We start from the raw sequence: 128,671 nt of genomic DNA, 5'->3' as shown, positions 1-128,671 counted from the left end.
ATACAAAAAAGTAGCCGGGCGTGCTGGCGGACACCTGTAGTCCCAGCCACTCGGGAGGCTGAGGCAGGAGAATTGCTTGAACCGGGGAAGTGAAGGTTGCAGTGAGCTGAGATCACGCCACTGCACTCCAGCGTGGGTGAGAGAGCAAGACTCCGTCTCAAAAAAAAAAAAAAAAAAAAGATAGGACCCAGAGGGAGAGCCAAGTGCTTTTTTTTTTCTACATAGGATTACACTTTGGGTTTTTGTGTTTTGTTTTGTTTGAGACAGAGTTTCGCTCTTGTTGCCCAGGCTGGAGTGCAATGGCGTGATCTCGGCTCACTGCAGCCTTCACCTGCCAGGTTCAAGCAGTTCTGCCTCAGCCTCCCGAGCAGGTGGGATTACAGTCGCCTGCCGCCACGCCCGGCTAACTTTTTGTATTTTTGGTAGAGACGGGTTTTCACCATGTTGGCCAGGGTGGTTTTGAACTCCTGATCTCAGGTGATCCGCCCCCTTTGACCTCCCAAAGCGCTGGGATTACAGGCGTGAGCTACTGTGCCTGGCCTATGGTTACACTTTTGATTAGTCATTTGTACCTGGAGGTAGATGTTTACAGAAAAATAAAAGGCGCCCTTATTAGGCCCCCAGGCTTGAGTTCAGAACCAGAGCCTAAGTGGCTGGACCACACCCTTTCTGCCCTTCCAGGTTCTACCAACTCTTATACCAGGATGGAAGTATTTCTGGCATGATTTTGAAGATGAAGTGTGAGGATTGATTGGTTTCTTTTAGCACTGTTTTTGTTGTTTTCTTTAAACATATAATCATGTCTAGACATGTGTCACTACCCCAACTTAATATTTTATCTTTGATGTTGCTTCAAAAGTAGTACCTTTTTGTTTAGCCTTTTTTTTTTTTTTTTTTTTTTTTTTTTTTTTTTTTGAGACGGAGTCTTGCTGTGTCTCCCAGGCTGGAGTGCAGTGGCGTGATCTCGGCTCACTGCAAACTCCGCCTCCTGGGTTCACGCCATTCTCCCGCCTCAGCCTCCCAAGTAGCTGAGACTACAGGCGCCCGCCACCACGCCCGGCTAGTTTTTTGTATTTTTAGTAGAGACGGGGTTTCACCATGTTAGCCAGGATAGTCTCGATCTCCTGACCTCGTGATCCACCCGCCTCGGCCTCCCAAAGTGCTGGGATTACAGGCTTGAGCCACCGCGCCCGGCCTTTTCTTTTTTTTTTTTTTTTTTTTTTTTTAAAGCAATGGTAGGTGTTTGGTCATGCTGAAGTAAATTTAGAATTTGAGAAATGATTTAAAATTGTTGCCAAGAATCATGAAAAATCTGGCAAGAGTTAACTGCTCCTTTATTAACATAAATTATATTTTAAAATATGTGTCTACACATTTTAGAACAGTTTCATACTCCCATCCTCCATGCAAAAATTCTTTTTGGTTTGGGAGAACATATGTGTTTAATACGGAGATGGAGGCCAGGCGCAATGGCTCACACCTGTAATTCCAACACTTTGGGAGGCCAAGGCTGGCAGATCACCTGAGGTCGGGAGTTCAAGACCAGCCTGACCAACATGGAGAAACCCTGTCTCTACTAAAAATACAAAATTAGCCGGGTATGGTGACACATGCCTGTGATCCCAGCTATTCGGGAGGCTGAGGCAGGAGAATCGCTTGAACTCGGGAGGCAGAGGTTGCAGTGAGCCAAGATGGTGCCATTGCACTGCAGCCTGAGCAACAAGAGCGAAACTCCACCTCAAAAAAAAAAATTAGTCCACTATGGTGGTGGGTGCCTACTAGGGAGGCTGCCACTAGGGTGGGTGCCTACTAGGGAGTCTGAGGCAGGTGAATTGCTCGAACCTGGGAGGTGGAGGCTGCAGTGAGCCAAGATCGTGCCACCACCCTCCAGTCTGGGCAACGCAGTGAAACTGCATCTCAAAAACAACAACAAGAAAAATGGAGATGGAGACTACAGCAAACGTTACGTGTTACTTTTCCCCTGGCCCTTTTATTTCAACTTTCAAGAGTTGAGTGGATGAAATTAATTGCAGAAAATTCATAATTTTCAAAGGAAAGCACAACATAAAACATTATTGTAAAGAATGCTTATCACAGTACAGTTAACTAGAAATAACCTAATGCCGACGTAAGGAGCTGTTTAAATCATGTTGCTGCATCCAAATGAAGTAAAATCAATTTTGTTTTCAAAATATATGCCTAGAAAAGAGACAGAAAAGAGAACAAAATTACTAGCATTGCTTGCCTCTAGATGGTAATTACAAGTCATCTTATTTTCTGTTTTCCTTTTCAGCATTTTTTCCAATGAAAATGTAATAGTGTAGTAAAAAGAAACAATAGAAGTTACCTTAATAGCAAAAGATAATGGTCAGAATATTATGTTACAGGAAAAAAAAAAAAAAAAAACAGAATTTCTATACACAGAAAAAAGCCTGGTAGGAAACAGACCAAGATGTCAAATGTGATTATGTCTTTTACAATATTGTGTCTTCCAAATTTTCCATAAACAGCATGTATTACTTTTATAATCAGGAAGAAAAAAAGTATATTTTTGAGGGCATCATTGTCAGAAGTGTTAGTACTTCCTTCAGATATAATTTAGTGCACACATACACACATTCAGGGTCAGGGGAAACGAAGTCAGCTAGATTTATTAAAACATTGAAGCTACTATGAAGCAATGAAAATCAGTGAGTTCACACAGAAATTGTGATCGTTTTCATTGTGCAGGACAGAGCACTGATCATTCCGTGTATAAAACTCTAACCTTTTGTATAGGTGCTCACAGTGACTGCAGGGGGAAATGAAAAGGGAGCATTGATTTTGATTCTTTCCACATAGAAATGTGGAAGCCTAGGGTATCAATGCTGTGGGGTCCCACACCGGTTAGAGAAAGCCCCACTGTTCTTCCATGCCCAGCTGCTCCAAGCAAAGCTTTCATTCAGGCTGCCCCTGCTTCAGTTAGAATCCCATCTCAGTGAAATGTATTGGCCCTCTTTTCCCAACTCCCACTGCCCCCAAGCCAGCTCCAAAAGAAGAGCGTATTCCAGTAGCTGAGGATGCTCAGCAGCTAATACTGCCCCCCGGCATGAATGCAGTCAAGATTCCATTTCTGTCAGGACGTTGACATGGTTTCCCTGGTTTCTTTACGCTGTCCAGTGTGGTACTACTGTGGGTTGCCACTCCAAAACAGGACAAGCAGAGCAGATATTTTGTCAAAGTAAGCCTGTATTTGAGGAAGGGTAAGTTAAGAAGCTAAGTGTGACTTTGTCCAAGCTGCAGATGCTTTTCAACAACAGGTTGAAAAAGTAGTTCAGCCAGATTCAACCAGGTTGCACAGATATTTTCAGCTCCTGTTTTTTGTCCTGATATTAGCTGCTTGAGCAAAAAGACTCAGCAACCTGACTTCCTACAGCCTAGAGTTTAGCAAGGAAGAGAATTCAACAGTAATGATGAATGGTTATTTATGCTACACCAGTGCTTCTCAAATGGTAATGTACAGATTGCCTGGGGATTGTGTTTTAACAGATTCTGATTAAATCAAGATGGGAGCAATGATTCTGTAGTTCCAACAAGCTCCCAGGTGCTGCTCGTGCTTCTGGTGAGTGGACCGCACGGGAGCAAGGTGCTATATGTTAGGGAAGTACAGGTTTCTAGGTAAGAGTGAGCCCTAGAAACATTAAACTTGTGGTGGGAGGAAGGGTTATTGAAGGAAATGACCTTTCAGGGTAAACCCCAAGGATGAGTAAGAGCTTAGCAGAGAGGATCGGGCACGGTGGCTCACACCTGTAATCTCAGCACTTTTGGAAGGCCGAGACGGGAGGATCACCTGAGGTCAGGAGTTTGAGACCAGCTTGGCTAACATGACGAAACACCGTCTCTATTAAAAATACAAAAATTAGGCCGGGCGCGGTGGCTCAAGCCTGTAATCCCAGCACTTTGGGAGGCCGAGGCGGGCGGATCACAAGGTCAGGAGATCGAGACCACAGTGAAACCCCGTCTCTACTAAAAATACAAAAAATTAGCCGGGCGCGGTGGCGGGCGCCTGTAGTCCTAGCTACTCAGGAGGCTGAGGCAGGAGAATGGCGTGAACCCAGGAGGCGGAGCTTGCAGTGAGCCGAGATCGCGCCACTGCACTCCAGCCTGGGCAACAGCGTGAGACTCCGTCTCAAAAAAAAAAAAAAAAAAAATACAAAAATTAGCCAGGCGTGGTGGTGTGCGCCTGTAATCCCAGCTACTCAGGAGGCTGAGGCAGGAGAATTGCTTGTATCTGGGAGGCAGAGGTTGTAGTGAGTCGAAATCACGCCATTGCACTCTAGCCTGGGGGACAGAGTGAGACTCCGTCTCAAAAAAATTTTAAAAAATTTAAAAAGAGCTTAGTAGAGAGGAGTATCTGAGGTATTTCCAGCAGACCTGTGAAATTGTTGCAGGGGTCCAGGAGAGGTAGGTGCCCCAGAGTGTGGTAATGGAAATGAATTAGGAGAGGAAGCTACAATGGGGCCATAATTATTAGTTCATACACATAAACTTCAGTGAGTGATTGGTTATGTGGGGGCAATAAGGGACAGGGAGGAGTTGAGAATTACACCAGGTTCCCACTGAGTGATGGAGCCCTTTACTAGGATGGAGGCACAGGGGATACACAAGCTTGTTATAGCCTGATGGATTCTTCTTGCCTGCTGCCCAGAAATGCCAATGCACTGAAAACAGCTGAAGTGTTGCAGCAGAGAAACAATTTAATATTCAAAATGCCAGTCAAGCAGAAGGACTGGAAATCATTCTCAAATCTGCCTCCCCGAGAATTCAGAGGCTAGAGATTCTATTTTATTTTATTTTTTATTTTATATTTTATTTTATTTTATGTTATTTTATTTTATTTTTGAGGTAGATTCTCGCTCTGTCACCAGGCTGGAGTACAGTGGTGCAATCTCAGCTCACTGCAACCGCTGCTTCCTGGGTTCAAGCGATTCTCCTGCCTCAGCCTCCCAAGTAGCTGGGACTACAGGCGCGTGCCACTGCACCCAGCTAGTTTTTGTATTTTTAGTAGAGATGGGGTTTCACCATGTTGGCCAGGATGGTCTTGATCCTTGACCTCGTGATCCGCCGACCTCAGCCTCCCAAAGTGCTGCAATTACAGGCGTGAGCCACTGCACCCCGCTGAGGCTAGAGGTTTTGTTTGTTTGTTTGTTTGAGACGGAGTCTTGTTCTGTCACCCAGGCTGGAGTGCAGTGGCGCGATCTCAGCTCACTGCTCCTGGGTTCACACCATTCTCCTGCCTCTGCCTCCCGAGTAGCTGAGACTACAGGCGCCTGCCACCATGCCTGGCTAATTTTTTTTGTATTTTTAGTACAGACGGGATTTCACTGTTAGCCAGGATGGTCTCGATCTCTTGACCTTGTGATCCGCCTGCCTCAGCCTCCAAAGTGCTGGGATTACAGGCGTGAGCCACCATGCCCGGCCCGCTGAGGCTAGAGTTTTTAAAGGAAAGCTGGGTGGGCAGGTGGCTAGGGAATAGGGAATGCTGACTGAGTTGGGGATGAAATCATAAAGGGTTGACGTTGTCTTGTACTAAGTCAGTTCCTGGGTGGGGGCCACGAGACCAGTTGGGTCAGTTTCTTGGTTATAGGTTACCCATCTGAGTGGCACCAGCTGGTCCATCAAAATACAAGGTCTGAAAGATACCTCAAACACCAGTCTTAGGTTCTACAATAGTGACGTTATCTATAGGAGCAACTGGGGAGGTTACAGATCTTGTGACCTCCAGCTACATGACTCCTGAACCATAATTCTGACCTTGCGGCTAATCTGTTAGTTTTATGAAGGCAGTTTGGTCCCTGTGTGATGAAGGGATTTGCTATCTTTGTTTTAAAGTTAAACTATAAACTAAATTCCTCCCATAGTTTTCTTGCCCTACACCCAGGAATGAGCAAAGACGGTTAGCTGGTGAGGTTAGAAGCAAGATGGAGTCAGCAACGCTGGATTTCTGTCACTATCATAGTATTTGCAAAGGTGGTGTCAAGCTTAGGGACACAGTGGAGTCCAGCTGTGGACAAAGAGTTTCAGGAACCTGAGGTGTCCATGCAGGGACACCCCCAGTGGACAATTGTTATTTGGGCCTGGAGGTTAGAATGTGGGCACCAATGCAGAGATAATGGAAGCTGTGGGTGTGGATAAGGGCCAGGAAGAATGTGTGTAGAGTGAGAGGAGAGGCTGTCTAAGCTGCAGGCCTGAGGAGCACCCACTCTTAAGGGGTGGGCAAGGAAAGGGGAGGACTCTATAAGGGGCAGCCATTGTAAATGGCCCTGGTTTGGATAGCTGTCAGCACCACCATCGCCCCCAGCTTATTAAGTATTTTACATACATTATCCTAGGAAGTAAGTGGGACACATATTGCCCCTCTTTTATAGCTGGAAAAACAGATCAACAGTACTTCAAACCTACTGTCATTCCAACAGCTTGGCTGCCCTTCAGCTGGGATGTTTACAGGGACTCCACCCTGCCCTCACTCAACCGACAGCCAAGCTGCCCATTTCTGAGATTCTAGGAGCGGCTTACAGCTGTTTTTTTTTTTTTCTACTTTTTCTTCATTGTTATCAGTCCTATGGCTAATAATACCTAACACACAGCAGTTCCACATACAGATGTTACTTTTTTTTTTCTTTTTTCTTTTTTTTTTTTTTTTTTGAGACGTAGTTCCACTCCTGTCCCCCAGGCTGGAGTGCAATGGCATGATCTCAGCTCACTGCAACCTCCACCTCTGAGGTTCAAGTGATTCTCCTGCCTCAGCTTCCCAGGTAGTTGAGATTACAGGCATGCGCCACCATGCCCAGCTAATTTTTGTATTTTTAGTAGAGATGGGGTTTCACCATGTTGGTCAAGCTGGTCTTGAACTCCTGACCTCAAGTGATCCACCTGCCTTGGCCTCCCAAACTGCTGGGATTACAGGCGTGAGCCACCACACCCAGACCACAGATGCTGTTCTTAGTGTTTTACATATTTTAACTTGTTTAATCCTCACAACAACCCTATTAAATATATTTATTATCTTCATTTTATAGATGAAGAAATTGAGGCCCAATGTTCCAAGCTATTATCAAAAGACCAAATTATAACAAACTAGTTTAAAGATTTCAATTGGCTTTATTTGCAATTCTAGAATCAGGCAACACTTCATTCCATAAAACTGAGTGAGTTCCAAAGAGCTGAGGAGAAGGACTTGGCTTTATACACAGAGAAGGGCTGAAGAAAGCAGAAGGAAGGAACAGAGCATATTAGTTACTTTTAGACAGAACTATAGAAATGTAACTGGTTAGTAACATTGGGTTACTTCAGGCTACCTTTTTTGTTTAAGGATTAAACAGAGGAACTTCCCTTATCATACTGATTGAAGATTGGAACTAGCCTGCTTGGGAAATTGGTTGTTGTCTGTCCCTCCTGTTTTCTTGCAAGGTCAGAAAACTCTTTAGGTTTGGTGATCTGGAACTTTAACATGGCTGACTCCATTTTGATTTTTAGGCTGGTCTGTTGGGGCCTAGTGCAGGAGCTTATTCCAAAACAATGGCCTCCTATAATGGTTTATTGAACAGTGTTAATTAGAGGAAATGGGGTTTAAACCTAGGGGATTCTGACTTTAGGGTTCAGGGCTGTCACTGAGCCTCCATTTTTCTGAGGTAAAATTCCTCACCTTACCCACTGATGATGGTCTTGTAGTCTTAGCTTCTTGGCCACACTTTCAACCTTTCAGTGCCTATAGTTGTTCCTAGCCCGGAAAGGTCACATGGTTCGTATACTACCTTCTGTTGAGAAGCCAATAGCTTTCTGAAAATAAGGCCAGAGGCCATTTGGAGAATCCTAAACCTGCTGCCTGGGAATGGGCAGGGTCTTGTGCTTCTCAATGTCCTCAGAATGAATTTCCTGCCATGCCTGGGATTCCAGCTCCCCTCTCTCCCCAGCTCCCCACAAGACAGGGTTGGAATTGCTAATCCCCTGCCTTTGGGACAGACTATCAGACCCAAAGGTAGTTCTTTGTTTGTTTTTGTTTGGTTTTGTTTTGTTTTCCGGTGACACGTCAATGCCCTTATGCAATAAAGGGGATTGCCTTGATTTTCCTGAGTTGCCCAAGGGGGCTGGTACCTGCATGTCCCAGGGAGGGTGCGCACTTCATGCTCTCTGCCAGCATTTCTGAAGCATGGGGTCGGAATGGGATTTTCCAGTGTCACATTGCATGTGGATAGACAGTGCTGAGAAAGTACCACCCCATCTCACCTCCCTCTGCCTGGAAACTTTCACCCCTCTCAGCTCGGCCCCAGGGGCACGTCTTGGAGGCAGTGCCCCGCCTCCTTCCCTGCAGAGGTGTGCGCTCTTTGCTTCCCACAGCAACCTTTGCTTGTCTCCATTATCACAATTGTACGTAACTCTCATGTCTTTCCCAGGGGCTGCAGAAGCTTTACTGGGCAGGATCCCTTGTTTGTTCCGGTTTGATCCTACCATGCACAAAAAGGTGTTCAGTAAATGTTCATTTACTGAAAGTTGGCTTGGAAAAAAAAGTCTTGTGAGAGATCAGCTTTTTTTTTTTTTTTTTTTTTTTTAAATTCCAGTCTCTAGGTATTGAGTTTTCTTAAAGGATGGTAGAACTGTCTGACCTGGCGCTCTAAGGTCTTAGACGGTGAATTTCATGGGGCAGTCACACAGGGACCCTCGCTTAGAAGACCCCTGCACTGGGTTTGATGCTCTGCTCTTGTATTGATATTCTTAGTAATTTTTTTTTATTTCTTTTTTTTGAGTAGGGGACGGAGTTTTGCTCTTGTTGCCCAGGCTGGAGTGCAATGGCGCAATCTCACCTCACTGCAACCTCCACGTCCTGCCTCAGCCTCCCAAGTAGCTGGGATTACAGGCATGCTCCACCACGCCTGGCTAATTTTTGTTTTTGTTTTGCTTTTGAGACGGAGTCTCACTCTGTCACCCAGGCTGGAGTGCAGTGGCGCGATCTCGGCTCACTGCAAGCTCCGCCTCCCAGGTTCACGCCATTCTCCTGCCTCAGCCTCCTGAGTGGCTGGGACTACAGGCGCCCGCCACCACGCCTGGCTAATTTTTTGTATTTTTAGTAGAGACGGGGTTTCACAATGTTGGTCAGGCTGGTCTCGAACTCCTGACCTCATGATCCACCTGCCTCGGCCTCCAAAAGCACTGGGATTACAGGCGTCAGCCACCGTGCCCGGCCCAACAATAGCCATCTTTTACCTAGTGCATATTGTGTGCCAGGCCCTAAGGACATTATGTAACTGTGATAAGGACAGGAGGCAGGAAATACTGGGTAGAAGAGAGTGGTTCTGGCCGGGCGCGGTGGCTCAAGCCTGTAATCCCAGCACTTTGGGAGGCCGAGACGGGCGGATCACGACGTCAGGAGTTCGAGACCATCCTGGCTAACACGGTGAAACCCCGTCTCTACTAAAAAATACAAAAAACTAGCCGGGCGAGGTGGTGGGCGCCTGTAGTCCCAGCTACTCGGGAGGCTGAGGCAGGAGAATGGCGTAAAAACCCGGGAGGCGGAGCTTGCAATGAGCTGAGATCCGGCCACTGCACTCCAGCCTGGGCGACACAGCAAGACTCCGTCTCAAAAAAAAAAAAAAAAGAGTGGTTCTCTGGTAAAGGCCTACCCACAACCCCAGGCCTGGGGCCCTAAATGAGAACTTCATATCCCTATTTTCCCACCTAAATGTTGCTTTTTCCAAAACCACCCTGGCCTGCCAGACCCCCCATCCTGTACCCATAAGAACCCCAAACTCCACTGGCAGAGAAGCAGAGTAGCGCGGCAGAGGAGAGAAGAGAAGAAGCATCTGAACATCAAAGAGGCAGCTGATCGGCTGATGAGTCCCCAGCCAAACTCATTCCCACTCTGTCCACTTTCCTGCTCCCCATCCTGCTGATAGCCACCTTCATCACTCAGTAAAACCTCCACATTCACCATCCTTCAAGTCTGTGTGACCTGATTCTTCTCGGATGCCGGACAAGAACCCAGGTGCCAAGAGGGCAGGGTGTAAAAGGCTGTCACCCCGACTCTCCACTGAGCTGGTTAACACTTAGCTATCGACGGACGGCAAGGGCTGAAAGAGCATTAATTGTAACACACCCCTAGAGGCTACCGTGGGGCCCGAGTCCAAAAGCGCCCGCCTTGGCTCCAGCACCCACTCACCTGTGTGCTCTCCCTCCAGCAAGGGGTTTGAGTAAGCAAGCCACACCCCTGTCACAAGTCCCCCGAAGGGGTCCCAGGTTCATTACCTGATGCATAACAAGTCAATGCATGTGACACCGGGTTGCAGCAGACAAACAGGTTTAATCACAGGGTCATGAAACAAGGAGAGGAGAGGGAACCTTACATCCATTTCCCTGAGGAGTTTGGGGCTAGGGTTTCTAATGGTTTTGAAGTGGGCCAAAGTGTGGAGATGGCTGATGGCTTGAAGAGTGCAGAGTGAAGTCATGGGACAGGGAGCTGAAGAAGCTGGATTGTCATGCCGATCCCATTCTCCTGTGAGGGTCTTCAAACTGGGAGCTGGAGTTGGGGTCTGGAAAACATCTTAAGTGAGCCTTAAACAAAAGTCTTATGATTCTCATGTCAGAGATCCTGTCTGTAGGAACAATGGGGATGGAAATTTAAAAAATTTTTTTTTTTTTTGAAATGGAGTCGCCCAGGTTGGAGGGCAGTGGCACGATCTTAGCTCACTGCAAACTCTGCTTCCCGGATTCAAGCGACTCTCCTGCCTCAGCCTCCTGAGTAGCTGGGATTACAGGCACCTGCCACCGCGCCCAGCTAATTTTTGAATTTTTAGTAGAGACAGGGTTTCACCATATTGGCCAGGCTGATCTCAAACTCCTGACCTCATCACCCACCTGTCTCGGCCTCCCAAAGTGCTGGAATTACAGGTGTGAGCCACCACGCCTGACAGGAAATCAATTCTTAAGCGGTCTGATGGCCCTGATGTCAGAAATCCTACCTGTAGGAACAACAGGGATACAATTGGTCAGTGCCTAGTGCTCCATTACCATTTTTTTTTTTTTGAGACGGAGTCTCTGTGGCCCAGGCTGGAGTGCAGTGGCGCCATCTCTGCTCACTGCAAGCTCTCCCTCCCGGGTTCACGCCATTCTCCTGCCTCAGCCTCCCGAGTAGCTGGGACTACAGGCGCCTGCCACCACACCTGGCTAATTATTTTTGTATTTTTAGTAGAGACAGGGTTTCACTATGTTAGCCGGAATGGTCTCGAACTCCTGACCTCGTGATCCGCCCACCTCGGCCTCCCAAAGTGCTGGGATTACAGGCGTGAGACACTGCACCTGGCTGCTCCATGACTTTTAGCAACAAGGAAGTGGGGCCAGAGGGAAGCCTGATGAATGCTTAATTATATTTCTGTTCAGAACCTGGCATGCAAGTCTTGTCAACACTGTGGGGACAGTTTCAGTTACATTTGTTGCCTTATGCTTCACCAGATTTTAATTGGATTGGGGCAGGTCACAGAGTAGTATGACACATTTCCTGCCTTCTTAAAACTCCCAGCTCCTCTGTTCCTCACCCAGAGAGGAGAGAAAAAAACCACGTACTGGGTCCTCTCGTCTCCCACGGTGTTCACAGAAGCCTGAACCTGTGTCATTACTCCCTTTGTTAGGAGGAGGGGAGAACCATCCCCTACTTTGTCCTAATCCCTACTTCAAGTCCCACCATTACTCCCAATTTTCCCAAAGGTGGTTTCTTCTTTCGCCAAGCTGGGGAGAGATGACTGGGTAAGTAGACAAGAGGCCCCCTCTTTATTTTTTTGAGACTATTGCTCAGGCTGGAGTGCAGTGGTATGATCATAGCTCACTGCAGCCTCAACCTCCTGGGCTCAAGTGGTCTTCCCACCTCGGCCTCCCAAGTAGCTGGGACTACAGGCATGTGCCACCACATCCCATTAATTTTTAACTTTTTTGTAGAGACAAGGTCTCGTTATGTTGCCCAGGCTGGTCTTGAACTTCTGGCCTCAAGGAATCCTCCCGCCTCAGCCTTCCAAAGTGTTGGGATTACAGGTGTGAGCCACCACACCCGGCCTAAGACTGGCTGTCATGCTGATGGGTTGTCATGGCAACAGGAAAGTGCTGTAGCTAGCTCACCTGTAGCCAGCTCACCTGTGGCCTGTGGCCAGAATCCCTCTGGTTTTATCTGTAGGTAGATCCTGAGACATGGGAACTGAGTAATGAGAAGGAAACTTGGTCCTTCCTCCTGGTACTGCCTCTCTTAACATAGGACAGGAGGCAGGAAATACTGGGTAGAAGAGAGTGGTTCTCTCTTCTAGATGCCAGCTACAGCTGGCATTCAGGTCTGTTGATGTGCTTTACGTGCCACTATTGTGGTTTCAGAATGTTGTACCCATTTACATTACACTTTTCATCTTGGAGTCTGGACCTTGTGAAAACAAGATGAAAACTCAAAGTTAAAAAAAAAACTGTTGGCCATAGTCCCAAGTTTTGCTGTCACATGAGGGCAATCTATGACTTTGTGGATTTGTGGGTTAAAAAAAATACTTTGGATAATAGGATGCCCTAACTTCATCATCAATTTTCCGAACTTCGGCAGCCTCTCTGAACAATTGACTTCCTTCACTTGGGAATCTAACTTCACTGGGTTAATCGGATTGGGTTATTTGGTCCACGCCTTCATTTGCACTTCAACAAACTATTCTCAAGGCTACAGGTCTTGATCTTCTTATCGATCTGTTCCTCCACTTTGTTTTTATCATCCTACTTCTGACCTCATCAACAAAATGTCTTACCGTACCTGTCATTTGGGAGTATTTTCTATAACAAATGCTAAATTGTTTTCACTCCTTAGCTTCCTGGTTTGCTATCAGTTAGAGTTGCTGATACTACCAGTGTATGTTCAGCTCAGCACTGACAAGATGAAACAAAACAAAAAAGCCATAGCAGCTATTAGTTGTCCTAGGAGTTTCCAGTCTTAGTGAAACAGTCAAAACAATTTTGAGAGGAATGCTGCTTTGGAAGATAACAGAATCCCAAAGCCCTCTGAGTCGCTGGCTGCCTTCTCTTTGCCAGGCTACTTTCCCTTCTCTGCTGCTTCTCTACTAAGAAGCTTCCAGGCACGTCCCTCCCTGTAAAGTGGAGAAGGGGGGCATCTATTTTTAAATTTTATTTATTTATTGAGACTGAGTCTTGCTCTGTTGCCCAGGCTGCAGTGCAGTGGCATAGTCTCGGCTCACTGACCTCCGCCTCCCGGGTTCCAGCAATTCTCCTGCCTCAGCCTCCCAAGCAGCTGGGATTGCAGGCGCCTTCCACCATGCCCGGCTAAATTTTTCTATTTTTAATAGAGACGGGGGCTTCACCATGTTGGCCAGGCTGGTCTCAAACTCCTGAACTTGTGATCTGCCTGCCTCAGCCTCCCAAATCGCTGGGATTACAGGCGTGAGCCACCGTGCCCGGCCTAAATTTTATTTTAAATACAGATAGGGTTTCACCATGTTGTTCAGGCTGGTCTTAAATGCCTGGGTCAAGTAATCCTCCTGCCTCAGCCTCCCAAAATGCTGTGATTACAGGCGTGAGCCACCATGCCCAGCTGGGGGTATCTATTATGCATCAGGCCCTGCATTTAATCCTCAGAATCAACCTGTGAGGCAAGTTATTACAGAAATTAAGGAACAGACAGGTTAGTTACTTATTCAAGTAAGTTTTTCTAGCAAAAAGGTGGTACTGAAATGCATATGCGTCCTGCTCTTAACAACCCTCTAAGGGCTCCCTTCTGATGAGCTCTGTGTTGGATTTTGGGGTCAGTCTCCTCCACCAGGTTCTGAGCTCCTCCAGGGCAAGGATTGTATCTTCAGTGCACACATGAGGCACTCCACAGATGTCAGTTTATTTCTCTCCCGTTCCTATTCCTAACCCCCGCCCATCACTAAACACAGGCTGGAAGATGGTTATCTAATGAAGTGCTTTGCATTCTTTCTTCATAACTCGAGGATTTGTGTTTATGCCCACTTGATTTTATTGAAGAAATAGCATCAACACACATGATATGAATAATACAAAGCAGTAAGTACATTAAGTGCTTAGTTCGGCGGTAGAGGAAAGGAGATTAATGAGGGCAGAAATAGACCTGGTAGAAACAGATTCCATGAAAGAGGTGAGATCTTGAGCCATGGAGGTTGAGCAGAATTTAGATATTAATCTGTCCATTCAGACCACAAGCAGGCTCCTATTCTGTAGTAGGACTGGTGCTAGGTAAGCGAAATGGGATGGGGTGAGGAATCAGGGTAAATAAATGGGAGACTAGAGAAGGATATTTGGGACCAATGGTAGTGCTTTCTGTGGAAGTAAGAAACCGAGGCTCAGAGCTGTCACATGAAGAACACTGTGTCCTCTTGAGAGATCAGGCAGTGGGAAGAACTGACCTTTCTTCTTCCCCCAAATAATTATTTTCTTTTATTTCATTTTTTAAAGATTAGTCAAGTGCAGTAGTCAGGGAAAAGAGCAGAACAAGGAGTTCCATCTGTAACTAACTGTGAACAATAGAGATAATTCACTACCTTTGGACCAGCCCAAATAATTTTTTTTTTTTTTTTTGAGACGGAGTTTTGCTCTTGTTGCCCAGGCTGGAGTACAATGGCATGTTCTCAGCTCACTGCAACCTCTGACTCCCAGGTTCAAGCGATTCTCCTGCCTCAGCCTCCCGAGTAGCTGGAATTACAGACACCTGCCATCACGCCAGGCTAATTTTTGTATTTTTATTTATTTTATTTATTTATTTTTTTGAGACAGAGTCTCGTTCTGTCGCCCAGGCTGGAGTGCAATGGTGCGATCTCACCTCACTACAAGCTCTGCCTCCTGGGTTCATGCCATTCTCCTGCCTCAGCCTCCCTAGTAGCTGGGACTACACATGCCCACCACCATGCCCGGCTATTTTTTTTTTGCATTTTTAGTAGAGACGGGGTTTCACTATGTTGGTCAGGCTGGTCTTGAACTCTTGACTTCAAGTGAGCCATCTGCCTCGGCCTCCCAAAGTGCTGGAATTACAGGCATGAGCCACCATGCCCAGCCCCAGATAATATTTTTGGTAAGATGAACGAAGGATGGAGGCCAACTGCCAACCATCAATCAGTATCTCTTTTCAATTCACTCCAGTCTTCTCAGAAAGAAAATCAGTTTTTAGTGTCAGAAGGACACAGCTTTTCCTGGAGATCTTCCAGCTTTGAGTTAATTAATCTCACTTCTAAAGCTGTGAAGTCTTATTTAACAAATCACACAGGTCTAGAGGGGTCGGGAAAGAAAACATTTAGACTTGAAATAACACTCTCTTAAAAGATGTCTATGTGAGCAGCAGGCAGAGCTCAATCTACTGTAATGAAGATTTACACACAGTGCAAATTTATGACCTACAGGTCATATGGAAAATTAGGACCCGTGCCAACCATTTTAATTCTTTCAGGATGTGGGCTCAGTGTTGAAGTTAAAAAGATCATAGAGAATACCCAGTTTTAGTCCTGATCCCTTGTGGTGAAGAAATTGGAACTCAGAGAGGTCACCTTGGATCTTATAGTTAGTGGTACAGCTCAAATTGGAGTCTTGGCTCCAAGAACAGTGTTCCAAACACATGAAGGTTTAAACCAGGTAAAATGCCTGCACATACAAAGGATACCTCTGGAAGAAGACACAGAATGTGGGTAACTGTGGTTCCCTCTGAGAAGGGAAAATGAGTAGCCAAGAAACAGGAACAGGACAGAGACTTAATATTCACTGAATACTTTTTTGTGCCTTTTGAATTTTGTACCGTGTATATATGTTAGCTAATCGAAAATAAAAAAATTACTTTAAGAATGAAAAGGAGTTAAGTATCTATTGCTTTGTTTCCCCCCATTGTATCATATTTGTGTAAAGCGTGTTTTTTCTGACTCATGCTATTCCGGAATGTAAATTATTCCACAGGAGCCAGGTTAAACACTTTGAAAGTGGTGATGCCAGTTGGTTACTACTTTGTGGCTAGAACAAGAAGCCAATGATATTAGAGAGTTCCAACTTCCTGCCAACTTTGACTGTGACAGAATCTGGCAGGATAAAACCCGGAGAAACACAAATCAATTCAGAGCCAGTGATTTCATTCATTTTGGAGCAGGATATAGTAATTAACAAACCTTGATGGAAAGGTCTCCTTTAGCCAAAACCTCATCCTTTCCAAGACAACGGAAGAGGGAAAGGTGGGAATCCAATGTGATTCACTAGTAAACACCTTCAGTGGGCCGAGTCTCACACTAGGAGATAAACCTGGCTGCCCACTGACCCCAAGGAACTGCCCGGTAGAGGAGATGAGCATGCCTGTGTCCAGACGGCAGTGTATCAATGGAAGGTCTAATCATCTCCTGGAGCCTTTTCAAATATAGTATTACAAAAGAGGATGGTCTGTGATGTACGCCGGGGAGGTTTAATGCGTGAATCTCACGTGAATGAGTCAAGGGAACTTGGCTCAAACGTCCCAAGCTAGTTTTTCTCTTTTTCAATTTTAAATTCCAGTTGATGTGGAAAATTAGAATGTGGTGTGTGTTAGACTTAAAAAAATTATAATCCAGGTACTCACTGTGCAGTAGGGGAAATCCTCATTCCTTCATTGGGCATGGAGGCCCTACTATGTGGTTGGTATTGTGGGGGCTACAGAGATTTATGCTTTTACTTTCCTGTTAGGTATCTACATATAGCTATCTATTAATTTTGTGTACAGAAGTATTATTTTAGTGGCTGTTAACCTGCTAAAGTCTAAAGTTATCTGTACTTGCTATTTAGTCTACAGTACATCTTCCAAATGATGCCCTTAAACAATTTAATAATTCAACTATTCATTAAGTGCTTACTATATGCCAGGCACTCTGATAAGTGCTTTATATGAATTATTTCACTTAGTTCTCATATCAACCCCAGAAAGTACTAACGGAGGAGGAAATTGAGCTTCACAGAGGTTAATTTGTGTTGCTTTACACGTGGTGAAACAAGCATTCAAATCCAGACTATTCATTCAACCAGTGTGCAATGACTGGCTATGTGCCAGGCATGGAAGGTACAGGATAAACACTGCCCAGTCCCTGCTCTCCTGATGATTATGATCTGTGCGTCTTTTTCATTCCAAAGTCCATGGTTTTGACAACAACACTATACTACTTCTCAAAATCTGTGCAAAAGGGAGTCACATTTTCAAAGGCGATTCCTCCCGACAGAAACCTGGGCAGGCGTCTTTATTCCCCAATCCTCCTTTCCCTATGCTTACTAAAATCAAATTTCTGTTGTGTGTTCGTATCAATTCCGTGCCTTTAAGATGTATAAAAAGCATCTGGAAGAATAGGCTGTGATAAAAGACAAGTGCTCCAGCCCTAGCTAGTTCACTTACTAGCCGCCTGACCTCCCGCAAGCGACTTAACTCCTCTCAGCCTTAATTTTCCTGTCTGAAAAATGGATATATTACTACTGCATGTGCTTGCAGGGAAAACTAATTGAGACGATAAGCCCACCATATAGTACTCGTTCAATAAAGGGACGCTGTTGTTATTAAGAGGATCAGGAAGTGCAAGAAAACCTCAGGACCATGTGTCACGGAGGCTTGTCTAGGCGCTTCTGTAATAGTGGCATTCTGTTCGTGCAGTCGTATACCGGTCTCTCTCTTCAAAGGTGCAAGCAGTCTGATTGATCCCTGTGTCTCGGAATCCGTGCTAAATATTGAGTCGGTGAATGAATGAACGAACGACAAAAGGTAAGGTTTGTCTCTCACTTAATTAAGACGTTCAGATGGGGAGGCGGTCCATCACCCAGGTCATCGATACAATCCCCCTACTAATGAAGTTAGTTACTTCAAGTTTCAGTGAACTTAAACTACAAAATGGGCAAACGGACACCTCAGATCTCACAGCGCAGTACTGAGATCTGATAAAACGCTGGATTTCAAGCCTTTGTAAAAGGAACATCCTCTCCCAACCTGGGCGTGCTGCCGGGTATCGGAGACGTCCCCGCCCACACTGCAGAGGCCGGCGCCGAGCCCCCGCTCCGCCCTCTCTTCCTGGTTTTTCCCGGCAACCCGCCCCTCCGGCGACACGTGACAGGGGTGCCCGGCCGGACCCAGCCCCTGATTGGCCGGGCTGTGGAACGCCTCGCGATTGGCCCGAGGCCGGCGGGCCCCCGCCTCCCTCCTCCTCCTCGCCGCGGCCCACGTGAGGGGGGCGAGTCACGCGATTTCCGGGAACCCGTCAGGAAGGACATAAACAAAACAAACCCGAGGCAGCATGGAGAGGGGCCGTGGCCCCTGCAGCGGAACCGGACCCAGTCCCTGAGCCGCCCCTACACCCACAGGTGAGCGCCGCCACCCGCTGCCCGGAGCCCCCAGGGGCCTGGGCTGGGGGACGAGCGGAGCGGGGGGCAGAGGGCCGCTTGCCTAGGCGGCAGCAGCGCTGGGGCTCTGGGCCGGGCCGGCGCGGGGCGGGGGCCGGGACCACGGCCGAGTGCGAGGGCGCGCGGGCCTTAGGCCACCGCCTGCGGGTCACGGGGGCTCCGCTCCCCTCCCCCACCCCCGGCCCGGGACGGTTACATAAAAGCGCGGGGCGGCGGTAGATGGGACACGCGGGCGGGCAGTAGGTTAGGCCGGGGGTGGGCAGCGCCGGGCGTCTGTCCTGCCGGGCCGCCCGGCCCTTCCCCGCTGCCTCCGAGCCCGGGGCCGCTGCTGCCGGCAGTCGGCCTGTCAGAGAAGAGAGCGGGTGGGAGGGGCCCGAGAGGGGAGGGGAGGCGAGACTGGCGGGGGAGGAGGGGAGAGAGGGGCGTGTGAGGAAGGGCCGGGGCCGCGGAGGTTGGATCCAGGCTGGCAGGAGATGAGGAGGCGCGGGCTGGGGGTAGGGGGGGTCCAAGCAGGGCGTCTCGGGGGTAGCCGCTCCCCCTTCTGTCCCCGCCTCGGAGGCGACGGGCGAGAGGGGCCTCCCTCCCGGGATTTGTTTATATGTCTTCTCAAAGCAGCTTGAAGCGGCTCAGGGGCGGAGCCCTCGGAGCTGAGTGGCAGGCTCTGGTGTCCAATGGACCGGGCCGATGGAGACTTCTGCACCAATGGGCGTGGGGGAGGCGGTGCCGCGGGGGCCACCAACTGGTTAGGCTGTGCCGGAGGTGGGCCGGGCGGGGCGGCCATGTTAGATGGGAGGGGACCAGTGGTGGTGGGTCACTGAGAGGGGAGGAGACAGGGCAAAGGGCGAGGGAGCCGGGCCGGGGGTGTTTCGGGTGTCCGAAGGCGAGTCCGATCGGACCAGGAAGTAGCTCAGGGGAGCCTGACCCCGACCCGCCTTTCTCCTCACACGAGCTGAGGAGGCAGGGAAGTACCGAGGGCAGTCAAGCCTCCCCTGGGGGTGGTTCCTGGGACTAGATGGAGCTCAGTCTCTGGATTCTCCCTCTTTCTTGGCCCTATGCTTCCTGACAGACCTGGCCGCCAAACCCTGTAATCGCCCTCCTGTTAACCCAAGAAAGCAAATCTTTCTGCCGTTTCTGAGCTGGCTTGAGCCTTAAGACTACCTTAAGGAGGTACTTGGATAAATAGCGGTCTTAATTTCTGTACCAGGCCTCAGATAAGAGACAGGGAGTGAGGGGGAAGTTTTGCTTTTCTCAATTTTATAAAAGAAAACGGGACTAGAAAAGCTGAGAAAGTTGAGGGCTGGGCGGGGTTTCTCTTCCCGCCCCCCCCATCAGGATGCCTTTTAAAGATTAGGCCCCGTGCTTGTCCTAGTCTTAGTAGTAATTTGCCCCTCTTGCTAACATAAGTTGGTAGCCCACATTAATCAGCTTCTTGAGAAAACTGAGCCCTGAGAAAGTTACTTAGTTTCGAAGGTTCTTTAGGACTTTCTCTTGCGAATACCCTGCAGGTGAAAAATAGGATCAAGGCCTGGAATTTCTTTTCTTTCTTTCTTTTTTTTTTTAAAAAAAGCAGAAAACAAGACTTCTGTGTAAATCTTGTGATCTGTCGTAAACTAGTTGTCACTTGATTGTACTTTTAAATATCTTTAATCTTTTAATCCAAAATAGCTAGGATATACACCAGAGGCAGGGGAAAATGGTATGAATAATTTGAAAATAACTTATTTTAATGTATTATGATTATTTTGGCATCCTTTTGGCCTTGTTAAATGCTTAATTTAGGCTTGTGTTTACATCGGATTACAACCTGTGGCTACACTGGTATTGTCAATGGTACCAAACTATTGATGCATCTTTGGTTAAGTACTTAGGCGTAGGAACATGCCTTGGATAGATCGTGCAGGGGCTAATCAAGAGTTAGCTGTATTAAGAATTTGCTTTATCTTCTATTTTATTAGCTGGAGAAAAAGAATAATTGGTAAATGATTCATCAATTTTTTTTTTTTTTTTTTTTTTGAGACGGAGTCTCGCTCTCGCCCAGGCTGGAGTGCAGTGGCGCCATCTTGGCTCACTGCAAGCTCGGCCTCCCGGGTTCACACCATTCTCCTGCCTCAGCCTCTGGAGTAGCTGGGACTACAGGCGCCCGCCATCACGCCCGGCTAATTTTTTTGTATTTTTAGTAGAGACGCGGTTTCACCGTGGTAGCCAGGATGGTCTTGATCTCCGAATCTCGTGATCCAGCTGCTTCGGCCTCCCAAAGTGCTGGGATTACAGGTGTGAGCCACCGCGCCCAGGCTTTTTTTTTTTTTTTTGAGATGGAGTCTTCCTCTGTCGCCCAGTCTGGAGTGCAGTGGCACGATCTCGGCTCACTGCAACCTCTGCCTGCCAGGTTTAGGCAATTCTCCTGCCTCAGCCTCCCCAGTAGCTGGGACTACAGGTGCGTGCCACCATGCCCGGCTAATTTTTTGTATTTTTTTTTTTTTTTTTTTTAGTGACAGAGTCTCGCTCTGTCGCCCAGGCTGGAGTGTAGTGGCGCGATGTCGGCTCACTGCAAGCTCTGCCTTCCAGGTTCACGCCATTCTCCTGCCTCAGCCTCCTGAGTAGCTAGAATTACAGGCGCCCGCTGCCACGCCCAGCTAATTTTTTTTTGTATTTTTTAGTAGAGACGGGGTTTCACCGTGTTAGCCAGGATGGTCTCCATCTCCTGACCCTGTGATCCGCCCGCCTCGGCCTCCCAAAGTACTGGGATTACAGGCGTGAGCCACCGCGCCTGGCCTGTATTTTTAATAGAGACGGGGTTTCACCATGCTGGTCAGGCTAGTCTCGAACTTCTGGCCTCAGGTGATCCACCCATCTCGGCTTCCAAAGTGCTGGGATTAGAGGTGTGAGCTACTGCGCCTGGCCTGATTCATCAGTTTTTGTAGTTCTTTGGCATGACTGACTCGGTTCTGTTAATAATGATACATGAAAACATCCCTGATTATTTGATAAACTTGAATTCTTAAGTATAACTTTTGGGGTCAATAAGGGTATTAGCTTATTTATAAGTTCTTATTTTTTTTCTTTCTTTCTTTTTTTTTTTTTTTGGGAGACGGAGTTTCCCTCTTGTCGCCCAGGCTGGAGTGCAGCGGGAAGATCTCGGCTCACTGCAATCTCCGCCTCCCGGGTTCAAGCAATTCTCCTGCCTCACCCTCCCCAGTAGCTGGGACTACAGGTGCGTGCCACCATGCCCAGCTAATTTTTTGTATTTTTAATAGAGACGGGGTTTCACCATGCTGGTCAGGCTGGTCTTGAACTTCTGGCCTCAGGTGATCCACCCACCTCGGCTTCCAAAGTGCTGGGATTACAGGCGTGAGCTACTGCGCCTGGTCTGATTCATCAATTTTTGTAGTTCTTTGGCATGACTGACTCAGTTCTGTTACTAATGATACATGAAAACATCCCTGATTATTTGATAAACTTGAGTTGTTAAGTATAACTTTTGGGGTCAATAAGGGCATTAGCTTATTTACCAGTTCTTATTTTTCTTTTCTTTTTTTTTTTTTTCCGAGTTTTGCTCTTGTCACCCAGGCCGGAGTGCAGTGGGAAGATCTCGGCTTACTGCAATCTCTGCCTCCCCGGTTCGAGCAATTCTGCCTAGCCTCCCGAATAGCTGGGATTACAGGTGCCCGCCACCACACCCGGCTAATTTTGTATTTTTAGTAGAGACGGGGTTTCACCATGTTGGCCAGGCTGGTCTTGAACTCCTGACCTCAGGTGATCTGCCCGCCTTGGCCTCGCAAAGATTACAGGCGTGAGCCACCACGCCTGGCCTGTCAGTTCTTATTTTATCAGGTGGCATTGTGTTGCTTTTGAAACCTTAGCCCTTACAATGCCCTAGTTTAACAGAGAAGTATAGTGAAAATTAAAATAAAAATTTTATTGATACCTAGAATTTTCATTGATACCTAGAATATTCCAGGCAGTTTTCATTGTTGCATTGGTTGATAAAGTCAATCAATTAGCATTGCTTATATAATGCTCTCTTATTCTGAGAATGGCAAATAGATGCAATAGAACTTATTTGGGTATAATTCCTTCATATGACTGGTATATCAGCTTTGGGATTTTTATGTTCATAAACATAGAAGAGGTTAAATACTTCCAGAAGAGAGTCTGGATGCTCGATTTACCATCATTCTCTGTCTGTCATGGCAGGTGAAAGCAAACTTTTATATAGACAATGTTCTACTTAGTTTACAGGGTGGATGTGTGTGGGTTCTAGGATACTAGTGTGAGAAGTAAAGGAATAACTAGCATGGTTCCTGGTGGTGGTTAACTAAATACAAGTGACGAGTACAGTACGTTTGTGTATTGATTCTATTAATGTAACTCAGTTTTTAAAAGATAAAGAGCTAAAATCACTGTTTGCTTTTAAAGCTTAATTTTCGGTCAAGATCGGCATTTATATATTTATTTAAAAAATACATATATATATTTTTTTGAGACGGAGTCTAACTCCGTCGCCCAGGCTGGAGTGTGGTGGCATGATCCTGGCCCACTGCAACCTCCGTTTCCTGGGTTCAAGCGATTATTCTGCCTCAGCCTCCTGAATAGCTAGGATTACAGGTGTACCCCGCTATGCCCAGCTGATTTTTGTATTTTCAGTAGAGACAGAGTTTCACCAAGTTGGCCAGGCTGGTCTTGAACTCCTGATCTTAAATGATCTGCCTGCAGTGGCCTCCCAAAGTGCTGGGATTACAGGTATGAGCCACTGTGGCCCCCCTACCCCGGCCTCAGTTTTGTGATTTTGAAATAAATCCTTGCAGGGTTGAACTTGGATTTTTTTTTTTTTTTTTTTTGAGACGGAGTCTGGCTCTGTCGCCCAGGCTGGAGTGCAGTGGCGCGATCTCGGCTCACTGCAAGCTCCGCCTCCCGGGTTCACACCATTCTCCTGCCTCAGCCTCCCGAGTAGCTGGGACTACAGGCGCCCACAACTGCGCCCGGCTAATTTTTTTGTATTTTTAGTAGAGATGGGGTTTCACCGTGGTCTCGATCTCCTGACCTTGTGATCCGCCCGCCTCGGCCTCCCAAAGTGCTGGGATTACAGGCGTGAGCCACCGCGCCCGGCCGAACTTGGATTTTTTTGAGAAACAATTCACTGATACTTTCAGCATATTCAGTAGCTCATTTTGGGATAGATAAACTCTTAGACTAGACATAAATTTGTCAGATAATTGGTTCTGATTATTTTAAGACAAGAGTTGACAGACTTTTTTTTTGTACAGGATCAAATAGTTAATATTTAGGCTTTTTCAGCCTTGTAGTCTCTTCCACAACTACTCAACTTTGCAATCTGTAGCATGAAAACAGCTGTAGAAAATATGTTCTGCATATTTTTGGGCTGTATTCCAATAAAACTTTATTTACAAGATCAGGCTGTGCCTCTATTTGTGCTTCCACGGCTATAGTTTTGTCAACCCCTGTTGTAAGACATCAGTCACTGAGGTTTTTTTTTGTTTTTTTGTTTGTTTTTTGAGACGGAGTCTAGTTCCGTCCCCCAGGCTGGAGTGCAGTCGCACGATCTCGGCTCACTGCAACCTCCGCCTCCCAGATTCAAGTGATTCTCCTGCCTCAGCCTTCCAAGTAGCTGGGATTACAGGCGCCTGCCATTGCGCCCAGCTAATTTTCGTATTTTTAGTAGAGATGGAGTTTCACTGTGTTGGTCCGGCTGGTCTCAATCTCCTGACTTCGAAATCTGCCTGCCTCGGCCTCCCACAGTGCTGGGATTACAGGGGTGAGCCACCACCCCCGGCCCAGTCATTGAGCTTTAAGTACTTAGATGTTAAGGTATTTCAGAATATACAAATAGACACTTTAGGTAAATTTGAGCATTTGTAGATTGTACACATCTCCTGCCTTGAAGAATTTTTAGTACAAGAGCATATGGCAACATTGTATTTTGTATTTTTACTTCATTTACATATAAATGTTTTCTTGAAAAGCTGTTTAAAGCAAATATTGGTACAAATCTTGTTGATTTTAGAGACGCATTCTGATTGAAAAAACTTTGGCCTTAAGATATATTCAGGATATGGTTGTCTTGAGGTTTCCAAGCACATTTAGCATATAATCCTTAACAAAACTGGCTGTTTCAAGAGATGATAGTCACGTAAATAGTCAACACATGTAGTTCTTATATTCAAATGTACAGTTAACTTAGAAGCTATGAAGACATTGAGTGCTTATTGCCTGAGATGCTTGAAGAATTAAAGAGAGAAGGATGATTTTTCCAGGCCCAAAAGGTACAGGTTACCTCCTCTCTTTTTTTGGGGAAAATGTCAAGTGGTGCTAAGTGCCTAGTGAAGCAGAGATGCCATAATCTAAAAATATAACTGGCAAATACTTAATATTTTTGATAGCTTTTGCTTTGTTTTTAATGTAATATTTCACCATTTTTGTTGACTTGAACTGGATTTCAAGTGGAAGCATAAAAGTTTAGAAAAGAGAATAAATTGACCTTTATGAACTGAAAAACATGTGGCCTGCAATCTTGTTTCTGGTTCTAGCTAGCCTAGGTTCTGGCTGGATGACTACAGATAATCTCAGTTTATTAATTTGTAGTGGTAGGGATTAATGATGTTTTCCATCTCACAAGGGGATACTGGGAAATTTTTAGTTACTATATTCTTAAACTCTTGTACTTTGAATATGCTAATATTTTGGGCTGCTTGAAACCACTTCTCAAATCTGGATTCGATTTTCTCTTGGCTTATTTGTCTTCTTATTAAACTGTGAGCTCCTTGAGGTCGGAGTCTGTGTTTTATTTCTATATATTCACTGCCTCACACTGTGCCTGATACCTTTTAGTGCTCTTGAACTGTTTAAATGAATGCATGCATTGCTAAGAACCGCTTATCTGGTAAGTAATAAAAAGCCCAACTTACCAGATGTTGGGCTTTTCTTAGTTAGAAGGGAGGAATTAATGACCATCTGTTCGAACAAAAAGCCTTCATTCTAAAATTGATCCGTTCTTTTAAGAAAGTTTTTAGAGAAGCTATTTTGACGATGTTTAAAAATCTCTTTAATTCCTTTGTTAATTTGTTTTCAGATGAACTCCATTAGTTAGACTTATTGAATATTCCTTGCAGGTATTAAAAAAAAAAAAAGTTGTGCTTTGTTCTTTGGATTTGTCCTATTTGGCAAATATGGATGGAATCTCTTATTTCATGTAGGTTTGGGATAATTTTTCATCTGCATAGTAGAATCCTTTTTTTTTTTTTTTAGGGGGGCACTGTAAAATCATTCTTGCTAATAAGGCTGACTCACCTTTGTGGGGTAGGCTAGGATTTGGAGCGAGTTTGATGCAGGGTGTGGCAATGGTATCACTAGCCAAGCCTTATATGCATTTTTACCAATTTATGACCTTTCCTCCAAATTCTATGTTGTAACTCTCCTTCCTAAACAGCTTTCTAAACTACTGCTTTCCCTACTTACTCTTGGCAACTTAAATCATCCTCCACTGTCCTTTCAACACCAAAAGCACTTTTATATCTTTTGGGTATTATTGATTTTGAGAATTTCCTATGAAAGCCTCACAAATTTGCTGTTTTCTTTTTCTTCTTCTTTTTTTTTTTTTTTTTTTTTGAGACGGAGTCTCGCTCTGCCGCCCAGGCTGGAGTGCAGTGGCCGGATCTCAGCTCACTGCAAGCTCCGCCTCCCGGGTTCACGCCATTCTCCTGCCTCAGCCTCCCGAGTAGTTGGGACTACAGGCGCCCGCCACCGCGCCCGGCTAGTTTTTTGTATTTTTTAGTAGAGACGGGGTTTCACCGTGTTAGCCAGGATGGTCTCGATCTCCTGACCTCGTGATCCGCCCGTCTCGGCCTCCCAAAGTGCTGGGATTACAGGCTTGAGCCACCGCGCCCGGCCGCTGTTTTCTTTTTCTCTCTTTTTTTTTTTTTGAGACGGAGTCTCACTCTGTCACCCAGGCTGGAGTGCAGTGGCGCGATCTCAGCTCATTGCTACCTCCTCTTCCCTGGGTTCAAGCAATTTTCTTGTCTCAGCCTCCTGAGTAGCTGGTATTACAGGAGCACGTCACCACACTCAGCTAATTTTTTTGTATTTTTAGTAGAAATGGGGTTTCGCCATGTTGGCCAGGCTGGTCTTGAACTCCTGACCTCAGGTGATCCACCCGCCTTCACCTCTCAAAGTGCTGAGATTACAGGCGTGAGCCACTGTGCCTGGCCTGCTGATTTCTTTTTCTTATTTTTTAATTTCTTAATTAAAAAATATTTTTTTCTTGTTTTTTTAAAATTTTTTTTTTTTGAGACTAGAGTCTCACTCTGTCAACCAGGCTGGAGTGCAGTGGCGCGATCTCTGCTCACTGCAACCTTCGCATCCTGGGTTCAAGCAATTCCCCTGCCTCAGCCTCCCAAGTAACTGGGACTACAGGCATCTGCCACCATGCCCAGCTAATTTTTATATTTTTAGTAGAGTCAGGGTTTCACCATGTTGGCCAGGCTGGTCCCGAACTCCTGACCTCAAGCCATCTGCCCGCCTTGGCCTCCCAAAGTACTGGGATTACAGGCGTGAGCCAATGCATTGGCCTAAAATTTTTTTTCTTAAAGACTAGTGTGATAGTAAAGCTTGCTGGTGTTTTTTTTTTTTTTTTTTTCCTTCCATTTTTTTTTTTAGATTCTTGTGCATTTGTTTTCTTCAGTGTAATGTTTTGTCCTGAAGGTTTGAGGTGCTCCTTTTATACAAGCAGTTTCTTTTTTGGCTGCTGATGGAATTGCTGCTTTTTCTATTATAGGTTAGTCATTTACTGAGAAATTTAAAGCATTACAAAAATAAAACATTTAAAAAGGTCTTTGATGATATGGCGGGGAGGAATTAGGGGTAGGGTAGATGTACTTTTGAAAATATTCACTGTAGAATTCCTTAAAACAGCAAGGCTTCTAGCATCCTAGTGGTGTGGTATAAATGAGGTGGACTCGTGCAGTTTTTGTTGTTGTTGTTTTTTGAGACAGGTTCTTGCTCTGTCACCCAGGCTGAAGTGCAGGGGCACGATCATGGCTCACTGCAGCGTTGACTTTCCAGGCTCAAGCAATCATCCTGCCTCAGTCTCCTGAGCCTCCTGAGTATCTGGGACTACAGGTGCGCATCACCACACCTGGCTAATTTTTTTTTTTTTTTTTTTTGAGACAGAGTCTTGCTTTGTCACCCAGGCTGGAGTGCAATGGCACACTCTTGGTTCACTGCAACCTCCACCTCCCAGGTTCAAGCAAGTCTCCTGCCTCAGCCTTCCGAGTAGCTGGGATTGCTGGGATGCATCACCATGCCCAACTAATTTTGTATTTTTAGTAGAATTGAGGTTTCTCCATGTTGGTCAGGCTGGTCGTGAACTTTCCACGCCAGGTGATCCACCCGCCTTGGCCTCCCAAAGTGCTGGGATTACAGGTGTGAGCCACCGCGTCTGGCCCACCTGGCTAATTTAAAAAATTCTTTTTTTTTTTTTTTTTTTTTTTTGAGACGGAGTCTCGCTCTGTCGCCCAGGCTAGAGTGCAGTGGCCGGATCTCAGCTCACTGCAAGCTCCGCCTCCCGGGTTTACACCATTCTCCTGCCTCAGCCTCCCGAGTAGCTGGGATTATAGGCGCCCGCCACCTCACCGGCTAGTTTTTTGTATTTTTTAGTAGAGACGGGGTTTCACCGGGTTAGCCAGGATGGTCTCGATCTCCTGACCTTGTGATCCACCCGTCTCGGCCTCCCAAAGTGCTGGGATTACAGGCTTGAGCCACCGCGCCCGGCCTTTAAAAAATTCTTTGTAGAGAGAGAGTTTTACTGTGTTGCCCAGGCTGGTCTTGAACTCCTGAACTCAAGTGACCCTCCTACATCAGCTTCCCAAAGTGTTGGGGTTACAGGTGTGAGCCACTGTACCCAGCTGTACAGTTTTTGAACTGCTTTTTAGTAAGGTTTTCATCTTTATCTTTGAATCCTCTACTAGAGTTGCCCATAGACTAGGAGAGGAGATACACATTGCAACCCAATGTTACGATGGTTTTTCAGAACAAAATGTTCTGAGATATGGAAGAAGGACTGCTGACTCTGCCTGGGGAAAGTTGAATATTCATAGAAAAAGTGGTGTTTGAACTTAGTTTTGAAGATTAGTGAAGGAAGCATTCTAGTACAGTTGAAATATAAAAGATGTGTAGTGTGGGGTTGGGTATGAGATGGTTTGAGCTAAGGCAGAGGTGGGAGGGAGAATGGAAGAGGAGGAAACTGATTTGTAAGATTTAGGAGGAAATAGCTGTTTTTGCTTTCACTTTGTCCTCTAATTCTCTTCAGTCTGTTTTATGCTGTCAGGTCTCCAGTCTCTTTTCTCTGTAGCTCTCTGTACCTCTGACTTTGGTTGATTCGTCTTTTCCCGTAGTGTTTCATTTTTCTTTTAGTCCCACCTTTTCTAATGTGTTGGTACTAAGGTACCTTTCGTTCTGACTCTATTTGTCTCTTGCCTTTATTTCACCTCCCACCCTCCCTCCCTCTCTCTCTTTATTCCCTTTGGGTTATATTTCTTTTCTCTTCTTTCTTTCTTTCCTCCTTCCTTCCTTCCTTCCTTCTTTCCTTCTTTCTTCTTCTTCTTTTTTTTTTTTTTTTTTTTTTTTTTTTTTTGAGACGGAGTCTCACGCTGTTGCCCAGGCTGAAGTGCAGTGGCGCGATCTCGGCTCACTGCAAGCTCCGCCTCCCGGGTTCCCGCCATTCTCCTGCCTCAGCCTCCTGAGTAGCTGGGACTACAGGCGCCCGCCACCGCGCCCGGCTAATTTTTTGTATTTTTAGTAGAGACGGGGTTTCACTGTGGTCTCGATCTCCTGACCTTGTGGTCCACCCGCCTCGGCCTCCCAAAGTGCTGGGATTACAGGCTTGAGCCACCGCGCCCGGCCTTCTTCTTCTTTTTTTTTTTTTTAAAGACAGGATCGTGCAGTGGCATAGTCATGGCTCACTGCACCCTTGACCTTGGGTTCAAGTGATCCTCCCACCTCAGCCTCAGGAGTAGCTGAGACTATACGTGTGTGCCACCATGCCCAGCTAATTTTTTTTGTAGAGACAGGGTCTCCCCACATTGCCCAGGCTGGTCTTAAACTCCAGGGCTCAAGCCATCCCTTGGCCTCCCAAAATGTGCGCTGACAGGTGTGAGCAACCGCACCTGACCCCTTTGGGTTTCTCTTTGCTCCTACCTTTACGTTTTATTTGCTTTATTTTTTATTTTTTTGAGGTGGGGTTTTGCTGTGTTGCCCAAGCTGGCCTGAAACTCCTGGTGTCAAACAATCACATCTCAGCCTCCTGAGTAGCTCAGGCTGCAGGTGTGTGCCACCTCTCATTATGTTTTATTTAAAAGCAAAGCAAAATAAATTCTTCCACACTATCTGCTTATTTTGCATGTAAATAGCATATAAATTGACTCCCTCTTGGGAAATCTTGTAACATCAACTCCTTTTGATACCTGTCCAAGGACTTAATTATCCATTTTTATGAATTTCTTTTTTTTTTTTTTTTTTGAGGCGGAGTCTCGCTCTGTCGCCCAGGCTGGAGTGCAGTGGCGCGATCTCGGCTCACTGCAAGCTCCGCCTCCCGGGTTCCCGCCATTCTCCTGCCTCAGCCTCCGGAGTAGCTGGGACTACAGGCGCCGCCACCACGCCCGGCTAATTTTTTTTGTATTTTTAGTGAGACGGGGTTTCATTGTGTTAGCCAGGATGGTCTCGATCTCCTGACCTCGTGATCCGCCCGTCTCGGCCTCCCAAAGTGCTGGGATTACAGGCTTGAGCCACCGCGCCCGGCCATGAATTTCTTTTTATGAAACATTTTCGCTTGTATTCAAAGATGCTACTTCTTCAAAGGCCAGAGTGTAGAATGTGACTGCCCGTGTGCCCTGTTTTCTATTTCTTATGCACCTACAAATTGTTCTATAACAAAGTCCAATTCACCTTTTCCCTAAAGCTTTCCCAAACTTTCCCAGGTAGTAGTCTTCTCGGTAGTTTTCTATTATTTTCTAAACACCTCTTTTTAAAATTCAGCTTTATTGAGTTATAATTTATGTAAGAGAAAATTCAACCAATTTTGAGTTTTGACGAATACATGGTGTCATCTAACCACTGTTATATCTCCATCATTTTTATCACCATAGAAAGTTCCTCATGCCCCTTTCATTCAGTTCTCCTGCCCTCACCCTTGGCTCCAGTCACTGATTTGCTTTGTATCAGTATTGTTTTGTCTTCTCTGGAATTTCATATAAATCTTTTGGTATAATGTGTTGTCTTTTGAGTCTGACTTCTTTTAGTTAACAGTGATTTTGAGATATTCATATTGTGTTGTGTATTCGTTGAGTCTTTTTGTTTGTTTGTTTTCTTCTTTTTGAGACAGGGTCTCATTCTGTTGCCCAGGCTGAGTGCAGTGGCATGATAATGGCTCATTGTATCCTTGACCTCCTGGGCTAGAGTGATCCTCCAGCCTCATGAGTGTCTGGGACTACAGGTGTCATCATGATGCCCGACTAATTTTTGATTTTTTGTGGAGATGGGGTTTTGTCATGTTTCCCAGACTGGTCTGGAACTTTTGGTTGCAAGCAGTCCTCCTGCCTCAGCCTCCCAAAGTGCTGGGATTACAGGTGTGAGCAACCTTTCTTACCCTGAGCCACCGTGCTGGGCCTGAGCCTTTGTTATTGTATGGACATACCACAATTTATCTGTTTACCAGTTGATAGACATCTGCCTTGCTTCCAGATTTTAGGCTATTATAACTAAAATGGCTTTAAGTATTCACGTACAAGTCTTTTAGATACCTCTCTTTTTTTTTTTTTTTTTTTTTTTTTGAGACGGAGTCTTGCTCTGTCGCCCGGGCTGGAGTGCAGTGGCCGAATCTCAGCTCACTGCAAGCTCCGCCTCCCAGGTTTACGCCATTCTCCTGCCTCAGCCTCCCAAGTAGCTGGGACTACAGGCGCCCCACCTCGCCCGGCTAGTTTTTTGTATTTTTTTAGTAGAGACGGGGTTTCACCGTGTTAGCCAGGATGGTCTCGATCTCCTGACCTCGTGATCCGCCCGTCTCGGCCTCCCAAAGTGCTGGGATTACAGGCTTGAGCCACCGCGCCCGGCCATACCTCTCTTTTAACATTAATTACATTTTATCTGGAAGTTGAGTTGCAGAGCTGTCAAGAGTGAACCCCCAGTGTTCACAAATAGGCATTTTGCTAGTTCTGTGGTTTTGAGCATCTTTCAGCTTAGATTTATCATCTGTAAAATGGGACAGGCTGGAGATCCAAGCAAGCTAAAGAGCACAGGCCAATTTAAGGAGATCTCTTTCTTTACTTCAAGTGATCATCTTTCTGGGAATATGTACCCAACGTCTAATTTTTCCCCCAAAAGAGTAGTATTTGAGATCAGACATCATATTTTATATGAAAATTCATGTGAAATTTAAATACTGGCAGTTACAATTTAAAAAACACTAATGCAACTGATTTGCAACTGAACACAACTTTGTGGGCATTGTTTTCTCGCTGCAGTCCAGTTTGAGACCTCAGCTGTAAATCTTCAGTTGATTTTGTCTTCTCTTTCAAAATGTGTATCCTCCCAGTAGAGTGCACTTGTTAGGTCCTTTTTACCTTAGTTTTTTTTTTTTTTTTTTTTTTTTTTTGAGACGGAGTCTCACGCTGTTGCCCAGGCTGAAGTGCAGTGGCGCGATCTCGGCTCACTGCAAGCTCCGCCTCCTGGGTTCACGCCATTCTCCTGCCTCAGCCTCCTGAGTAGCTGGGACTACAGGCGCCCGCCACCGCGCCCGGCTAATTTTTTTGTATTTTTAGTAGAGACGGGGTTTCACTGTGGTCTCGATCTCCTGACCTTGTGATCCGCCCACCTCGGCCTCCCAAAGTGCTGGGATTACAGGCTTGAGCCACCGCGCCCGGCCTTACCTTAGTTTTATAGCTCAGCATAATAACTTGCTGGTTGTCAAAATTCCCAGGTTAAAAACTAACGTGTTACTGTAAATTTTATTCTTTCCTCTGATTGGAAGGATATTAAGAATACTGACTGCCTGATGGAGGAGTGGAACTAGGTTCTGATTATGTACTTCTCTAAGGGCTGCTGATTCTATTCAGTGCTATGTTTTCTCAGCAGTTGGAATAATCTGCCTCACTTGTTTGATTTATCTCAACACTTTTGAGACAAATATGGTATAGATTAAACTCTGCGTGTCTCTTTATTAGAAACTATGCAAGGTATTACAGATATACACATAAATTATATGTCACTCTATTTCCTCAAATTGTCTAGAACCATTTAGTGAAGCCAGTATAATGAACTATGAAAAGGTAATAAATTATATGTATTTGTTTGAACAATAAAGAGCAATAATCTCTCTAAAGAGGCCTTTTCCTCTTTATCTGCCATTTCTTTATTGTGTATAGAGATGACTAGTTTGGAGCTTTATGAGTTACTTTGTAAGTTTAGAGATTCTTTTGCTGATTAAACCTGCATAATTGACATACACCCTCATAAGGCTGGGGGGTGTTAAGTGTCCTTTGTTGCCTGAGTATCCCATATTCACCCTGGTTCTAGCTTGGTGGAATGTGGAATTTAGACAATTTAGGATTCTGAGAGGGCTGGGCACGGTGGCTCACACCTGTAATCCCAGCACTTTGGGAGGCCGGGGCAGGCAAATTGCCTGAGCTCAGGAGTTTGAGACCAGCCTGGGCAACATAGTGAAACTCCATCAGTACTAAAAAAAAAAAAAAAAATTAGCTGGGTGTGGCAGCATGTATCTGTAGTCCCAGCTACTCGGGAGGCTGAGGCAGGAGAATTGCTTGAACCTGGGAGGCGGAGGTTGCACTGAGCTGAGATCGTGCCACTGCACTCCAGCCTGGGCGACAAAGGGAGACTCCATCTCAAAAAAAAAAAAAAAAGGATTCTCAGTTAACTTTGGTTTTATACCTTAATAGCAACATCCCAGGAGTATCACATACCAAGGAATAGATCTGAGAATAAAAATAGCCACCATTTATTGAGTGTCTGTTTTGTGCTAGGGCTAGATACTTTATATGTTGTTTTATTGTTAATCACAGTATCCCCACAAAGTAAAGGGGAATTCTTGCATTTATACGTAAAGTAAGGGAGATGAGAGTCTGGAATGAAATTCTTTTTTTTTTTTTTTTTTTTTTTTGAGACGGAGTCTCACTCTGTCACCCAGGCTGGAGTGCAGTGCCTTAATCTCCACCTCCCAGGTTCAAACAATTCCCCCATCTCAGCCTCCTGAATAGTTGGGATTACAAGTGTGCGCCACCACATCTGGCTAATTTTTGTATTGTTAGTAGAAATGGGGTTTCACCGTGTTGGCCAGGCTAGTCTCGAACTCCTGACCTCAGGTGATTCACCCACCTTGGCCTCCCAAAGTGCAGGGATTACAGGCGTGAGCCACCATGCCTGGCCATGAAATTCGAAATATTCATTCCCAATGCATAACCTTTTACCTAGAGTTTGTTCCTCATAAAGTAAGCTTTTTAGGAATGTTAGAGCCAAAGAGGTACCAAGCTTTTCTCAGTGTTAAAAGAGATAACTGCAAAACCATGTTCATATAACCTCTGTACTGGCTCTTACATAGTTTATGCTGGTAGTAAAACCTATTTCACAGTAGGAAGGAATTTGAAGAGAATTTGAAAATTATCTCTAGTATATTTCATGCTGCTTTTGAAACGGTGCCAAATCTGAGAAAAGAGGAAGGAAACAATTTTTTTTTTTTTTTTTGAGACAGAATCTATCCTGTAGTCTAGGCTGGAATGCAGTGGCGTGATCTCGTCTTACTGCAACCTGCGCCTCCTGAGTTCAAGTGATTTTCATGCCTCAGCCTCCTGAGCAGCTGGGACTACAGGTGTGCGCCACCACGCCTAGCTAATTTTTCTTTTCAGTAGAGACAGGGTTTCGCCATGTTGGCTAGCCTGGTCTTGAACTCCTGACCTCAAGTGGTCTGTCTGCCTTGGCCTCCCAAAGTGCTGGGATTATAGGCAGTGAGCCACCATGCCTTGCCCCTACAATGAATTTTGAAGAAGAGCTCAAATCCTTGCTAACAACAGCATCAAAGTTGTTAGAGTGTGTGAAGAATGTCTGGTGTCACTGGAATCCTGCTGTGTGCTCCAGTGTATTCTCGCTTGCATCACTGCCTGTTTTTATGCTGCTGCCATTAATTGTACTATTCTCTTTTTAACATTTTGTAGATTTCTGCAGAACAGCTTGAAAAACGAAGTGATTCTTTTTTTTTTTTTTTTTTTTTTTTTGAGACAGTCTCACTTTGTCGCCCAGGCTGGAGTGCAGTGGCGTGATCTTGGTTCACTGCAAGCTCCTCCTCCCAGGTTCACGCCATTCTCCTGCCTCAGCCTCCCAAGTAGCTGGGACTACAGGCGCCTGCCACCACGCCCGGCTAATTTTTTGTATTTTTAGTAGAGATGAGGTTTCGCCGTGTTAGCCATGATGGTCTCGATCTCCTGACCTCGTGATCTGCCCGCCTAGGCCTCCCAAAGTTCTGGGATTACAGGTGTGAGCCACCGCGCCTGGCCACAAAGTGATTCTTTAAAACTTAAATATTTAATATCCTGCATAAAATATTTTGTTTTAATATGGTGAGTTTATCTTCCTGCTGTGTAGTTTAAAACATTAAAATACAATAATGACGAGGGAGAGAACAGCGTAACATGTATCAGTCCAGTGCCTGAATTCAGTTGATTTAAATTAAATTTAATTCTACTTCTTCCTCTATCCTCTTTTCCCTAGACGATAATTCTATCAGGTCTTTAAAATGGACTAAAATTTAAATATCACTCTTCTTGGAAATTAAAAAAAATTCAGTAGTACAATTTTTCATATTTTTACTATATGATATTACAGTGGTTCAAGACTCAATTTAACAAACTAAGATCTCTGGAGCACATAAAAGATGCTCAATAAATATATATTGAATGACTGACTTTTTTGTAATGTCCTCATTGTGAAGAGCACTGCACTTTTGACTCCTTATCCAGAAGGACATGTGGTCTTAGGGGATTTCCCATTCATTTTCAGCCAACTCTTGTGTGGATGACTGCTTGGAAAGGCATTGCTTTTGGCACTGTAGTGAAATAGATGTGAGATGTGATGGTCATTCTCAGAGATGTCACAATCTGGTAGTGGAAGCAAGGGAATAGGAGAGAAGAGGAAAAATATGAGCTAAGGTATGAAGGTCAGAGTCTCACTACTGGAAATTTTTAGTGGAGTGAAGTAGGATTGTAACTGTCTTGAGGATTAGGGGAAATCTAATATTACACTTTAAAGAAGAGTAGTGGAAGACAGGGTTGGAAAGATAGTGTCATTGTGTATGAGTGTGTGTGTGTATATATATGTATATATATGTGTGTGTGTGTATATATATATTTTTTTGAGATGGAGTTTCGCTCTTGTTGCCCAGGCCGGAGTGCAGTGGCACGATCTCACATCACTGCAACCTCTGCCTCCCGAGTTCAAACGATTCTCCTGCCTCAGCCTTCTGAGTAGCTGGGATTACAGGCATGCACCACCATGCCCAGCGAATTTTTTTTTTTTTTTAGTAGAGACAGGGTTTCATCATGTTGGCCAGGCTGGTCTCAAACTCCTGACCTCAGGTGATCCACCCACCTCAGCCTCCCAAAGTGCAGGGATTACAGTGTGAGCCACCGTGCCCGGCCTTGTTTTTGTTTTTTTTAAGAGACTAGGTCTTGCTATATGGCCCAGCGGGGCTCATGTGATCCTCCTGCCTTAGCCTCCCAAAGTGCTGGGATTATAGGTGTGAACCACTTGTGTCTGGCCTAAGGTCTGAGTAGTTTGGACATTATCCAAGAAATGTATGGGAGTTGCTGATGACTTTGGAGCACAATGTTAATATGACGTGTGGTAGGTTAGAAAGAATAATTTTATCTTATACTAATAATTATTTTAGGCTAAGCGTGGTGGGTCATGCCTGTAATCCCAGCACTATGGGAGGCCAAGGCAGGTGATTGCTTGAGCCCAGGAGTTCAAGACCAGCCTGGGCAACATGGTGAAACCCTCTCTACAAAAAAATGCAATAATTACCCAGGCGTTGGCCGGGCGCGGTGGCTCAAGCCTGTAATCCCAGCACTTTGGGAGGCCGAGGCGGGCGGATCACAAGGTCAGGAGATCGAGACCACAGTGAAACCCCGTCTCTACTAAAAATACAAAAAATTAGCCGGGTGCGGTGGCGGGCGCCTGTAGTCCCAGCTACTCAGGAGGCTGAGGCAGGAGAATGGCGGGAACCCGGGAGGCGGAGCTTGCAGTGAGCCGAGATCGCGCCACTGCACTTCAGCCTGGGCAACAGCGTGAGACTCCGTCTCAAAAAAAAAAAAAAAAAAAAAAAAAGAAAATTACCCAGGCGTGGTGGCATGTGCCTATATTCCCAGCTACTCAGGAGGCAGAAGTGGGAGGGCTGCTTGAGCCTGAAAGGTGGAAGTTGCAGTGAGCTGAGATCACGCCACATCACTCCAGTGTAGGTGACAGAGCAAGACCCTGTCTCAAAAACTTATTTTAATAATTTTCATTAATTTTTAATAATTATTTAAAAATAATTTTTCTTTTTTTTTTTTTTTGTAAGAGACAGAGTCTTACACTGTTGCTGGGGCTGAAGTGCAGTGGCACAATCATAGCTCACTACAGTCTTGAACTCCTGAGCTCAAGCCGTCCTCCTGCCTCAGCTGAGTAGCTGGGACTATAAGCATGTGCCACCATGCCTGGCTAATTGTTTTATCTATTTTTTTTTTTTTAAAGATGGAGTCTTACTCTGTCGCCCAGCTCAGGTCGTAGTGCAGTGGCGCAATCTGGGCTCACTGCAAGCTCCGCCTACCGAGTTCACACCATTCTCCCACCTCAGCCTCCCAAGTAGCTGGGACTACAGGCACCCGCCACCATGCCCAGCTAATTTTGTTTTTGTATTTTTAGTAGAGACGAGGTTTCACCGTCTTAGCCTGGATGGTCTCTAACTCCTGACCTCGTAATCCGCCTTTCTCGGCCTCCCAAAGTGCTGGGGTGACAGGCGTGAGCCACAGCACCCGGGAGGCTTGTTGCCCAGACTGGAGTGCAGTGGCGCAATCGCAGCTCACTGCAAGCTCCGCCTCCCAGGTTCACGCCATTCTCCTGCCTCAGCCTCCGGAGTAGCTGGGACTACAGGTGCCTGCCACCATACCCGGCTAATTTTTTGTATTTTTAGTAGTGACAAGGTTTCACCATGTTAGCCAGGATGGTCTCCATCTCCTGACCTCATGATCTGCCCACCTCGGCCTCCCAAAGTGCTGGGATTACAGGCGTGAGTCACTGCGCCCGGCTGCCTGGCTAATTTTTTTTTTTTTTTTTTTTTTTTTTTTTTTTTTTTTGAGACGGAGTCTCGCTCTGTCACCCAGGCTGGAGTGCGGTGGCCGGATCTCTGCTCACTGCAAGCTCCGCCTCCCGGGTTTACGCCATTCTCCTGGCTCAGCCTCCCGAGTAGCTGGGACTACAGGCGCCCGCCACCTCGCCCGGCTAGTTTTTTGTACTTTTTAGTAGAGACGGGGTTTCACCGTGTTAGCCAGGATGGTCTCGATCTCCTGACCTCGTGATCCGCCCGTCTCGGCCTCCCAAAGTGCTGGGATTACAGGCTTGAGCCACCGCGCCCGGCCGCCTGGCTAATTTTTACGTGTTTTTTTTTTTTCCTGTAGAGACAGGGTCTCACGATGTTTCCAAGACCGGTCTCGAACTACTGGCCTCAATTAATCCTCCTGCCTTGGCTTCCCAAAGTGCTAGGATTATTGGCATGAGAATAATTTTAAAATGGGGCATAAGAACTCGAGAGGAAGAGGAGGATAGAGACAGGAAGACTGTAGGGCAAATACTAGAATGGTAAATATAAGATGATGAGGGCCAAGTAAGGGTTGAAAAAGAGGGAAGGGCACAGTCAAATAGATGCATTTGTGTGCAGTACAAGGTAAGTGATCTGTATATCTTTGTTAAAAAGAATTGGCATGATTTAACAAAGCGAGTAGGGGAGAAGAAGTTAAAGAATGAAGGCTGAAATCAGCCGTCTATCCCTGAATGTCAGAGAGTGATAGTATTATTGACAGAATAGGAATGTTTGGATGGGGAGATGGCATATTGTATCTGAGGTATTGGAATATGAACATGGAGATATCCACATCTCAGATGATAGAGCTCATGCATACACATGTTTAGGTTCAAAATGTGGATTTGGGAGTTCTTTAGAAATGATCTTTGAGGCCCTAAGAGTAGAGATAGTCTTGTGACGATGGGTTTGCTTGGAGGCATCCATTTACTGAATGACCTTGGACAAACCTCTTATCCTTGCTGTACTTTTAATTTATTAATGTAAAAGGGTTGGACAGGGACTGGGGGATAGTGGTTATCCTGATACCAAGACTATATTAACTAGATGTTTTATCAAAATACTGGTTCTTGTTACTTCACCAAGTTGTTTTATCAAATGACAGGGTGTAGAAATGTACTTTAATCTCTAAACAGCTACACAGATACAAACTGTGAATATTTTGTCCCCAGTGGTAATCAGAGTTGGCTGGGATTAGAAATGCATCCTCTGGTTCTGTCTAAAATTGGTCCATGCTCTTATTCTTGTGCTCTGAACAACTTAATTGACAGATATCAAGGCTGCAGAAAACCTCCAATACCTTGCAATTGATAGTTTTCAGGAAAAAAAAGCAGTCCTTCCCATTCAACTCAGATTAATCTAGACACTTGCTTTAATAGTCTTCTTTTTAGGGCCGGGCGCTGGGTGGCTCACGCCTGTAATCCCAGCACTTTGGGAGGCCGAGGCGGGCAGATCATGAGGTCAGGAGATTGAGACCATCCTGGCTTATATGGTGAAACCCTGTCTCTACTAAAGATACAAAAAATTAGGTGGGCGTGGTGGCGGGTGCGTGTAGTCCCAGCTACTCAGGAGGCTGAGGCAGGAGAATCGCTTGAACCCAGGAGGCGGAGGTTGCAGTGAGCCGAGATTACGCCACTGCACTCCAGCCTGGTGACAGAGCGAGACTCCGTCTAAATAAATAAATAAATAATAGTTTTCTTTTTGGCAGGGCGTGGTGGCTCATGCCTGCAATCCCATCCCTTTGGGAGTCTGAGGTGGGTAGATCACCTGAGATCAGGAGTTCGAGACCAATGTGACCAACATGGTGAAAAACTATCTCTACTAAAAATACAAAATTAGCTGGGTTTTGTGGTGCATGCTGTGTAAAAGTAGCTATGGTAAAAGTAGCTGTGGTAAAAGTAGCTGCGTAAAAGTAGCTGTGGTAATCCCAGCTACTTTGGAGGCTGAGACAGGAGAATGGCTTCAACTCTGGAGGTGGAGGTTGCAGTGAGCAGAGATCACACCATTGCACTCCAGCCTAGGCAAGAAGAGCGAAACTCTGTTTAAAAAAAAAACAAAAAACAAAACTTCTTCCTTATTGGTTCCCAAAGAGCTTTGACTAAGCTCCCATATGTTGCCCCTGTAACCCAAAGATTAAAGTTGGATAGAAGCCTTTGGAAAGGAATTGAACAAAATTGTAACTGAGAGTTCTGTCTTCCTCTAACATGGCATTCTAAGGAGAGAGATCGCTTTTGAGATTTAGTATATTCTGTTTGCTTTTTAAGATTTTCAGTAAAAGGTGGTTTTCGTTATTTTGTTTAATTGCATTTTTCGTGGCAGACCTAATTCACCTCCCATATTTTATTTTATTTTTTAAATTTTTGTTCTTTATTTATTTTTTTATTTTCTGAGACAGAGTCTCACTCTGTCACCCAGGCTGGAATGCAGTGGCGCGATCTCAGCTCACTGCAGTCTCCACCTCTGGGGTTCAAGTGATTCTCCTGCCTCAGCTGCCCAAGTAGCTGGGATTACAAGTGCCCACCAACGCACCTGGCTAATTTTTGTATTTTTAGTAGAGAGGGGGTTTTGCCATGTTGGCCAGGCTGGTCTCGAACTCCTGACCTCACGTGATCTGCCTGCCTTGTCCTCCCAAAGTGTTGGGATTACAGGCATGAGTGACCGTGCCTGGCTACCTCCCATATTTTAAAAACTCTTGAGTGTGAGGATAAGACTATTGCATTGATCAGGTATACAGAGTGTGCAAGGTGGTATGGTAAAAGAATCACAAATTCTTACAAGGTCATTATAAGTACTGCTTTGGCTAGGAAGATGATCTTTTTTCACCTAATCTGAGGGAAAAGATACACCTTCTTCCTCCTTACTTTCCTCTTTTCCTATTGTCCTTCCTTAAAGACTAGCAGCAGCAGAATTTGGAAAATAAATAATGGGCATGTTTTACTAATAATTGTGACATAAACTATAATAATGTATTTTGAATTTTACTTGCCTATTTCTAAATTTTGGAGTCTAGAGAACTGCTCTCAAAGGGTAAAATATTGTGATTCACCTGTAGTTTTGGTTACAGGATTCATATTACATAATAAAGGGAGAACCTGAGCCCCACCTTTCCCCCAGTATATTCCTTGCATAGGCAACCTCTGCTGCTTAAATGTTTTGGAGACTTTGGGATATCTGATATCAACTGTACCATGAAACAGGTAGTGGCTTGACTTAGTAAGCATCTGAAGGACTGTTTTGTTCTACTCTTGCAGAGTAGGGTAGTTTTCAAAAGGAAAGGAAGGGAATTGTTGAGCGGGACCTATGAAGTATAACAGGATGGATAGAATATAAGGCAGATGGGTCCTAGTTTGCTAAAGAGCTTGGGTAGTCTGATAAGTTGTCTTTCTTGCCAAACAAGGGAGTCACGTGGGGTATACACATTGTATAACCTTTTCAGTCACCAAGGTTGCCTGTTCTTCCTGCCTCCCTGTTTCCTTGCCTCCTTGCCTCCCTTCTTCACTTCCCTTCCTTCCCCACCTCCCTGTCCATACCCCTCCCTTCCCCTGCCTCTCTTCCTTTCCCTTTCTTTCTTTCTTTCCTGCCCTCCTGCCTACTTCCCTATGTCCTTTCCTTTACCTCCTGTCTTAGTCTGTTTTCTGTTGCTATAACCACAGATTAGATAATGGATAATTTTAAAGAAAAGAGATTTATCGCTGGGCATGGTGGCTTATGCTTCAAATCCCAGCATTTTGGAAGGCTGAGGCAGAAGGATCGCTTGAGCCCACGAATTTGAGACCAATATGGGCAACATAATAAGACCCCGTCTCTACAAAAAAGAAAAAAAAGTAATTAAGTAAAAAGTAAAAGAAAAGAGATTTATTTGGCTCATGATTCTGAAGACTGCAAAGTCCAAGAACATGACACTGGCATCTGTTCAGGGTCATCCCATAGTAAAAGGCGAGAGGGTGAGAGCACATGGGACAGAGGAAGTTGATCTGAATTCATTTTTTTCTATCAAGAACCCACTCCTGTGTCCAGTGATAATGTCATTGATACCTACCTCTTAAAGGGTCAACATTCCAGTACTGGTAGGATGGCAATTAAATTTCAAACATGGCCGGGCGCGGCGGCTCAAACCTGTAATCCCAGCACTTTGGGAGGCCGAGACAGGTGGATCAAAAAGTCAGGAGATTGAGACCATCCTGGCTAACATGGTGAAACCCTGTCTCTACTAAAAAAATACAAAAAACTAGCCGGGCGTGGTGGTGGGTGCCTGTAGTCCCAGCTACTCGGGAGGCTGAGGCAGGAGAATGGTGTAAACCCGGGAGGCGGAGCTTGCAGTGAGCTGAGATCCGGCCACTGCACTCCAGCCTGGGCGACAGAGCGAGACTCCGTCTCAAAAAAAAAAAAAAAATTTCAAACATGTTTTGGAGGGGACATTCAAACCATAGCATCTTCCTTGCCTGTCTTTTCTTTCCTTTCTTCCTCTTTCAACTTTAATGAGGATTAAGCCTTAGGAGAAATTATTTATTTAAATTAGGGGTTATGGCCAGGCACAGTGAAGTTGAGGTGTGGTGGAGGTTGCAGTGAGCTGAGGTGGAGGTTGCAGTGAGCTGAGATCGCACCACTGCACTCCAGCCTGGGGGACAGAATGAGACTCTGTCTCAAAAAAAAAAAAAAAAAAAAAAAAATTAGTGTTTAGAACAGTTTCTGCCTCTTAGAATTGTGGATCTGGAACAGTTTAAAGACAACAGAGAGAGGAACAAGACCCCTGGTCACATGAAAGAAATGAACATGAACCAGCAAAGATTAGGAAAGATCAAAGTAGACCATAGTACATTAACTACATAGCAGTATAAATTTATTGGCATTCCTTTTTTGTTTTTCTTTTTTGAGACAGTGTCTCACTCTGTAACCCAGGCTGGAGTGCAGTGGTGTGATCTCAGCTCACTGCAACCTCTGCCTCTCAGGTTCAAGCTATTCTCCTGCCTCAGCTTCCTAAGTAGCTGGGATTACAGGCACCCGCCACCATGTCCAGCTGATTTTTTGTGTTTTTAGTACAAACGGGGTTTCACCATATTGGCCAGGCTAGTCTCGAACTCCTGAACTCAACTAAGCCTCCTGCCTTGGCCTCCCACAGTGCTAGAATTACAGGATGAGCCACTGCGCCCGGCCTGTATTCAGGCACTTCTTATCTAAAAAACTTAAAAAAAAAATTGTTTTGGTAAAATATATAAAAATTTACTATTTTAACCATCTTTAGCTGTACAATTTTATGGCATTACGTACATTAACAGCATTGTGTAACCATCACCACTGTCTATTCCAGAACACTTTTTTTTTGAGACCAAGTCTCACTCTGTTGCCCAGGCTGGAGTGCAGTGGCACGATCTGGGCTTACTGCAACCTCTGCCTTCCCGGTTCAAGCGATTCTCCTGCCTCAGTTTCCCAAGTATCTGGGACTACAGGCGTAAGCCACCACGCCTGGCTAATTTTTGTATTTTTTGTAGAGACAGGGTTTCATCATGTGTTGGACAGGCTGGTCTCAAATTCCTGACCTCAAGTGACCCACCCGCCTCAGCCTCCCAAAGTGCTGGGATTACAGGCATGAGCCACCACCCCCAGCCCCCAGAACACTTTTATCTTCCCAAACAGAAACTGTGTACACTTATTAAATAATAACTGTTGCAGCCCTTAGTAACCGCTGTTCTACTCTCTTTCTCTATTCTAAGCACCTCATATAAGCCTAATCATACAATATTTGTCCTTTTGTGTCTAGTTTATTTTACTTACCATAATGTTTTTAAGGTTCATTCTTGTTGTAGTGTGTATCAGAATTTCATTCATTTTTATGGCTGAATAATATTGTTGTATTTGTCATATTTTGTTGATTCATTCATCTGTTTGTGGACACTTGAGTTGTGTTTACCTTTTGGCTTTTGTGCATAATGCTGCCATGAACATGGGTGTACACATATCTGTTTCAGGCTCTGCTTTTAACTCTTTTAGGTATATACCTAGGAGTGGAATTGCTAGATTATATGGTAATTGGATTTCGCTTTTTGAAGAAATACCAAACCGTTTCCCACACCAGCTGCAGTCCTACCAGCAAATGCACGAGGGCTCTGATTTCTCTATATCCTTGCCAATATTTGTTATTTTCCACTTTTTGGATAATACTCATCCTAAATGGTGTGTCAAAAATGTTTTAGCATTTACTCTGATGAATGTTAGATGACTCAGAAGAGCTACTTACTGTTGTGAGGAACCAGTTTCCTTAAGTTACTAAAAGGGGGCAATGGCCTAAGTCAGTTCCATATAAAAGGGGAGCTGCAGGGATTCTGGCCATCATATACAGCATCTCCTTATTCATAAAATACTCTCATTTACAAAAAGGCATGTTTATTTACAAAAAGGTATGTTTATTATTAATATATAATATATATTATTATCAATACATAATAAATATATATTGTTTGTAAAATACTCTCATTTACAATGAGGTTTATATATTTCTTGATGTGAACTTTTTCTTTATATGTGGACTCAAGGATTAGCGGAAACTCTCAGATTCAGAAAGAGCACAATTGAGGAGCTCTTGAAAATATGTAAGCTGCCAGGACACACCAGTCAAGTCTTGGGCTTGGCTTTTAAAGTTACGATTACTTATTTCGGCAGTTCTAGGGATGAGCTTTTTGTAAGAAGATTATACCTATTACTTTACCTTTTGTCTTGCTTATCATACATAGTAAGCCTCAATACATGTTCAGAGAAACAAAAACAAAAGAAGCCCAGGATAAGACGTAGCAGAAAGGGGCTGTGTAAGAATTTGAAGCTGTGGCTATTTTCAAGTGATACCATTGAACCTAAAAAAATCATGTGTTCCTCCTCATGCTTCAGCTGTCTAGGATCTAGTTCTCTGTTACAGGAATATCTTTGTCTGCCTAACAGCTTTTGTTATTTTTAAATGAGCCTCAGGTACAGGAAATCTGTTGATAAATAATATTTCTAATGTACTACAGTCCTCTCTTGAAAAATCCATAAAACTGTATTGGGGGCCGGGCGTGGTGGCTGACGCCTGTAATTCCAACACTTCGGGAGGCTGAGGTGGGTGGATATCCTAAGGTCAGCAGTTCGAGACCAGCCTGGCCAACATGGTGAAACCCCGTCTCTACTAAAAATACAAAAATTAGTGTGGTGGTACTTGCCTGTAGTCCCAGTTACTCGGGAGGCTGAGGCAGAAGAATCACTTGAACCCAGGAGGCAGAGGTTGCAGTGAGCTGAGACTGCGCCATTGCCATTCCAGCCTGGCCGATGAGTAAAACTCCATCTCAAAAGAGAAAACAAAATCTGTATTGGGAACTGGTGGAACAGTGCTATGAATAAAAGAAAATAACGACTAGAGGAATTTGGCCTTTCCCTTTTTCCCCCAACTTCCCTGGAAGAAATACAAATCTTGAGGTAGGCATGAGGGCAGGATGGAAGATTTGATGATCAAATACATTTAGGAAATGGTACCTGGGTATACTGACCTTTTGGTGATTTATAAAACACATTAACACAAAGTTTCCATGAAGTCCTGTATCAAAGGCAGTATACAACTTCATTTAATGTGTTTTTCAAACCTCACAACCCTTTTGTTGAGTAACCATTGAACATTCTTTGTAACAAATATTCCTTGGTTCACACTTTGGGAAATTGACAACTGCTTTGTAAATTGAATTTTGTGTTTATTTTTATTTTTAAAAATACAGACAAGGTCTTGCTGTTTGGCCCAGGCTCGACCCGAACTCCTGGGCTCATGCAGTTCTCCTGCCTCAGCCTCCTAAGTAGCTGGGCCTGCAGGCATACACACCATGGTGCCGGGCTACTAGACCGTTGCTTTTGATGTATTTTAATATCAAAGCTTCAAGTAAGATACGGATATTCTTGAGTCCAAAGACGTGTAAAGCCATCCTGAAAAGCAAGTTGTTACACCTTCCTTCTCACTGTTGTTATTCTTGCCTTTTTTTTTTTTGAGACAGAGTCTCCAGGCTCCAGGCTGTCACCAGGCTGGAGTGCAGTGGCACAGTCCCAGCTCACTGCAACCGCTGCCTCCTGGGTTTAAGCGATTCTCCTGCCTCAGCCTCCTGAGTAGCTGGGACTACAGGTGTGTGCCACCATGCCCAGCCAATTTTTGTATTTTTAGTAGAGACGGGGTTTCACCATGTTAGCCAGGATGGTCTTGATCTCTTGACCTTGTGATCCACCTGCCTCGGCCTCCCAAAGTGCTGGGATTACAGGTGTGAGCCACTGTACCCGGCCTTATTATTCTGCTTTGTAAATATTAATGTACCCGTTGTATATGGTTTGCTGGTACAGGATACAGTTTTTTTTTTTTTTTGAGACGGAGTCTCACTCTGTCCCCCTTGCTGGAGTGCAGTGGCCGGATCTCAGCTCACTGCAAGCTCCGCCTCCCGGGTTCAGGCCATTCTCCTGCCTCAGCCTCCCGAGTAGCTGGGACTACAGGCGCCCGCCACCTCGCCCGGCTAGTTTTTTGTATTTTTTAGTAGAGACGGGGTTTCACTGTGTTAGCCAGGATGGTCTCGATCTCCTGACCTCGTGATCCACCTGTCTCGGCCTCCCAAAGTGCTGGGATTACAGGCTTGAGCCACCGCGCCCGGCCCAGGATACAGTTTTTGAGTCGTGTATCATTATGGAAAATGCTATGTAATGGTAAATTCTGTAGAAAACTTTTTTCTTCCTTCACTTTTGGGTGGGCACTTTCATTCTTTGTGGTTGTGTTGTGATAAATGTTTTGGAAGAGTACTAAGCATTTCTGGAAAATGGGTATGAAATGTTGGGGATGAAGATAGTTTGTTGTGAAGTTGTATCATTAGTTTTAGAGACTGGGAGCCGTTTATCACTGAAAAGGAGTTCCACAGCATAGAGTAGAATTGGTCCTTTCCCTGTCCTATTTGCTGCCACTTGTGAGACTAGGAGAAACAACTAGGTGAACGAACTCAACCCATTACTTGGTAGAGACCCTCTCTGGGAATCAGTGCCTTGAAAACATTTAGCCGTGCTGCTAAGTTATCACAGGTATTGAGCTTTTGAGCTAGACTCGCTGTAGGACAAATAATGAAAAACTAAAAAACAAAAACGAACAACAGGCCGGACGCGGTGGCTCAAGCCTGTAATCCCAGCACTTTGGGAGGCCGAGACAGGCGGATCACGAGGTCAGAAGATCGAGACTATCCTGGCTAACACGGTGATACCCCGTCTCTACTAAAAATACAAAAAACTAGCCGTGTGAGGTGGCGGGTGCCTGTAGTCCCAGCTACTCAGGAGGCTGAGGCAGGAGAATGGCATAAACCCGGGAGGCAGAGCTTTCAGTGAGCTGAGATCTGGTCACTGCACTCCAGCCTGGGCGACAGCGCGAGACTCCGTCTCAAAAAAAACGAACAACAACAACAAAAAAACAAAACCAGAAAGCATTGGCACAATATACCTATTGATGATAATCACCTTTCCAAATTAATTTTTTTTTTTTTTTTTTTTTTTTTTTTTGAGACGGAGTCTCGCTCTGCCGCCCAGGCTGGAGTGCAGTGGCCCGATCTCAGCTCACTGCAAGCTCCGCCTCCCGGGTTTATGCCATTCTCCTGCCTCAGCCTCCTGTGTAGCTGGGACTACAGGCGCCCGCCACCTCGCCCGGCTAGTTTTTTTGTATTTTTTAGTAGAGACAGGGTTTCACCGTGTTAGCCAGGATGGTCTCGATCTCCTGACCTCGTGATCCGCCCGTCTCGGCCTCCCAAAGTGCTGGGATTACAGGCTTGAGCCACCGCGCCCGGCCTCCAAATTAATTTTATTACTACATCATAGTGTAATATGTCATTCATTCCCATAACATTTCTATTACATGGTTAAGAGAGAGTAAGTGTTATTTCTCTGATCTAGGAGCTAAGGCATAAACTTAACAAATTTACTCCAGTGTACGGCTGTTTCAATTACGGGATCAAACTTGGAATCCAGATCTCCTAAACAATTGCCCTTTTTGCTAACTGCATTTACTCAAGTTTGTTTTGATGTGTTTAAATACATTTTTAAATAAATACATGTATTTGTATTGAAGTTTTATGGCTTAGACAGTTAAATAACCAGGAAAGAGTATTGTTTTTTTCCCTTGAAGATCAGAAAAGTGAGGCTTAGAAAGATGGCCTTACCTAGTGTTGTATAGTTTGGAGGTGAGAGCTGTGACTAGAATTTAGCCCTTTTTTTGTCCACTGTTGATAAACCAAGATGTCGGTAGATAGTGTTTTTACTGGATGCCAATAAGTGTGTATTGAATAGAACTCAATCTCTTCCTTTTTTTTTTTAATTTTTAACAATTTTTAAATTTTTTTGAGACAGAGTCTCACTCTGTCACACAGGCTGGAGTGCAGTGGCACTATCTCAGCTTACTGCAACCTGTGCCTCCCGGGTTCAAGCGATTCTTGTGCCTCAACCTCCCAAATAGCTGGGATTACAGGCGCATGCCACCACACCTGGCTAATAATTGTATTTTTAGTAGAGATGGAGTTTTGCCATGTTGGCCAGGCTGGTCTTGAACTCCTGACCTCAAGTGATCTACCTGCCTCAGCCTCCCAAAGTGCTGGGGTTACAGGCATGAGCCACTGCGCCCAGCTGACCCTATTGCTAGTAAGGTCAGTTTTTCAGATTTTAAAGGATATCAAACTTTTCTCCCAGATCCAGGTTTTACACCAAGATTATACTAGTCCACTTTATTGAACACATGACTTGAATTAGATGCCTTTTGGGAGGCCTAAATCATAGGTCTAGAAAAAGTGACTGACCTTCTTATAGGAGTCAGGAGAGAGAATTAGGGCAATGACTATGACTACATACCAGTTGTAGGACAACGGCATGAGGTCACATAAGGAGAAACTGTGCAAGAACAGGCCTTTGGCAGGAACAGGGAGCAATCTAGTTATACTGTAGCACTGAATTGAAAAGCACAGTTAACTCTGTTTCTAGGTGGGCACTTGACATTGTTTCCTAGGTTAGACCAGTGAGTTGGGAATGACAGCCCACTGGAGGGGAGAGTGCAGCAAAGATGCAGGAAACACAAATTGTAGTCAGTTTATTAATCTAATTAAGTAGAACAATGATTGAGTCCCTGGGCATGGTGTTGTGTGCCTGTAATCTCAGCTACTTGGGAGGCTGAGGCAGGAGAATCACTTGAACCCAGGAGGTTGAGGTTGCAGTGAGCCAAGATTGGGCCACTGCATTCCAGCCTGGGTGACAGAGTGAGACTCTTGTCCAAAAAAAAAAAAGGAAATTAATATAATGTATTACTCTAACCCTCTAGCCCCAGACAATGTGCTGATTTCAGAAGGCAAATTCGTTGTAAATTGATTGTTTACCAATATAAGAAGTGACACTACATCTAGACCAAATTAGATCAAGGATAGGGCAGTGTTTCTCAAACTTTAGAGAGGACCACAGTCACCTGGAGGGTGTATTAAAAAACATTGCTGGCACCCACTCCTAGAGGTTCTGTTTTGATTTTGCATTTTAAACAAATTTTTAGGTTGATGCTGTTGTTAGTACTGCTGATCTTTGGATCACACTTTGAGACCCACTGATCTTGGACAGGAAAATGAAGCGAGTATAACTGTTCAGTTCCTCCTGATTAAGGTCTTCACGGAGAAGGGAAAAAACGCTAACATTTAAGTCTGTACCCTGTCAAAATCCTGTGCCACGTGATTTGTAGTCATTGTTTAACTTAACCCTTGAAACCACTCTGCAAAGCAGTCCCCAGGCCCATTTTCCCTCAAACATACACCTGTTAAAAACTTGCTGGAGTAATTCTTTCTTCACTGGCAGCTTATACCTTATAACTGAAAGAATAATATTGACATATACCCGTACAAATGGGATTTTATTTAATGTAGAGGATATGTTAAGTTCCATTGCTGACTATTATGTATTCATTACTCTTCTTGTTGACTTACGAGAGAGATAAAATGTAGATTAATTTAGCAGTAATGATTATACAATAAATGGAATTAAATTTTGAGATATAGTTTCTCATAAAGAACATAAAGTGAATGAGAGCTTGACTTTAAAAATCAATATATTACATCTTTCAGATCACAGAAAAAATGAGCCTATGTTAATTTTGTGTGTGTTTTTTTTTAATGTTGCCAATTGGTTATTGACCAGCTGTACTTTAGAAAAATACAGGAGGAGGAATGGTAAATTTCAGAATAGTAAGTATTAAGGTATGACCAAATCCTTGATAACTCAACCATAAGACTTATTTAAAGCACAGTATTTTCTGCTAATATTGTTTTTGAAAAGTCAACTTTTTTTTGAAACGTCAACTTGTTTTTCCTGGAACTCAGTGAAGTTACTTTGTGTTGTTTGACAGACAGCATCATACAGAATTATTAAAAAAAAAAAAAAAAAAAAAAGCAGTGATCCAAGCAGTTGAATTGGAAGCACTCTGGGGAAACCTGCTGTTTATTGTGAAAATCATCTTCGATCTCGGAATTAAAAGTAAAGCTGGAAAGGAATTTACAAACGAGAAAAAAAAGAAGTTTGGAATCGGATTCACAGGATCTGGGCTTGGAAATGCCTCAGGTAAATCATACAGAGTAGGTGCAAAGTTTTATATTTTCCCACTACAGAAAGTCAATACCATTGACTCTTAAATGAATCTTAACACAACTTTGCGTACTACCTTTTTATGGTATCTTATTTCTGATCTCAGCTAGTTTTGAGTACATGTTCTTCCTTCCATTGGCTTCTATTTCTTTCTTTGCTATCACTTGAAGTTTAATGAGTTCTACATAGGTAGTATGGTGAATAGGTAGAAGGTAGACAGATCTTCTGGCTTTATGGGGCAAAACCAACTCCCCTGAAAATTAATCTGCCACAGCAATCCCATTTCTGTCTCCTCACTCTTCCTGTTTCCCAGTTCTTACCTTTCATTTATGCCAGCTGAATTTAGAAGTAATTAAGAGGAAATAGTGAGAGACTTCAGGCTCCCTCCCCCAACCCCTCTCATCTCTCTCTTTCTCATAGACACACACACACATACATATGTGTGCACATATAAATATCTCCTTACAAAACATATCTAAGAATGATTGTATCTGTTTATATTATGGCAGCGACTCTGAATTGATCGGTTTTGGTTTGAGGCAATCACTGAGACAATCAGTGAAGCCCTGTTAGTCCCTATTCTGCTTATCTAAACTCCTCCTTTTCTTCTCCAGTGTTTAGCTCTTGCCCCTCCCCTGTTTGTTTCAGTGCTGGGGAGAAACCTAGAAGTAATGAGTGGGCAGGGACTCTTGGGTGACTTTTTGTGTCTGAGCTATCCTTTGAGCATAGGGAATCAACAATTTGCTGGGATTGTCTGGTGACTTGAGACAGGCAGAAGAGGCAAAGAAAGGGGACTTGGTTAATGGATATTGAAAAGACAGTGGCCGGCCAGGCCCAGTGGCTCAGGCCTGTAATCCCAGCACTTTGGGAGGCCAAGACAGGCGGATCACAAGGTCAGGAGATCAAGACCAGTCTGGCCAACATCGTGAAACCCTCTTTACTAAAAATACAAAAATTAGCTGGGTGTGGTGGTGCGTGCCTGTAATCCCAGCCACTCGGGAGGCTGAGACAGAATTGCTTGAACCTGGGAGGCAGAGGTTGTAGTGAGCCAAGATCACGCCACTGGACTCTAGCCTGGGGAAAGAGGGAACTCTGTCTCAAAACAAGAAAAGAAAAGACCAGCGGCCTACTGCCACCCCAACCTCTGTGACAGATGGACTGCACATACCCTTTTAGAGTGGTTGCCCATTCGAGGTTTAGTTTTATATTTACTGAGTACTTGAATTTGGGGCTTAAATTTTAAACTTATTTTCTCAAGCTAACTTTTTCTAGGAAGAAAGGTTCTGCAGGCCTGGAAATGTTGGGGGAAGGTAAGAGAAAGAGAAAAAGAAAAACAATAAGATGGGACGTACCAATGAAGAAAAATACGATGAGAAGGTCTATGAAAAGTCCAGTTTGCAAAAGATAGAAAGTATATGAAAAGAATAAGCAAATAGATTAATACCATTTAAAAACATTTCTGCAGAAACTTGTAAAAAAAAAAAAAAAAAAAAAAAAAAAAACTAAGAGATTTTTGGCCTGGTGTCAGTGGTTCATGTCTGTAATCCCAGCACTTTGGAAGGCCAAGGTGGGCGGATCACTTGAGGTCAGGAGTTTGAAACCAACCTGGCCAACATGGTGAAACCCCATCTCTACTAAAAATACAAAAATTAGACCAGGTGTGGTGGTGCGCACCTGTAGTCCCAGCTACTCGGAAGACTGAGTCAGGAGAATTGTGTGAACCCGGGAGGTGGAGGTTGCAGTGAGCTGAGATCACGCCACTGCACTCCAGCCTGTGTGACAGAGCAAGACTCTGTCTCAAAAAAAAAAAAAAAAAGCTGGGTGCGGTGGCTTGCACCTGTAATCCCAGCACTTTGGGAGGCCGAGGCAGACTGATCACTTGAGGTCAGGAGTTAGATCAGCCTGGCTAACATATAGTGAAACCCCCATCTCTACTAAAAGATATAAAAAGTAGCTGGACTTGGTGGCGTGTGCCTATAGTCCCAGCTGCTTGGGAAGCTGAGGCAGGAGAATCGCTTGAACACTGGAGGTGGAGGTTGCGGTGAGCTGAGATCTTGCCACTGCACTCCGCCTGGGTAACAGAGCAAGACTATGTCTCTCCAAAAAAAAGAAATTTTTAATTCTTTCTCATTCTCTTTCTTCAGCTCAGTTAGATTTTAAAGTGAAGCCTTTCTATTATTTGACCCACTTTAGAAGGGTGAGCCCAGACTTGACTCTGAGGGATTTGTATAGATGTTAAAATGTAAACAGAAGATAGAGAAAAAAACAAGAAGGAGAATTAATGCTGGGTCTCAAGTCTTTTTTTTTTTCCCCTTTATTTATTATGGAATGGACTGTGCCCTTTTTGGGAATCAGGATTAAGGCTACAGCGTTCATGCCCAAGTTACTGGTCTTACCAAGGAGATCTTTGGGTATTTAGTTGATTCTGTTTCCGTTACCTTCCTGCAGGCATTGGTTATACTAGATAGTGAATCCCAAACTGTCTTCCGGCTTGCTTTGGAAAATAAGACATGGGACTCACTCAGCAGCACAGAGTGAGAGTGATTTGCTGTATCTGCAGACCCCAGGAAAAGACAGGGAATTCTCTACTGATGATAGTTAAAATAGTGTTGTTAGACAAGGATGTGAAGAAATGTTATATAGCTAAGTGAAAGTACTTGATAGGTGCTGTATGGTGACTGGTGGCTAAATAAGCTTTAGTTTCTAGAAGATATTAATTGCTGCTGTATATTTTTTCAATTTTTTTTGACAGGGGAAACACTTCTTTAAATTACAAACTCAATTCATTTGGTGTATTTCAAAGGTGCAATACTTTTCTTCATGTATCAGTGAAAGAAGTTAGAAATTAACTCCCCCAAAAAATAAGCAAATGGCAAACCAATGTCCGTGAAAGTCACAGTCACATATAGTGTGGCCTAGAAAACAGAGGGGCAAGACAGGCTCCAGCCACTTTCATGAGTTTCATCAAATAGTGGATCTACTCAAGGGTGGAAAGAAAAGGCAACTTTCAAAAAGGAGTATGTTATTAAATGAGGCGTTTACTATACTCCTTCTTGAAAGCACCAGATGGGGAACATGTTTTCTAAACTAGATCTAGGAAGTGGATCCGTCCTCCTCCCCTTAAGGGCTATCCACTGGTTAATTAATAAAAAAAAAAAAAAGACTGAAAAATCGCACACACACTCCCCTCAAAAAAATAGGAGAAAAAAACCAACAACATACCAAGATGTCCCAGATTACTCTCCAGAGTGGAACTGGGGAACAGCTTCAACAATTCCAATTAGTTTATTACAGAGTCATCCATAAGCATGCCTTGCTTTTAAACAAATAATAAGTTTTAAAACAACAAAACCTAGTACTAATCACTTTTCTGACAGTACACAATTACTCAAAATTAGCTAGTACTGGGAGGGGGAAAGGTGGACCCATACCTGTGGGCCTTGTCCTACACAAGTGCATGTGGGTAGGTACACAGCATTTGTCATTATTGCAAAAACGAATTTACTTTTATTTTTATTTAGTTAGTTATTTTTGAGACGGAGTCTCGCTCTGTCGCCCAGGCTGGAGTGCAGTGGCACGATCTCTGCTCTCTGCAAGCTCTGCCTCCCGGGTTCACACAATTCTCTTGCCTCAGCCTCCACAGTAGCTGGGACTACAGATGCCTACCACCACACCTGACTAATTTTGTTTTTGTATTTTTAGTAGAGACGGGGTTTCACCGTGTTAGCCAGGATGGTCTCTATCTCCTGACCTCGTGATCCACCCGCCTCGGCCTCCCAAAGTGCTGGGATTACAGGCGTGAGCCATTGCGCCCGGCCTATTTTTTATTTTTTGAGATGGGAGTTTCGCTTTCGTTGTCCAGGCTGGAGTGCAATGGGATGATCTCGGCTCACTGCAACCTCCACCTCCTGGATTCAAGCGATTCTCCTGCCTCAGCCTCCTGAATAGCTGGGATTACAGGTACATACCACCACACCTGGCTAATTTTTGTATTTTCAGTAGAGACAGAGTTTTGCTACATTGGCCAGCCTGGTCTCGAACTCCTGACCTCAGATGATCCGCCTGCCTTGGCTTCCTAAAGTGCTGGATTACAGGCTTGAGCCACTGCACCCAGCCTGAATTTTAACTTTTAATCTTTTGTTTGATTTAAACATTGCTTTTAGTATGATGCCGACACCAGCTGTGCAGAAAGGGCTCTGGAGAGATGTTCATAGCAGCACACACCTGCAGCTCTTCTTCGATTCTGGAGGCTCCAGGGCAGCCAATATTGCATCGTCCAATATGTTCCTTTTTTTTTTTTTCTGGAGATGTACTTTCGCTCTTGTTGCCCAGGCTGGAGTGCAATGGTGCAATCTCAGCTCACTGCAACCTTTGCCTCCCAGGTTCAAGCGATTCTCCTGCCTCAGCCTCCCGAGTAGCTGGGATTACAGGCACCTGCCACCACGCCCAGCTAATTTTTGCATTTTTAGTAGAGACAGGGTTTCACCATGTCCAGGCTGGTCTCGAACTGCTGACCTCAGGTGGAACACCTGCCTCAGCCTCCAAAAGTGCTGGGATTACAGGCGTGAGCCATCGCGCCCAGCTGTCCAATAAATTCTTTAGGTCTTTTTGTGTGAGTGTAGAACACTCCATGATACCTGACAGCCTTCAGGTTACGGGCCAGCTTTTTAGCAGTCTCCAGAGTGATAGGCTTCTGTTTGTTCTTGGAAAGTTTCTCAGTAGTAGAGGGGTTATCTCTGATATCAGTTTGGGTCCCAACAAGCAAGAAAGGAGTCTTTGGGACGGTTATCTCAGGCACCCACTTTTTTCACATTTTCAAATGAAGATGGAGAGACCACTGAAAAACAGAGTAGAAATATATCTGTTCGTGGATAACTCAGCGGTTGTAATCTGTTATAATCCTTTGCCCTACAATATCAAAAAGTCCAAGAGTGTATGGTTCTCTACCAGTCGTAACGGTGACTGCATAGTTGTCAAAAACAGTACATTATTCTGATGGAAATTTGTTTGTTGTGTAGGATATCAGGAGACATGTTTTACCAACAGCAACATCACCCACAACACACTTAATTGTCTGCATTGCTGAAATAGTTTTGTATCCACTTTAAATATTTCAAATCTGATGTTGACCTCAGCTTCTCCACCAGGGCGTTGGCAGCACTCTATTTTTTCTATTTTTAGGCATTTTCCTAATTTAAGTCTACAGTTCAGTGTTAGCCAAAGCTCTTAAATATACTATACAGTAGAAGAAAGTATAGAAATGTTTTCTGAAAAGAATAAGTTACTTAGTGGGTGTGGAGTTGGGACTCACATGTGATAAATTGGTTTCAAAATAGTCTTTGACTTTCTAAAATAAAAATCACTCTGTTGTAGCCTAGTGTAAGCGGAATGGATCCGCCTTTCGGGGATGCCTTTCGAAGCCACACCTTTTCGGAACAAACTCTGATGAGCACAGATCTCTTAGCAAACAGTTCGGATCCAGATTTCATGTATGAACTGGTAAGCAACATTTTCTTGGTTTTGGTCTTGATTGATTTGGGGTAAAAGTTTGTGGGAGAGTTTTTTATTTATAAATGCCTGGGAAAAAAAAAAAAGATGTGCTTGGGCCAAGTTTAATTCTTATGGTTATACCTGTAGTAATTTTGTTTGTTTTTATTTTTTTGAGATGGAGTCTTATTCTGTTTCTCAGGCTGTAGTGCGGTGGTGCAATCTTGGCTCACTGCAGTCTCCACCTCCCAGGTTCAAGTGATTCTTCTGCCTCAGCCTCCCAAGTAGCTGGGATTACAGGCATGTGTCACCACATCCAACTGATTTTTTTTTTTTTTTTTGTGACAGAGTCTCGCTCTGTCGCCCAGGCTGGAGTGCAGTGGTGCAATCACGGTTCACTGCAACCTCCGTCTCCTGGATTCAAGCAATTCTTCTACCTCAGCCACCCAAGTAGCTGGGATTACAGCCACCTGGCACCATGCCCAGCTAATTTTTGCATTTTTAGTAGGGATGGGGTTTCACCACATTGGCCAGGCTAGTCTTGAACTCCTGACCTCAGGCTATCCAACTGCTTCGGCCTCCCAAAGTCCTGGGATTACAGGCATGAGTCACCATGCCTGGCCTACTTTTTGTATTTTTAGTGCAGACAGCATTTCACCATGTCAGCTAGACAGGTCTTGAGCTCCTGACCTCAGGTGATCTGCCCGCCTTGGCCTCCCAAAACGCTGGGATTACAGGCATGAGCCATCGCACCTGGCCTACACCTAGTAATTTTAAAAGTATGCAGCTGTTGGCTGGGTGCGGTGGCTCATGCCTGTAATCCCAGCACTTTGGAAGGCCAAGGCAGGTGGACCATGAGGTCAGGAGATTGAGACCATCCTGGCCAACATGGTGAAACTCTGTCTCTACTAAAAATACAAAAATTAGCTGGGCATGGTGGTGCGCACCTGTAGTCCTAGCTACTCAGGAGGCTGAGGCAGAAAAATCGCTTGAACCAAGGAGTCAGAAGTTGCGGTGAGCTGAGATCGCCCCATAGCACTCCAGTCTGGCGACAGACTGGAATCTTAAAAAGAAAAAAAAGCATACTGCCGGGCATGGTAGCTCACGCCTGTAATCTCAGCACTTTGAGAGGCCAAGGCGGGTGGATCACCTGCCTGAATTTTAATTTTTAATCTTTAGTTTGATTTAAACATGCATTTATTTATTTGTTTGTTTGTTTGAGACGGAGTCTCTCTGTGTAGCCCAGGCTGGAGTGCAGCGGCACAATCTTGGCTGACTGCAACCTCCGCCTCCTGGGTTCAAATGATTCTCCTGCCTCAGCCTCCCGAGTAGCTGCGATTACAGGCCACCATGCCCGGCTAATTTTTTGTATTTTTAGTAGAGATGGGGTTTCACCATATTGGTCAGGCTGGTCACGAACTCCTGACCTCGTGATCCGCCCACCTCGGCCTCCCAAAGTGCTGGTATTATAGGCGTGAGCCACCGCGCCTGGCCTTAAACATTGCTTTTAGTATGATGCCGACACCAGCTGTGCAGAAAGGGCTCTGGAGAGGTGTTCATAGCCACACACACCTGCGGCTCTTCTTCGATTCTGGAGGCTCCAGGGCAGCCAATATTGCTTCATCAAATACATTCTTTTTTTTTTTTTTTTTTGAGATGGAGTTTCACTCTTGTTGCCCAGGCTGGAGTGCAGTGGCGTGATCTAAAATTAGCTGGGTGTGGTGGTGGGTGCTTGTAATCCCAGCTACTCAGGAGGCTGAGGCAGGAGAATCGCTTGAACCCGGGAGACAGAGGTTGCAGTGAGCCGAGATTGCGCCACTGCACTCCAGCCTGAGCAACAAGAGCAAGACTCCGTCTCAAAAAAAAAAAAAGAAACAAATTAACCCATCAAAAATAGTAAAAGATTATGTAAATATCTTCAAATCTAGTTTTTGATAAAGATAATGGACTTTTCAGTGGGAAAACGTTGAGCAAGGCATACGAATGACATAAAGAATGTGACACAAAAATAGCAGTTCCAAACAGGATCTGCCTATACTTATCATTTATTCTTGAGGTAAATAGACACTTAAAATTCATAAGAAAAACATTTTAGGCCGGGCGCGGTGGCTCACGCCTGTAATCCCAGCACTTTGGGAGCCCCAGGCAGGAGGATCACGAGATCGGGAGATTGAGACCATCCTGGCTAACACGGTGAAACCCCATCTCTACTAAAAAATACAAAAAAATTAGCCGGGCGTGGTGGCTGGCACCTGTAGTCCCAGCTACTTGGGAGGCTGAGGTAGGAGAATAGCGTGAACCCAGGAGGCGGAGGTTGCAGTGAGCCGAGATCAAGCCATTGTACTCCAGCCTGGGCGATAGAGCAAGACTCCATCTCAAAAGAAAAAAAGAAAAACATTTTAAAAACAGTTTTAATTACATCAAATTGAAAAAACACAAAAATATATAAAAACTGGAAAACTGAGTACTCAAATGCATAAATCTACTAAAAATTAGTGAATTGTATACTTAATATAGGTTGGTTTTATGGTATGTGAAATTATACTTCAGTAAAACTGTAAAAACATAGACAGGCCAGGTGCAGTGGTCACGCCTGTAATCCCAGCACTTTGGGAGGCTGAGGCAGGTAGATCATGAGGTCAGGAGTTCAAGACCAGCCTGGCCAAGATGGTGTATCTACTAAAAACACAAAAAATTAGCTAGGTGTGGTGGCACGTGCCTGTAATCCCAGCAATTCGGGAGGCTGAGGCAGAGAATTCCTTAAACCCAGAGGCAGTGAGCCAAGATCACGCCACTGCACTCCAGTCTGGGTGACAGAGTGAGATTCTGTCTCAAAAACAAACAAACAAACAAAAACAAAACGCAGACAACACACACACACACACCCCCCCCAAAAATTAAAAAAAACAAAAAACAAAAAAAACTCTGGAAGACTGAAAACTTCATTTTCTTCCTGTGCCTCCACCTTCCAAACCTTTTACCAAAACATAACTAACAGGTTTTTTTTCTATGCATATGTAAACATATGTATATCTTTTTTTGTATATATATGCTTTTTAATTGGATAATATAGATAACAGTTTTCTGTAACTTGCTCTTTTAAAAATAAAAATGTATGGTGGGCAGTCTTTCATGTTTGTACATTAGAGCTAAGCTGCATTTATTTCAATGACTGCAGAGTCTTAACTGATATTTGAAATTGACATCTCCAGTGGCACAAGCCTGTAATCCCAGCAATTTGGGAGGGCAAGGTGGGCAGATCACTTGAGGTCAGGAGTTTGAGACCAGCCTGGCCAACATGGTGAAACCCCGTCTCTACTAAAAATACAAAAAGAAAAAAACCTCTAAAATTCATGAGGAGTATTTTACTCTGCCTGCCCAAGTGTTGTTACAAGATCTTGCAAAAGATCTTACCATTCTGTGGCTGAATTCCAGCTCTCTTTGGATTGTTCTTTGCCTCTATATTTAAGTTCCCACTGAAAAGATATCTTCTTCTGTAATGAGGGTGTCTTTATTATTTTCATTGTTACTAATATTTAAAATTTTCCTCTCTCACATATCACATTATTTGCTTTTTAATTGAAGTGTGCCCCCACCCCCACCACTGCTAAGGAGATCCCAAAATCCTTCTAAGATAAGGAAATGTAAATTATTTTCAGGAAGAATGTTTATGGTAAAACTCAAGAGCCCTTGATATTTGGATCATACCTGAGCCTCTCAAGGCACACACTTTCCCTCTTTTTTAAATTTAATTTTTAATTGTTTGTTGTTTGTTTTATTTTCACTCTACTTTTTCTTGCCTAGGGAAATGATGGCATTATATGGAATAATAAAGCATCACGTCAGTAGCCTTTATGTTAAAACAGACCAAAAGTCAAGTACTGATTTATCAGTTTGACATATGGAGGTGAATATTTCCTTCCTAAAATATGATGTGCAATTTCTTTTTTAAAACCTTTCTCAGGATAGAGAGATGAACTACCAACAGAATCCTAGAGACAACTTTCTTTCTTTGGAGGACTGCAAAGACATTGAAAATCTGGAGTCTTTCACAGATGTCCTGGATAATGAGGGTGCTTTAACCTCAAACTGGGAACAGTGGGATACATACTGTGAAGACCTAACAAAATATACCAAACTTACCAGCTGTGACATCTGGGGAACAAAAGAAGTGGATTACTTGGGTCTTGATGACTTTTCTAGTCCTTACCAAGATGAAGAGGTTATAAGTAAAACTCCAACTTTAGCTCAACTTAATAGTGAGGACTCACAGTCTGTTTCTGATTCCCTTTATTACCCCGATTCACTTTTCAGTGTCAAACAAAATCCCTTACCCACTTCATTCCCTGGTAAAAAGATCACAAGCAGAGCAGCTGCTCCTGTGTGTTCTTCTAAGACTCTGCAGGCTGAGGTCCCTTTGTCAGACTGTGTCCAAAAAGCAAGTAAACCCACTTCAAGCACACAAATCATGGTGAAGACCAACATGTATCATAATGAAAAGGTGAACTTTCATGTTGAATGTAAAGACTATGTAAAAAAGGCAAAGGTAAAGATCAACCCAGTGCAACAGAGCCGGCCCTTGTTGAGCCAGATTCACACAGATGCAGCAAAGGAGAACACCTGCTACTGTGGTGCAGTGGCAAAGAGACAAGAGAAAAAAGGGATGGAGCCTCTTCAAGGTCATGCCACTCCCGCTTTGCCTTTTAAAGAAACCCAGGAACTATTACTAAGTCCCTTACCCCAGGAAGGTCCTGGGTCACTTGCAGCAGGAGAGAGCAGCAGTCTTTCTGCCAGTACATCAGTCTCAGATTCATCCCAGAAAAAAGAAGAGCACAATTATTCTCTTTTTGTCTCCGACAACTTGGGTGAACAGCCAACCAAATGCAGTCCTGAAGAAGATGAGGAGGACGAGGAGGATGTTGATGATGAGGACCATGATGAAGGATTCGGCAGCGAGCATGAACTGTCTGAAAATGAGGAGGAGGAAGAAGAGGAAGAGGATTATGAAGATGATAAGGATGATGATATTAGTGATACTTTCTCTGAACCAGGTATTATCATGCTTGCAAGCTTACCAGACTGACCTTTGTATTACTATTTTGAAATAGAAAGGTTTTGGTTTCTATTTTGTTTGGATAATTTCTTTATTTTAGTTTGGGAATTAAATGACTTAAACCTTGGCTTGAATGATCACTTTTGCTCACATAGGGATTCATAAGCTAATTCCTTGAGGGCTTATTTTTTATTATTTTATTTCTTATTTTCAAAATTAAAATAGACATGGGAGCTTGTTGTTGTTGCCCAGGCTGGTCTCAAACTCCTGGGCTCAGGCTATCCTCCCACCTTGGCCTCCTAAAGTGTTGGGATTACAGGCGTGAGCCACTGTGCCCAGCTGAGGACATACTCTTAATGTATCTTATGTTAAGTGACCTGTTTTGTCATTCACTTGAGCATTTATGCTAAGACACCAAGAATTTATTGTTTTAAAAATATTCCTGTTTAGGGCCAGGCACAGTGGCTCACGCCTGTAATCCCAGCACTTTGGGAGGCCGAGGTGGGTGGATCACCTGAGGTCAGGAGTTAAAGACCAGCGTGACCAACACAGCAAAACCCTGTCTCTACCAAAAATACAAAAATTAGGTGTTGTGGCACTCACCTGTAATCCCAGCTACTCCGGAGGTTGAGGCAGGAGAATCACTTGAACCCAGGAGTCTGAAGTTGTGGTGAGCTGAGATTGCGCCATTGCACTCCAACCTGGGCAATAAGAGTGAAAGTCTGTCTCAACAACAGCAAAAAATAATAAATAAAAATATTCCTGTTTATGCATGTGTCTCTCTATTATAGTTGAGATGAGTTAGGAGTATACAGAATGTTGAACCAAGTGATGATCGTTTATATTACTCATGCCAATACCCAACAAAGTCTATTTATGAATAATGTAAAAGAGAGCATTTTCTTTGTGTCTGCTAACATTTTAATTTACATCATATTTTCCTATTTAAGAAAAATACATGCTGTAATTTGGTGAGCATGAAGGAGACTCTGCTTTATTTATATACAGTGCATATAAATAAAAGGGACAAAGAAAATGAAATCTGTGGGGGAACTGGTTCATTTTAGCATTTACATGCTTGGGCTTTTGGCACTGTTGGCTTGTGCAGTTTATTTATAAAAATGGTATTGCCAAGTGGCACATGGTTGAAAATGCACAAAGAAGTAAAGATCTTCAAATTTAAACTAAAGTTATTTTCTTCAAAAATAGTGTTGATACTAACTCTGCATGAAAACTAAGTTATTATTATAAAAAAAGAAACCGAAATATCAAAGAGAACCCTTTTGTTATAATGATGATTGCTGGAATTTCAGGCAGTATAAACATAGATATTTAATTTTCTGAAAGGTGTTTAAAGTATAATACCTGTATTGTAACTAGTGAAACGTTATTATTACTAAGAACTTTTCCTTTGGTGAAATCTTTCTGTTACACAAATGTTTAGATTTATGCATTTGACACAAACAAATTTTTTGATTTGGGTGGAGTTTCAGGTAAGTAAAAGATACTTGAATATGGAAGAAAAGGGTTTGTGCCTTCTTCGTTGGTTTACTGTACAACTCTATGTAGTCTAGGTAGAATAATGGTCTTTTTATAATACAGGAAAATTTTTCTCTTGGCAAGTGAATAAAATCTGCTTTGAGATGTTTCAAGGAGACTTTGACTATAGGTAGGGGTAATTTATATAACTCCCTGCACTTGGAAGATCATAGTGCTGTTCATGAGTGGTCCTTAAAGTCTTGACAGATCAGTCCTGTTGCTTTGAGTCTCGTATGTAGGAGTAGGGGAAGCGTGAGACAAAGAGAGGATGGGTAATTAAGGGAAATGGCAAATGTAGGGAAGGAAATGCCTTTAGCAGCTGGTGCTTAAAGGAATATATAGATCAGAAGGAGTCAGTAAATCCTACAGTAAACCCTACCATCATCAAGGCAGCAGGGACTACATTATCTACCTGACTTTTGATTGTAGTTTTGCTTTTCTTTGACTTTTCCCCCACAACTTTATCAGGGTGTGTTTGCAAATAGAAATTGTATATGTTTAAAGTGTACAACATGTTTTGATACATGTACACGTTGTGAAATGATTACCAAAATCAGGCTAGTTAACATACCCATCACTTCACATTGTAGGGTGGTAAGAACATTTAACATCTACTCTCTTAACAAATTTTGCCTACACAATACAGTTTTGTTTTGTTTTGTTTTTTGAGACAAGATATGGCTCAGTTGCCTACCCTGCAGTGCAGTGGCACAGTCTTGGCTCACTGCAACCTCCGCTTCCCTGGCTCAAGCTACCCTCCCACTACAGCCTTCCAAGTAGCTAGGACCACAGGTGTGCACCATCATGCCCAGCTAATTTTTGTATCTCTTGTTGAGATGGGGTTTTGCCATGTTGCCCAGGCAAGTCTTGAACTTGTGAGCTAAGCCACCTGCCCGCCTCGCCTCCCAAAGTGCTGGGATTACAGGCGTGAGCCACCACTCCCAGCCCAGTATTGTTATATGTAGTCACAATGCTGTATGTTAGATCTCCAGAGCTTATTCATCCTGCATAACTGAAACTTTGTACCTTTTGACCAACATTCTTCCCATTTCCCCCAACCCCCAGCCCCTGGCAGCCTCCATTCTACTTTCTACTCTCTGATCCTGAGTTTGACTTTTTTTCTAAGATTTCGCATATAAGTGAGATCATGCTGTATTTGTCTTTCTGTGCCTGGCTTATTTCACTTAGCATAATATCTTCCAGGTTCATCCACGTTATCACAAAGACAGGATGTCCTTTCTTTTTAAGGCTGAATAATATTCCTGTGTGTGTGGGCATGTGTGTATAACTCTTACATTTTCTTTATGTGTGTGTTCATTGTTGGCCCCTTTGTTGATTCCTTATCTTGGATTATGTGAATACTGTTGCAGTGAACATAGGAATGCAGATATCTCTTCAAGATACTGACTATTTATTTTGGCTGTATCCCCAGAAGTGGGATTGCTGGATCATATGATCTTTCTATTTTTAATTTTTTGAGGAGCTTCCAGGCTGTTTTCCATAAAGACTGTACCAATTTACATTCCCACCAATAGTTTACAAGAGTTCTCTTTTTTTCCACATCCTCAACAACACTTGCTATCATTTATCTTTTTGATAATAGCCATGGTGACAGGTATGAGGTGATATCTCATTGTGGCTTTCGTTTATATTTCTCTGATGATTAGTGGTATTGAGCATGTTTTCATATACTTCTTGGCCATTTGGATGTCTTTTAAAAAATGTTTATTCAGGTCCTTTGCCCATTTTTTAATTGGATTGTTTTCTTGCTATTACATTGTTTGGGTTCCTTGTATATTTTGGGTATTAACTCCTTATCAGACGTATGGTTTGCAGATATTTTTCTTTCATTTCATAGGTAGTCTCTTCACTCTGTTAATTGTTTATTTTGCTGTGCGGGGAGCTTTTTGGTTTGATGCAATCTCATTTGTTTATTTTTGCTTTTGTTGCCAGTGCTTTTGGAGTTATATATTTAAAAAATCATTTCCCATACCAATGTCAAGAATCCTTTTTCGTGTTTTCTCCTAGTATTTTTATTGTTAGTTTTTATGTTTAAGTCTTTAATCCATTTTGAGTTGATTTTTTAATATGGTATGAGATAAGAGTCTCCAATTTCATTATTCTGCCTTTGAATATCCAGTTTTCTCATAACCATTTATTGAAGAGACTATCCTGTTGTTTCTGGCACCTTTGCCAAGGATTAATTAATGGGACATAATGTGGGAATTTATTTCTGGGCTGTTTCATTGGTATATATGTCTGTTTTTATGCCAGTACCATATTGTTATAATTACTATAGCTTTGTAATATATTTTGAAATCAGATAATATGATGCCTCCAGCTTTGTTTTTCTTGCCCCAGATAGCTTTGGCTATTCAGAATCTTTTGTGATTTCATATGGCTTTTAGGGTCTTTTTCCCTTTATTTAAGGATTGCATTGAATCTGTGGTTCACTTTGGGTAATATGGATATTTTGGCCATATTAATTCTTCCAATCCATAAACACAGGATATCCTTCTATTTATTTGTGTCTTCAGTTTCTTTCACCAGTGTTGTATAGTTTTCAGTGTATAGATTTTTCACCTTCTTGGTTAAATTTTTTTCTAAGTTTTTTTTTGGTGTGATACTATTGTAAATGGGATTGTTTTTCTTATTTCTTTTTTGGATAGTTAACATATAGAAACACAACTGATTTTTGAATAATGATTTTTATCCTGCAGCTTTACTGAATTAGTTTATTCGTTCTAACAATTTTATCTAACAATTATGAAGTCCTTTTTCTTTTTTTTTCTTTTTCTTTTCTTTCTTTCTTTGTTTTTTTTTTTTTTGAGGCGGAGTCTTGCTCTGTTGCCCAGGCTGGAGTGCAGTGGCGCGATCTTGACTCACTGCAAGCTGTGCCTCCCGGGTTCACGCCATTCTCCTGCCTCAACCTCCCAAGTAGCTGGGACTACAGGAGCCCGCCACCATGCCCAGCTAATTTTTTGTATTTTTTTTTTTTTTTTTTTTTTGAGACGGAGTCTTGCGCTGTGGCCCAGGCTGGAGTGCAGTGACCGGATCTCGGCTCACTGCAAGCTCCGCCTCCCGGGTTCACGCCATTCTCCTGCCTCAGCCTCCCGAGTAGCTGGGACTACAGGCGCCCGCCACCTCGCCCGGCTAGTTTTTTGTATTTTTTAGTAGAGACGGGGTTTCACCGTGTTAGCCAGGATGGTCTCGATCTCCTGACCTCGTGATCCGCCCGTCTCGGCCTCCCAAAGTGCTGGGATTACAGGCTTGAGCCACCGCGCCCGGCCAATTTTTTGTATTTTTTTAAGTAGAGACGGGGTTTCACTATGTGAGCCAGGATGGTCTTGATTTCCCCTACCTCATGATCCGCCCGCCTTGGCCTCCCAAAGTGCTGGGATTACAGGCGTGAGCCACTGCACCCGGCCCTCGTCCTTAGGGTTTTCTATATACAAGATCATGGCATCCACTAACAGAGACAATTTCTTTTCCTATTTGGATGCCTTTCTTTCTTTGTTTTGTTTCTTTCCCTGCCTCCCTTCCCTCCCTTCCTGTCTTCCCTCCCTCCCTCCCTTCCTTTTGTCTTTCTTTCCCCCCCTCCCCCTCCCCTCCCTTCGCTTCCCCCTTCCCCTCCCTTCCCCCTCCCCTCCCCTTCCTTCCCCTCTCCTTCCCTCCCCCTTCCCCTCCCCCCTCCCCTCCCGTACTACTCCTTTCCCTTCCCCAGTCCCTCCCCCTTTCCCCTCCCCCTCCCCCTCCCCTTCCCCCTCCCCTTCCCCCTCCCCTTCCCCCTTCCCCCTTCTCCCTTCCCCCTTCTCCCTTCCCCCCTCCCCTTTCCCATCTCCTCCCCCCTCCCCTCCCTTTTCCCTCCTCTCCCCTCCTTTCTTCTCCCCTTTTCTTCCCTTCCCTCCCCTTCTCTTCCCTTCCCTCCCCTTCTCTTCCCTTCCCTCCACTTCCCTTTCTTTTGCATAATTTCTCTAGGTATGACTTATATTATTATCAATATATTGAATAGTAGTTGAGAGAATGGGCATCCTTGTCATGTTCCTGGTCTTAGAGAAAAAGCTTTCAGGTTTTCATCACTGAGTACAATGTTAGCTATGGGTTTGTCGTATACGGCCTTTATTATGTTGAGGTACGTTCCTTTTATATGTAATTTGTTAAGTGTTTTTTGTCATGAAAGCATGTTGAATTTTTTTAAGCAAATTCTTTCAGATCTTGAAGCATGTTGAATTTTGTCACATGTTCTTTCCATATCTATTGAGATGATCATATTATTTTTATCCTTCAGTCTGTTAATGTGGTATATCATTGGTTGGTATGCATATATTGAATCATCCTTGCATCTCAAAGACAAATCCCACTTAATCATGATGTATGATTCTTTTAATGTGCTGTTGAATATGGCTTGCTCGTATTTTGTTGAGGATTTTTGCATCCATGTCCATCAGGGATACTGGCCTGTGGTTTTTGTTTTTTTTTTTTTTTTTTCCCGAGACGGAGTCTTGCTCTGTCCCCCAGGCTGGAGTGCAGTGGCGTGATCTCGGCTCACTGCAAGCCCTGCCTCCTAGGTTCACGCCATTCTCCTGCCTCAGCCTCCCAAGTAGCTGGGACTACAGGCGCCTGCCACCACACCCGGCTAATTTTTTTGTATTTTTAGTAGAGACGGGGTTTCACCATGTTAGCCAGGATGGTCTCGATCTCCTGACCTCGTGATCCGCCCGCCTTGGCCTCCCAAAGTGCTGGGATTACAGGCTTGAGCCACCACGCCCGGCCTGGCCCGTGGTTTTCTTACCTCATGTGTTCTTGTTTAGTTTTGGTATCATGGTGATACTGGCCTCATAAAATGGGTTTGGAAATGTTCTCTCCTCTATATTTCCTTTGGAAGGATTTATATTAATTCTTCCTTCAATACTTGAGTTTTTTGTAAGTTTTTTGTAAGTTTTTGTAAGTTTTTTGTAACTCATTGAGAGTTTTTTGTTTGTTTGTTTGAGACGGAGTCTTACTTTGTCACCCAGGTTGGAGTGCAGTGGCACAATCTCGGCTCACTGCAATCTTCACCTCCTGGGTTAAGTGATTCTCGTGCCTCAGCCTCCCAAGCAGTTGGCACTACAGGCACTCACCACCATACCTGGCTAATTTTTGTATTTTTAGTAGAGATGAGGTTTTGCCATGTTGGCCAGGCTAGTCTGGAACACCAGACCTCAGGTGATCTGCCCACCTTGGCCTCCCGAAATGCTGGGATTACAGATGTGAGCCCCCGTGCCCAGCTGACAGTTTTTAATTACTGATTCAGTGTTCTTTCTTGTTATTGGTTTGTTCAGCTTTTCTATTTTTTCTCATGATTCAGTCTTGGTATGTTTCTAGGAAGTTATCCGTTTCTTCTAGGTTATTCAATTTGTTGGTGTATAATTGTTTATAGTAGTCCTTAATGATTCTTTACATTTCTGTAATATTAAATCTGATTTCTCCTCTTTCATTTTACTAAGATCTTTTTTCTTAGTTTAGCTAAAAGTTTTTAAATTTTGTTTTCGTTTCAACAAAAAACTGTTCATTGATCTTTTTAGTGTCCAGTTCATTTATGTCTGCTCTGATCTTTGTTATTTTCTTCCTTCTGCTAACTTTGGGTTAGTTTGTTCTTCTTTTTTTACTTCCTTGAGATGTAAAGTTTGGTTGTTTATTTGAGATCTTTTTTTTTTTCTTGATGTAGGTATTTATTACCGTAAGGTTCCCTCTTGGATTTACTTTTGCTGCATCCTGTAAGTTTTGATATGTTGTGTTTCCATTTTTGCTTGTCTCAACATATTTCTGTGTTCCTCTTTTGATTTCTTCTTTGACCCATTGGTTGTTCAGGAGTATGTTGTTTAATGTCTACATATTTGTGAATTTTCCAATTTTCCTTTTTTTTTTGAGATGGAGTCTCGCTCTGTCGCCCAGGCTGGAGTGCAGTGGCACGATCTTGACTCACTACAAGCTCTGCCTCCCGGGTTCACGCCATTCTCCTGCCTCAGCCTCCCAAGTAGCTGGGACTACAGGCGCCCACCACCATGCCTGGCTAATTTTTTTGCATTTTTAATAGAGATGGGGTTTCACCATGTTAGCCAGGATGGTTTCAATCTCCTGACCTTGTGATCCACCTGCCTCGGCCTCCCAAAGCGCTGGGATTACAGGCTTGAGCCACGGTGCCCGGCCCCAGTTTTCCTTCTGATTTCTAGTTATACAATTGCCAAAATATCATACTTGGTATTATTTCAGTCTTCTTAAATTTGTTAAGACTTGTTTTGTGGCCTCACATATGATCTAAACTGGAGAATGTTGTGTTTGTGCTTGAAAAGAGTATATATTCTGCTGCTGTCAGGTGAAATGTTCTATATAGGTCTGTTAGCTCCATTTGGTCTGAAGTGTTATTCAGATCCATTGTTTTCTTAATTGATACTCTGATGATCTATCCATTGTTGAAAATGGAGTGTTGAAGTCCCCTGTATTACTGTCTGTTTTTTCCTTTAATTCTATTAATATTTGCTTCATTTACTTAGGTGCTTTGATAAGGGAATACATATATTTACTATATATATAAAACCTCTAGATGAATCAACAAACCCTTTATTATTATATAAAGACCTTCTTTGTCTTGTGACAGTTGTTGTTTTTTTTTTACTGTGGGTTTTTTTTTTCTTTTGAGACAATCTTACCCTGTTACCCAGGCTGCTGGTATGACAGTACCAGTACTGTCACTGCTCACTGCAGCCTCAACTACTTGGGCTTCAGCCTCCTAAATAGCTGGGACTATAGGTGTGTGCCACCTCTTGTGACAGTTTTTTTTTTTTTTTTTTTTTGAGACGGAGTCTCGCTCTGTTGCCCAGCCCAGGCTGGAGTGCAGTGGCGTGATCTCGGCTCACTGCAAGCTCCGCCTCCCGGGTTCACGCCATTCTCCTGCCTCAGCCTCCCGAGTAGCTGGGACTACAGGCGCCCACAACCGCGCCCGGCTAATTTTTTGTATTTTTAGTAGAGACGGGGTTTCACCGTGGTCTCGATCTCCTGACCTTGTGATCCGCCCGCCTCGGCCTCCCAAAGTGCTGGGATTACAGGCGTGAGCCACCGCGCCCGGCCAACAGTTTTTGATTTAACATCTGTTTTGTCTGATATAAGTATAGCCAACTCTGCCCTTTTTGGTTGCCATTTCCATGGAATATCTCTTTTCATTTCTTCACTTATAGCTTACATGCATCCTTTTTATTTTTTTTTGAGACAGGGTCTTGCTCTGTTGCCCAGGCTGGAGTTCAGTGGTACAGTCACTGCTCACTACAGTCTTGACTTGCCAGACTCAAGCAATCTTCCCACCTCAGCCTCCTGAGTAGTTAGGACTACAGGCATGCACCCCCGTACCAAGCTAATTTTTGTATTGTTTGTAGAGATGAGGTCTCCCTATGTTGCCTAGGCTGGTCTCGAACTCCTGGACTCAAGTGATCTACCTGCCTTGGCCTCTCAAACTGCTGGGATTACAGGTGTGAGCCACTGTGCCTGGCTACATGCGGGCAACATAGAGTTGGTTCTTGGTTTTTTATTCATTCAGCCACTCTGTATCTTTTTATTGGGTATTGATAGGTAAGGATTTACTATTACCTTTTTTAAAATGTTTTCTGACTGTTTTATAGTCCTTTTGTTACTTCCTCTTTTGCTCTCTTCCTTTGTGATTTGTTGGGTTTTTTGTAGTGGTATGCTTTGATTCCTTTTTCTTTATCTTTTGTGTTATCTATACTACAGATTTTTCTTTGTGATTACCATGGGACTTACATGAAACATCTTTTTTAAGCTGGTAATAGTTTAACTTCTGATATACATAAAATATCTACACTTTACACTTTTTATTGATACCACTGTTAACATCTTTTCTTTTCTTTTTTTTTTTTTTTTTGAGACGGAGTCTCGCTCTGTCGCCCAGGCTGGAGTGCAGTGGCCAGATCTCAGCTCACTGCAAGCTCCGCCTCCCGGGTTCACGCCATTCTCCTGCCTCAGCCTCCCGAGTAGTTGGGACTACAGGCGCCCGCCACCGCGCCCGGCTAGTTTTCTGTATTTTTTAGTAGAGACGGGGTTTCACCGTGTTAGCCAGGATGGTCTCGATCTCCTGACCTCGTGATCCGCCCGTCTCAGCCTCCCAAAGTGCTGGGATTACAGGCTTGAGCCACCGCGCCCGGCCGACATCTTTTCATACTGTGTATATATATCCCTTAAGAAATTATTTCATATATAGCTTTTTTTTTTTTTGAGACAGAGTCTTGCTCTGTCACCCAGGCTGGAGTGCAGTGGCACAATCTTGGCTCACTGCAACCGCCTCCTCCCAGGTTCAAATGATTCTCCTGCCTCAGCCTCCCAAGTAGCTGGGATTACAGGCACCTGCCACCACACCTGGCTAATTTTCTGTATTTTTTTTTTTTTTTTTTTTTTTAGTAGAGACGGGGTTTCATCATGTTGGTCAGGCTGGTCTTGAACTCTTGACCTCGAGTGATTTGCCCACCTTGGCCTCCCAAAGTGCTGGGATTACTAGTGTGAGTCACCATGCATAGCCAAAATTATTTTGTATATAGTTATTTTTAATGCCTTTTTCTTTTAACTTTTATACTAGCATTAAAAGTGTTTTGCATACCAGTGTTAAAGTATTAGAGCATTCTGAATATGACTGTGTTCTTACTTTTACACAGTGAATTTTATACTTTCATGTTTTCTTTTCTTTTTTTTGTTGAGATAGAGTCTCACTCTGTCGCCCAGGCTGGAGTGCAGTGGTGTGATCTCAGCTAACTGCAGCTCCGCCTCCCGGGTTCAAGTGATTCTCCTGCCTCAGCCTCCTGAGTAGCTGGGATTACAGGCGACCACCACCACGCCTGGCTAATTTTTGTATTTTTAGTAAAGACAGGGTTTCACCATGTTGGCCTGGCTAGTCTCAAACTCCTGACCTCAGGTGATGCACCCACCTTGGCCTCTCAAAGTGCTAGGCTTGCAGGTGTGAGCCACTGCCCCCGACCCATGTGTTTTCATTGTTGTTGGTTAGCATCCTTTCATATCAACTTGAAGAACTCCCATTAACATTTCTTGTAAAGCAGTCCTACTGCTGATGAACTCCCTCAGCTTTTGTTTTCTGGGAAAGTTTTTTTTTTTTTTTCCCTTGAGAGATAGGGTCTCACTATGTTACTCAGGTTGGTCTTCAACTCCTGAGCTTAAGCAATCCTCCCAGTTCAGTCTCTCTTTTTTTTGGAGATGGAGTCTCGCTCTGTTGCCCAGGCTGGAGTGCAGTGGCGTTATCTCGGCTCACTGCAAGCTCTGCCTCCCAGGTTCATGCCATTCTTCTGCCTCAGCCTCCCGAGTAGCTGGTACTACAGGTGCCCGCCACCGCGCCCGGCTAATTTTTTGTATTTTTAATAGAAATGGGGTTCCATTGTGTTAGCCAGGATGGTCTCGATCTCCTGACCTCGTGATCCACCCATCTCGGCCTCCCAAAGTGCTGGGATTACAGGCATGAGCCACCGCGCCTGGCCCCAGTTCAGTCTCTTGAGTAGCTAGAACTACTGATGTGCATCATCATTCCCAACTCAGGAAAGCTTTTATTTGTTTTTTTCATTTGTGAAGGACAGCTTGCTTGCTGGATATGGTGTTCTGTGTAGGTTTTTTTTTTTTTTTTCCTTGAGACAGGGTCTTACTCTGTTGCCCAGGCTAGAGTGCAATGGCATGATCCCAGCTCACTGCACTCTCAATCTCCTGGCCTCAAGCAATCCTTCCACCTCAGCCTTCCAAGTAGCTGAGGTGTATGCCACCACAGCTAGCTAATTTTTGTATTTTTTTGCAGAGATGGGGTTTTACCATGTTACCCAGGCTGGTCTTATACTCCTAGGCTGAAGCATTTTACCCACCTCGGCCTCCCAAAGTGCTGGGATTACTTGCGTGAGCCACCGTGCCCAGCCCAGTGGTTTTTTTTCTTTCAGCACTTTGAATATGTTATCTCATTCTCTTCTAGCCTTCAAGGTTTCTGCTGAGAAAACCACTGACAGTCTTGTGAGAGTTTCATTGTATATGACAAGTTGCTTTTCTCTTGCTGCTTTCAAAAATCTCTTTTTGTCTTTGACTCTCCAGAATTTGATCATAATGTATCTTGGCGAAGTTTGTTTTTTTCTTTCTTTCTTTTTTGAGATGGAGTCTCGCTCTGTTGCCCAGGCTAGAGTTCAGTGGCATGATCTTGGCTCACTGCAAGCTTTGTCTCCCGGGTTCGCGCCATTCTCCTGCCTCAGGCTCCCAAGTAGCTGGGACTACAGGCACCCACCACCACGCCCAGCTAATTTTTTGTATTTTTAGTAGGGACAGGTTTTCACTGTGTTGGCCAGGATGGTCTCGATGATCTGACCTCGTGATCCACCTGCCTCGGCCTCCCGAAGTGCTAAGATTACAGGCATGAGCCATCGCACCTGGCCGAAGTTTTTTTTTTTAAGATGAAGTCTTGCCACTCTGTCACCCAGGCTGGAGTGCAGTGGCACCGTCATGACCCACTGCAACCTCTGCCTCCTGGGTTCAAGTGATTCTCCTGCCTCAGCCTCCTGAGTAGCTAGGATTACAGGCGCCCACCACCATACCTAGCTAATTTTTGTATTTTTAGTAGAGACGGGGTTTCACCATGTTGGTCAGGCTGGTCTTGAACTCCTGACCTCAGGTAATCTGCCCCCATCAGCCTCCCAAAATGCTGGGATTAAAGGTGTGAGTCACTGCGCCTGGCCTGTCATTATTACTTTAAATAAGCTTTCTGCCCCTTTCTCTTTCTTTACTCTTTTCACTATTCCTATAATGTGCATTTCATTTTGCTTGATGGTGTCCCATAAATCCTGTAGGCTAACTTTATTCTTTTTCATTCCTTTTTCTTTTTGTTCCTCTAACTGGATAATTTCAAATGACCTGTCTTTGAGCTCATTGCTTCTTTCTTCTGTTTGATCAAGTCTTCTGTTGAATTGCCCTGTGGAATTTTTCATTTTAGTCCTTGTGTTCTTTAGGTCGGGATTGCATATAGTTGTCTATGTTCTCTTGTTGCTCACTGAGCTTCTTTAATACAATTATTTTGAATTCTTTGTTACGAAGTTCATAGATCTGCATTATTTTGGATCAGTTGCTGGTGCTTAATTTTCTTCCTTTGCTAGTGTCATTTGTCCCTGATCATTTGTGATCCTTGTAGCCTTGAATTGGTGTCTATACATTTAAACATGTGGGCACCTCTTCTAGTCTTTATAGACTGGCTTTGTCAAGGAAAGCCCTTCACTTGTCAGCTCATCTAGAGGTTCTGGGTGGACTTGCTGAAGGGCTCTGCAGGCAAGTTTGCTCCTGGAGTCCTTGGATAGGCTGGCCTATTGCTGGAGTCAGCGGGCAGGTGGACCTGAGGCTTGGGTCTGTAGAGGTCATCCTGGTGCCTGGAACTGTGGAAGCAGGCCTGGAGCCTGGGTCATTTGGGGTCAGTCTGAAACCTGGGTCCATAGGAGCTGACGTGGCAGTGGGGTGGGCTTTGAGTCTGAATCTACGAGAACTTACCTGGCACATGTATCTGTGGGAGTGGACTTGGTCCTGACTCCACAGGCACCCGCGTGGCATGGGGTTCTATTGGGGCAGGCCTGTCAACTAGGACTGTGGGTATGAGCCTGGAGTCCAGGTCTCCAGGGATGGGTGGGCCCTGAGCCTAAGTCTGCGGCTGCTGGCTTGGTGCTGGGGTAGGCCTGTAACCAGGTTCTGTTGGGGCTAGCTTGGGTCCATGGGAACCATTTTGGAGCTTGGGGCCATACTTTTCTTTGATCTTTAACTCGAATCTAATTTCATCCTTGATCCCTTGACTTCATTCCCTCTGGATGTGATGAGAGATAAGGAGGTCTGTGAAGGGAGATCACATGGTTAATTGATCGCCATGTTTATTTTCTCATCCCTTTGACTCTCACAGGGAGGCAGAACTAGTGTTGTAGTTGTTGTTGTCCTGTCACGTCACATTCTATTCCCTTGACCCTAGTAGGAGAAGCCTTATATATTAGCGTGTTGCTCTTATATAACAAGACAGTGGCTTTATACATTAAAGGGTCAAGTTCTCTTCTTGGACCTATTTGACAATTATTCCAAATTTGTGGATGGCATTTAATTCATTCACTTTCAGTTGACTTGAAGTAAAACCCTTTTGATTAGTATTATTTGGACAGTTCTCACAAATGTTAATGAGCAGCAGGCTTTCACCACAAAATTGTGTTAATTTTGTGGTACTATTTGGACTTTATTCACATTTGCTAGTAAAATTTTCTCCTTTTCCTAGAAGAGCTAAGCAGCTGACTTTAAAGATGCAAAAGTGAGGTACCGGTGAGGAACAGGAAGAAATTCTTCGTAGCAAAAGAATAAGGATAGCTATAGTTTCTTCAGTCCTAGTTTAGGGTGGATTGATTGGTTTAATTTATAGCTGACAGTTTACAAAGGCCCTTTTGTGAGGACTAGCTCCCTTGATGCTGTTTCTTGGCACTTGGCTACAACAGTTCATGAGCCTACAAAGTTTTAGGAAAGGTGCAAAATGGAGTTTTAGTCTCTTTCCTGGATTGGCTCCCAAATTTTAAAAGAGCCTTTTCTGTGGACAGGCTACAACTGTTTGGGGTCATGAAATTACATGGTTGTAAGGCTAAGAATTGGGCTCCTAGAATGATAATTTATTTTGTAATTTTCACTAAACATTTTCACAGTTGACTTTACCAGCTTATTGACAGTCTGTACTAACCAGAGGTGTGTGATTGAAATTTTAGGCAGTAAATGTGGTATTTGTTACTTTTACTTCTTTTGGTAATCATGTCAGATAGGAATGAGTTAGGTCAGTATGATGATCTGTCACGTGAAAAGAGAAGGGAAAGGCCCTAATGGGAAATGTTGCATTAAACAAAATCATTGATTTGTTTTAAAAATTTTTGAGTGCCTACTTTTGTGGTGGGCACTGTGTATATTAGGTATTGGCTATACAGAGATGAAAAAAGTAGACATCTTTATCTTCATGGAACTTAGTGTTAAATGGGTTTATTTACTGTTATGATTTCTTAGAGTCTTTTAACATGTCTATGTGTACTTTGATTTGGCAAGAGAGATATGCAGGATGAGAGATTTTTAAACTTATCTGACTACATAATTCACTTTGGATAAAACCATATCTTATGGTAATAGTGTTCTTTGGAACCTAGTTTGAGAAATATTTAATGACCCTAAATTCAAGACCAGTGATCTTGGGGTATAATTGTTTTCATTCTATTTGATCATTGGTAGTCTCTGTATTGAAAGGGGGATGGTGACTGGGCATGGTAATTCATGCCTGTAATCTCAGCACTTTGGGAGGCCGAAGTGGGAAGATTTCTTGAGCTCGACTTCGAGACCACCTTGGGTAACATAGGGAGACTCCTGTCTCTACAAAAAATACAAAAATTAGCCCAATGTAGTGGCGTGTGCCTGTAGCCCTAGCTACTCTGGAGGTTGAGGTGGGAGGATTGCTTGAGCCCAGGAGGTCAAAGCTGCAGTGAGTTGTGATCACGCTGCTGCATTCCAGCCTGGATGACAGCAACACCATCCCAAGAAAGGTGGATGGCTTTAGGCAACAAATTCAGAGAGAGAGAGAGAGAGAGAGACAGACAGAGAGAGAGAGGGAGAGTGTGTGTGTGTGTGTGTGTGTGTGTGTGTGTGTGTGTGTGTGTTTGTGATGGTGAATTTATGGTGTATGCTATTAGAAAACGTTACTATATTAAGTCAAAGAAAACTGATGGCTTTTAAATACTTCTGGGAAAAAGGCTGAACACCTATAGGTAATAAAACTGGTAACTAATTTGGATGGGACAGAAGAAATAAAACCACTTCATGATTATTTAAACTTAACATGAAATATATGCAGGAAAAAATCTATTCAGATCATTTAATTAGGCACAAGAAAAGTGGGAAGCCCACTTGGAGCAAGACACCTTGAGTTGTGGCCTGACAGTCCCAGCTGTGCCAAATCATGTCAAGCCTCCATGAGCATTTTAGTTCATATAAATGGAGCTGATAACCTTCTTCCTAACCAGGGACGGTTTTTTGCCAGAGATGCAGGCGCCTGCAGAGAGGCAAAGGTAGTTACTGTCTAAGGGAGTATATCAAGTAAAGTATCCAGGAGGATGGTGTGCATGTGTATATATGTGTGTATATAGGCTTAAGTATGGAACACCCAATTACTGACATTGATAGGAAGGTGGGAGTGTTTTGGTTGGTGCATATGCCTGTGTTGAGGTGTTTGCAGTCAAACTAGGGTAATCTATGTGAGCCAGTAATTTTTGCTTACCTAGTGTAACAAGGGTCTATTTATTTATTTATTTATTTATTGAGATAGAATCTTGCTCTTGTTGCCCAGGTTGGAGTACAGTGGTGTGAACCCATCTCACTGTACTCCGCCTCCTGGGTTCAAGTCATCTCCTGCCTCAGCCTCCTGAGTAGCTAGGATTACACCACGTCCAGCTAATTTTTGTATTTTTAGTAGAGATGGTTTCGCCATGTTGGCCAGGCTGGTCTTGAATTTCTGACCTCAGGTGATCCACCCACCTCGGCCTCCCAAAGTGCTGGGATTACAGGCGTGAGCCACCGTGCCTGGCCACAAGGGCCTTTTTATTTATTTTTTATTTTTTGTATTTTTAGTAGAGATGGAGTTTCATTGTGTGAGCCAGGATGGTCTCGATATCCTGAACTCATGATCCGCCAGCCTCGGCCTCCCAAAGTGCTGGGATTACAGGCGTGTCCACTGCGCCGGGCCACAACGGCCTTTTTCAAGGCCATTTCTGTTGACACAATATGGCCCTTGCATCTTTTCCAAAATTGGGTTGATAATTAGAACAAAATAAATCCTATAATTTGAAAAGAAACATAAGCACAAATAAATAGGCCAAAGCCATTGCTTTATTCTAACACAGTTTTAAAAAATTAGACTTCTAGAAATGATTGTGTCACTCAACTTGTGCGTCATTTTTTAAGAAGAGCCTAAGGGTCACCATCACACTGCTTGCTGTTTTGTTTTAAACTACCACATGTGCACTAATAAAATGCTGTTAATACCAGCAGTGCTACAAAAGCTTGTCTTAACTGTTGCTCAGAAATCATTCTGCTTTCCAAATTGATTCTTTTTTTTAAAGTCATGTTTATTGTGGCATAATTTTCACACAGTAAAATTCACCCCCTTACAGTGTACACTTATATGAGTTTTGACAAATCATGTAATCATATAACCACCACCACAATCAAGATACAGAATAGTTTGATCACCCCCCAAAATTCCCTATTTTATTTTATTTTATTTTATTTTATTTAGATGGAGTCTTGCTCTTGTTGTCCAGGCTGTAGTGCAATGGCACAGTCTTGGCTCACTGCAACCTCCACCTCCTGGGTTCAAGTGATTCTCCTGCCTCAGCCTCCCGAGTATCTGGGATTACAGGCACCCACCACCATGCCCGGCTAATTTTTGTATTTTTAATAGAGATGAGGTTTCGCCATGTGGGCCAGGCTGGTCTCGAACTCCTGATCTCAGGTGATCCGCCCACCTCAGCCTCCCAAAGTCCTGGGACTACAGGCGTGAGCCACCACACCCTGCACTTTATATTCTTTTATTGTCATCCCTTTCCTCCACTGCCAATCCCTGCCAACCACTGTGTCCATATAATTTTGCCTTTTCCAGAGTACTATATAAATGGAAGCATACTTCTGATTCATTCTTTGTCTGGAGAAAACCTAGTTCCTCCAAGCAAACATGTCATCACCTTCTTATGTTTTCAGGAAGGAAAAATGACCATTTTACTTATGGCCAGTGCTGCCCAAGTTTTCCTGGTTACTTTAGGTTTGGATTGTGTACATTCTTTGCATAGCTCATCCCTCTTCTTCATGTACCTAACATTAAGGATCCAGAGTACATCAGAGGTGGCCATTCTCTGAGGGTATTTTAAATTTATAGGTCATTCAATATTGGGTCTGACCAACAGTTCTAGCAACTCAGAATTTAAGTATTTTCTGAAACTTCCTTTTAGGAAAATCCCCCCTTCTTAAACAGTGAAGTTAATACAAATAGCTTTCAATAAAATATTAACTGGAATAGGCATGTAAGTTTTTTATCTGATAGCCAGTATGAGAACTGTCATCTTTTATACCTTTCCAAAAGAAGTAGGATGAGAGGTAGGAAGAAAACTAATGCTGCCTCATAAAATTCTGCCCAGTAGAATACTATCATAGAAATGTATATAGCTGGGCTAGGCTTGGTGGCTCATGCCTATAATCCCAGCACTTTCAGAGACTGAGGCCAGAGAACCGCTTGTGAACCCAGGAGTTTAAGACCAGACTGGGCAACATAGTGAGACCTCTGTCTCTGCAAAAAAAATATATTTTTTTGGAGACAGAGTCAGAGTCTCATTCTGTTGCCCAGACTGGCGTGCTGTGGCACAGTCTCGGCTTGTTACATCCTCTGCCCCCTGGGTTCGAGTGATTCTTGTGCCTCTGCGTCCTGAGTAGCTGGGATCGCAGGCGTGCACCCACCATGTCCTGGCTAATTTTTATATTTTTAGTAGAGACAGGGCTTTGCCATGCTGGCCAGGTTGGTCTCAAACTCCTGACCTCAAGTGATCTACCTATCTCAGCCTCCCAAAGTACTGGGATTACAGGTGTGAGCCACCGCCCCCAGCCTACAAAAAATTTTTTTTAAAGTTAGAAAAAGAAAAAAATAAGAAAAAATAATTTAAAAAATGTACATAGCTTTCTGTCTGAGATGTTTCAGATACATAAATATTAGAAGGAAGATATTTAAAAATCATAGTATATGTATCTAAGTACCATTATCTGATAGTACTTTTGATATTCCTGTGGCTATCCTGTAATTGTTCTCTTAATCCTGTGTGAAGATAATAAAAATAGTATTGCATACTAACTTATAAAAACTAAAGAGAAACCCAAGGAAGATGAACAGTGTAGTTATCCATGTTTATTAATCTCTGAATGTTTTATGAGTTAGAGATTTACGTAGTATAAGTTCTCTTATAGACCTGGTTTTTATTGTCTTTGACGTGCCAGTGATGTTTTCAGATGCAAGGAAATGTATCAAGTTACAAATAGAAGGGATCTTTTCGTTTGTTCTGATTGATTTATTGAAATTTATGGAGCTTAAAAATTGCGGGACCTTTTTTTTTAAGGCTATGAAAATGATTCTGTAGAAGACCTGAAGGAGATGACTTCAATATCTTCACGGAAGAGAGGTAAAAGAAGATACTTCTGGGAGTATAGTGAACAACTTACACCATCACAGCAAGAGAGGATGCTGAGACCATCTGAGTGGAACCGAGATACTTTACCAAGTAATATGTATCAGAAAAATGGCTTACATCATGGTAAGAGGGGATTGCAGTCAGATATTTAGTGTCACTTTAATTAAGTTGAGATACTAATCGATAATGCTTTGCTTACTCCATGTACCTAGACATTCAACCCTTCCTAGCAAACTGGAGATGGGGACTATAGAGCTGCTACATTTGCATGACTACTTTTCATCACTCACAAATAGCTTTTACCAGTGTTAAGAGTTCTCACCTAAGCAGGGAGGAAGGACTATGTAAACATGATTTCATTTCTAGTCCCTTCTTAATCTACTTACCCATCCAGGAAATGACCAGGAGGCTGCTGATTTCTGACCTGTCAGTTGCTATAACCAGAAAGGGTTGAGGAGAAAGTGAACGGGCTCTCTTACATTCTTGTCTAATCCCCAGACCTAAATGTAAATGGGGGGACTGGAATTCAAATCGTAGTGGGGATAAAAGGACAAGGAAAGAAAAGAAAGGGAGGATGGTTATGGAGAAAAGGAGTAGTAGAGAAGAGTTGAATACCTGTAGTAGGAATCAAAAGAAGTTTATAAGCTTAGGTAGGTCAGGTCATATGCTGCGACTCATGCCTGTAATCCCAGCACTTTGGGAGGCTGAGACGGGAGATCACTTGAGTCCAGGAGTTAGAGTCTGCGATGAATTGTGATTGTGCCACTGCGCTCCATCCTGGGCGATAGAGGGAGATCCTATTTCTAAAAAAATTTAAAAAATGACAGTCTTAGGTAGGACAGATTTTTTATTGTGATTCCGTACAAATTTTATTTTTAAATTAATCCAAAGTTTCTAGTTCTTCTGCTCTGAATTAAAAAAAAAAATTAATACCAACTCTTTACTGGAAAAAGTGGGGAGGGGAACTACTAGTAAGCGTGATGGTTAGTAAACAGGTTATTCACTCATCGTACAGATGTGAGTTGCTAAGGATTTTTGAGGACAAGAATTCCATCTGATGTATGTTTGTGCCTCATTTTTCCTTTCCACTCGCAACCACGTGTACTATATTGTCGCTCAGTAAATAATTACCAAGTATTTGCCTTCAGATAAGTTTTCTACCAGAAGTGAAACATTAAGTCTAGTCAGTATCCCAAGTAGCATATGATGAGTACTAGGAAAGTTGAAGGAGTTCGGAGGACGGAGGCATCCCTTTTGCCTGGAGTGACAGACCAAGACTCCTTGAGTCTTCTATAATGTTATTTATCAAAGCAACTAAAGAAGAGCTTTTAAACAAGGTTATGCTTACTTGTTGGATTTTCGAGTTCAGTACAAAAATGTGTATGTCTGACAGTTTTCAGACATAGCATCAGAAACATCTTGGATTGAGTAAAATCTCCAAACTCTCTTCTGACTGTGTATTATACCCTAGTCCTGATTTTGGTGTTTAGTTGAACTCGTACTCATCCTGAGATTTGAGATGCTTAGTATGCCATGCGAATAATGAAGAATCTGTCATGCTGAGACTATAAGCCTAGGGTGGGGAAGAACTTGGAAAAAGTTAGAACTCTGCCATATCACCCCCCATTTCCTGCAGCCACAAGATGGGAAGGAGAGGAGGCCAGCCCTTCTAGGATAGATTGTTAAACATGCTACATGCCAAGACTTCTGAAAAGAAAGGGTAGTGGTGGGAAGTGGTTTAAAATGTGGCTGTGAAAAATGTGTCTCTTGTTAATTAAAGTGATATAACTTAAACTTCTTTTAAACTGTTTATAGGAAAATATGCAGTAAAGAAGTCACGGAGAACTGATGTAGAAGACCTGACTCCAAATCCCAAAAAACTCCTCCAGATAGGCAATGAACTTCGGAAACTGAATAAGGTGATTAGTGACCTGACTCCAGTCAGTGAGCTTCCCTTAACAGCCCGGCCAAGGTCAAGGAAGGAAAAAAATAAGCTGGCTTCCAGGTAAATGCTAATAATGTTCACTCATGTGAAGAAAGTTTATGAGGTGAGATTAGGCCCTAAGTGAGTTTTTATAGAAGGACAACCACTTCAGCCATTATTCAGAAATTGTATTTTTCTTTTATAAATACTACAATGAGAATATTATAATTTTTCTTTTGAAAGTAGGAGATGGTATTTTTGTTTTATGGAAAAAGTTTTTAAGAGGGGAGAGATGAATGGACTCTGGTGCATTATGTTATAGTATAACAATAAAAAATTTTTCATAGCTTTATTTTGTGTTTGCTTTTTTAGTAAGGCAGAGTTATTGAGCTATAACTTACAGTAAAATGTATACCTTTTAATGTATACTTCTATGAGTTTTGACAAACATATCCAATCATATAACCACCACCACAATCAAGATATTGAACATTTTCATCATCTTAAAAAGTTGCCTTATGTCTCTTTGTAAAGGCAAACCCCTTCCTGCACCCATAGCCCCTCAACACCACTTACCTGTCTTCTGTCTCCATAGTTTGCCTTCTGCATAATGTCATGTACATGGAATATACTGTATGTACGTAGCCTTTGATTGAGCCTGTCTTCCTTTTTTTTTTGAGACAGGGTCTCACTCTGTCACCTAGGCAGTGGCCTGATCTCCGCTCACTGCAACCTCTGCCTCCAGTACTCAAGGGATCCTCCTACCTCAGCCCCTTAAGTAGCTGGGATTATAGATGTGACCCATCATGCCCAGCTAATTTTTGTATTTTTTGTAGAGATGGGGTTTCACCATGTTGCCCAGGCTGGTCTCAAACTCCTGAGCTCAAGCGATTTGCCTGGCTTGGCCTCCCAAAGTGCTGGGATTACAGGCGTGAACCACCACGCCCAGCTGAATCTGTATTCTTTCATTCAACATGATGCATTTAAGATTCATCCATATTGTTGCCTGGAGTAATAATTTGTTTCTTTTTGTTGCTGAGTTGTATTCCTTTGGGTGGAGATATACTACAGTTCATCCATTCACCAGTTGAAGGGCATTTGGGTTGCCTTCAGTTTTTGGCAATTATGAATAAAACCATCAACATTCACTTACAGATGTTTGTGTGAATATATTTGCATTTGTCTTAGATAAATATCCAAGCATATATGTTTATAAGAAACTGCCAAACTATTCTCCAAAGTAGCTATATGTACTGTTTTACATTCCTACTAGCAACACATGAGGGTTCCACTGGCATCACATCCTCTACAACTTTTGGTATTATCAGTTTTTGTTTGTTTTTATTTTTGTTTTATAGTCACTTTAATAGGTGTTTACTGATCATAGCTTTATTTCTAAATGTGTGCTAAATTTTTAAAAATCAATTTGCATAAATGATTATGTTGTGTTTTCTGGTAACTCAGTCGTTTGATAAACATCAGTAGGCAGCGGTTTTGGATTGCTGTTAGAAAATGAAAGATGAATATTCACTTAAAAAAGAAAGCAGGCTGGGCATGGTGCCTCATGCCTGTAATCCCAGCACTTTAGGAGGCCAAAAAGAGAGGGTCACTTGCAGCCAGGAGTTGGAGAGTAGCCTGGGCAACATAGCAAGACCCCTTCTCCATAATTAAAAATAATAAAATTAAAATTAAAAAAAGAAAAAGAAAGTGAACTAACTGCTCCTTCCTTTCACAGAGCTTGTCGGTTAAAGAAGAAAGCCCAGTATGAAGCTAATAAAGTGAAATTATGGGGCCTCAACACAGAATATGGTAAACCTAAAGTTTTAAGAAGCTGATTAACCACCTATTGATTTGCTGAGCACTCTCTCTTTTCTTTGGTTTGTGATTTGCTTTCCCTGTATTCTGCCTAGTTTTTGGCTAGCCTCCTATTTGTTTATCTGTTCAGTAAGCCACATACTCATTTTCCTTCATTCTTGTCCTCCTTTTAGTATAAGTTTCTGTACTGGTGACTTCCCAATCTACATCTCATCTGTATACTAACAAGCTGATCCACTTGTGACCATGATAATGTATTTATTTTATTTTTTCTGTAAAAGATGTGGAAAGTTTTACTATTAAGAATAGGCAGCAAAAGCAACCTGCATTTCTCGAAAGATCACAGTAATTTCTTCTGTTTTATAATTGTATTACTGGGTTTGCCTCTTTTGTTGACTGATTTTAATATTTTCCCTAAATTGAATAATGATATTTTAGGCTTCATATGAATAATTTAGACCTGTGTTTTTCAGATTTGATTGCTTATTGGAATTGTCTGTGTACTTGGTTAAAATACACATTTCTAGGCTTCTCTGCAGATCTTCTGAATTAGATTTTGTGTACAAGTAGAACTCAAGAATCCATATTTTTAACACTTCTCAGATCATTCTCTTTGTGTGTGTGTAAGACAGGGTCTTACTCTGTTGCCCAGGCTAGAGTGCAGTAGTGCAGTCACAGCTCGCTGCAGCCTCTACCTCCCGGGCTCAGGTGATCCTCCCACCGCAGCCTCCCGGGTGTCTGGGAATACAGGAGTGCGCTAATACGCCTGGCTAATTTTTTGCATTTTTTATAGAGGTGGAGTTTCTACTGTGTTGCTCAGGCTGGTCTCAAATTTGTGGGCTCAAGCAATCCACCCACCTCACCCTCCCAAAGTGCTGGGATTACAGGCATGAGCCGCTGCACCCAGTTAAGATTATTCTTTTTTTTTGAGACGCCCTGTTGCCCACGCTGGAGTACAGTGGCTCGATCTCAGCTCACTGCAACCTCTGCTTCCCAGGTTCAAGCAATTCTCCTGCCTCAGCCTCCCGAATAGCTGGGACTACAGGCCTGCGCACCACACCTGGCTAATTTTTGTATTTTTAGTAGAGATGGGGTTACACTATGTTTGCAAGGCGGGTTTGGAACTCCTGACTTCAGGTGATCCACCTGCCTTGGTCTCCCAAAGTGCTGGGATTACAGGCATGAGCCACTGCACCTGGGCCCAAGATTATTCTTAATGCAACCATTCTAGCACTTATTCAGGAACTACTGGTTTTGATCTAAACCAAAGTGCTTCTCGGCGTTTCACATCGTAGCACATGTAAAAATTATCATCTCTTAGGCATCATGGAATATAAGAAGAGTAGGCTGCTCATAGGAGGAGGTCCCCATGAGCTGAGGGGATAATTATTTTACACATTTAGAACCCTTTTACAGCACTTCAGGGGTATGGGAAGCTCTGGTTTTGATCTTCTGTGATAAGAACACCTCCCTTTTCTCTTATTTTGTTTAAGCCTGGTGTTATAAGAGTTAGTATATTCCTTTGCCTCAAAAATTGTCCTCTTCAATGTGTGGTTCTTTTGGGCAAGTTGAATCTGAAAGTGAAACAGTGTGAAAAATGATCAATTATTTGTTTCTAGAGGTTTTCTTACGTTTAGCGTGTCTGGCACATAGGTGTTCAATAAACTGTGCAGTTTTTCTTAATCCTTTATCTTGATTATTTTCCTTTGGTGAGGGCAGAAAAAGAATTTTCTTTTTTTTTTTTTTTTTTTTTTTTGAGACGGAGTCTCGCTCTGTCGCCCAGGCTGGAGTGCAGTGGCCGGATCTCAGCTCACTGCAAGCTCCGCCTCCCGGGTTCACGCCATTCTCCGGCCTCAGCCTCCCGAGTAGCTGGGACTACAGGCGCCCGCCACCTCGCCCGGCTAGTTTTTTGTATTTCTTAATAGAGACGGGGTTTCACCGTGTTAGCCAGGATGGTTTCGATCTCCTGACCTCGTGATCCGCCCGTCTCGGCCTCCCAAAGTGCTGGGATTACAGGCTTGAGCCACCGCGCCCGGCCAGAAAAAGAATTTTCAACTGTAAAGTTTTCTACTTAAGAAATGAACTTGTGTTTTATTTAACAGCCACTCAGTAAATGAATGAAATAAAATAACTGTTGGTGTGTTGTAATGCAAAGCTATCCATTTTCCTATTGTTCTTTCTTACTATTGAAACATTTTGGCCTTGAACTCTGCTAGTGGTGCCCTGGCCTCCTCCTAGATATCTGGAAGTCACTGTTACTTCTTTGTGGAATGCTTATTATCCATTACCTATCAGCTCAGTAGTTTCTAGAATTTGTGATTTACAATTTGAAAAAGATTTTGAGACTTGAGAACATAGGCTTGCCAACTTTATATTTTGCCAAGTGAGAACATTAAAAAGAACATCATCTACTATTGCTGTAATTTCATATAAGGAAGGATATTTTAGTATTAAAAATTTGAGAAGGGCATAATCTCATAATAGAAAATACATTTAGCTTTATGAAAAATATACTCTGTTGTCTTGATCATTTTTAATATGTCATGAACTGGCATTGTTCCAGGGACTAGCTTCAGGGGCCTATTGTACTACTCATCTCATCCTATCCCACCAAACTTCCTTCTGTTGATTCCTCCTGCCAAAGCTTACTGGAGACTGCTCTGTGAATCCTGTGGAAACTGGTTGACTCCGAATGAGAAATAGAATGTTAGCCCTTCACCCTGACCCTGACTGACGTATTTTGTCCCTAAGAAAGCTATATGGAAAAATTAAAACAGAAAATCCCTTGATGAATATGGCATCAGAGGAGGAGGATCTGTTTATGAGTTGAATGTTTGGACTCAATTTCTGAGAGCCAGGTGCTTCTATTTCCTAAACCAGAGGTTTGTGGTAGCATGAGAGCGCTTTCCCTTTTTTCTCCCTGCCCCGTAATGTGCTTGGACACTGTCAAGGCTTGAGAAGAACTATTCTGCTCAGTTTTACTTTAGATTTTATAGTGTTTTTTCTTTTTCTTTTCTGTTTTTTTTTTTTTTTTGAGACAGAGTTTGACTCTTGTTGCCCAGGCTGGAGTGCAATGGCGCTATCTTGGCTCACCACAACCTCCGCCTCCTGGGTTCAAGCGATTCTCCTGCCTCAGCCTCCTGAGTAGCTGGGATTACAGGCATGCACCACTACACCTGGCTAATTTTGTATTTTTAGTAGAGACAGGGTTTCTCCATGTTGGTCAGGCTGGTGTCCTACTCCCGACCTCAGGTAATCTGCCTGCCTCGGCCTCCCAAAGTGCTGGGATTACAGGCATGAGCGAACGTGCCCGACCGTGTTTTCTCTTTTAAAAGTAACTTTATTTACTTTTAATGTATTGAGTATGGGAGAACCCCATTGTTTTCCCTAAGTCTAGCCTGTATGCAAATATCCTTGAGTAAGTAGTATTCTCTTTCAATTATTCATGGAGGAGAAAACACAGATTTTTTGTTTCAAGTGATTTAGGAGGTTAGCTGTACTTTACGTGTTCAGTGACACATTTTACATATACTGGCCCTGAATGTAGTTTTTTTATTTTTATTTTTATTATTTTATTTATTTATTTTTGAGATGGAATCTTGCTCTGTCGCCCAGGCTGGAGTGCAGTGGTGCAATCTCGGCTCACTGCAAGCTCTGCCTCCTGGGTTCATGCCATTCTCCTGCCTCAGCCTCCCGAGTACCTGGGACTATAGGCGCCTGTCACTACGCCCGGCTAATTTTATTTTTTTGTATTTTTAGTAGAGATAGGGTTTCACCGTGTTTGTCAGGATGGTGTCGATCTCGTGACATCGTGATCCACCCGCCTTGGCCTCCCAAAGTGCTGGTATTACAGGTGTGAGCCACTATGCCCGGCCTCTGAAAGTAGTTTTAAATTGTCCCTCTCACTTTCCTCTTCAGCTGCGGTTTAGATTGGCCCCTTCTCAGTATTGCTAGATGAAGAATAACAAATTACTGGTTTTTACACCAGGCATTGTGGCATGCTTCTGTAATCCCAGTTACTTAGGAGGCTGAGGTGGGAGGATTGTTTGAGACCAGCCTGGATGATACAGAAATACCCTGTCTCTTTAAAAACAGAACAAAAACCTCAAATCACCAAGGCAGTCTCTGAAGAGGTAGAGATTAAGTTCAGACCGTAGGAATCCTGTGTGCTGAAATAAAAAATGTGTTTTCCTCACAGCTTTACCGAGGTATAATTGAAGTACAGTACCTCTACACATTGAAAGAGTATAATTCGATTAGTTTACATATACGCATACATGTGTGAAACAATCAAGATAATGAATATTTCCATTACCTCCAAAAGATTCCTAGTACCACTTTGTAAGTTATTCTGCTCTCCACTCCTATCCCTGGGTAGCCACAGTCTGCTTTCTGTCACTATAGAGTAATTTACATTTTCTAAGATCTTACATTAATGGAATCACAATATGTTTACATTTTTGCCTGGCTACTTTCACTCAGCATAATTATTTAAAAATTCCTCCATGTTGTTACCTGTATCAATAGTTAGATCCTTTTTATTGCTAACTAGTATTCCATTGTATGGATATACTACTATTTGTTTATCTCATCACCTGTTGATGGGTAGTTACGTTGTTTCAAGTTTTTGGCTATAACCAAGGGGCTATGAGTATTTGTGTACAGGTATTTGGGTGACATACGTGGTTAAATACCTAGATGTAGAATGATTGATTCATAAGATAAGTGTATATTTAATTGTATAAGAAACTGCTAAACTGTTTTCCAAACTGGCTGTACCGTTTTACATTCTTAAAAACAGCGTAGGAGGGTTCTAGTTGGTCCACAGCCTTGCCAACACATGGCAGGGCCGATCTTCTTACTTTTACAAATCTAATGGGTGTGTGATGGTATCTCATTGTGGTCTTAACTTTTCATTTCTCTGATTAATAACATTGAGCCTCTTTCTTGTGCTTATTGGCTGTTCATATGTTTTCTGTTGTGAAGTGTCTGTTCAAATATTTTGCCATTTTAAAAAATTGGTTTCTCTTCTAAAGGTTCTTTATTCTGGGCCAGGTGCAGTGGCTCATACCTGTAATCTCAGCACTTTGGGAAGCTGAGATGGGCCGATCACCTGAGGTCAGGAGTTCAAGACCAGCCTGGCCAACATGGTGAAATCCCATGTCTACTAAAAATACAAAAAATTAGCCAGGCTTGGTGGTGGACACCTGTAATCGTAGCTACTCGGGAGGCTGAGGTAAGGAATCACTTGAACCCGGGAGGTGGGGTTGCAGTGAGCTGAGATTGTGCCATTGCACTCCAGCCTGGGCAACAAGAGTGAAACTCTGTCTCAAAAAAAAAAAGTAAGTAAATAAGTAAATGTTCTTTATTCTGGATATAAGTTCTTTGGCTTGACTTTTTGTTTTCCTCATTGGCATCTTTTCCTTTCCTTTCTTTTCCTCTTTCTTTCTCTTTCTCTTTCTTTCTCTTCCTCTGTCTCTTTCCTTTCTTTCCCTCCCTCCCTCCCTCCATTCCTCCCTTCCTTCCTTCCTCCCTTCCTCCCTTCCTTCCTCCCTTCCTTCCTTCCCTCTCTCCCTCTCTCCCTGTCTCCCTCTCTCCTTCTCTCTCTTTCTCTCTCTCTTCTTTCTCTCTTTCTCTCCCTCTCCTCCCCTCCCCTCTTCTTCCATCTTTCTATCTTTCTTATCTTTCCTTGCTCTGTTGTCCAGGCCAGAGTCCAGTGGTGCGATCTCAACTCACTGCAACCTCTACCTCCCGGGTTCAAGCGATTCTCATGCCTCAGCCTCCCAAGTAGCTGGGATAACAGGCGTGCACCACCACGCCCGGCTGATTTTTGTATTTTTAGTAGAGACAGGGTTATGCCATGTTGGGCAGGCTGGTTTCAAATTCCTGGCCTCAAGTGATCCACCTGCCTTGGCCTCCCAAAGTGCTGGATGGGATTACAGGCATGAGCCACCATGCCTGGCTCTCATTGGCATCTTTCAAAGATCAAACATTTTTAATTTCGATGAATCAATTTGTCAATTTTTTTATATTTCATGATTTTTTGTGTTGTAAGAAACCTTTGCTGACTCCAACATTTACAAATCTTTTCTTGTATTTTTTTTTTTTCTTAGAATTTACGTAGTTTTAGGTTTTGCATTTAGGCTTATGATCTATTTTAGGTCAATTTTTGCATATGGTATAAGGTAAAAGATGATGTTCATTTTTTTCCATGTAAATATCTGGTTGATCAAGCACCATACATTGAAAAGACTTTCCTTTGGCCGGGCGCGGTGGCTCACGCCTGTAATCCCAGCACTTTGGGAGGCCGAGACGGGCGGATCACGAGGTCAGGAGATCGAGACCATCCTGGCTAACACGGTGAAACCCCGTCTCTACTAAAAAATACAAAAAACTAGCCGGGCGAGGTGGCGGGCGCCTATAGTCCCAGCTACTCGGGAGGCTGAGGCAGGAGAATGGCGTGAACCCGGGAGGCGGAGCTTGCAGTGAGCTGAGATCCGGCCACCGCACTCCAGCCTGGGTGACAGAGCGAGACTCCGTCTCAAAAAAAAAAAAAAAAAAAGAAAAGACTTTCCTTTCCCTATTGAATTGTTTTTGCACCTTTGTTCAGTCTATCCATATATTTATGGGTTTACTTCTAGATACTGTATTCTGTTTTATTGATACATTTATCTTCCTTTATGTGGATAAATTTTTTTTTTTTTTTTTAAATAGAGACGGGGCTGGGCATGGTGGTTTGTGCCTGTAATCCTAGCACTTTGGGAGGTCAATTGGGAGGATTGCTTGAGGTCAAGAATTCAAGACCAACCTGGCCAACATATTGAGACCCCTGTCTCTATTTAAATTATTTTTAAAAAGAAAAAAAGATAAAAAATATATATATAGACGGGGTCTCCCTGTCTTGCCTAGGTTGGTGTCAAACTCCTAGGCTCGAGCGATCATCCCATCTTGGCCTCCCAAAGAGCTGGGATTACAGGCAGGAGCCATTGCGCCCAGTCATGTGGATACAAAATTGTCTTGATCACTGTACAGAACTGTCTTAATTACTGTAAATCTTTAAGTCAGGTAGGGCTAGTTCTTGTTAGACCTCCAATTTTGCTCTTTTTGTTTAAATCTGTTTTGGCTATTACAGGTCTTTTGCATGTCTATATACATTTTCAAATTATTTTATCACCTTTTACAGAAGAGCTTACTGGAATTTTGATTGGGATTGCTTTGACTCTTTAGATCTATTTGGAGAGAACTGCTATCTTAAAATGGAGTTTTCTGATCCATGGACCTGGTATCTCTCTCCACCTAGCTAAGTCTTCGTTAGTTTCTCTCTGCCATCTTTTACAGTGTTAAGTGTACAGTGCTTGAACATCTTTTATTAGATGTAATCCTGAGTATTTTATGTTTTTTAGTGCTTCTGTAAATGGAATTGCTTTTGAAATTTTGAGTTCTTTGGTATTAATGTATAAAACATATTTTTGTGTATCACTCTTAGTTCCAGTAGTAGGTGTGTAGATTCCCTGGGATTTTCTGCTGACATAGTCATCATCTGCAAATAGGAATGGTTTTATTTCTTCCTTTCTGATCTTTATGGCTTTTGTTTTTCTGCCTTATCAAAATGTCTAGAACACCCACAATATTAAATAGAGTGGTGATTGCCTTGTTTACAATCTCAGGGGAAACCTTCTATCTTTAGGTATGATGTTTGTGTTGTGCTTTTTTGTGGATGAGATGTCCTTTATCATTTTGAGAAAATTTCCTTCTATTTCTAGTTTTGTTTATTATGAATGGGTGTTGATGATTTTTTTGCATCTATTGGAGCAATCATGTATTGTTCTCTTTTATTCTGTTAATACATCACATATTCACCTGTTAAAGTGGTGAATTACATTTGTTAATATTTGGATGTTAAGCCAACCTTGCATTCTTGGAATAAACTCTACTTGGTTATGATATATCTTCCTTTTTATATTGGAATATATTGCTAATATTTCATATTATTCTATTCTAATATGTTGGATTCCATTGTTAATGCTTTGTTAAGGATTTTGTGTCTACACTCAAGAGGGATATTGTTCTATGATTTTTATTTTCTTTTTTTATAAGGTTTTAGTACTAGGGCTATACTGGCCTCATATAATTAATTGGACCATGATCTCTCTTCCTTTTTTGACAAAGTTTTATAAGATCAATTTTATTTCTTCATTGTATCTATGATAGAATTTGCTATTAAAACCTTCTGGGTTCTTTTTTTTTGGGAAGATATTTGGTAATTTCAATTCTTTTACTAGGAAAAGCTATTCAGATGCTTTATTTCTTCTTGTATGGATTTTCTTTTTTTTTTCTTTTGGGACAGTGTCTCACTCTGTTGCCCAGGCTAGAGTGCAGTGTGTCACGGTCTCAGCTCACTGCAGCCTCTGCCTCCCGGGTTCAAGCAGTTCTCATGCTTCTGTCTCCTGAGTAGCTGGGATTACAGACATATGCCACCGTGCCTGGCTAAGTATTATTATTATTATTATTTTTTGAGACAGAGTCTCGCTCTGTCGCCCAGGCTGGAGTGCAGTGGCCGGATCTCAGCTCACTGCAAGCTCTGCCTCCCGGGTTTTTACGCCATTCTCCTGCCTCAGCCTCCCGAGTAGCCGGGACTACAGGCGCCCGCCACCTCGCCCGGCTAGTTTTTTGTATTTTTTAGTAGAGATGGGGTTTCACCGTGTTAGCCAGGATGGTCTCGAACTCCTGACCTCGTGATCCGCCCGTCTCGGCCTCCCAAAGTGCTGGGATTACAGGCTTGAGCCACCGCACCCGGCCTAATTATTTTTATTTTTAGTACAGCTAGGGTTTCACTGTATTGGCCAGGCTGGTCTGGAACTCCTGGCCTCAAGTGATCTACCCATCTTGGCCTCCCAGAGTGCTGGGATTACAGATGTGAGCCACCGTGCCAGGCTTCTTTTTTTTTAGACGGAGTCTTGCTCTGTTGCCCAGGCTGGAGTGCAGTAGCACAATCTCAGCTTACTGTAACCTCCACCTCCCAGGTTCAAGCAATTTTCCTGCCTCAGCCTCCCGAGTAACTGGGATTACAGGCACCTGCTACCATGCCCAGCTGATTTTTATAGTTTATTAGAGATGGGGTTTCATCATATTGGCTAGGCTGGTCTCGAACTCTTAACCTCAGGTGATCCACCCACCTCGGCCTCCCAAAGTGCTGGGATTACAGGCGTGAGCCAGTGCACTCGGCCTTCCTGGCCTCTTATATGGGTTTTAAATCGTGTTTTCAAGAAATTTGTTCATTTCATCCAAGTTGTTATATTTGTTAGCACCATATTTTCTTGTTATCCTTTTAATATCTGTGGATTCTAAAGTGATAACACTTTTTTCGTTACAGATATGAGTGATTGGCGTCATCTTGTATTTTTATGATGGATCTACCTGGGTGGGGGGTGTCAGTGTTGTTGATCATTTCAAATAACCAGTTTTTGGCTTCATTAATTTTCCTTATTGTGTATTTGTTTTCTGTTACATACATTTCTGCTCTTTATTATTTCCCTCCTTACTTTGGGTTAACTTGCCTTTTTTTTTTTTTTTTTTTTTTTTTTGAGATGGAGTCTCGCTCTGTAGCTAGGCTGGAGTGCAGTGGCGCAGTCTCGGCTCACTGCAACCTTAGCCTCCTGGGTTCACACCATTCTCCTGCCTCAGCCTCCTGAGTAGCTGGGACTTCAGGCGCCCGCCACCACGCCCAGCTAATTTTTTGTATTTTTAGTAGAGACGGGGTTTCACTGTGTTAGCCAGGATGGTCTCTATCTCCTGACCTCGTGATCCACCCGCCTCAGCCTCCCAAAGTGCTAGGATTACAGGTGTGAGCCACCGCACCTGGCTTAACTTGCTTTTTGTTCTGTTTTGTTTTAAAGCTTTTCAAGGTGGGGAAATCTGTTTTTAAAGCTTTTGTTTTCGAGGGACTTGGTTTGATTTATTTAATAAACATTTACTAAGGTCCTATGATTCGATGTAGCGGGCACTGTCACGCTCTATCAGGTCTTAAACCAATGAAGACAAGTAGGGCAAGTTGCTTACAGGATGGTGAACATTGATGCATGTCTACAGTGTGTTGTCTTTTTTCATTGCCGTTTTTTTAGTTGGAGATGGGGTCTCACTGTGGTACCTAGGCTGGATCACAGTGGTTATTCACAGTTACTATCCTAGTGCAACTGCCTGCAACTCCTGGGCTAAAGCGATTCGCCTGCCTCAGCCTCCCAAGTATCTGGGACTGCAGGTGCACACCACCACACCTGGCTACAGTGCAGTGTGTTATCAAAAGTGCATACCCAATAATCTTGAGGGTTTTGTTGTTGTTAGTGTTGTTTGTTGTTGTTGTTGTTGTTGTTTGAGACAGAGTCTTGCTCTGTCGTCCAAGTGGGAGTGCAGTGGCATGATCTTGGCTCACTGCAACCTCCACCTCCTGGGTTCAAGTAATTCTCCTGCCTCAGCCTCTGGAATAGCTGTAACTACAGGCACATGCCACCACACCTGGCTAATTTTTGTGTTTTTTATTAGACACAGGGTTTCACCATTTGGCCAGGCTGGTCTGTAACTCCTGACCTCAAGCAATCCACCTGCCTTGGCCTCCCAAAGTGTTGGGATTATAGGCGTGAGCTACCGCAGCTGGCCAATCTTGAGATCTTTTTAAAAACCAAGTGCCACATCATTTGAAATTAATCCCTTTGGATAGGAGCCACTTGTAATCATCACTGCTTAATACTTTGTTACTCAATTTCTTAATTATCTGTTATTACATAATTAAAAGGAAAGTCTTTCATGGTAGTGACATAAGTGTTTTGTTCTGTCTTACAGATAATTTATTGTTTGTAATCAACTCCATCAAGCAAGAGATTGTAAACCGGGTACAGAATCCAAGAGATGAGAGAGGACCCAACATGGGGCAGAAGCTTGAAATCCTCATTAAAGATACTCTCGGTAAGAAGAATATTAGATAAATTCATAACGATTAATAACATGTATAAGATGTATGATTTAAGGGGATATTAAAAGTTTTTAGTTGAAGGAAAAACTCAAGTGCTCTCATTGTAATCACTCTCCTTTATGAGTAATTTTATCTTCTGAGATTTAGTGTTTCATAAGCATGTGTTGCAGGTGACCACAGTTTGTAATTTAGACTTAATCATGAAACTATTTTAACATTTAAGAAAAACAAACTTCTAGGCCGGGCGCGGTGGCTCAAGCCTGTAATCCCAGCACTTTGGGAGGCCGAGACGGGCGGATCACGAGGTCAGGAGATCGAGACCATCCTGGCAAACATGGTGAAACCCCGTCTCTACTAAAAAATACAAAAAACTAGCCGGGCGAGGTGGCGTGCGCCTGTAGTCCCAGCTACTCGGGAGGCTGAGGCAGGAGAATGGCGTAAACCCGGGAGGCGTAGCTTGCAGTGAGCTGAGATCCGGCCACTGCACTCCAGCCCGGGCGACAGAGCGAGACTCTGTCTCAAAAAAAAAAAAAAAAAAAAAAAAAAAAAAAAAAGAAAAACAAACTTCTAGCAACTTTAACCTTTCTTTTTTTTTTTTTTTGAGACGGAGTCTCGCTCTGCCGCCCAGGCTGGAGTGCAGTGGCCAGATCTCAGCTCACTGCAAGCTCCGCCTCCCGGGTTTACGCCATTCTCCGGCCTCAGCCTCCCAAGTAGCTGGGACTACAGGCACCCGCCACCACGCCCGGCTAGTTTTTTTTTTGTATTTTTAGTAGAGACGGGGTTTCACTGTGTTAGCCAGGATGGTCTCGATCTCCTGACCTCGTGATCCGCCCGTCTCGGCCTCCCAAAGTGCTGGGATTACAGGCTTGAGCCACCGCGCCCGGCCAACTTTAACCTTTCATGGAGGACAAAAGGTCCCAGAGCTGTCAAGCCTGCAGTTTGCACTTTAGTGTAGAGATTCTTACTTGTTTTACTCAGTAATGCATTTCACAGGATTCTAACAAACTTGGCTCTCTGGTTTCCCATCCCAGAAAAGATTGCACAATGTGGGGAGGATCAGAGAGGCAGGGATCTAGACGTCAGGCCAACTGAGAGCCAACAGGGAAGAGAGAGCTAGCTAGTATAGACGTAGACATGAGAACTCAGCTCAGCTGCTATAGGAGAAAATCACTGACAAACAGTAGCATCCAAGGCATCCAGCATTATACAACTCACGAAAACCCCCAAAATTTAATTTACACAATAAAAGGTCAAATGTTTTTCTTGAACAAAACTATATTTATATTGAAAACAATCAGGTGGAAAGTAGACCCTAAACATCAGTATTTTCCTCAGCAATCACTTACTTCCTGCTTCCATATGGATTAACTGTGTGCTTGACCTTTTCTTCAAATGGGTTGATGCTATTTTAATTTTTTATGTATTCTTTCATAGCATTTCTTTCTTTTCTTTCCTTTTATTTTTAAAAGCATTGTTATTCTTCCTTTGTTAGCTACAGGGGGAAATTTAACATTACAAGAAAAAGTTATTTTTACCTTTTTATTTTTTAATGTAAATATTTTATATGTTTGGTAAGCTTATGTACTCCTTTACACTTGAAAGTTAGTTTTACCAGTTATAAAATCCTCAACTCATATTTTCTTTCCTTGAGTATCTTGAATATGATTCTCCATTTTCTTTTGGCGTAAGTGTTGCTATTGAAAAGCTAATACTGGCTGGGCGTGGTGGCTCATGCCTGTAATCCCAACACTTTGGGAGGCCAAGGCAGGCGGATCACTTGAGGTCAGGAGTTCGAGACCAGCCTGGCCAACATGGTAAAACCTCGTCTACTAAAACTACAAAAATTAGCTGGGCGTGGTGGCGGGCGCCTGTAATCCCAGGTACTTGGGAGGCTGAGGCAGGAGAATCGCTTGAATGCAGGAGGGGTGGAGGTTGCAGTGAGCCGAGATCACGCCAGTGCACTCTAGCCTGGGTGACAGACAGAGCGAAACTCTGTCTCAAAAAAAAAGAGAAAGAGGCCAGGCACGGTGGCTCAAGCCTGTAATCCCAGCACTTTGGGAGGCTGAGACGGGCGGATCACGAGGTCAGGAGATCAAGACCATCCTGGCTAACACGATGAAACCCTGTCTCTACTAAAAAATACAAAAAAAACTAGCCGGTTGAGGTGGCGGGCGCCTGTAGTCCCAGCTACTCGGGAGGCTGAGGCAGGAGGATGGTGTAAACCCGGGAGGTGGAGCTTGCAGTGAACTGAGATCACGCCACTGCACTCCAGCCTGGGCGACAAAGTGAGACTTTGTCTCAAAAAAAAAAAAAGAAAAGCTAATATTGCCTAATTATTTTTTCCTTATAAGTACTTTGCTGTTTTTGCCTAGGTGTCAAAAGGATTTTTCCTTTAAATACCAGTGATTTTACTAGGTTATATCTTAGAGTTGGTAATTTTTAGTTGACATTTTTATGTTTATAGTGTGCTCTTTCAATATGTACTTTCAAATGTTTTTAGTGTTTGATCTGTTCCCTTGGTTTGCTTTTCTTCTGTGGGGACTCACATCTATAGGTTGGCTCTTCTTCGCCCATCTTTAGTATTTGTTTGTCTTTCTTTTCTCTCTCTCTCTCTCTGTCTCTCTCTCTCTCTCTCCTTTCTCTCCTTCCTCTCTCTCCTCTCTTTCCTTTCTTTCTTTCAACAGTGTTTTTCTGTCACCCAGGCAGTAGTGCAGTGGCACAGTCTTAGCTCACTGCAGCCTCCACCTCCCAGGTTCAAGCGATTATCCTGCCTCAGCCTCCTGAGTAGCTGGGATTACAGGCATCTGCCACCACACCTGGCTAATTTTTGTATTTTTTAGTAGAGATGGAGTTTTACCATGTTGGCCAGGCTGGTCTCGAACTCCCAACTTCAAATGGTCTTCCTGCCTTGTGTCACTTTTTCTTGAATCATTTTTATCTCTTCATTTCTTTTTTAACGTTATTTCTCCTTTTTGCCTTCTGTTTCTCTTAAAGCATTATTTGCTGTCATTAGTTGCTGATCTTAGGTTCCTTTTAATTTCAGGAATTTTCCCCTGTATTTCTAATTCTTTTCTGAATTCTGTCACCTTATTTCTTAGTTATTCTATTTCTGATTTATGTTCTTTCATGTATCGTGCCATTTTCTTTAATGTCTTTTATTCTCTTTTTTCTTAGAAAAAGTTGTGGAATTCTGACCTTGATACTTCTCTGTTGTTCATATATATATATGAAATTAGTTCGTCTGAACTTCTAAAAGGAGGTTTGGTTCAGAATAGCTTTTCTTTTTTCACAGAGTCTCCGCTTTTCAGTTAACATTTAAAAACGTGGCAGCCGGGCGCAGTGGCTCACACCTGTAATCCCAGCACTTTGGGAGGCTGAGGCAGGCGGATCATGAGGTCAGGAGATCAAGACCATCCTGGCTAACGTGGTGAAACCCTGTCTCTACTAAAAATACAAAAAATTAGCTGGGCGTGGTGGCACGTGCCTGTAGTCCCAGCTACTCGGGAGGCTGAGGCAGGAGAATTGCTTGATCTCAGGAGGCAGAGGTTGACAGTGAGCCAAGATTGTGCCACTGCACTCCCACCTGGGTGACAGAGCGAGACTCTGTCTCAAAAAAACAAAACAAAAAAACATGGCACGCCAGCTTTGGTGGCTTTTTCCTGTAATCCTAGTCACTTGGGAGACTGAGGCAGGAGGATCATGTGAGGTCAAGATTCTAGACCAGCCTGGGCAACATATCTCTGAAACAAAAACAAAAAAATGGCACCTGGCTTTCTGAGATTTCTTTTTTTTTTTTTTTGAGGCGGAGTCTTGCTCTATCACCCAGGCTGGAGTGCATTGGCACAATCTCGGCTCACTGCAAGCTCCGCCTCCCAGGTTCACGCCATTCTCCTGCCTCAGCCTCCTGAGTAGCTAGGACTACAGGCGCCCACCACCATGCCTGGCTAATTTTTTTTGTATTTTTAGTAGAGATGGGGTCTCATCATGTTAGCCACGATGGTCTGGATCTCCTGACCTCGTGATCTTCCCGCCTCGGCCTCCCAAAGTGCTGGGATTACAGGCGTGAGCCACTGCGCCCGGCCCTGAGATTTCTTTTTCTGCTCCCCTCCCTCATTTTATATGGACCATCTCTGTTTCATGTCTTTAGTTCCTTTCTTGCTCGATTTTAATTTCAACCCCAGGGTTTTTTGTTTTGTTTTGAGACAAAGTCTCACTCTGTCGCCCAGGCTACAGTGCAGTGGCGTGATCTTGGCTCACTGCAGCCTCTGCCTCCCAGGTTCAAGTGATTTTCCTGCCTCAGCCTCCCCAGTAGCTTGGATTACAGGCACACACGACCATGCCCGGCTAATTTTTGTGTTTTTACTGGAGATGGGGTTTTACCATGTTGGCCAGGCTAGTATCAAACTCCTGACATCGAGTGATCTGCCTGCCTTGGCCTACCAAAGTGTTAGAATTACAGGCCTGAGCCACTGTGCCTGGCCAGTTTTTTTTGTTTTTATCATGGCTTGCTCTTGTCCTGCAAGAGTCCTGGCTGGTCCATTTTCAGAGTTCACAGAGGCTCAACTGTGCGCCCCTTCACGTCCAACTGTGGGCTCCTTCACTTCCAACTGTGGGCTCCTTGTACTCACCTTGTATTCAATATTGGGTTGGAGAAAATCCCTCACAGCTTTAGCTGCAGTTCTCAAGTTGACCGTGCTGTACTTGCCAGTGGGTAACCTATTGGCTATTTAGACATTTTTTTTTGTTTTCATTTGCATTACTTCCTTTTGGCCCATCCACATAAATATTGATAATGCTGTTGCCGTACATGTCTTAAAGATTTTGGTAGTTTGTTCCCACCTTCTTGAATGTTGGGGTTCCTAGGGATACCTTATCACTTGTAAATATTTTCCATGGGTTTATGGTTTTGCCATTTAGTGCTGTTTTTATATGGGGAAATGAAGATTAAAAATCTATGTGGTGGCTGAATGCAGTGGCTCATGCCTGTAATCCCAGCACTTTGGGAGGCTGAGGTGGGAGGATCGATTGAGGCCAGGAGTTCAAGACCAGTCTGAACCTGGAAGGTTGAGGCTTCAGTGAGCAGTGATTGCACCACTGCACTCCAGCCTGGGCAACGGAGTGAGACCCTTTCTCAAAAACAACAATAACAACAGCTATACAGCTCTATTCCCAGAATTTGCCTCTAGACCAGTTTAAATGGGTTGGAGTTTTTTTCCTTTTCTTTTTGAGACAGTCTCTTTCTGTCACCCAGGCTGGAGTACAGTGGCACTATCTTGACTTACTGCAACCTCTGCCTCCTGAGTTCAAGTGATTCTTACGCCTCAGCCTTCCGAGTAGCATGTGCTACCACGTGCGGCAATTTTTTTTTTTTTTTTCTGAGACGGAGTCTTGCTTAGTTGCCCAGGCTGGAGTGGAGTGGCGCGATCTCAGTTCGCTGCAAGCTCTGCCTCCTAGGTTCATGCCATTCTTCTGCCTCAGCCTTCCAAGTAGGTGGGACTACAGGTGCCCGCCACCATGCCCAGCTAATTTTTTTTTTTTTTTGTATTTTTAGTAGAGATGGGGTTTCACCATGTTAGCCAGGATGGTCTCGATCTTCTGACCTCGTGATCCACCTGCCTCGGCCTCCCAAAGTGCTGGGATTACAGGCATGAGCCTCCGCGCCCGGCCTAATTTTTGTATTTTTAATGGAGACGGGGTTTCACCATGTTGGCCAGGCTGGTCTCAAACTCCTGATCTCAGGTGATCTGCCTGCCTCGGCCTCCCAAAGTGCTGGTATTATAGGTGTGAGCCACCGCGCCTGGCCGACAAATACATTTCTTTTCTTTCTTTTTTTTTTTTTTGAGACAGAGTTTCACTCTTGTTGCCCAGGCTAGAGTGCAGTGGCACGATCTTGGCTCACCACAACCTCCACCCCCCGGGTTCAAGCAGTTCTCCTGCCTCAGCCTCCCGAGTAGCTGGGATTATAGGCATGTGCCACCATGCCTGGCTAATTTTGTGTTTTCAGTAGAGATGGGGTTTCTCCATGTTGGTCAGGCTGGTCTCGAACTCCCGACCTCAGGTGATCCGCCTGCCTCAACCTTTCAAAGTGCTGGGATTACAGGCATGAGCCACCGTGCCTGGCTGACAAATATATTTCTGTTTCCATCCTTTTTATTTTTCTTAATACTTTAAAAAATGTACTTAAACCTCTGTTATTTGATTTACTGATTTTACCTTTTGGTCTTACTATGGAAGATGAGGAAGATGAGAAAATCTACATATTTATGCTGCTCCCACCTTTCTCCCTCTTCTCTTCCAACATTTCTTATTCATTCACTTTTTTTAAATGAAGTAAAGGAAACTTAAACTGTATCCAGTAATTATAAAAATGACCCAAAACATCTTTCAGGTCTATATTTTCAGTTTCATGGGTGAAGCCCACCCATGGAACTTGGTGAGTTTAGAGTAATTGGAAGAGACTGGCTGAGAGAACAGGGAAAACCAGGACATGGGAAGCAGTGCCTGTTGGCAGGCTTTGGGTTTGGGTTTGGACTGTTATTTGGACTGTTACACTTGTCATCTACCTCACTTTAAATGTTGGTTTACGATTTTCCATGGCTATTCCTGGTTTGACAGTAATATGAAGGGTAGCATTGTTTTCTGAGCTGCAATAACAAGTGCCAGGGAATTCATTTGGGACCAGTATCAAGCTGAGGGCCACACCTGATCCTCAGATGTTACCAGCTCCTTCCCTTCCCTTCATGGCCTTCCATTTCTGTGTCTACATGTGCCTTTTATTCTTTTTTTCAGGTCTACCAGTTGCTGGGCAAACCTCAGAATTTGTTAACCAAGTGTTAGAGAAGACTGCAGAAGGGAATCCCACTGGAGGCCTTGTAGGATTAAGGATACCAACATCAAAGGTTTAATCAGCCTCATTGGACCACTGGTCAGAAATGTCTGCGTTTTGTCACGTTATCAATTGTAAATTTTCATTCTGTTTTGCATGTCAGTTAGCATTATGTAAACATTTACAATTAGGTTACATTGTTTTAAGAACTAAGTAGCATAAGTGAAGCATGATCCAAAATACTTGATTATTGCATTTTCAGAGCATAAACCATGATTAAAACTGCTACTGGCATCAGAATTGAAAATCATAGTTTAAGTAAATGTTTAGGTACAGATTACAAAAATCTGTTAAATCAAAACATTTTGGAGGAGTGAAATAGTAAAATGCCAAGTATTGTGGCAGATTTATGCTCTGAACCACACACACAAAAAATTGAGGAAGCATTTTTTTAAACGGTCGGTTTAAATTGTTTTTAGAATTATTGCTTTTTGTTCTAATTTTCCACAACCATTAATCTCACTTGTATATGGCACACCCAGCACTTGTGCCTGTGGGCCATATTAGATGTTCATTGTCAGAGCTCAAGATGATATATATAAATATATATATATATATATACACACACAAATGTCTGTGCAAGTAAGAAAAAAAAAAGCATATTCTTTGTGCCTTGTATTTTGGGGAAACTATAAAACTGGTAATATTTTGTATGATGAAAACCCTAATGAGAAAAAAACAAGATATATAGATGGAAAAATTATGGGGTTTAAATGTTTTTTTGTTCCAACTCTTTTTCAGATTTTTTGAATGTATATAGGACTATGTTGAAATGTAGATATATGCCACAGAGTCTGTGTATTGTATAAAAAACAAAACAAAAAAACAACAAAAAAAAGATGGCTCTAGAAAACTCATATTTCGGTACTTGACCGGAAGAAGACAAATACTTGCACATTATTGCGATTGTTTTATTTTTTGTACCAAAGACAAATGCAACTGATATGGCAAACTGCCAGTCTAAGTAAAGTTTTGCACAGCTTACATGATACTGTATGAATGTATGAAAAAAAGGAGAAAAAAAAGAAAAAAAAAGGTCAGGGTTAGGGATCTTACTGAACTGTGAATTTTATTTCTGTTTGGGTCCAATTATCTACAGAAGGAGCATCCATACATACAAATATTATTTTGCTGTTCCTCTAGTTCGCTTCCATAGTAGATAAGTTGGTGGCCATTTAGATGTCTTTTATTTCTGCACTTACTGTAGGAAATTTTAATATATTTCATTTTAGTAAGCTATTGGTAAAATAGTTTTTGACTTTGAAAATTAAAATGTTTATTTAGCTTATTGTAGTATACTTCCACCAGACAACAAAATAGATTATTTTTATTGTATTATGTATATATATATATGTAAAGAAAGAAAAAAGCTAAAAATATCTGATTCTTTAGTTGCCACTTTTCCAATTGATGTATTATTGTGCATGTAATATTTTCAAAGATCAACACAGGCTTAAAACAAAAACAATTTATAGATTTTTATATTTTTGTACAGGTATTTTCAAACTAGCTTCTTCAAACTTAACATGTGACTTATTCTTCTATAGTTTCTAGAATTGAGAAACATTAACACATTTAGTTTTTAGGTGCTCTTTTTTGCTCATATAAAACAGCTTCATTAGTCAGTGTTTTAACTGTGTTCAAGCTTTACCTCTTGATGAGAAATTTCTTATGTCAAGGCAGCATTATAAACCTTCCCCCACAGATTTTTCCATCCTGTCTCTCTTAACTGTTTTATTCTCAAATTTTGTGTTTTGAACTCTGAAAACTGGTGGCTTAAAAACTAAAAAAAGAAAAAAAGCATATTTAGCAAGGAAAAAAATACCAAAAATTTCAGGCACAGCTGCTGGTAAAATTATCTATTTCTCCATTACCCACTGTAGGATTTCTTTTTAAATTATACTTTGACTATAAAGTGTCAAAGTATAATTTGTTCTTTTCTTTTACTTCTTATACCCTATTTGTAAGCTATAGCATATGAAGCTATAGCTTGTGAAGGTTTGATCTAGAACACCCAGTAACAAATGAACAATGTTGCTTACCTGCATCTTTGACATCTTAAAAAAGAAACCCAAGAAGAATTGTAAGGATTGTCTTACCACCTTAGCTGAACTGTGATGCACAAGATTTTTCTGTGTGTTTGGTGGAAATGTACCTGGTTAGGACATTCACGCTAAACAGATGATAAGCTCAAGTCTAATGGTTTAATAGAATGTAAGTTCATTGTTTAAAGCTTTTCCTTTTTAGGTGAGAGAAGCAAAGCACAGGCTTGCAAGTTGGAAGTATATGAAGTCTTGACAGAATGTGTCTGGTAAATTGAAAAGTGTTTCAAACTATGGCAGTTTTGCAATCAGGTGAAAATCACCTCATGATATTCAGCTGATAAGGTTTATAGAATTGCCCCTTTCTAGCTGCTCTGTTAGAATTCTGGTTTTTGATACTTTTTTCCGGTCTGCAAACCAGAATTTGATTTTTTGGTCTTGCATTTCAAAAAAAAAGACTTTGAATCTGTTTAGTAGATTCCATATCCTTGAGTTTCAGTGTTTTATATGTACTACTTAAGTTAAATAGTTAAAAGCTTTTAAATAGTTGAGCTTTTTAATGTTGACACTTTATTTTGTACCTATTTATATATGTATGTATATCTTAGAAAAGCACTTTGTTAAAAAATTGCATTTTATATGATTCCTGCCATTTGCTGCTAAATCTGGGCTGGTCAGAATGCTGCAGCGATACTTGATCTATATAAAAACCTGGCAGTAAAATGTAGAGTGAAAGTTAAATCCTCTTGCTGTTTTAACTTTATCATAAAGATGACATAGGCAAGCTGTGCAGCTTTACATTTTAACCAGGGGACTCTGTGGCATTTAAAACCGTCTAGAAATGGTTGTACTTTAATGCCAGTAATAATCTGCTTCCTCTATTGTCATTAAAATATATACGTTTAGTGTATCACACAAACCAATCTTATAAGGGTAATGTAAAAACCCCAACAATTGTACATGTTCTGTTTTTGAAAATTGTGGCATGTATTTTTGGGTGAAGATCATTAGAGAAGAGTTCTCTAAAGGTTTTCTGTGTTCATACATGGTATACAGATAGCTCATAATGAAGTCCAGAATCTTACTTTAAGTGAAGGCATTGTGAATTCACCTCAAGTAAACCCATTGTTCCAAAGCAATTATAAACTTTGACTCTAGTACTACTATGATTTAAAAAAAAAACCCAACAAAAACCTTTTTTCCTAGTTTCAGATACACTGGATTCTTTATAGAGTTTGTCTCCATATGAAAGCATGCTGTCCAGTCGCTCTTGTTAAGATCTTGTCTGAGTTTTGAATTGGGTGCCACACTTTTCCAGTCAATATAATTGCTTGTTCTACTGTACCATGTATGATTCTTGTCCTTTCCTATATCCTTCATGACAGATTATGATGTGGCTTTATATTGTGCCTTACTTGTACATTTAAAACTAAACGTCTTCATTCCCTTCCACTTCCTACATCTTTAACTTTGACCTTTTTGGTAAGAGAATCAGAACTATTACAAAAGCATCATGAAGGATTTCAGATGGGTATGGTTTCAAATTCCCTCTCTTTATAGTTATTTTATATTTGTATGAAAGACCAGTTTTGGATGGTCTTTGAATATGAGGGGGAAAGATTAGCAGTAATTTCACTACATCCCTTTTCTCTGACTTTCATGCATTTCTCATACATCTTCTTTCTGATGCTTGACTTTATTTGCTTCCTAGCAATAGTCTGCATTTAAAGAAAGGTGTGTTCAGTTCATCAGCTTGAAATTGACTATTTCATTTTTCCAGGATTTTTTAGGAGAAGAGTACCCATTTTGTTTTATAAAAACAGATGACAAGTCTCTTTAAAAGAAACAGAAGTACAGTACTTTTGAAATACAATGCTGTTAGTTTGGATTTCTTTTTATATATATATATATAATATTCATACAATGATCTGATGTTTGCCTTCATTAATAAAGCTGTTAGTTTATTCACCAAAATGTCAAGAATGGATGTGCTTTTCTTTATTGCATACGTTTAAAAAATTTAGCTGCTAAGATTTAGTTAATGTTCTAATAAATGAATTCAAGTTGCCTTCAGCAAGAATTAACAAAAACTTACGTTCCCTTTATATAGTTTCCTAAAATTCTGTTCAAGTATTTTCTAGTTAATTATGTAACAGAATGTTAGCATCTCTCCATATCTTGAAACTTGAATTTTGAGAATGCATTGAATTATGCTTTCAGTGTTAAAGTAAAAGGTTTCAATTATCCTTCTAGTGAAGTCTGTTGTGGAATACCATTTCCCATGGAACTGAGGCCATTTCCACAACTTTGCACAGAACTTGCAGTCTTGTTCTTCCCTTGGATCATGACAAATAAGTCTCACACAGTGCCGTAATACTTGTGGATTCTTTTGTAATCTTTGTAATCTTAATAAGGGCATTATGAGAAGATGACTCCATGTTTTTTTAATACTTCAAACACATTGGGATGTAACAATGAATGTCAACTGTAGGAATGGTTGTTTCGTTTTAAGGAATAAGCATGTTGGGGAAAGATGATGAAAATGTACTACTGAAAGTTATACACTTCCATAGGCAAATGGGATTATGTGTTGAAGCATAGTCCTCATGCTTAATAAACTGACTGAAATTGTAGAAATTACACCTAGGAACTGAGCTAGGTCAAATTGCCATTTTTGTTTAGATAAGAGAGTTTTGGAGGTAGTAGTGAGGGGTTACAACCTTAAAACTGCTTCCAAACAGTATTTTGGAATTGAAGACTTGGTGACTAGTGAAGAACATCAAAGTTGGGTATTTCAATGTGCCAAGTTTGGGTGAACTAGGTTCGGTTTGCCTCTTTCATAACAATGTAAACACAATGGTGTAGTTAATTAAATTCTGGGTGGATAGGAGCAGGACTGATTACTGTGTCTTGCTCTTCGCCCTGTTTTTTTCAGAACCAAATAACAGAAACGTATATGTGTGTACTGTATCTGCCTTTCCACCACATTTTTATGACACTGTATTCCACTGCCTGCTTTTTTACCTTCTTTCCCTAGGGTTTGTCCTACAGCTTAGTATTGTGGTTGACAACAATACTAGGGCTGACAGCACAGAAGTCACAAGAGAAGAGTGGAAGGGCAAGAATTCAAAGCATTTGTTCATACAATGTGGCAACCTCTTTTGCATAGTTGCGTAGGATCCTGTTTGTAATGCTATCATAAATATTCTGTAGTTTTGTTTTTTTTTTTCTCTCTCCCAACTGGAGCTATGACACTTTTTATTGGATTCAGTCTTGTCTCTTGTCTAGAAAGAACTTTATCTTGTTGACGCATGAGCTGTTTAAAAATTATTCTATTAAATGTTGGTTAATAGTTGTGCAGTTTTTCATTTCAGAAGGAAAGGCAATGCGAATTTTGCCTTTGTTTTCTGTCACCTTCCAACCCCTGAGCACTTCTAGTCAGATACAGATTCATCAGTGTATGCAACATCCTTTGTAATTTAAAATAAAAAAAGATGAAAAGAAAAGGTTCTGAATTGTTTGCCTCGTATTTTCACCCTTCCTTTCTGTACTTGTATCTTGCTTACCTAGGTAACCATCCACTCCTCAAGATAACCTATTCCAAAGAAATTCCAAATCACAGAGAGTGGAGAACTGCTGGTCTCCTCTCGTGGTGATAATCAAAGAGCTAACATTTTTTTTGACACGATAGGTTGATTTTTCAATATTTTACTGATATTTAGCTATTACATAGAATTATTTGTTGATACAGGCATTTGCATTCTTCACAGTTTAGAGGATATTCTTATTTCTCCTCTTTGAATCTTTGGGCAAGTGTTCTCCATGGGAAATAAAATACTTTGGGTCTCTCCTGATTTAAACATTTGTATGTGTTTGTGTGTTTAATCATTCTAAGTAAGTCTCCAAGCTAAGCTGGGCATACACATAGAGCCTTAAGTCCAGAGACCTAAGTAAAGGCTACCATCAGAGTATGTGGCTGAAAGTCAGCCAGCAAATATTTGTTGAGCACTTACTCTGCCAGGACCTGTGCTAGGTACTGGGCAATAGAGAGATGAAAGAGAACTCCAGGAACTCACAGCCAGCATGTGAACAGGATTGCTGAACAACACAGGAGCTGTTACAGACATGCAAAGGGCTCCAGGTACATTATCGTTGCCGAGGTGTTTTCAAGGACACAGGTACCACATCTAGTGGCATATATTAGAGAATTGATAGACTTGTGTTCTTAGTATCCTGGACCCTTGAGGAAACCCTCTTTGTTTCATGTGAGTGACACTGGGGCCATCAAGAAACAAAGGGGAGGGACATGACCTCCCATGGACTGGTTCTGCATCAGGACTTACTTCTCAAGACCACTGCTCACAGGAGCCTCTGTCAAGGTCTTGAGACTGTTAAAGGGCCGGGTGAGCCAGATCAGTATAGTCCTTAGGAAACTAAACCTGTGGATAGCATCCAGTTAGATGGGTCATTCAGTTGGTGAGCTGTTTAGCCACAGTACAGTGGAGAATTTGAAGAAAAAAAAAAAATGGCTGGGAAATACTATAATATCCCAGCTAAAAGGTTCAGAGCAGGAAGAAGGTGTTAGCCCTAGGGGAGGGAGTGGCATTCCTTAAGGACTCCACTAGGTGCTTTTTTGTTACAGCAAACTCAGCTGCTACTCTCAAGGACCCAGTGAGGCTGGTGGTCATGTACATTTTACAAAAGAGACTAGACACAGGTGAGGAGACTAGCCCCAGACCTACCTTATATGATTACAGAACTCCAAACTCAGTTGGCTTGCTCCACTACAGAAATAATTCGTATTCATCTATTTGGGATCTATTCATCTATTAGGCCAAGTCGCAGCCAGTATTTGGAAGGACGTCTCTGTAGTGGGGAATAAAGGCCTTAGAATCTGAAAACCAAAAAGAAAGCCAAAACCTAGCAGATAAACAAAAGCTAGTCTCAGGATCAGTGGGTAAAGGTGATAGGGGAAGCAAAACAGAGTTGAGAGGAATCAGTAATTGGGTGTAATGATCACCAGACTGCATATCTGTTCCTCGAAGATGGCCTCTAGCTTAAGGTTTAGGATTGGGTCTCCTTATTGGAAGGAAGTATATTGGAGGGTAGAGAAAAAAGGGAGCTTATGTTTTTTTCCTTAACTGCAGCATAGAGATGCAACTGGGGACTGTTGATTGCATACGTTGAATATCCAACAAGAAGCATGATGTGAAAGAATCCTAAGGGCATATGCGCAAGTCTGCCAACTGCTGCTGGCTTTGGGGCTTCTCTGCTGTCCTAAATAGGGAGCTTCTATGTGAGTATCCAAAACACTGGAGTGACCTGAAGAAAGTAAACCTCAGTTTCTTTACAAGGTTTTAACCTTAAAATATTACCAGGAATAAACTTTATAGAATAACTTAATAACTGCCGGGCGCGATGGCTCAAGCCTGTAATCCCAGCACTTTGGGAGGCCGAGACGGGCGGATCACGAGGTCAGGAGATCGAGACCATCCTGGCTAACACGGTGAAACCCCGTCTCTACTAAAAAATACAAAAAACTAGCCGGGCGAGATGGCGGGCGCCTGTAGTCCCAGCTACTCGGGAGGCTGAGGCAGGAGAATGGCGTAAACCCAGGAGGCAGAGCTTGCAGTGAGCCGAGATCCGGCCACTGCACTCCAGCCTGGGCGACAGAGCGAGACTCCACCTTAAAAAAAAAAAAAAAAAAAAAAAAAGAATAACTTAATAACTTAATAACTAATAATAGAAAATGTATACAAGGCCTAGGATAAAGAAAACTTTGAAAGTACTGTGAAGGACACAGAAGGAAACTGAAATAAATTGAAAGATACACCAAGTTCTTAAACAGGAGCAGTGACATAAAACTAACAGTGCTAAGTTAAATTAAAAATAAAATGTTGCTAAAAAGTGTAATGTCATCCTAAGAAAACATACCAAGAGGTTATAAAAAAGTTTACACAGGGATAAAATCGCTGGAAGATGCTGGTAGGCAGTGGGGGTGAGGGGGCAGTGATGCGGGGGACAAGGGAAAGAGGTATTTAATCCTAGCAGATATTAAAAGTCATTATAAAACCATAGTAGTTAAAACTCATTTTGATGCATGAATAGGCCGGTCAAGCAGAATAGAAGGTCTAAAAGTAAACTCAAATATACACGACAATTTAGTATGGCAAATGTGGCATCCAGAACCAGTGAGAAAAAGGTAGACTCTTCATTAAATAGTATTGGAATAACTGAGTAACCTCCCGAAAAAGTAAAATTGGGTGTATATCTCACACCATAAGCCAACATATATTTCAAAATAGATAAAGATCTAAGTGTAAAAAAAAAAAAGTCACAAAAAACCACCCATAAAAACACTACAAGGAAATGTGGGCAATTCCTTTAAATCCCTGTAAGTGGAGAAGGCTTTTCCAACTTGGACCCTGAATCCAGGAATCATAAATGAAGATTGATAAATTCAGTGTAAAACAAGATTAACAAAATGTTTAATACCAAAACACCATAAGCCAAATCAAAATTCTATAGACTTTTTAAGGCTGTAGATGTCTTAAAAAAAAAAGAAAATAGAAAAGCTTTGAAACTCATCTCTAAGGACTAATCTTCCTAATATATAGAGTTCCTGGGAACGGATATGAAAAAAACCAACAACCCAATAGAACAAGGAGCAGACAACAGAATAAATACAAATAGCTCTGAAGCATAGGTAGAGTTTCTCAGCCTCCTTCATGGTCAGATAAGTGCAAACTAAAGAAGCCCTTTTCACCTAATCAGATCGGCAAAACTTCCAATGTTTGTTAACCTATCATGTTGACGAGGCCACGGGAAACAGGCATTTATGCCATGTTGCTGGAGGGAGTTTGGATTGACATAATCCCTAGGAAGAGCAATTTGGTAATACGTCAGAATTTTTAAATGCATATATCCTTTGACCTAGCAACTCCATTTGCTGTGGGCAAGTCATTATTCCTCTCTGCCCCGTTTTTATCTCACAGAGTTGTGAGACTTAAGCGAGACACACATGAAGCACTTAGTACAAAGTTCCTGGCACATAGGAAGTGCTCCCAAAATGTTGGCTAGTAGTAGAATAACAGCAGCTAACGGGCACTGAGATCTTACCATATGCCACATTAGCACACTGTGCTTGGTGCTTTTCATGTATTATCTCATTTAATTATCCAATCTGTGAAGTAGGTGCTATTGATTATCACCAGTTAACCTCTGAGGAGACTGAAGCACAGGCATGCAGTGCTGTGGACAGGATTTGAGCCCAGGCAGATGCCAAGCCTGGGATACACTGCCTCTCTATTAGGTGCAGTGGGGTGATGAATACCTTACGAGAGGGTGTGTAGAGGCCTGTAGGAACACAGACAAGCACAGAGCCCTGCTTACAACAGGTGGGAGCCATATTGATTTTTTGGGGAAAAGATGGCTTTCAGTAGAGGCTGTGCCACTTTCAAGATAGGTAATCTTGCGACAGGGTTGATTGGTGGTTATTTTAATCTACTTTCAGCTCATCTCCTGAAGTGTGATACTAGTGTAGTGCAATTTCAAGGGTGGTTGTGAGGATTAAGAGAGATGAACATTCAGGTCCTAAGCATTTAGGTCCTCACAATCTATTCTTGCTGAAGTGACCAAAAGCAGATGGAGTGGGGTCGAGTCGGGGAAAAGCTTTCCAGGGAGAGGGAACACCACATTCTAAGGCTACACATCCAGAAAGAGCTTGAGCAATCCAGGAAGGGCGCAGGGTGGGGTGGCTGATGACCTTGAGGACCAGCTAAGAAACTTGGATTATTTACTAACAAAAATAAAAGAGCCACCATTTGTTGAGGGTTTCCTCTGACATTTCCATCAAAACTACGTAAATCCATCAAAACTACGTAAATCCATCAAAACTACCCCAGCAAGGTAGATTTAATAAATCCAGTTGTATACAAAAGGGAACCACCAGAAGCCATAGAAGGGCTGCATACAGGGAGGCGACTTGATCAATTTCGTGTTTTACAAAGATCCCTCAGATCATGTGTTGGAGTGATAGGAAGTACTCTACTGACTCTACTGAACTCCATACTTTAAAAAATACATAACATTTATCATTTTCTCTTTTACTCCACAATTTATACTCACTGTAGAAAATATTAAAAATATAAGAAAGTTTGAAGAAACAAAAAATTGTCACTTGTACTTTCCAGAGACATCTCAATTGATACTTTTCTTCCAGTCTTTTTTTTCTATGCAAAAAATATATAGTTATTAGAATGCCTGACAGAAGGAAGATGGAAAGAGACCACTGTGAAGCATTATTAATATTCCCTCTTCTCTTCCTCTCCATGGTATTAAGGCCATACCAAGAGGAGAGGCTGATTTCCCCACACGTGTCAGGGAAAGTCCCAACTCTGCGGCAGGGACCCAAGCTTGCCATTTTCGCCGGTCTCTAGGGGGCGCTGCCCCGAGACTGGGCGGGGAGGGCGAGAAGGCGGTGCGAAAACGCGTTTGAACTTGGGCCCTGCCGCCGCCCGTAACCGGCGTCCCCAACATGGCGGCTCCCCAAGATGTCCACGTCCGGATCTGTAACCAAGAGATTGTCAAATTTGACCTGGAGGTGAAGGCGCTTATTCAGGTACTGATCCCGGGACCCCTGCCAGGCTCCAGCAGCCCTAACCCAAGCTCTGCTGGTCTGTGAGCTCGGTAGTGTCACTCCCGAACTTTCCCCACTTGGTTTCCCAGGCCACCGGCTCCGCCCCATGACCGGCTACCCGCCCTGGTCCCCATTTGGTTGTGTCCCCGTGACTGCTGGCCTTGATCCTTTTTCCGGGTGCCGCCGGATCGCCCATCTCCAGAGCACCCAACTGTTCTCCGCCCCTGACCCAGCTACTGCTTCGAGGCTCGGCTTTGCCACTTCCACTTGCGGTCCTGGTCGTCGCCCCGCCCCTGTCCTCCTCACAACCTACCTGCCACCCTGCTTGGCCCCGCCCTCTGACGCTGCTTCCCCATTCTCTGGTAGCGCCCGGTAGGCAGCTAGCCCCGCCCCCTGCTGGCCAGCTTCCCTGGCATCCAAGGGCACCTGGCTCGGGAGGCACCAGGTGAAACGAATGTAACCTGGACCGTAGTTGTGATTTTATGCTTGAGGAAATCGAGTACGGCGCCAAGGCCTAGGTTAGAAGGCAGGCCTGGGTCAATGGCAAAACTGGGACCTGGACTGGGAAAGTCAACCTAGGAATAACACCTTAGAGTGTTACCCCGTTTGAACAGAGAGGAAATAAGGTGTTTTCGCCTTAAGCCATTTAAGGGTAGAGGTAAAATAAACGAGTTGACGTAGACAAGAATTAGGAATGTAGACACGGTTCCATGAGTTTAGCAAAAAGAAACCAAGAGTTTTAAACCTTGTTTTTTTGTTTTGTTTTGTTTTGTTTTTTGTTTTTGTTTGTTTTTGAGACGGAGTCTCGCTCTGTCGCTCAGGCTGGAGCGCAGTGGCGCGATCTACTCACTGCAAGCTCTGCCTCCCGGCTTCATGGCATTCTCCTGCCTCAGCCTCCCGAGTAGCTGGGACTACAGGCGCCCGCCACCACGCCCAGCTCATTTTTGTATTTTGTTTAGTAGAGACGGGGTTTCACCGTGTTAGCCAGGATGGTCTTGATCTCCTGACTTCGTGATTTGCCCGCCTCGGCCTCCCAAAGTGCTGGGATTACAGGTGTGAACCACTGCGCCCGGCCTAAACCTTGGTTTTTAAAGCAAATCATTTTCAACAAAGTCACTAAACATTAGATGTAGACTCAGAGTTTGTAACGAGGGGTGGCAAAAAGTGCAGGAAAGTAGGGCTCCCCAGATAAACCAGATGCAGAATAAACCAAATTAGATGCAGAATAAACAAATATGGTGCAAAGAAGTGTGATTAAATTAATAACCAGAGAAAAAGTGAAATTTGATGCAGATATTTAAAACTTCTCGAACTTCACTTCTCTGATGTATACATTACAAAACTTCTGGGCCAGTTATAGAAAAATAAACTTAGGTTTCATACAAATGAAATCACATTTTCACATAATCTAAATTGCTTAGGCACCCTTCTGTACTCTTTCTAACATTTGGGTTCTTGTGATTGCTGATGAGAAAGATTGATTATAGCTGGATGTAGTGCACCCTTACTGTGTTCCAGCAGCTTTGCTAAGTGCTTTACATACACACATAATCTATGATGTTCTCTGAGGTAAGTAGGGTTGTGATGAGGAAACTGAGACACAGAGAATTTAAATAACTTTCCAGGTAACTTTACACAGCTAATAAGTTGCTACAGCCAGGATTTGAATCCACATGGTCTGTCTCCAGAGCCTGCTCTGAAAACTGGCACCAGTAATTCTGAATGTCCAGCAACAGATTCTAAATCTGCCCTTAAACATGTTTATATAAACACTCTAACTTATCACTGACGGTTTGTAAAATCACACTGAAAAAGTTAATCTCATCATATGAGGCCAGATCTTTAAACATCCTCATCTTACAAGTTGAAAGGATCTAAGGTTCTAAAGTTATAGTATAACTTTCGCATGTCCATTCTTGTTGGGCATATAAGCTGTTTTAAGCTTTTTCATACTGGCCAGGTAATGTTTTGTTAAAATTTAGGCACTAAAAATTAGGTCAAAGCAGTTGTGTTTCTTTCTAGGCTTTTATATTAATTCAACATTAATCTAAAGAGGAATGAGAAAAATGCCAATGATAATGTTTTTGCTTGTGTTGCAGAGGTAAACAGCAAAGATCAGGATGAATTATAGTCAGTGTCAGTACATTAATATTAGTTGGTCTAAACCAACTCTCTCACTGTATGGATGGTGTCATTTCATTTCATTGCCTTAAGAAAGGCCTTTCATCTGTTCAATGTCTCCTAGGATATCCGTGATTGTTCAGGACCCTTAAGTGCTCTTACTGAACTGAACACTAAAGTAAAAGAGAAATTTCAACAGTTGCGTCACAGAATACAGGTGGGTATTCTCAGAACTGAGATGCTGAGTATCTATCAATGAAGGGGGCTCAGTCCTGGGTGTATCCTCTGCTTGAGAGCCGTCTGGGTTCTTTAAACACCAGCTGATGGGAGCAGTAAACACTTAAGACAGTGAGGGTGACTCTGTACTAACCTGCTGTCCAGGTAAAAACGAGAAACTTTTGCGTGCAGAACACTGCCAGCTGTGTCAACAAGTGGATGGCGGGAACACCATTATCCTTGGAATTTTTGAAACCCTGAGGCCACTTCAAATACTTTCTCTTCTCTACCTTCTTTCTACCCTATTCATTTGTTCACTACCTCAATCCATCACACTCCTGGGTTTTTTTTTTTTTTTTTTTTTTTAATGCTGTTACTTTGCTCAGCATCTTCCTTATTTCAGTAGTCACCAGTCACATCATGTACACATTCAATATGCCTGAATTCAACTGTGGTATATGTGCTGTCTCAGAAAACACTAGAGGGTGACAAGTAGCAGTTTCGTTTGTTTGTTTTATTTATTTCATGTTTTATTCTTATTACACTGGGCTGGGCAAAGGGTTGTGCACCACTGTATAGATCATGTTATTCTGTTGCTTTCATTTTTGAAAATGAAAATGAGGCCAGTAGTTTGAGAACAGCCTGGCCAACATGGCAAAACCCCATCTCTACTAAAAATGCAAAAATTAGCTGGGCATGGAGGCACATGCCTGTAATCCCAGCTACTTGGGAGGCTGAGGCAGGAGAATCACTTGAACCCAGGAGGCAGAGGTTGAAGTGAGCTGAGATCATGCCACTGCACTCTAGCCTGGGTGACAGAGCAAGACTCTGTCTCAAAAAAAGACCAATTTTTTTTTTTTTTTTTTTAAATAGAGATGGAGTCTCACTATGTTGCTTGGGCTGGTCTTAAGCTCCTGGGCTCAAGCAATCCTCCTGCCTCAGCCTCTGAAAGTGCTGGGATTACAGGCATAAGCCCAGACTATTGTGTTGCCTTCAGACAGAATTGGGATTTGGGTTCTAATTGTTTCCAAGTTCAGGATCTAGATCAGAATCAGACGACAAAGACCACTGTTTTGTGGGTCTAGGGGCTGCTGAGAAAAAGCCAGGAAACAGGTATAGAGCTGACTATGGAGGGCTCATGTTTCAAGGCTCCCATCTGGGCATCCAAGGATCCTGCATGCAGCTCATAGGTAGAGGGGCCCACAGCAGCCCCTCAAAGTAAACAGGGATGGCACAGGCCTAGAGCTGGAACTCAGGAGTTGGAAGGATGACTGCGTCTGTACACCTAAAAAGATGTTGTCCATCTGTATCCTGGAATCCTGTGTAGGCCCTCTCCATGAGGACAGGAACAGGGTTGGCTCCTTGGCCTCTAGTTGGCCTCATGAGTAGTCCAGTAAAAGTCCTGCAAACTTGTCATTATCTGGAGACATTCCTGCCAGCTCCTCTTCATGCCCCTCTACTTGAAACACTAGGCAGTTGCTTTATATTGTTCATGATTCTTCTTCCTCAGTTCTTTAAATTTGAGATAATTGCATTCTTTTAAGAAACTCTGGATCTCCTGGTCACTCCAAGGGTTGATTACTGTTCTGATGGTTTTTCTGGTTTCTTGGTTTCTTCTTCCTTCTTTATTTCCTGAGGGTTTTCTAGTAATTTCAGTCTGATGTCTTAGGTTCTCCATTTTTATCCCTGAGTTTCCTGAGTTTTCTCCTGGGATTGTTCTCACCACAGCCACAGGACCTAATGTTGGGTTGGCAGAGAACTAGCACTTACTCTGCCCTAATGGGATCCAGGAGAGTCAGGAGGTACTCTGAGTGTGGAAACTTGCTTGCTCCTCTAGACTTCTGGAGGTCTCTTAGAAGTAGCAGTTTGAATAGTGGAGATGTTTCCACTGCTGTGCCTTCAGTGAGGGTGAGGTGGGTATCATGGATCTGCCCATCTGTATTAGTCTGTTTTCATGCTGCTGATAAAGACATACCTGAGACTGGGAAGAAAAAGAAGTTTAGTGGACTTCTGACATGGCTCGGGAGGCCTCACGATCATGGCAGAAGGCAAAGAGGAGCAAGTCACGTCTTACATGGATGGCGGCAGGCAAAGAGAGAGCTTGTGCAGGGAAACTCCTGTTTTTAAAACCATCAGATCTCATGAGACTCATTCACTATCATGAGAATAGTGCAGGAAAGACCCACGTCTATAAGTCAGTCACCTCCCACCAGGTTCCTCCCATGACATGTGGGAATTGTGAGAGTTACAATTCAAGATGAGATTTGGGTGGGGACACAGCCAAACCATATCACCATCCCTGGATAGGTCTTGTGGCACCTGGTCTTGTGGTATTGGGGTTTTGTATTGGGCCTTTCTTGCATTGCTATAAAGAAATACCTGAGGCTGGTAATTTATTTTAAAAAATGAGTTAAGCTGGCTTATGGTTCTGTGGGCTGTATGGGAAGCATAGCAGCATCTGCTTCTGGGGAGGCTTCAAGAAGCTTCCGGTCATGGCAGAAGGCAAAGAGGGAGCAGGCATGTCACATGACAAAAGCAGGAGCAAGAGAGAGAGAGATTGAGTGAGAGCTCACTTATCATTAAGAGGATGGCTTATGCCATTCATGAGGGATCCATCCCCATGATCCAGACACCTCCCACCAGGCCCTACCTCCAACACTGGGGATTACCATTCAGCATGAGATTTGGGCAGGGACAAATATTCAGACTATATCAGGTCTAAAGACTTGTGCTTTTTTGGCCAGCACAGTGGCTCACTCCTGTAATCCCAGCACTTTGGGAGACCAAGGCAAGTGGATCACTTGAGGCCAGGAGTTCAAGACCAACCTAGTCAACATGGTGAACCTCCGTATCTGCTAAAAATACAAAAATTAGCTGGGCATGGTGACCCGTGCCTGTAATCCCAGTTGTTTGGGTGACTGAGGCATGAGAATTGCTTGAACCTGGGAGCTGGAGGTTGCACTGAGCCGAGATTGTGCCACTGCACTCCAGCCTCGGTGACAGAGCAAGACCCTGTCTCAAAAAAAAGAAAAAAAAAAAAAAAATTGTGCTTTTCATATAACATGGCCCCCAAAGCCCACCAGCAACTCTGTTTTTGCTTAACAGAGGTAGACAGTCTGTTCTAAAGCTGGTAGAAAAGCTGGCCAATTGGACCTCTGAGAAACAGGATGTCTGTGTCCTGTGTTTTGCCTACCTAAGAGATTTTCAAGAGCAATTTTGAAAATGTGCAATTTTTGCTATTGGAGTTAATTATAGAATTTCAGCAGCGTCACCATACCTAGCTGACCTCTTCCTGCCTCCATCTTCAGTACTGATTTAATCATCTTAATTTTTTATTTTTGAAAGGATGTTCCTTTTACATGTTTTATATATGTGTCTGTATTTGTATATATCAACATTCAGTGAAAAGTCTCAGTTATGCCCCAGTTTTGTTTTCTGTTCCCCTCTTCCAAACAGGTAGTCACTTTTGTTACTTATATATCACTCAAGTTTCTCTACCCAAATATTTAAAAAGACAAATTTCTTTTTTTAAATTTCTTTTCTTTTTTTTTTTTTTTTTTTTGAGTTGGAGTCTCACTCTGTCGCCCAGGCTAGAGTGCAGTGGCGCGATCTCGGGTCACTGCAAGCTCCGCCTCCCGGATTCATGCCATTCTCCTGCCTCAGCCTCCTGAGTAACCGGGATTACAGGTGCATGCCACCACGCCTGGCTAATTTTTCAGATTTTTAGTAGAGACGGGGTTTCACTGTGTTAGCCAGGCTGGTCTCAATCTCCTGACCTTGTGATCCGCCTGCCTCAGCCTCCCAAAGTGCTGGGATTACAGGCGTGAGCCACCGCGCCTGGCCATTAAGTATAATTTTATTATACGTATATTATACGTATATTGGAAATCTTTCCATTTCAGTAATTAGAGACTGTCCTCATTTTTCTTTTTCGTTTTCTTTTTTTTTTTTTGAGACAGGGTCTTGGGCTGTCACCCAGTCCAGAGTGCAGTGGTACAATCTCAGCTCACCACAGCCTTGACTTTCCAGGCTCAAGCGATTTTCCTCCTGCCTCAGTCCCCCAAATAGCTGGGACTGCAGCCGCTCGCCACCTCCCTCTGCCAGCTAATTTGTGTATTTTTTATAGAGATAGGGTTTTGCCATGTTGCTCAGGCTGGACTTGGACTCCTGGACTTGAGCAATTGCCCACCGTGGGCTCCCAAAGTGCTGGGATTACAGGCGTGAGTCACCGTTCTTGGCCTCTCATTCTTTTCTAAATAGCTGTCATTTTTTTTTTTTTTTTTTTTTTTAGCCAGTTCTCTATCAAAGGGCATTCATTTGAACTGCTTCCACTTTGTTTTTAAGCTAACTTATTCCTTGACAGACTTTTCTTCAACTCAGCATGACTTCAACTCTCCAACTATACCTGTTACCTTCAGTATGAGTATTTTTATGTTCTTTTTAAATATCTGGGTGCTCACCCAGTGTTTATTTCCTTCACTAATTAAAATGACCTCAGGAATACGTTTACATTTACATATTTATGATGGCACCTAGTAGGGACCTAATAAGCACATGGCCGGTAAATGAATAACCCCATCCCAGTTTCAATCTGCATTTCTTAAGTATTTACATACTCTTTTTATACCTGGAAATAATACAAGATTCCTGTTTGTTTGCCATTTTTAGCTTTTATTTGAATGTCTTTTTTGTGTGTTTCAAACAAGATTGTGTGATACTAGAGAACTGGCCTCATATCCTCAAAATCGTGTGTTCGGCACATGGTAAATCTTGGGCATTGACTGTGTGTAAGTATCTGTGTGTTTGTCTTTGTACATAGAGCTCTCAAACTGGAATTTGAGAGCTACTCGACCCCGCCATTCCTTTCTCCCGAACTATCACTGGTTCTCTTTGACAGAACTTCCAGGCAATCTTTCATGAGTAAATTGTACATTTCTCCCCCCTTTTTTTTTTTTTTTTTTGAGACAGAGTCTCGCTTAGTCGCCCAGGCTGGAGTGCAGTGGCGCGATCTCGGCTCACTGCAAGCTCCGCCTCCCGGGTTCACGCCATTCTCCTGCCTCAGCCTCCCGAGTAGCTGGGACTACAGGCGCCCGCCGCCTCGCCCGGCTAATTTTTTGCATTTTTAGCAGAGACGGGGTTTCACAGTGTTAGCCAGGATGGTCTCGATCTCCTGACCTTGTGATTCGCCCGCCTCGGCCTCCCAAAGTGCTGGGATTATAGGCGTGAGCCACCGCGCCCGGCCCCCCTTTTTAATCTCTCCCTTTTTCCCATGCATTCGTTCTTCCATTCAATGACTCAGTGCCCAGTATGTGCTGGGCACAAGGAATATATGTAGTGAATAATGTGAGATACAGCTCTGCTTATTCATAAAATTTACATTCTTTTTTTTTTTTGAGATGGGCACAAGGAATATATGTAGTGAATAATGCGAGATACAGCTCTGCTTATTCATAAAATTTACATTCTTTTTTTTTTTTTTTTTTTGAGATGGAGTCTCGTTCTGTTGCCCAGGCTGGAGTGCAGTGGCATGATCTAGGCTCATTGCAATCTCCGCCTCCCGGGTTCACGCCATTCTCCTGCCTTAGCCTCCCGAGTAGCTGGGACTATAGGTGCCTGCCACCACGCCTGGCTAATTTCTTTTTGTATTTTTAGTGGAGACGGGGTTTCACTGTGTTAGCTAGAATGGTCTCAATCTCCTGACCTCCTGATCCACCCGCCTCCGCCTCCCAAAGTGCTGGGGTTATAGGCATGAGCCACCACACCCGGCCTGTATAATTTACATTCTAATAGGAAATACAGATTTTAAACAAATAATTATGAAAATAATTGATGACATTTGCAAAACTTTTCCAATTCACAGTTGATTATTTCTTTTATTCTCTACCTCAGCAATATTTGGGGGCATAAATTGAAAGTCATCTCTGAGCTATTGAAATGGTGGATACACAAACTTGTTCCAAACCAGCATGTGCAAATTGATACGTAAATAAGTAAATTAGTATAATTGAGCAAATACATTGATATTTCAGATCAATAGCGTGATTGAAGCTAGAACCTGTTTTAATTTGTAAACCAAAAAATGTGAATGGTGTAATGCTATCTTTAATTATAGTCCCTCTGATGGTTCTCTTATCTGAAGTTCTTGGGGTTTAATACTTCTGGGTATGTCTGCTGACCCTCACTTATGGTAGTTGATTTCCTCGGCGTTTGGTTATTCTGGACTGTGAGCACTCATCTTCAGCAGACCTCATCTGAGGGACTTTGTGCGGCTGGGTCGAGGCCAAGTCTCTACAGAGGTTTTTGCATTAGCTTCCCGCCAGGTCTCCTGGGATGATCACAAGTCTGAGAACACTTTTTTTTTTTTTTTTTTTTTGAGATGGAGTCTCTATCTGTTGCCCAGGCTAGAGTGCAGTGGCGCAGTCTTGGCTCACTGCAAGCTCCGCCTCCGGGATTCACGCCATTCTCCTGCCTCAGCCTCCCCAGTAGCTGGGACTACAGGTGCCCACCACCACGCCCGGCTAGTTTTTTGTTTTTTTAGTTGAGATGGGATTCCACCATGTTAGCCAGGATGGTCTCGATCTCCTGGCCTCATGATCTGCCCACCTTAGCCTCCCAAATTGCTGGGATTACAGGCGTGAGCCATCATGCCCAACCGAGAACACTTTTTATGTTAATTTCTCTTCATGGAGTTTCATGAACCACTCAGGGAAGATAAATTGAACCCTAGATCAGTGGGAGGAGCAGCTCCCTGGTTGGTTATAAATTCTCAGGGGAGATTTTTTTTTTAACCCCTTTATTTGGAAGTCATAGCAAAAAAAAGGCAGGCATCCATGTTTTCACTCTGTGCTGGTAGATGCACATTTTTCTGGACTATTTTCCTGTGTCTGTAACCTTTCATGGGTTTTGGATTTGTGGTGATCTCGGTTCATCTTCCCAACCTCAGCCTCAGATGGCCCAAGGCTTCATTTTTCTGTCCCTACATGAGCTTTCAAACCTTCAAGTGCTCAAACTGCCTATTACTCGTCTTTAATGAAATAGGCACAGAAATTGCGAGTATCTGGAAATGAACAGCAGTTTGATATTTTAATGGTATCTAAGTGTGGGATCAGTGTGCTTATATTTCGTCATTGTTTTTCTTTTCGTTTCGGGCCTGCCCTTGGTGACAGGAGCAGCAGCTCTGACGCCAGGGTAGCCGTGCATACTCCCAGGCTAACTGTTCCAGCTGTTGTTCCCTTCTCACTTTTGGGCCATAGGGGTTTTCCTTACTTTCTTGCAGACTTCGCTATGGATTTAAAAGGATGTGTGTTATATGTTACCTAGCATTCTGAGGTGTTCTGTTTTAAAAGGGTGCTTCAAGTGCTATTGTGTGCCCTTGGCAGAAATAGAAATGTTCCTCTGTTTTCATGTTGACTTTTGAAATCATTTTAACATGGAGTTATTTTTCCTCAAAGGACCTGGAGCAGCTGGCTAAAGAGCAAGACAAAGAGTCAGAGAAACAACTTCTACTACAGGAAGTGGAGAATCACAAAAAGCAGATGCTCAGGTAGGCAGGGCCTCCCCCCGCCAGCGGCCTCTGCTGGCTCACTTGTTCCCTGTGAGCCTTGCACGTGTATTTGCCTGACTTACTGGTGTTTTTTTTTGAGGGACAGTGTCGCGCTCCATGACCCAGGCTGGAGTGCAGTGGTCTGATCTTGGCTCACTCCGCCCTGTGCCTCCCGAGTTCAAGCAAGTCTTCTGCCTCAGCCTCCTGAGTAGCTGAGATTACAGGCACCCGCCATCACCCCTGGCTAATTTTTGTATTTTTAGTAGAGACAGAGTTTCGCTATGTTGGCCAGGCTGGTCTGTAACACTGGCTTCATGTGATTCACCCACCTCAGCCTCCCGAAGTGCTGGGATTACAGGTGTGAGCCACCGCACCCGGCTGATTGCGTCAGTTGCACACGGGTGGAATGTTCTCTCCCAATCAGTAATTCTCAAGTGGGGGCGAGTGGGGAAGGGATAAATAGGGCCTATCTGAGCAGGTGGAGCTGTGCATAGTTCACAAAAGCATATTTAACATTATACTGTATTGTGTATTTTAACCAAAAAATATGATTGCTTTTGTAATACAGGGTCATTTTTTTATCTAAGGATAATTGGTATCAGAAAAAAATCTACAGAGAGAAAACCTGCTTAAGGTGGACCACAACTTAGAAGGTTTTGAGTGGGATGCTATCTAAAAAAAAAAAAAAAAAAAGCAACAAAAACCGTAAATTAAACAAAATTGAGATCAAAAGATAAAACCAACTTTGAGGTTGTAATTGCAGGTGTGTGCTAATCCTTGATTATATAATTATAGCGATATGCCATTTCTTGTTATTGAATTGGGAGAGGTTTAACTTTTCTGATGAAATTGTCAGACAACATGAAACAATATCTTTCCCTTCACATTTGACTTTTGTAGCAATCATAAAGAGGGTTTTTCCAATTATCTTTGAGGTATTCAAATCATTCTCTCTCTTTTTTAAAAATTTATTTTTGGCCGGGTGTGGTGGCTCATGCCTGGAATCCCAGCACTTTGGGAGGCAGAGGTGGGCAGATCACGAGGTCAGGAGTTCAAGACCAGCTTGACCAACATGGTGAAACGATGTCTCTATTAAAAATACAAAAGGCCGGGCGCAGTGGCTCAAGCCTGTAATCCCAGCACTTTGGGAGGCCGAGACGGGCGAATCACGAGGTCAGGAGATCGAGACCATCCTGGCTAACACGGTGAAACCCCGTCTCTACTAAAAAATACAAAAAACTAGCTGGGCGAGGTGGCGGGCGCCTGTAGTCCCAGCTACTCGGGAGGCTGAGCCAGGAGAATGGCGTAAACCCGGGAGGCAGAGCTTGCAGTGAGCTGAGATCTGGCCACTGCACTCTAGCCTGGGCGACAGAGCGAGACTCCGTCTCAAAAAAAAAAAAACAAAAAAAAAAACAAAAACAAAAATTAGCTAGACGTGGTGGTGGGCACCTGTAATCCCAGCTACTCAGGAGGCTGAGGCAGGAGAATCGCTTGAACCCGGGAGGCAGAGGTTGCAGTGAGCTGAGATCGCTGCACTCCAGCCTGGGTGACAGAGTGAGGCACCATCTTAAAAAAAAAAAAAATTTATTTTTAAAAAATTAAATTTTAGAAATGAGGTCCCGCTCTGTTGCGCAGTCTGGAGTGCAGTCGTAGCTGACTGCAGCCTTGAACTCCTAGGCTCAAGCGATCCTCTCACCTCAGCTTCCCAAGTAGTTGGGACTACAGGCACACTGCACTGTGCCTGGCTAGATCATTCTCTTTTGAAACCCCTGCTAAGTCGTCATTCATATGGGTTTTCTCTTTGTCTCTTGTTCACTGGTCTGCCTCTGCCAGATCTGTATTTGTGGCTTTGCGTCTGATTTGAGCAATTTGCCAGCATCATCTTCCCTGAAAGCAGCTGTGTATGTAACAGTCAGCTGTCAGGAGGACACCGATTGGCAAAAACACAGGCACGGGGAGGCCAGTGTAAGCAGAGGGAGGGCTGTATGAGTGGTGGGCAGTGATCCAGGGCTTGGCTGTTTCGCGATTACTTTATGTTATGATGGCTTTTGCTTTCCTGAGCCACCAAGCCTACTCAGATTATAAACACTGAGTACAGAGGAGCCCTTGTATTAAGTATAGTAAGTTGTGCCAGACACGCTCAGCTTAGCATGGGTTTTAAAGCTGGGAATGGCCATCCATGATGTGGCATTACAGGCCAGAACAGAGAAAGCTGTCAATCTATACTTTGGGGCTGGGTGCAGTAGCTCACACCTATAATCCCAGCACTTTGGGGGCTGAGGCAGGAGGACTGCTTGAGCCCAGGAGTTTAAGACCATCCTGGGCAACAAAGCAAGACCCCATCTATTAAAAAAAAAATTAGCTGGGGGCATGGTGATGTGTGCCTATAGTCTCAACTACTTGGGAGGCCAAGGCAGGAGGGCAATGGGCTTGGGAGGTCAAGGCTACAGTGAGCCGTGATCATTCTGCTGCACTCTAGCCCTAGGAGACAGAACGAGACCCTGTCTCTTTTCTTTTTTTTTTTTGAGACAGAGTCTTGCTCTGTCGCCCAGGTCGGAGTGCAGTGGCGCAGTTTCAGCTCACTGCAAGCTCCGCCTCCCGGGTTCACGCCATTCTCCTGCCTCAGCCTCGTGAGTACCTGGGACTACAGGGGATCACCACCACACCCAGCTATTTTGTTGTATTTTTAGTAGAGACGGGGTTTCACCGTGTTAGCCAGCATGGTCTTGATCTCCTGACCTTGTGATCCGCCCGCCTCGGCCTCCCAAAGTGCTGGGATTACAGGTGTGAGCCACCGTGCCCGGCTGACCCTGTCTCAAAAAAAAAAAAAAAAAAAAAGAAAAAAAAAAGAAAAAACTTTGGCAGTTGAAACAGTAGTTGTGCTTGCTTGGGTCATCATGCTTGTCACACCATACAGTGAGTATCTGTTTGCTTGTCTTTTTCCCAAATGAATGTGCGGTGGTAGAGGAGAGGTACAGACCCTTCCTTCATCTCTGGATCCCAGGGCCCTGCAGAACCCCCTTGCAAACCGTTTCAAATGTAATGGATTCTTTAAAGTGGCAGGTGTGAAACGGCGGAGGAGGTGCTCATTAAGACCTTCAGCATAGAGGTGCTATTAGAAAACCACCCTGTCAGTTCATGTACTCTGTGTTTTGAGTTTTGAGTATTTCCAAAGATTAGCACGATTGGTTTGAGCTGGCTACATAAGAGTTCTGAAGTATGAGTTTGATTCTTAGACTCAGTTAGCTTTTTCATAGTCTATCAACAATTGTCACATTTCTTTTTTTTTTTTTGAGATGGAGTCTCACTGTCATTGCCCAGGTTGGAGTACAGTGGCACGATCTTGGCTCACTGCAACCTCTGCCTCCCAGGTTCAAGTGGTTCTCCTGCCTCAGCCTCCCGAGTAACTGGGATTATAGGCACTTGCCATCATGTCCAGCTAATTTTTGTATTTTTAGTAGAGACAGGGTTTTACCATGTTGGCCAGGCTGGTCTTGAACTCCTGACCTCAAGTGAGCCACCTGCCTTGGCCTCTCAAAGTGGGATTACAGGCGTCAGCCACTGCGCCCAGTCAACTGTCATATTTCTAACTCCAGGAAGCTGTTCACCAACTTTCCATTATCACCCACAAGTTAGCGCAAGTGACGAATGTAGATCAGCTGTGTCAGTCAGGGCTCTGCTAATCCATCATGTTTCTGTCGTTCATGATTGGTCTGTAGTACGGAAAGAACAACAAACCTTGAAGAAATATTTTGAAAGATTGGCTTCTTGTGTTTTTGTTTTGTTTTTTTTTTTCTTGAGACAAGGTCTTACTCTGTCACCCAGGCTAGAGTATAGTGGTACCATCATGGCTCACTGCAACCTCCACTTCCCAGGTTCAGGTGATCTTCCCTCCTCTGCCTCCTGGGTAACTGGGACTACAGGCATGCACCACCACCATGCCTGGCTAATTTTTTTGTATTTTTGGTAGAGATGGGATTTCTCCATGTTGCCCAGGCTGGTCTCGAACTCCTGGGCTCAAGCAATCCACCTACCTTGGCCTCCCAAAGTGCTGTGATTACAGGCTTGAACCACTGTGCCTGGCCACCATTTTTCATTTCCTACAAACTATATTAACTCAGCAGCTGAAGGGCCAGAAATGGTTGTTCAAGATACTGGAGATGAGTAAGTCATGGTTCTCAAGGGATGGCACCAACTAATGCACAGGCCATAGCAGTACAGCCTTAGAAGCAACAGGACAGAAGAAGAGCCTGTGTGCCCAGATGGGAAGTTTGGATGTCTCCCTGAGTCCAGCCATTGTGGAGCTGTGCACAGAGGAGTGCCGTGTTCACAGCCCCTTGGGCTGACAGGGGTAGAGGGACAGCTACAGAACCTCCCCATGATGGTCTTCAGGGTCTGGTCAAGGGGTATCAGGACCTGAGCAAGAACAGTTGCTGGGGGACCAGGGGGAGGAAGTGGCAGGAGTTGGGATGGGCTCTGAAGGCCATGCCTGGTGGCCTTCCCCCATGGTGGCCTTCCCCCTGGTGGCCTTTGTTGGTGGGAAGTGCTGTGAATTGAACTGACTTATGGCCTGGTGGAGTGGACACACTCACACATGAACCTTCCAATTCCAGCAATCAGACCTCATGGAGGAAAGCTAATCTCACCTGCAAAATTGCAATCGACAATCTAGAGAAAGCAGAACTTCTTCAGGGAGGAGATCTCTTAAGGCAAAGGTACCTATTCTTTTATTTTTCTGGGCTCTGATAATAATAGATAACAATTGGCAAGGTGTACAACCCACTGTAGGAAACCCCCTCTTGTTTTCAGCTTGGTGTTTAATTTGATTATATAAGTAATTTTTTTTAAGTTTGAAAGAAATGCATACTTTTTTGTAGTAAATTGGTAAAGTATGAATTACAAAATTAAAATATCAATTTTTTTTTTTTTTTTTTTTTCCCTGAGACGAAGTCTCACTCTTATAGCCCAGGCTGGAGTGCAGTGGCGCCATCTTGGCTCACTGCAACCTCTGCCTCCCGGGTTCAAGCGATTCTCCTGCCTCAGCCTCCTGAGTAGCTGGGATTACAGTTGCGCGCGACTGCACCCAGCTAATTTTTTGTATTTTTAGTAGAGACGAGGTTTCACCATGTTGGCCCGGCTGGTCTTGAACTCCTGACCTCAGGTGATCCACCCACCTCAGCCTCCCAAAGTGCTAGGATTACAGGCGTGAGCCACCCACCGTGCCCAGCCAAAAATATCGAATCTTATTACTCATGAACATTTTGGTATATTCCCGCCCTCATTTTTACTTCTTCTACATTTCTTACAAAGTCAAAATTGTACCAAACAAAAAATTCATATTCTGCTGTTTCAGCACAAGAGTTGCTCATTTAAAAAAAAACTTTTTAAGCCTAATTCTGACAGTACATAGTATGTAGATTGTATGTTAATACAATCCTCTATGTGTGTTTGCATTTCTAATGTTTCAGGAGTGTAAGTAATACACCAGGGTACGTCTTAGAACATAAGGCTTTATGTGCATTTTGGATGTCTCCTTTGGAGGGATTTCCAGGGATGAGATGATTGAGTCAAAGGAATGAACATTACCAAGGCTCCTAAATTGGCAAATTGCTTCACAGAAGGCAGCACTGGTTTATGTTCCTACTAGCAGTCCACAGGGGCATGGGTCTCAGCATACCCTTTCCAGCATTGAATGTGATCATTTAAAATATATATACTAATTGGATAGGTAAAACATGAGATCTCATTTGGATATGGGGCCTTCTTGCAGGGAGGCTTTTGTTGACATTCCTCCCCTTTCTCTTCCTCTGAACTTTTAGGAAAACCACCAAAGAGAGCCTGGCTCAGACATCCAGTACCATCACTGAGAGCCTCATGGGGATCAGTAGGATGATGGCCCAGCAGGTCCAGCAGAGCGAGGAGGCCATGCAGTCTCTAGGTAAAGCCGGGCCTGGAGCAGGAAGCTTCTCCCAGAGACACTGCTCTAGGGCCCTTGTCCCAGCACCTCCACTCTGGGCTCCTCCACCACAGCCCACACGAAGTTCACTGACTTGGGTGGCTTCTCCCTCATGAGATGACTTGACACCGTGGTCTTATCCAGAGTGGGATGTGCTGCTCGTATTTCTCTCTTTTTTTTTTGAGATGGAGTTTCTCTCTTGTTGCCCAGGCTGGAGTTCAAGCGATTCTCCTGCCTCAGCCTCCCGAGTAGCTAGGATTACAGGCATGCGCCACTACGCCCGGCTAATTCTGTATTTTTAGTAGAGACAGGGTTTCTCCATGTTGGTCAGGCTGGTCTCGAACTCCCAACCTCAGGTAATCTGCCCGCCTCAGCTTCCCAAAGTGCTGGGATTACAGGCATGAGATACTGCGCCCGGCCCATATTTCTATTTACTAGAAGACCCCACACCCCCATCAATGTTTCCTCAGGGGGAGCATTTGCAGGGGCTCATGTGAAAAGTAGAGGTCCCCAGCCCCTCTCCTAGAGAGGGTGTTGGCAGGGCTGGGTAAGGGGCCTGGGAGCCTGATTTTCAGTGAGGGCTCTGGGGACCCATATGGCCTGGCAAGTTTGGGAATCGTTGCTTCAAGAGATGTTTGGTGAATCGGCTGCTGGTAGGACTGCTAGGACCTCAGTTTACAATTATACTCCCCAGCGTTATTTTTCCTATGAGTTCCTTTTAAAAGATGTGAATCACAGGCTACAGGAGAGGCTGCTTGAGGCCATCTGGTTT

The 128,671-nt window shown here is 43.2% G+C and overlaps 2 protein-coding genes and 1 pseudogene across 4 annotated transcripts in view; 2 read left to right on the top strand and 1 right to left on the bottom strand.

The window, feature by feature from the left end:
• The first annotated feature begins 18,223 nt into the window (after positions 1 to 18,223).
• On the top strand, positions 18,224 to 102,563 carry LOC105480886 (CREB3 regulatory factor). Of its 3 annotated transcripts, none has more exons than XM_071098084.1 (9): positions 18,224 to 18,357; positions 50,193 to 50,404; positions 55,802 to 55,927; positions 59,880 to 60,966; positions 79,721 to 79,915; positions 81,608 to 81,797; positions 83,452 to 83,525; positions 94,368 to 94,490; positions 101,287 to 102,563. In XM_071098084.1, exons 2-9 carry the CDS (start codon positions 50,396 to 50,398, stop codon positions 101,400 to 101,402), a joined length of 1,920 nt encoding a protein of 639 aa, XP_070954185.1. In that variant the 5' UTR covers positions 18,224 to 18,357; positions 50,193 to 50,395; the 3' UTR covers positions 101,403 to 102,563. The 3 variants fall into 3 exon arrangements, with proteins under 3 accessions (XP_070954185.1, XP_070954186.1, XP_024648357.1); XM_071098085.1 differs by having other exon boundaries at positions 50,193 to 50,418; positions 101,287 to 102,093; XM_024792589.2 differs by lacking the exon at positions 50,193 to 50,404 and having other exon boundaries at positions 18,245 to 18,357; positions 101,287 to 102,093.
• Positions 54,552 to 55,584, bottom strand: LOC112426501 (cell division control protein 42 homolog; annotated as a pseudogene).
• Positions 102,564 to 111,888: 9,325 nt separating the features above from the next.
• Positions 111,889 to 128,671, top strand: part of LOC105480887 (BCL2 interacting protein 1) — a 21,489-nt gene continuing 4,706 nt past the window's right edge. The window contains exons 1-5 of the mRNA XM_011740089.3: positions 111,889 to 112,045; positions 114,309 to 114,401; positions 121,852 to 121,943; positions 126,557 to 126,658; positions 127,763 to 127,881. Coding sequence (XP_011738391.1) covers positions 111,962 to 112,045; positions 114,309 to 114,401; positions 121,852 to 121,943; positions 126,557 to 126,658; positions 127,763 to 127,881 — 490 coding nt within the window. The 5' untranslated portion in view covers positions 111,889 to 111,961. The remainder of the gene's footprint in view (positions 112,046 to 114,308; positions 114,402 to 121,851; positions 121,944 to 126,556; positions 126,659 to 127,762; positions 127,882 to 128,671) is intronic.

Source organism: Macaca nemestrina, chromosome 6, assembly GCF_043159975.1.
Source record: "Macaca nemestrina isolate mMacNem1 chromosome 6, mMacNem.hap1, whole genome shotgun sequence".
NCBI lineage: Eukaryota > Metazoa > Chordata > Mammalia > Primates > Cercopithecidae > Macaca > Macaca nemestrina.
The sequence above is the reverse complement of the archived record's forward strand: the minus strand, read 5'-3'. Positions and strand labels throughout refer to the sequence as shown.

Excerpts from the sequence above, each read along its gene's own strand:
- LOC105480886 (XM_071098084.1), top strand. Across the intron at positions 55,928-59,879 it reads CAGATTTCATGTATGAACTG|GATAGAGAGATGAACTACCA; the intron begins GTAAGCAACATT and ends AACCTTTCTCAG. Across the intron at positions 81,798-83,451 it reads AAAAATAAGCTGGCTTCCAG|AGCTTGTCGGTTAAAGAAGA; the intron begins GTAAATGCTAAT and ends TTCCTTTCACAG.